General features: G+C 36.7%; 8 protein-coding genes and 1 long non-coding RNA gene across 17 annotated transcripts in view; 5 read left to right on the forward strand and 4 right to left on the reverse strand.

Annotated features, from left to right (window-relative positions):
* The first annotated feature begins 9314 nt into the window (after positions 1-9314).
* cckb (cholecystokinin b) lies at positions 9315-12672 on the forward strand. The gene is made up of 3 exons (XM_052584873.1): positions 9315-9407; positions 10127-10387; positions 12241-12672. The coding sequence occupies exons 2-3, from the start codon at positions 10141-10143 to the stop codon at positions 12369-12371; spliced, it is 378 nt and encodes a 125-aa protein (XP_052440833.1). The 5' UTR covers positions 9315-9407; positions 10127-10140; the 3' UTR covers positions 12372-12672.
* A 1826-nt stretch (positions 12673-14498) lies between these two features.
* Positions 14499-29810, reverse strand: trak1b (trafficking protein, kinesin binding 1b). Of its 4 annotated transcripts, none has more exons than XM_052585208.1 (16): positions 29666-29810; positions 28046-28515; positions 23861-23937; positions 23242-23358; positions 22920-23017; positions 22539-22647; positions 21777-21855; positions 21554-21684; positions 21383-21457; positions 21117-21254; positions 20710-20786; positions 20400-20597; positions 19208-19461; positions 17998-18285; positions 17067-17169; positions 14499-16992 (listed from the first exon to the last, which is right to left on the reverse strand). In XM_052585208.1, exons 3-16 carry the CDS (start codon positions 23909-23911, stop codon positions 16215-16217), a joined length of 2496 nt encoding a protein of 831 aa, XP_052441168.1. In that variant the 5' UTR covers positions 23912-23937; positions 28046-28515; positions 29666-29810; the 3' UTR covers positions 14499-16214. The 4 variants fall into 4 exon arrangements, with proteins under 4 accessions (XP_052441168.1, XP_052441167.1, XP_052441169.1 ...); XM_052585207.1 differs by having other exon boundaries at positions 29387-29784; XM_052585209.1 differs by lacking the exon at positions 29666-29810 and having other exon boundaries at positions 28046-28240; positions 28314-28471.
* A 972-nt stretch (positions 29811-30782) lies between these two features.
* Positions 30783-46633, reverse strand: LOC127978782 (cilia- and flagella-associated protein 44). Its single transcript, XM_052583682.1, has 33 exons — positions 46565-46633; positions 46107-46260; positions 45191-45353; positions 44891-44993; positions 44552-44768; positions 43866-43980; positions 43609-43773; positions 43327-43482; positions 43158-43205; positions 42978-43077; positions 42785-42879; positions 41938-42147; positions 41742-41852; positions 41490-41642; positions 41014-41250; positions 40511-40650; positions 40099-40375; positions 39961-40016; positions 38466-38628; positions 38238-38368; positions 36789-36994; positions 36544-36706; positions 36290-36467; positions 34822-35289; positions 34536-34739; positions 34262-34457; positions 33502-33630; positions 32964-33094; positions 32769-32885; positions 32472-32673; positions 32223-32383; positions 31403-31537; positions 30783-31176 (listed from the first exon to the last, which is right to left on the reverse strand). Exons 1-33 carry the CDS (start codon positions 46605-46607, stop codon positions 30928-30930), a joined length of 5376 nt encoding a protein of 1791 aa, XP_052439642.1. The 5' UTR covers positions 46608-46633; the 3' UTR covers positions 30783-30927.
* A 14337-nt stretch (positions 46634-60970) lies between these two features.
* Positions 60971-74204, forward strand: LOC127979126 (catenin beta-1). The gene is made up of 16 exons (XM_052584312.1): positions 60971-61146; positions 68171-68220; positions 68758-68982; positions 69103-69356; positions 69797-70035; positions 70184-70385; positions 70479-70623; positions 70711-70814; positions 70894-71232; positions 71308-71466; positions 71549-71668; positions 71779-71929; positions 72117-72238; positions 72341-72401; positions 73069-73300; positions 73386-74204. The coding sequence occupies exons 2-15, from the start codon at positions 68208-68210 to the stop codon at positions 73272-73274; spliced, it is 2340 nt and encodes a 779-aa protein (XP_052440272.1). The 5' UTR covers positions 60971-61146; positions 68171-68207; the 3' UTR covers positions 73275-73300; positions 73386-74204.
* Positions 74205-89061: 14857 nt separating this feature from the next.
* Positions 89062-91123, forward strand: LOC127979313 (CKLF-like MARVEL transmembrane domain-containing protein 7). Of its 2 annotated transcripts, XM_052584674.1 has the most exons (5): positions 89073-89391; positions 89559-89732; positions 90268-90366; positions 90546-90627; positions 90743-91123. In XM_052584674.1, the coding sequence occupies exons 1-5, from the start codon at positions 89326-89328 to the stop codon at positions 90754-90756; spliced, it is 435 nt and encodes a 144-aa protein (XP_052440634.1). In that variant the 5' UTR covers positions 89073-89325; the 3' UTR covers positions 90757-91123. The 2 variants fall into 2 exon arrangements, with proteins under 2 accessions (XP_052440633.1, XP_052440634.1); XM_052584673.1 differs by having other exon boundaries at positions 89062-89391; positions 90546-91123.
* Positions 91124-91213: 90 nt separating this feature from the next.
* On the reverse strand, positions 91214-104324 carry dync1li1 (dynein, cytoplasmic 1, light intermediate chain 1). 4 transcript variants are annotated; one of them, XM_052584672.1, is made up of 14 exons: positions 104165-104324; positions 103864-103937; positions 102250-102366; positions 101564-101794; positions 101197-101357; positions 99247-99340; positions 98866-99001; positions 98623-98734; positions 98399-98458; positions 97725-97769; positions 97372-97459; positions 96633-96764; positions 95635-95653; positions 91214-92854 (listed from the first exon to the last, which is right to left on the reverse strand). In XM_052584672.1, the coding sequence occupies exons 1-13, from the start codon at positions 104266-104268 to the stop codon at positions 95646-95648; spliced, it is 1362 nt and encodes a 453-aa protein (XP_052440632.1). In that variant the 5' UTR covers positions 104269-104324; the 3' UTR covers positions 91214-92854; positions 95635-95645. The 4 variants fall into 4 exon arrangements, with proteins under 4 accessions (XP_052440632.1, XP_052440631.1, XP_052440630.1 ...); XM_052584671.1 differs by having other exon boundaries at positions 97342-97459; XM_052584670.1 differs by lacking the exon at positions 95635-95653.
* Positions 104325-105789: 1465 nt separating this feature from the next.
* Positions 105790-131683, forward strand: cpne4b (copine IVb). The gene is made up of 16 exons (XM_052583449.1): positions 105790-105977; positions 109356-109546; positions 111843-112022; positions 113323-113394; positions 113486-113560; positions 114051-114134; positions 114219-114308; positions 119360-119458; positions 122029-122115; positions 122434-122493; positions 124787-124920; positions 125379-125433; positions 126485-126536; positions 127120-127253; positions 128631-128867; positions 130254-131683. The coding sequence occupies exons 2-16, from the start codon at positions 109376-109378 to the stop codon at positions 130383-130385; spliced, it is 1662 nt and encodes a 553-aa protein (XP_052439409.1). The 5' UTR covers positions 105790-105977; positions 109356-109375; the 3' UTR covers positions 130386-131683.
* Positions 131684-133359: 1676 nt separating this feature from the next.
* On the forward strand, positions 133360-139608 carry LOC127978905 (39S ribosomal protein L3, mitochondrial). 2 transcript variants are annotated; one of them, XM_052583873.1, is made up of 10 exons: positions 133360-133588; positions 133821-134002; positions 134121-134212; positions 135080-135178; positions 135938-136037; positions 136330-136390; positions 137586-137697; positions 138260-138337; positions 138701-138778; positions 139227-139608. In XM_052583873.1, exons 1-10 carry the CDS (start codon positions 133494-133496, stop codon positions 139368-139370), a joined length of 1041 nt encoding a protein of 346 aa, XP_052439833.1. In that variant the 5' UTR covers positions 133360-133493; the 3' UTR covers positions 139371-139608. The 2 variants fall into 2 exon arrangements, with proteins under 2 accessions (XP_052439833.1, XP_052439834.1); XM_052583874.1 differs by having other exon boundaries at positions 133363-133588; positions 133824-134002.
* Positions 139609-140570: 962 nt separating this feature from the next.
* The window catches only part of LOC127978906 (uncharacterized), a 6037-nt gene continuing 2428 nt past the window's right edge, over positions 140571-144179 (reverse strand). Inside the window, exon 3 of the long non-coding RNA XR_008158669.1 lies at positions 140571-143809. This is a non-coding gene — a long non-coding RNA (uncharacterized LOC127978906). The remainder of the gene's footprint in view (positions 143810-144179) is intronic.

The raw sequence follows: 144179 nt of genomic DNA on the forward strand, positions 1-144179 counted from the left end.
ACCAAACATGTTTACCTTTACCAATCAGCTTACCTTCAGCACTTCCTAGGAAAAGATAGAGATGTGACCTCATGAAATAACGAAAATTATGTATGATGCTGATATATAATAGTATGATATTTATCAATGGCATACATTAGTAACAGGAGAGCAATGTTTTCAATCATCTCAAACAATCAATTAATACACTTCCCTATACACAGAAGAGCCGTGTGTAATAATGGCAGTCATTCATGATCTACTAAGCACTGCCCTTGATAAAGCACACTATTCAAACACCAAGGGGCCAATTATCCTGAATAAGGGCCTATCACTTATGTCAACAATCTACAATCGGGTTTTGACATTGACCTTTGTTTTGCTAGGTTGCCATTACTAATTGAAGCCTTTTACAGAAAATGATGAACTATGGAATGAGAGAGACTTTTATTTTATGAGGTCTAGTCTATGCACGAAGAGGAAGATGTGAGCATATAGCTGCAATTCCCTTTAAGTCCAAAAAAAGTTCCCTTGGACAAATGAGGGGAAAAAAACTGATTAGGGAATGACGTTATTTAATACATATTTTTTGGAGAATTGTTCCAGAGCACTGAAGTGCAAAATACTCCATGTTTGTACATTTCTAGATTCCTTGAGAGTAATGTACATTAAAATGCTCTCAGACATTTCAGGTTGGGATGGAAATTGGACTCGCAATTTCCCACAAACTCTTGAAATGTTTTTAGATATTAACTGACTGAGACGTGTCATACGTGCATGTTGTTCTGATGTCAAATTCAGTTATTCACCGAAGACTGAAATACAATGAAGCTCCATGAACCATCTGCCCATTCCTTCAGAAAACATCCTCATTTCATCTGTCTTGCTCTCTCTTTTCATTTCCCACCAGGAGCACCATCATTCTCTGCCACAAGGTTTTAGAAAAACACTTTTTTTTTTTTTTTACCCAGAACAATCATGCAACATTTTATTAGTTTTTTGAAATTTGAATTCAAAATACTTTTGCCTTAAAATGACCAGGACTCATGTGTTTCCTACCAACCCCACTCTTTTAAAGGAATATCAGATCTCTCATGGAGCCCAGATTCATTCATAATTCAGCATATGTCGGTTGTATCTTCCTTGCATATCTGACTCGCTCTCCCATACGAGAGCCCCTGGAATGAAGGATTACTGGGTTAACATTCACACCAGGGATGGGGGTTTCCTTCAATCAGGTCAATACGTCATAGAAAATGTATGTCTTTCGGGGTATTTTTAAAGCTAAATATATATTTTTAATGAAGCTGGTAGACAGTGATCAATTGATCACCACAGAAATTGTAGAAGTAATTACATTTGTAAAAATCATTGTTAAACCTGTATTGAAAAGTTTATGAACTGCTCTTAATACGGGGCCATTTACCTGACAACATTTTCAGCCAAAAATGGGAAACTTTTTATGCTTTTTGCCTGTTCGTTGACAGGCGTTTTGGGGACTGAAAACACACATTTCTGAAAAAGTTTCAAAGTGCAAGTTTTTTAAAACACCACCATTATTGTTTCTGTGTAAACACGCAAAATGGGAATCTTTTTTCTTATATGGCGACGTCATGCACATGCATAGTACGTGTTAGGTAAGTAGACATGCTAGGGAAAATCTATCCCATTTTTGACTATCGTTGTCATTTAAATGTAGCCTTAGAGTCTCGAGAATTTAGAATTTAGACTCATTCATGGTAATCAAAGCACTCAATAGTCAAACTGCACTAAGACTTATTTATCGATTAAGAGTCTCACTAATTGATGCTTATAAATAGAAGGATTCATCTCCGGTGAGACTGAGTCCAGTGTGCTTAAAGTACAGGCTGAACTTCCTCAAATGGCCCGACTCTACAGGGGATTTCCTGCCCTGAATCGCAAAGCTATTCTGTAGCTTAGAAAATTCAGATTTTAAAAAATATGGATGACAATTAACAATAGGAAAACAAAGCTTTCAGACAGTGCAGATAAAAAGTGCAAATCTAAGAGCAGATTGAAGCAGAATATATGAAGAGCCTTTGTATACCTGTATGGTTTATAGACAGCGGAGGTAAATGAGTTTACTAACCTTGTGTTTCACTCTTGAGATCATTTTTAGCTGCTTGTGGACATATATTGGCACGAGAATGAGTCACGATTTGATCCACTTCGCATCCTCCTCTGGAGTTTTCACTCAAGCGTTCCTTTTGTGTATACAGGCACATCCCTTCATTATTATATCAAAAGCCTGATTAATTGAAAGCCCCTTGGAAACTCGAACACAATTGACTGTCATTTATTTTGTTAAAAACAAGCATCAGCCTCTGATTGTTGCCCAAATCCTACGCAAGCCCTTTAACTGCCTGTCAGGTCAAACTTATTCAAGCTGGGGGGTAATTCATCATAATGACACCGCAATTGTGATTTAAGATTCAACACTGATGTTAATGGGAAAAGCACAGCTGAGGCATTAAAGTCCATGTAGTATCCTGAAAATGCGCATACTATTACATGGATCTCCCGTCAGGAACTTTTATAGACATTTAATGCTGGTGGTTGGCAGGTTTAAACACATGATTGATTGACGCAAGAGCCAGAAGCATATTTATTTAGTAATATATTTATCTTTATTAAATTGCTGCTTTTTGTGTGTGTGTGTGTGTGTGTGTGTGCGCATGTTTTTGTGACATATCAGGGCACAACTCTGTATAATGACATGTGGATGACACAGGTGTTACAAGGAGAGGGTGACTTATGAGGACATAACCCATGTCCCCATTTTGCAAAACGCTTATAAATCATACAGAATGAGTTTTTTTGAGAAAGTAAAAATGCACAAAGTTTCCTGTGAGGGTTAGGTTTAGGTGTAGGGCCATAGAATATACAGTTTCTACAGTATAAAAACCATTACACCTATGGGATGTCCTCAAACATAAGTTAGTGAAAACTGCAGTGCCAGCTAAAAACCTTACTGTATGGCAAGGTATTTTGCTTTGTTTTAAGTTTGTGTTATAATACAAAGTTTGACATGGATTTGCAAGAATCCTCCAAGAAAAGTGCATATGTGAGACCATGTAAAACCATTTTGTTGCGCATATGCAAGATCCTATGTGCTATGGCACCATTTGATTTATGAAATGTATATTATGCTTAGAGTAAGTAGCGCAGTCCCTTTTATTAGCCAGAGGCTTCAATCAATATCATTGACTTCCTGCCCCTTTTAAAGACGACTTAACACTGTCATGATCCTGCCCTTGTGTCCTTGATTTTTCCTAGTCTTGAGGCAGGATCATGACAGACCCATGTTTTGTGTACAAGCGCATGGCCTTGTCTTTGGGCCATGTGCTTGTGTTGTCTCGTTCCCTTGCCCCGCCCCCTTGTTATCCTAGTCGTGTCGTGATTGTCCTATCTGTAACACCTGTCGTGTCTTGATTAGTACCCCTATTTAGATCTCCTAGTGTGCTCTGTCTTGCGTCGGTTCATTGTGATTGTACCTCAACGGTGTTCTACAATTGTGATTGTGTGTGAGATTGTGCCGTACCCGCTGAAGTCCTTGTATTACCGTGAGTGTTTATAGTTAGTATTTAGAGTCCTTGTTTATCTTGTCAGTCCAGTCCTGTTTTAGTTATTTAGTCTTTACCTTGCTCCGTGTTTTCCCCCTCGTGGGTTTTTATTTTCCCCTTTTTGTAATAAACCTGTTTGTGTTGTAAATCCTGTCTGCACCTGAGTTCCTCCTTGCCAAAACCTTGACAGAATGAACCGACCAAGGAACTCAGCAGACAGGAGGCAATGCTGGATGGCATCAGCCAGCCAGCGAGATTGTTTTGAGGGCTCTCGCCTTGTGGTGTTCCGGGGGACCAGGGGAGGTCGTTCTGGAGCGAGCGGGCGAGAGGAGGAGCCCCAGAGGTCCCCACCTACCCAGCTGCCCACTGTCCCAGAGGGTCGCGTCCTGGCCGTGGCAACCCTGGGGGATCAGGCAAGTCCCCCCCAGAGTCCTGAGGCACCCCCCACTACCTTCAGTCTCCCCAACAAGCGAGGGAGACGGTTTTCATGGGAGTCAGCTTCAGAGTCTTCGGCGTCCGAGGCTGCCCTGCCCGAGACCAAACTCCCCCAACCCGCCTCTGACCCAGCTGTAGCCTCTGCACCGCGCCCGAGGAGGAAGAGGAGGAAGAAGGGGCCTGCCGGTCCTGTGACCCTGTCTCCTCCCGTGCCAGCAGCGGTGAGCGCTGGCGTGCCCGTGCCAGCAGCGGAGAGAGCTGGCGTGCCCGAGCCAGCAGCGGTGAGCGTGCCCGTGCCAGCAGCGGAGAGAGCTGGCGTGCCCGAGCCAGCAGCGGTGAGCGTGCCCGAGCCAGCGGCGGTGAACGTGCCCGAGCCAGCAGCGGTGAGCGCTGGCGTGCCCGAGGCGGCAAAGAAGAAAGCCGTATTCAAGTCGGCAGTCGTGAGAGCGGAGGAGAGAGCCGCGGCCGACTCTGCAGCAAAGACTCTTGTACAGTCTGTCTCATCTCGTAAGGAGATGCCAATTGTCCTGGCTGCTAAAGCCTTTTCTGATTATTTGTCCCGTCTTGTCCAAATTTTAGAAATCCCCGTCAGTCCTGTCTTGTCCCCTGACCCTGTCCCCAGAAGTCCCAAGTGTCCAGCCGTTGTCTCCCCGTGTCCCGTTGATGTGGCCCCGTGTCCCGTTGATGTGGCCCCGTGTCCCGTTGATGTGGCCCCGTGTCCCGTTGATGTGTCCCGTTAATGTCCCCCCGTGTCCTGTGGTCCCCCCGTGTCCTGTGGTCCCCCCGTGTCCAGTAGATGTCGTCTCCCCGCGTCCAGTAGATGTCGTCTCCCCGCGTCCCGTAAGTGTTGTCCCGCGTCCCTTGTCTGGTCCTGTCATGTCCCCTGTCAGTTGTCCCGAGACCCCTCCCCGCCCCTCACCACCCAGACCTGCCCGTACCCCCCGCCGTCAGCCTTCGTCCTGTCCTCCTAGGATTCCTACCCCACCCACCCGCCCTAGTCTGTCCCCCATGAACTTTGTGGTCCCGCCCCCTCCCCTTCCCTGTTTGTTTTTTTTGATTTGTCACCCCAACCCTGCCGTTGTGTACTCATGTTTGCCTTTGTTGTTATTTGTCATGTCCTGTTGGTTTGTGTCTGTGTCCCAGTCTGTCATGTCAGTCGTGTCCCGTGTTTGATGTTCCCTTGAGGAGCGTCTGGAAGCCGCTCCTTAAGGGAGGGGTTCTGTCATGATCCTGCCCTTGTGTCCTTGATTTTTCCTAGTCTTGAGGCAGGATCATGACAGACCCATGTTTTGTGTACAAGCGCATGGCCTTGTCTTTGGGCCATGTGCTTGTGTTGTCTCGTTCCCTTGCCCCGCCCCCTTGTTATCCTAGTCGTGTCGTGATTGTCCTATCTGTAACACCTGTCGTGTCTTGATTAGTACCCCTATTTAGATCTCCTAGTGTGCTCTGTCTTGCGTCGGTTCATTGTCATTGTGATTGTACCTCAACGGTGTTCTACAATTGTGATTGTGTGTGAGATTGTGCCGTACCCGCTGAAGTCCTTGTATTACCGTGAGTGTTTATAGTTAGTATTTAGAGTCCTTGTTTATCTTGTCAGTCCAGTCCTGTTTTAGTTATTTAGTCTCTACCTTGCTCCGTGTTTTCCCCCTCGTGGGTTTTTATTTTCCCCTTTTTGTAATAAACCTGTTTGTGTTGTAAATCCTGTCTGCACCTGAGTTCCTCCTTGCCAAAACCTTGACAAACACATCTTAACACCTCCTAGGATAATAGTTTTAATTAGATTCAACCAACATCCTTGCAATATAAAAATATACAGGCTGAGAGATAAAGAGAAAAATCTTTAAATAAATAGTCAGACACTGCAGAGAAGGGAAAACCTATAATGCATTTTGTTTGGGTGGTGGAGCTCAGCATTATTAAATATTCATAGACTGATAGATAGGGATACTTTATGAATCCCCTATGGCAAACTTATGCTACATCTCAGCTGGTTAGGAAAACAAAGAGTGATTTTCATTGCAGAGATTTTGTCATGGTACTGAGCTCAAAAAAAAACTAGCACAATATATGAATTTAACCATGGGGAGTTCATAAAATAAAGCCTGCAAAATGCCAGTGAAGTTTAAACTGCCTTTACAAGCTTTGAAATTAAAGTGCTGTTTTTGTCTTAATGTTTTTTTAAGATGGTTCAAAATGGCCAGTCTATTAATGTGTCTATTAATATTAACGATAAAAAATGAAATCCTCCCCACTCAACAGAATCAATACTTTGCCTACCAAAAATACAACAGAGTGACGCAAGGTAATCCAATTTGATAATTGTCCATCTATCCTCTCGTTAACATGTTTTTTGCAATGCCAATCAGGGGGAGGACAGGTGCCTCTTTCAGCACAGCCCAGCTGGCTCTTCAGTCCTAATTCATCCTGCTTCAAGTGTTATTGGCCAAGCTAAAGGTAAATCACACAATAAAACACTGCAAAATAGGATGCCGTTTCTTATACAGCACCCTACACAAAGATAATTACAGTGGCGTCACAGTAATGCTGGGGCACTTCCCATTAAACCAAATTAGTCTGTTCCCCTTATCAATGCAGATGTTGTTATCACAAGCAGGTGTTTTGACCATTTAAAAGTTAAAGATAAATGAAACACAGCCGCCACAGAGTACTACTACACTCAAGGTCCATAAACAGAAAGGTGTAATATTTTTTCTCATTCAAATCTCAATATGATTGTAAAGGTGATAAATTCTGAGTGCATGAATTGATGCTAGAGTCATCAATATTTTGGGTCCATTTCCACTGAAAGGAAACCATGTAGATTTTAATTTTGTTAACTTTCAGGAATACTTTAGCATATATTTGTCTACACAGCTCTCTGATTTCATAAGATCTTGCATAAGACACAACTCTTTCAATTTTGCTTGGTCCTCTCCCTTCAGCTAACATGGACATTTTACTTGGTCTTTTCTGGTCTGAAATGTGGTAATTAAGTGTCATTAATTGACATGCCCCCAGTATGTAATTAGAGACAGACAGAGGGACAGCAGCAAAAAGAGAAACAGCTTTAAATTACTTATTCATGTGTGCAGTGGAAAGTTTAGCCATCTTGTAAGAAGCATAGATTTACATAGGTCATCCTCAATTACTGTGGAATGATCTTCAGTAATGGTGCTGGTTTCATTTCTTTCCAGAAGACTGTGAGGTGAGCACAATTACATCTGTCGTTTAACCTCCTAGCCCTCGATTTATAGCTGATCCTGTCATGGCAGACTCAGATCAGAATAGAATACGATGAGGATTAATGCAAAATTTCTGCATGGACCTGTTTGGAGAGAGATTGAAGTTATGATTTGCACAGCGCTTGGTTTGACACGACTGATCATGGCAAAACTTCTGGCAAGACATTCTGATCTTTCTATTCTTTAACTTAAGGTTATTTTTTTTATAATAAGTGTCTTGTGCTTACTAAGGCAACATTTGGTTTGGTCAAATATACAGTAAAAACAATGTTCATTGTTAAATTATATTACAATAATCTTTTTTAAAGTATATTTTAGTATATATATTTTTTACATCTAATTCATTCCTGTGCTGGCAAAACTAATTATCCACAGTGTCAAATGATCCTTCAGAAATTATTTTTATATGCTGACTTGATGCTCAAGAAACATTTCTTTTTAAAAATAATAAATAAAAAAAATACTAACATATTATGTGTGAGTAAGAGTAATAATTTCTGACTTTACTAAATGTTTATTGCCTGCCTATTAAATCATTTGAGCCATTTTGCCATTTTTATTGAGAAGAATAAAAATAAAACAGGAAATGAAGGAGAAAGCGTTGAATGGAATGGAAAACGTTGCAAGCCAGATTCAAACTTTAGCCACTCCTCTGATCGATAATGAAACCTCTTGAGCCTTGACTCTGTTATGTAAGGTGATGGAAGTGGGAAATGACTCTGGACTAAAAGTCTTGATGTCTTGATGAACCTTGCTATAAAAATCTCCTCATCAAACACAGGTTGCGAGTGCATCTCATTTGTGACTATCCTTCACACCTGGAGTAAAGAAGTCAAGCAAATTGAAGTGCAGGTTGCCTTCACATTACGACAGGCTCCAATCACACAAACACCTCCCACACGCCAGCCAATCGATTCTCATGCTTCACAGCACCTCCCACGCAAGTGTTCCCACACCGACCACGCAAATGTTACACCCCGATAACCATGAGAGGGAGAGAGAGACGAAGAGAGGGAGAAAGACTGAGGGACAGGTGGACAGACAGATGTATTCCTTCACAGCTGTTTTCTGTGAAGACAAATGAAAGTACCCCATGAGTACTTCAATTGTCACCTCATAAAAGCTAAAAAAAAAAAAAAAAAAAGGTTGTCAAATATGAGAAGAGCTACAAAAAAGGATGGGATAGACAGCCAAGAATAAGAGGAATGGCAGACAAGACTTTTTTTTCTCCTGTTTTTTGGCCACGCTTTTCTATAATGAAAGTGTATGAGCACATCGAGGTCCAAGCTACAAAAAGATAACACCATAAAATGATACTTTTACGGTGTTAGATCTTTCATGTTGAATCTTAATAGCTTGATAAATTATAGTTAAACCTGGATATTCTTCAGAAAAAAGTCATATGGAGCAACATGAGGATGACATTAAATAATGACATTCTCCGTTCTGCGTACAAGGCTTTATAAAAGCAGTGTGTTTACGTCATACTAAGTGTAAAAGTGCTGGTGCTGAAACACTTCCAGAAAGTTCTATACGGCTGTAAGTTACATAAAGAGTTATATAAAGTCTGTTTAAATATAGCTGCAGCTGTTTTTATCAAACAACATTTTCTAGAACTATTTGATTCCGACACTTGTGTGTCTACTTTAGCCCGCACCTGGAGAGAGTACAGGTGAGGCTGGTGCCATGATGGCAGCCATTCACTTACACAGCAAGAGCTGAAATGGCCAGCATATCTAATACGCAGAAATTGCATACAAATGACATGTTTGGTTTTTCCATACAGATATGAGTTAAATTAGCTTCCAGACTGTTCTCCTTGACTCTTGACCTCAGTTGTTGGAGAACTTTAAACCTGTTATGCTGGCTGAGGTTTGATTAAAGTATCGCCAGATTCAGAATAAATGAATTAAAATAGTCTAATAGAACAATTTAGTGATTTCAATATAAAAAAAAAAAGAATTGTAGAACAGATGCAAACAGATGCAAAAATAGTATGATGTACATATGTATATGCTTCAACACTTTCCATGTGCGTGCATGTCTGTGGAAGTGTGTGAGTGAATGCATGTGTGTGCACGTCACAGCTGGGTATATAAGTGCCTCTCTCCCTCCTTCCTGAGAATACCCACTTTCATTCTCCTCCAAGCTCGCAAAAGAGAATAAGGTAAGAGATCCTATCCATCTGTCTATCTATCCTTTAACTTTCGAACATTAGAGTAACAGAATATAGTTGTAAACAGTGCTTGATAACTTTATTGTCTTTCTAATATGATTTCCTTAATACTTTTTTATCTATATAGACTTAAAATGTCTTTCATCCTTTAGACCGAGTTGACAGAAAGTCTGAAAAAATAGCTTATTTGTTACATCAAATAATTTTCTTTGTTATTTTCTTAGTCAAATAAATTAGTTTATTGATTACTGATGATTTAATATTGATATTAATTTAATTTAAAGGATAAATCAGTTTTTTTTACTTAATAACTAAAATTTAAATTGTGCGTATTTAAAACCAAATATAAGAATAAGAATCAAAATGTGATATTTATAGTAGAATGAATGAAAAACAGTATATCAGTAAATCATAAATTAAATAAACTAAACCATGTATCAGTAACAATACAAGTTAATATGAAAATGTAATAATAATAAACAATATTTTTTTAAATAATTGTATGGCAGTAAAAACAAACAATATGCACATACATTTAATATTAGAAATAATAAAAATTATAACATTAAGAAAAAAATGCAAATACATTTAATATTAATAATAATCAAATGTATAAAACATTTTAAAAAGAAAATTCATTAAATTGCATGGCAGCAAAAACTACAAAGGATTTCTTTTAACAAGCTTGCCTCTGTCTGCTCCTCCTCTAGTTCACATTTGCAGGATGAACAGCGGGGTGTGCGTGTGTCTGATCCTGGCTGCGCTTTCTGCCTCCTGTTTGGGTCGGCCCCGCTCCTCTTCCTCTGACACTGATGACAGCCCTCTCCCCTCGCAGCTGGATGCCAGTTTAAGTGGGCACCACCGGGTCGCCCGCTCCACCAGCCTCACCCTCAAACAGCAGCCCGCAGACACAAACCCAGACACTCGTGCCAACCTCAGCCAACTGCTGGCCAAACTCATGTCCAAAAAAGGTGAGAGACACTTGAACAACAAACAATGGTCCACAATGACAGAAAGAATGACAATGGTTTTCAATTGTCTTGAAAACCAAAAAATGTAGCTTTAGCAAATGCTTGGTTTTCCGCACGGACAGAAACACAGAATGAGTAACAGTGAAACTAATTCATACTGCAGTACATACAGAAATGGACAACAGGAAGAGCTGGAAGGAGAAGCAGATAAATCTGCTCTTTCTCTTTGTTTGCATCTCTTCTGCTCTCCCTTTCCTGTATGACTTTCGTGCTCATATTTTCTCAGTGTATGTCCTTGTGTATGAACGTTTCTTTTGCCTTCATTTGAAAACTAGCTCAGAATTTCCTTTACAAAATGTTGTTTATTTATTGTAAATATGTGCTAAAAAATTTTTGAATTCAAATTGGCTTATTCTTCATTACCATAAAAACAAAAATACTCAAAAAAACAAAAAAAAAGTGCTACACAAATTTAGAGCAAGTTAATTTTTAGGAGAACAACAACAGGAAGGTGAAATGACAAACAAGCAGGTAAAATCATTACATGAAACTACAGGTTTCCACATAATGCAAGTAAACCTTTGTCACGCACTGTACTGTAGCTCCAGGTTAGCGTTGCTGGGCACTGACAAACACAAACACAGCCGAGAGAAGCCTGTTTATGCCGGAGGTGTACGAGGGGCGGATATTTTTTTGGGTCAGGTGTGCACCATTAAATTGCATAACCACTCATTAGGGCGTCTCCTATTCAAAGGGGATCTAACTATTATCATTCCTAATCACAGGAACAGGGAATTGCACCTCTGAACAAGCTCAGTGTGAAATGACATTTTATTAAACACTAAATTGTAAACAGAGAGCATCTGTAATGTGTGTTTTTGTATGTGGATCAGGATTTTTTATTCATTATAGTGTCCAAATATTCCCACAAGGACAAAATGGGAAGCGTTTATGATCTCCAAAAGGAAAATAGTTTAATAAACAGATAAATAATGTCTGAAAAAGCAGAACAGTTTTCTTCAAAAGTTAAATTTAAGTTAGGGGGCAGATAATATCATTAGCCAAGAATTTCAAAAAGCCAATGGAATGTCCAATGTGTGTGTACGTGATGAAAATACTCAGTGTGTGTAATGGGAACTAACTGATCCCATTAAAGAGTGTCCTAGATTCTCACCATACTCAGTTTCTCACTAAGGTCAGCTCTCTCTCTCTCTCTCTCTCTCTCTCTCAATAATTGTGAGTAGGAGGTGCAAGCTTCACACATGTCAGCATGTCACAACAAGTCTACACCGAAAGATAGTATGTATAGTGTGTTAAAAGTCTCCCATCTGTTGAAAACAGTATCACACCCTTGACAACAGATTGAATGACACCTAACATGCGGTACGAAGCTGAAACGTTGCCCAAACATTGCCACACACAGTAGCGTGCCACTCAACTCAATCATGTCTATTCAAAATAATAATTAAATTCACAGCAAGTCAAGACAATCCGGACTGTTTAAATGGCATTTTGACACATCTAAGTATAAGCCAGAGTTCACACTGACATCTTTTTTTGTTTTGTTTTGCCGTTAACATCATTAATCGCTTACTTAAGTATGATTTATGCTTAAATGGGTGACAGAAAACTGGCTACAGTGCCAGCTTCATTGATCTCTTGCCATTTAGAACCAGGTTTTATGTAAGAGATGTTAGAAGTTGTGTCTAAAAGTGATGATTTATTCTGATATATGTGCGTATATAGTAGTCCACCTTTCTACTTATACATATCTATACCATGTCACTACTAGTTATATATTTAGGATGTTAAGAGATTTTGCATTAACTTCTTTCTTTCTTTCTCTCTCTTAGGTTCTGTTCATCGCAGCTCCTCCATGAACAACAGAGCAAACAGCATTAACCACCGGATAAAAGATCGGGATTACGTGGGCTGGATGGATTTTGGCCGCCGGAGTGCTGAGGAATATGAATACTCATCATAAAATCCATATATATCAGCTGGTTCCTCACCTACAAATAAAGAGTATATTTATTACTACTACTGTTATTATTATTCTAATGTACATTTGTTAAGAAACCAGTTTAATGCAATATACACATATGCCTAATTTTGCAAAAAAAGTCTCAAAGTATTGTGGTTGTTTTTCAGTCTTGTTGATTTTATTTGTCACATATGCAGTGGTTTTTGCATAAAGAGAACCATTGAGCTGATGTGCTTGTCAGATTCATGAACCCACAGTTTTCAATAAATCAGGTCAGCATTCAACTTTGGCCTTAAAATCCTACAGACTCCGGCAGTTTGTCCATCAAAACAGCTCGCAACCACGAGAACTCGCCTTTAATGGAAGGAAATGGCTTAACAAGACTTTGCGGCTCAAACGGCTTTGTCAGGAAGCCTCTTGGCTTGGAAAGAAAGTGAAAAATCAATAAATGAGTAAATGAATTAATGGAGGAAATGCTTTAAAGGAGCAATAAGTGGAGGCAGTGGAAAGATTTCTGGTTAAAAAAGACCATTTGAATTATTCAGATGCTCTCCTAAGACAAAGACAAAGAGAAGTGGAAAGAGTTAGAAAAAAGAGGGTCGAAGGTTTCTTAAGCTTCAAGGCAGACTCAAGGGATTCACTGAGCTTCATTCACTGTCCAAGGGTAAAGATTTTCATTTGACAGGCACATAGAGACGTAAATAGACTGGAAGACAGACAGATGCAATAGATCTCTCTATATAATAACAGGCCGACCATCAAGCTGCAGTGGTGGATGTGACATACGTCTTCAGACTGGTCAGCCGCCACATGCACACACGTCACTGTCTGCTATAATTAGGCAAAGAGCTGGACAGAATTGTCATATTCAAAACATCACCCTTTTCCTCTACTGACCCTTAATAAAGGCGAAATGCTACTGAGCCATAATCTAATACTGGCCAATAAGAACGAATGTTAATCACATCAAACCCTCAATTATAGATCTAATCCAACATCGAAGACGTATTACATCACATTAGACCACCAGTGGATTTGATTCAGCTTGTCATTATTTGGTCAAATGGGAATAAAGTTATTGGAGTCAGGACTGTTGCTGGGCAGGAACACTGAACCGGCGACACTGAGGTAAAACTTTCTCATTGGGCCCATTGGTTAGATTCTTGGTACCTGTGTTAGCGTAAACATCTTGCCTTCATTTAAAACCATGAGCAAATGTTTGTGTTATTTTGTGTCTAGTTGGATGAAGCAAATGGACAAAACAAAACATGGCTACTTATTTGTGACCAGAGATTAACATTCGCTGATGGACATCTCATGATATAATTGAGGATTTTTTTCCCCCCAAGACAGTGGAAAAGTCATTGCAGTGCACAAAAATAGTCATATTTACTCTAACCTAAGAAACATCTTCAAATGATGCCCTACCTGCTTCAGGATATTAAATGCTACTGTTGGAGGTCTTTGGAGGTCATCTTTGTGGTTTATGAGAAATACTCCAGAGTAAATAATTCCAGTCCTGTTCCCATGGCAATATAATGAAAACCTAGGTCTTTTTTTTTTTTTTTTTTTTTTCTTTGGACACTTAATTTGGAGAGCATGTCTGAAGTAGGTTAGCCGCCATCATGTCTGGGATAACAAATTGCTCCCTTTCACTTTTGTCTTGTAATGTACTTCTTCAAACAAACAATACCAAACGGTTATGGGAGAAATGCAACCCATTCACATTTCATATAATGGAGGAAACATTCTGACTGATCGAAACTATGAAACCAAGTCCAAATTAGGTACAATCTGAAAATACATAAATAAATAAACATAATATGACAATATGACAAAAACTGCTTACCTCATTCCTTCGTGCCATTTTGGAAAATGGAAATTTACTTCAGTTTACCTTTGCTTCTATTTAACGCTTGTTTTAACATGTTAAGTACGGAAATCTAAGTAAAGGAATAAAGCAGTAACCAAATTTTTTAACAAATCTAACTATCTTAAAAGTAAAATTGTTAAGAGGTTCTTAACAAACTCAGTTGAAACCCTCAGTTACTCATGAAACGTTTAATTACGGACCCTTAGATTGAAAGCCTTTTTATTTATTTATTTCCTATCATGAAAAACACAGAGTCAAGAAAGTCCCAAATTTTATTTGTAATTTCCATCAGCAGGTTGTGCAAAATAAGGAAGGAAAATAAATGAGTGAAGACACACTGACCTCTAGTGACAGTTATGGGTATCGACAGACAAGAAGCATAATTTTTTTTATTTGAAAATAAAATTATTCAAACGAACATTATTGCGTAATCACTAATCTAAAAGCTTTTCCCTTGTAACACCATTACCTGAGAGCAACTAAATCCCAAAAACGTTATGAAACAGGTGGGTGTTAAACAGCACATTAGAAAGTCAAAGTGCACATTTCAAATAACATGAAACAACAAAACATGGTAAATGAATAAATAAAGAGAATAAAATCGCTCAGTGCTCATTAGTGCTCTCCAATGTTTTCCAGGTGTTCAGTAAAAACTCTGACATGACAGATGACTGAAATACAGGCACTCGCTTTTTTATATAGAAAACCAGCAAGACAGCAAGCACTTTCTGAAATCAGGCTTTTCATGTAGCCAATAACTCTCAATTCATTTACCCACTCATCGAATGAAAAGCTACAGTTGTCACTTCATTATTAAAGATTTATCTACTTAAAAAAAAGGTATAGACAGGCCAGGGCCATCCTTTGAGCAGTGGAACTGGTGCGTTCAAAACTGGGCCCCGCAGCGAAGGGACCGAGGGGACACTGCTTCCTACCTCACACCGCGCCCCGCATCAGCTGAGGATGGCCCTGAGACAGAAAGATAAATATAGACAGAGTAATGGAGGAATAGAGAGTTGGTCGAGGTGGGTGATTAAACCAGTGCTGCACATCCTATCTGCTAGCATCAATACATCAACTCAAATGCCATCCTTCAAAACCAGCAGGCAACCAGGGAAAATACATTTTATAGATGCCAAAAGCAGGAACAGAACACCATTGATCCCGGATCGATACATTATCCTATACCCTGGAAATGCCCTTAGCTCGAAAAATACACATCAAGTGTGATAACTGAACTTCGCTCTAATTCATAGTGAATGAACCATACATGTGACTGCAGAGTTTCTAGTTCATTTGGTTTTTGTTGATTTATTCCTTCCTGCATGTGCACTGGCTGGGAAGTCAAAGTGAGGTCAAAGGTTACATACAATCAGCACCATCTGTACAGGATACGTCACATTAGATTGTACAGGGCAAATCAAGGAGTTAGTGAGGAGAGAACATACAGACAGATCAGCATGAATAAAAATAAACCACCATCTGCATATGTGTGTTTTTATTAAGATAACAAATTAAAATCCTCTCATCATTTGCTCACTTTTATGTTGTTTATAACCTAATAGTTCTGGTTCCCAGTGATTTCAAAGGTAATTTTAATGTCTATATTGTTTAACTGTTTAGCTGCCAACATTTTTCAAAATATCCCCCTCTGTGTTCAGCAGAAAAAAAGAAATACAGGTTTGAAACAACATGTAAATTAAATCAACATTTTTCAGTATGATTAACTTTCTTCTTAAAAGGGCAACAAAAGTCAGCGAGGTCAAATAATGGAGTGTGAAGTCAGATTTTGTATGATATAAGGGTGAGTAAATATCAAAGTTTCCTTTTGGAGGGGGGGTGAATTATCACTTTATGTGAGAGTGTTTTTTTAAGTGTATATATATATTAAGTTATGACTTGAATTCTGTGTTAGTAAGTTAATAAGGTACAATCCACTGATTGTGTGATTCATTATTATGCATAACTGATTATTTAAGACTTGTCTGCTTGGGTAGTTTAGGAGCCAGTAGCATTTCGTCCCCTTGAGGACCGGGGCCCTTCATTGCCATACTGGCCCCAACCATAGCAGGATAGCTTCGATTCCTCCTCATACCTTCATTTAGGGGACTAAAGGGGGATCCTGCCCTCCGAAGCCCACCCAGAGGACCTATAAGTGGGCTTGGCCTTGGAATCCCTCCCCCCGTTGCCCCAGAAGCCCCAGGGCTTGCCAACCCTAACCTTTTCAGCTTATCCACCAAGTTGAGACTATACATACTGACATCAGTTTGGCTCTCACAGTCTTTAGCCTGAGCCCCAGACACCCCTGCCACCTCTTTCAAAATAGACCTTGCTGGCTTGGAAGCCAAGAAGTTTTCATAGGACGGGCTCTTGAAAGAGAAAGGCATGGAGGTGTCCGCATCAGAAACCGCTGAACCTGGGCTGGGAGTGCAACGGGTGGGGGAATTTGGCGGAGTGGTGGGTCTGTTTGGGTCGGGAGGTGGAGGAGGAAGAACTGAGGTGGAGAAGAGGACTCCTCCGCTTCCTCTATCCCAGCTCTGAGGCTGGTACACGGCAGCAGAAATGCCCCTCTCCTGCAGGAGGCGAACCAGGCCCAAGGATGTGCTGAAGGTTTTGGTGGAGTCCCGCAGGTTGGTGAATGACTGAGACTGGGACAGACTCATTCTCCGAGGAGTACACGGCGTGACAGCAGGGGTCGAGCGGATACTGCTTGACATCACACAGGACGAGGTGGGGACGGGGTTTAAACTGGACAGAAAAGCAGAAAATGATTTGCCGATTGGCTAGTCAGTTATTGTCTCAGTGACAGGACAGTACATTACCTGGGTGTCACTCTTGTGAGCTCATCAGATGGATGGAGGATTTTGCAGGTGGTGAAGGTGTAGGTTGAACTTGTGTGGGCCATGCATTTGCCCGGGAAATACACTGGAAAATATACAAAAACTGAGAGTCAAACAAACAGTTTTCATTTATTTGTATCTAAATGAATCATTTATGAAAGTTATGAAAGTGTTCTAAATATGTATTTTTAAAGAAGCTGTATACTGTATATATTTTTATGTATATTAGAAATACAAACACATACATGTATATATAAAAAAATATGTTATGTTTATATATTAAATATGAAATATAAGAACATAAATATACATACATACACACATGTAAATATTTTCAAAATATGAACTATATGTGTATTTATATTTATATATACATAATAAATACACAGTACATATATTATGTAAAAAAAATATTTTGGATGTGATTAATCGCAATTATATAATATATATATGTGTGTGTGTGTGTGTGTGGTATGTGTATATATATTGATTTCAGAAATATTTTAATTATAAAATCTGTTAATCCATGACAATGCACAGTTTTTATTTATTTTTAAATAAATAAATAGATTTTATATTTAGTTTAGATACTGAAGTCATATTTAATATAAGAACTTGTCACAACAAATATTTAGTTCAATTAATTTTATCTAAATTAATATTTACCAAATATATGGTTTTAAAATAATTTGAGAAATTTGTTAGACTAACATATAGGAAATAGTTTGTTTTGATTTTTTTAAAAATAAATTAATAATAATAATAAAAAATTATAGCAAATAGTGAATAAGGAATCTCTCTCTCTCTCCCTCTCTTTCTCTCTATAAATATATTTACACAACGTATGTCCATTTTAAACATACAATAAGCAAAATAAATAGTATTATAAGTCAATCTATGACTCAAAACTTACTTGAGAACTCGATGGAAGCGTGACCTGTGCTGAGACATGGTGACGGGGAGGCTGAGGGGGCGAGGCTATGGGCAGCAGGGACACAGGAAATGGATGTGGTTGTGGTGGGAAGGTTCTGGAAATACTGCTCTCCAGGCTCATCTTCCTCATAATCGGCATAGTGATAGACTTCCTCCAGGTCCAGCTCCAAGGGACGGAAGCCTTTCGGGACCACACCAGGTCGGGCATCCAGGATACCGCCCAGATTAGGCTGAGCCAACTGCTGCCAGTGCTGAAGCGTAGCCGAGCCTGAGAAAAGAAAAAGACACGAGGGATGCAGAGAAGAAGTGTGTGATTATATAATCTTATTTACACTGCAGCTATATCAGATCAGTGTGTAAACAAACACATATTAACAATGGTGCAATGATGTGATAATGAAAATATAGAATGAAGGAAAGAAAGAATGAGAATGTCTGAAATGGAATAAGAAGAAGAGACTTTATTGAAAGTGAAGGGAAATTGCAGAACACAGACTTTAAATTAAATAAGGGGTGAAAAAAGTTAAAGAATTACAGAAACAGAAAATATGGATGAAGAGTGAAACAAAGTAAAAATGTCCATTTTCATTTTTTGTCCATTAGGTGGCAGTAATAACACACAAAACAGAACTTCTTCCTCCAAGAACTCTCACAACAAACTTTAAAATCAGTATTTCAATCACTACTTCATGCAGCTTAAGCACTACACTATAATTCTTCACGACACTAGAATATATGTAACTGATCAGACTCTTTCACATCTCACATACATGGTTTAGCACAGATGAAACAAATGAAGTCCTGCCTTTTTCATTATAGTAGAAGAGCCTTCATAGAATATATGAATATTCATAAGAGCACCATCATATGCAAAATAATTTGCATTAGCCATGTAATACAGTGGAGGGAGTTTTTCCTTTCAAAATTATCATTTGTTTGAAATGAAAGGGTTAGGTGACAGAATTTTGACTTTCTGGTGAACTATGCCTTACATTTATCAATTTTCAAAAGTATGCCATAACCTGATCGCTAGTGTAAATGTATCCAGGAGCGGGATTCTCTGAAGTACGAGTGTTTGCGAGGATGCATTAGCCCCCACAGCGAATTGAAAAGCATCATAGTGGGTGGACGTGGCCTGGAACGGTAACGAAGAAATGTCTTAGGATAGACATTTTGGGTATTTCGGTCACCTTCCAGAGGTTTGACAATCTGGAGCTTGTCGGGAAGATAGGGCCGGCTGGCCCAAGCACCCAGGGACATGATGCTCTCGCTGTGCACCAGCCTGTTTGAGTAATCTCCACTGTCCGCTGGCTCTCGGTTACGCCTCTCCCGCTCCCCCTCAAAGAAGAGACGCTCGCTCAGACAGTTCTGCCGCCGCAGAGACAGTCGCCTCAGAGCGAGTTTGAGCTCCTCAGAGCCAGAGCGCTTCTCAGGGGCGTCCACTCTGCAGTCAGAAAACAAGGAGAGTTGTGTGACTGAAAACAAGACTCATTCTTAGGTCATTTGTTTAAAGTTATTTTAAAGGATGCTGAAATTAGTTACATTATTTGATAGATTCAAATTTGTTGATTCTGTAATGCCAAATTAAAATGATTTTATCTTTAAATGTATGATTTTCTATTAGTAATGTCCTCCAATTTGCAAGACCCCATTTATCAAAGTTACATTGCAAACGAGTTATTTTAAGGTTAGAATAGTGAATTTCAGATTTCAGTTGAATTAAATACATTTCTTTATGCATTATATATTTTTATCTAAAAAGCACATTTTATGATAAAATACTGGATTTGTCTTTGTATTCACACATAATGTTTAACCGAATATATGTATGCTAAGGGATTTCTCTTATTTAAAAACTGTCTGACATGTTAAAGGTAGTAATGTGATGAGGTGACAGAGGTGAGTTTAGTCTTATAGCACGTATCATTATTATATTTTTATTTCACTTCTAATAATAAATTATAAAAAAATCTCAAAGCAGCTGCTCATATGATAAATCTAAAGCTCATATGCGATTTAATTTCTTCATTTGGGGTAGCAACAAAAAAATATTCAAAAATAAATAATCCACAAATAAAAATTGAAAGATGCCAAACAATGAATAAAATGATGAATCAAAAGTTTAAACATTCATGGCAAAAGGGAAATAACATTAACATAGTGTTAAATATGAAATCTGAATGATAGTACTAGAACTTATTCAAAATGATAAGTACATCAGTTGTAATGTGTTAAATTAAGTGTAGGTAAAAAAAATATGACTTTTGGACATTCAGCACTGACCTTTTCAAAGAAAATAATAATGATATGTAAAAAACTTATAGGTCAATTTCAAGTTATTAGCATACAGTCTCTGTAAACATGGCTTCATAATGGACTCACGCAGCATCTGAGGGGCCGGTCTCCTGGAGCATGCTCTGTGTACGGTTATCAGGCGCTGCATTGCTGTCAGAGAGGGCGGAGCTAAGGGAGGAGAGCGTCTGATTGGACCCAGGGATGTTGGTAGCAGAATTAGCAGATCGCTGTCTGACAGACTGGTTGATGTTCTTCACGGTCTCGAACACACGCTTATGACGAACCCTTGAGACAAAAGCACATTTTGTTAGAGGAGATATTTAACTACTTCAGATTATGGCAATGAAAGATAATATGCTGTATTGGAAAAGGAAAAACAGGGAGGAAGATTTCAAACCTCTGTTCTTCATTGTCAGGATTCTCCAGACTCAATTCCTTCCTCATGGTTCCCTCAATTTCAGCAGCCAGGGAGTCCTAAAACACACATGCACAAACTTTTACGAAACTATCTACATGGGGATTTTTTTTTTCTAGAGGATTGACCCTGATCTTTTACATCCTGCATTCAATCTTTTCAGACTTTACCTTCTGGAAGATGTTATAATCTGGTTAAAACAAGAACTACCAGATTTCAGAATAGCTTTTTCCAGTAGGCATTAAAAAAGCGTAATATTGTATTTTTAATATATTTTAAAATGTCAGTCATGTAATGGCAAAGCTGAATTTTAGTGCACTGGCCTAGCATGAGTTATATAACTCTTTGTATGTGTGTGTGTGTGTGTGTGTGTGTGTGTGTGTGTCTACCATGGGGAAAAGTCCCAGAGGGTGATAGCGTCGAGGAGTTCCTGCGGGCACACTGCGGTTCCGTAGGTTCTTGAGCTCCTCCTGAGCCTCATGGAGCATTTCAATGCACTCGGAGTATTTCTCCTCCAGCTCCTGGAGCTGTGTGTGTGTGAGAAACCAACAACATTTTCAATAACATACACACAGAATATATTATGAAGGTACATGTATGCTTTTGTAAGGTGAAAAACATGGAATATTGATTTATTATGTCTTAAATAAAGTACCTCGACTGTAAGCTGTCTTTGAGCATCTTTAGCTGCTGAAAGGTGCTGAGAAAGTTCTTCGTTCTCGACAGCAAACTGTCCAAAACACACACAAACACATACATCTCGGAACATCTCACATTTTGTACAATTGATTCACCAATAAAGAAAAAAAGATGAAACGGTTCTCACGGTTTTGGCTTTTTTCTGCAGGTCCACTATCTGAGAGAGAAGGTGGGTGATTTCCTCCTGTTGGCGAGAGGCATCTTCAGTTTTTTTGGCCAGTTCTTCTGCTATACTGGAGATCTGGATGCTGGACTGCCCTTTATGGAGAGAAAGGGTGGACTTATTCTTGTTTTGTCAAAATATAGAGCAATACACCTCCACTTAATCCCTAAAACAACATCTCCCTCACTTAGCTCTCTGACGCAGTCGTTCACCAGCTGCTGTTCCTTCTCCTCATAGGACTCAGTCTCAGACTTCAGCTGACTCGCCTGAGGACAAACATCAAGTGTGTTTTAAGAAGTATGTTTGATTCTGGTCTGTGTCATTTCTAAGAACATTCAATCATCAAATCAAGGTGAGCATTTAATAAAAGTAAAACGATTGCAATCTTTGTATAGTGGAGTCCATAAACCTCCAGAAACATGAAATCCCATCCATGATAGTTCACTGTGTGTTCAGAACGACTCTGAATAACAGAGGTTATAGACATTCGGAAAGATTCTCAATCTACTGTGATTGCAGCATGCACGCACAATAGAAATCAATTCTTTTTTCTATTCACGCATGGAAATTTGGCAGAGGCACACACATTGCCCGGGGCCAAAATGTCTTCTTTCGCTTTTGCTTAGTCTTGCCAGTTAGTAGTTCATTTTAAATGAAATCAATGCTTTTATTCAGCAAGGACCCATTAAATGATCAAAAGAGACAGGGATGACGTTCATTATGTTACAAAAGTTTTATACTTCCAGTAAAACCTGCACTTCTGAAACGTCTGATATATAGAAGAATTTATCTTAGACATTAAAGGATTAAATTAAATTATATAAAATATATTAAATAAGGGGAAAAAACAAATACAATTACCGACAAAATTGCAATAAACTTTGACTATGTTTTCCACTTTGTACCCACTCCAAATGTTTGAACGGTAATGCGTTTCTAAATGTAGTACCTCTGATCTGAGAGAGAGATTTTCCTCCTCCAGGTCTCGTAGTTTTTGCTGCAGGATGTCCAGAGAGGAACCACCACGAGCAGAAACTCCTGCCCTTCCCTGCTGACTCCTGATCCAGAAACCAAAGACTGTATGACTAAGAAATCAATCCTAATGTGGGCATTTTGCAATTCTGTTTTCCTTATTTCCATGGTTGAACAACTGTCTGATTCAACAGAAGTAACAAGTGTTGAGGTTGTTGAAAACTGTTGTACATTATACATTTAAAACTAGAGCTGAGAAGTCTGAGCTAATAATATCCTAACTGAAGCCAACAGGACCGGCTTCACTGGCCTTGAGCGATAGGTAAAAGAGGACAGTGTTATAAAACAGTGGACTGACGTGGGCGATCCAGACCCCTCTTCGCTCTCCTCCGCTGCATTAGTGTAGAACTGCAGGAGCTCGTCTTTCAGATTCAACTCATGGTGCAGCTGAGCCACCTGTGCACAATAATATAAACACCATTTAAACAGCAAGAATTCGTTCATTGCTAATTAGAATTTCTCATATTATTACTAACAGTATTAAAGACATGAACTGAGATCAACCATAAAAAAAGCTTCTGATAACTGAGAGCCAAATTCACTAAGAAGTGAACTCATGTAACTCATTTAACCTGAATTCCCAGTGGGGAGAAAATTTTGAAATGAATCTGTTCAAGTACCTCCTCCCTGATGGTGCCCACTTGTTCCTCCAGGTATTCGTTCTGCTCTGACAGAACATGGTTCTTCTTCAGGAGGGACTGACCGATGCGGGCAGAGAGCTCCAGATCCCGCTCTTTCTGTAGAGTTGAGAAAAAGAGTTGAAAATCCACTACTGCTTAAAAGTTTGGGGTTGGTAAGATGCTTCTCTTTTATTCACCAAGGTTGAATTTATTTGATCAAAAATACAGTAGAAAAAGTGAATTATTATAACAGTTGAAACAAAAAATGTTTTCTTTTTTAATGTCATTTAAACTGTAGTTTTGGCAACGCAAATTTTCCTCACATGATTCTTCAAGAATAAATTCTTATATAATGACTTGCTCATGCAACATTTATTATTATTTCTTTTTGTGCTGCATAATAGTTTTGTAAATACCATGATTCCTTTTTTTCAGGATTCCTTGATGAATTGAAAGTTCAGAACAGCACTGAAATAGAACTGATGTGATGCACTAAATGTATATTTAGTTTCCCTTTTAACCAATTGAATGCATCCTTGTTGAATAAAATCATTATTTCTTATTAATGACCCCAGACTTTAGCATCATAATAAACACACAATATCTTTTTAAACCTCACCTCCTCCAGAAGTCTTGTGACAGCGTCGATGTCATTGTAGGTCTTGGTCATCTGGCCCACTCGCTCAGCACATAGTACTGAAACACAGACCGAAAAAAACTTGAGTACATTACACCAGCTTAAACAATTTCAGTACAATGAGGCAAAAGTCCTACATCCTGACCTTAAAAATGACCCTGATAAGAGAAATCTCAAGCTTGTAGACATGTAATGTCAGTTTAACTAGATAAAGAGAAGGGGAAAAAGCTCCTGGCTTGCTGACCTCGCACCATCATGCTCTTACAATAACATCAGTGACAAACCATGCATGATTGCCCCGCGACTGTTTCCATGGTGCTGTTACTCAGCAACCCCATCCACAGTGAGCCTGCTTTAATGAGGACTGTAGATCTACAATCAAACTCGGGACATTGACTGTAAAGATATTAAAACGCTTCTGGACTAGTGATGAGAAAGTTTTATGAGGTCATAGTGTCAGACTCTGGACAGAGCAATAAATAAGACAACCATGCCGTCCTCTCTACACACACACAAAGATATCCAGAGGCCTCAGGCTACACTCAAAAAGGAGAAAGGGTAAAAAGGAGAATGTGATTAGCTTTAAAGCACATCTGAATCTCATCCAAAACACTTACAGATAAAACTAGCCCACAGCATGCAAAAGAAATGCCTCAAATGCTCAAAAACACCCCCTGATAATGAGAAATAAAGGCAGGAACTACAAATGCATGACTTTACCATCAGCATACTGCTCATAGCACCACTCCAGCTCAAAGTCTTCTGCTCCCATGATCTTGTGCATCCTTTTATTCCCTCTCCACTCAGCAGAGAGGAGAGGACCAGACCGAGCGTTAGCGCTACACTTCCTTCCTCCCGTAACCGTACTGAGTGATGCTGAGAGTGTGGTCAGTTACAGCAATAAGAGGAGAGTGACTATATTTAACTCTATGATGAGAGAGAGAGAGACTGTGGGAGGGAAGGAATCAGACAGAGAGAGACAGAGAGAGAGAGAGAGACAGAGAGAGAGAGAGAGAGAGAGAGAGAGAGGCTGTAGTGGTGGGGGGATGTGGGACATGAAGGTAATGTTGATATCACAAGGTCAGATGTAAAGGACTATAATCTAATGTGAACTAGAGGGTCATTCATGTGATTCAGTGTATTTCTATTCCTCTGTCACATGACTATGCAATATTATCCATGATCATCATAAAATAATCCAATAAAATATCATTTTTTAAGTTTTTTTTTTCTTATTTAGTTAAGTCGGGTTATTTTGGAAACATGCATTTAGTACCGGTAATAATAATTTTTAAATGTATAAATGTAAAATAAATGTATTTTTTAAGAAAATCCAATCTAAAATTACAATAAAGAAGTTGACAGTGTTACAAAAGACTTGTATTTTCAAATAATTACTGTTCTTTTAAATGTTATATTCATCAAAGAATCCTGAAACGTATCCTGGTTCACATCAAAATATTAGGCAGCACAAAACGTTTTTTCATATTGATAAATAAGAAATGTTCTTGAGCACCATATCAGAATATTATAATGATTTCTGAAAGATCATGTGAGACTGAAAGATTGGAGTAATGATGCTGAAAATTCTGCTTTGCCATCACTGGAGTAAACTACATTTAATTATTCTTATGTTTCTTTTTTTGTAAATTTAACAGTATTTCACAATATTGCTGTTTTTACTGCATTTCCGGACAAATTATTGCATCCCTTGTTCTGTGACCTTTTAACTGATTAACTGATATATGATACTGTATATCTAAATTTCAAATGACAATTAAAAATTTATTTAAAAATGTAAAATAATCATTATAATCCTTTATTAAATGTCTTATTTGGTCTTTTAATTATTTGTAAACCAGTTTACATGCCTGAGCTTGACCAGAGCATGATTCTGAAAATCTGTAATATTCTATAGAAATCGAAATAGTTAAAAAAGATAGAATTCAAAGGGTAATGAATAACAGAAACCACCCTAGTATTCCCTCTAAGATTAATTAAATGCAGTTTTCCACTGGACTGGAATAATTCCTTAACTGTTCAGCAACTGAAATATAATTTAAATATAATACCGTTGCAGTCTGTCAGAAAAAGATTACTTATTACATTATCATTCATTATGGCAAAGGCAGAGCTGATTTCTTAGTCTTTGACAGTATATATTAATATTCTGTCTGCACAGAAAGCTGATATGAGGCATGATTCAGACAGTAAACATGACTCAGTAGGAGCTATTCAGATGGGATTGAGTCAAGAGCTGTACACAATTATCCAACTGAACCCGTTTGAAACATTTAAACTAAAAAGTGTGTCGACTTATTATTGCTTTTCCACACTAGCACATGCAGCAGCCAATCAGTGAAACTTTCGAATTGTGCGTTAAAGTCTTTTACACGGATGCATGTGCGTCAGACTCTCCAATATGTCTGATACCCTGGAGGGGAAATCTATAACAGTTATGTAACCAGAACCAATTTAAATAATGAAGGCTGCTGAGAGGTTAATTACACAAATTCTCAGAATGCTAATGATAAGGTTAGGTCCAGTGCAAATAAATAAGAGAAATACGTTCTGTAACCTATTTATAGTGGAAAAAACATACACTACTGTACAACAGGGACAGTATGTTTTTTTTTTATTAATATTTGTTTTAATTATTATTAATTAACTTTAAGGATGTATTACATTTGTCATAGGTGACAGATAAAAAAATTATCAAGGTATGCACAAAAATATTAGGCAGCTCAGTTCGGCTGTTTTCAGCATTGATAATAAAAAAGAAATGTCTCTTGAGCACCAAATCAGCATATGATTTCTGAAAGACCATGTGACACTAAAAACTGGAGTAAGACTGCTGAAAATGCAGCTTTGACATCACAAGAAAAAATTACATTTTAAAAGTATTCAAACAGGAAACAGCTATAACAGTAAACAGTAACAATTTTTCACATTTGGAGAAAAATGCAGCCTTTATGAGCAAAAGAGACTACTTTAAATACATTAAAAAAAACGTTACTGACCCCAAACTTCTGAACGGTAGTTGATCTTTTACACTTCTACATTAATATGTGATATTTATATGTTACAAAACAGTTCACAAGCCACATTACAACAACAAGAACAACTTCACAGAGGCGTGTAAAACAGTAATGGTGACATATATTGGTTACATAATATGTAGTCTGACTGAGCATATATATGGGCTTACACCAGTTCACTATATTTTAAACTGTGTAGCTCACGCACCAAACAAGTGTGGATACAAAAGAAACCAGCGCCATCTAGTGGCTGAGCCATATCAGTAACAACACCATTCACTTTTCACGATGACCTTCATATATCCTCACTACATATTCCGTTACATCTAGGTCCCTTAAAAATGGAAAAATCATCAAAACCATATTATATGGCAAGAAAAAAAAAACTCAAATATCGGAGCAGATCTCACTCCATTAGATAAAAAGAAGAGGAATCTGCAGAACTCTAGTCTAGCAATTATTCAGGTAGCTACAAAAGTTTCAAAAGTAATGTTTTTTTCTGCCAACTAAACCACGAAATATAACTTTGCTTTATTAGCAATGCATTTTATATGAAATATAAAATGCATTTATTAACTAAATGTATATATTTTTTAATATTAATGTCCATGCTTCTAAAACCAGCACAATGCAGAAATGCACAAGATCGTTGAATGTTAAAATTAAAAAAATCAAACAGAGATCAAAAGTATGTGCAAATGTATAAAGATAAAAAAAATCTAAATACGAAAATTACATAAGAAGTCTTGTTTTCTGAGAAATTGATCAAAATCAAATGAGTTTATAATAATAAAAAAGGGAGTGGTCTTAGAAAAGCCAGTTTAATTCCAAGGGAAAACAAGTTTTCATTCCCCACTCACAGATATTTGTTCTGGTTTTAAACATAAACACACTTCATTTTGCTTATTTTCACAGAAAACAAAACTTCATGCATTTTAATTTAAGGATATTTAGATAATTGCATTGAAAACAAAGTAAAAATATTAAGGAAGATACTACTGCAGCACATGCAACATTTAATGACATAAATGTATGATTTTTTGTTCCAATTTAAGATCTTTTTAAGGCCTGCAGGACCCCTGTTATTGGTCAAAATTCTTTCTAATGATAACAAGCCTGTTTCACTCACAAAAGTAGTTGAGTGTCTCCTCGATCTGCTCTGAGGTGAGGTCTATGCGTGTGTCTGGCGAGATGAGAGGTGTGTGGATCCAGTCGTCGTGCTCATAGCCGTACACACAGTCTGCCCTCAGCCTGTAGACTGGCAACTGCTCCTCCAACAGACTGATAATCTCAACCTCAGGGAGCTCTGTGCTGTTACAAACATCTACAACAGAGAGAGACCGAGATGTGCAAATCAACACTTATATGAAACAACACACATTCACATGCGTTCTGACCTGTGATTGTTTCTGCGTCCCTGTAGCAGGCGTGTGGCGCTTGAGGCACTGGTTCCTCAGTTCCTTCGCCTACATACTGCTCTTCAGGGATGGGTCCAAGGTGTACAGCTTCTGTAGGATCTGATCTTGAGCACTCAGAACTGGACTCGTCCAGCTTGGCAACTTCTCAGTGAGATACTACAACATGCCCAGCTTTGCCCCTCTGTAAACAACACAGACCAATGAGATTAAAGATTATAAAAAAACAAAAGTAGGCCTATATGCTGTTTTAGGCCTGCTTTGGTATTAGTTATCTAAGGATTTTGCAGACAAATCATTTCATTAACAACCACAAATATGTAGGCCGGATAGTATTTGTTTTTGTAAAGTTTTTTTAGAAATGGATTTTCATAATTTTTGACAGGCCACCAGGTGCAGCAAGGAGGATCCTTTAAGGTAAACCAACAGTGCATAGAAAAAAGATACAGTCTGTTATAATTACAAAATAATATTAAAAATAAAATATCCCTAACCTAAACCTACCTCTTACAGAAAACATTCATTGTTACACTTTTAAAAAAAAAATTTTTTATCATTTTTTCCTCTCGTCAATAATGTCAGTTTTACTATCCTTGTGGGGACATTTGGTCCACAATGTAACATAAACAAGAACACACACACACACACACACACACATTTTAGAAAACATTTTAAATGACAAACATCCTCAGATCACACATCCCTGTAGAATTAAAGCATCTTCTTAATCACAGAGAATTACAGAAAATATTGCAGATTCTGGCAGTGTGCACATACAGTCAGAGATTATAAATCACGCAGAACATCTCTCATACAGGAATTGTAAAGCGAGATCACGTGGTTTGTTTTTGTAATGGGCGTGTGTACGCATGTGTCGTCATGACGTTCCTTCGTATCTTCTGCGGTACCTACACCTTACGTAAACAAGATTTTAAGTCATTAAAATGAACATCTGTATTTCACTGTAGACCACATTTTAGCTACTGGTACACATTATCAAACAAGATAATGTCATGACTGTGATAGTGACTATATAGATTATTCTGCTTACTTACAAGTAAGGAAACTCCAGTTCGTGTGGAAATCATGTAGCGTTAACGTTAATTAATTTATCGTCGTCCGGATAATACGCGCAGATGAACCACAGATGAACTTATTTCTCCAAATGGACGGCGTTAGTCACGTCAACCATAAAGCACAGTCTTCAATTCTGCTTTTGTCTCTAGAGGAACCGATAACCTAGATTGTCGGATTGTTTCACTAACGTTACAACGGGATTGTTACAGATGTCTTCAACAGCAGGCGTCGAATCTCCTAAAACCGCTGAACCTTACTTCTTATTTCCTCTTATTTTGCCCATCCTATTCATCATCCTTTCCTCCTGTATCACCTCCTTTCATTCTCAATCTGAGAGCGCCGCAATGTCTGTGACGTCACACGTCAAACGCGCAAACCTCGCGCTACTGCAGCAACTCACAACACACCAGAATGTCACACAAAGGACGTGACATAGTTTCTCTGTATACGATTACTGGGCTACATTTAATAGCTTTCGTAATTTAATTGAATGTGTGTGTTTATTCATTGATACTAGAAACAGGAGAAGGTATATTTGGAAATGACACCTGTTTATGAAATCTGTTTATATTTTTAGATGTCAATATTTATTTTAATAATATTCATTATGTTGTCATATTTAACTTTTTATCAAATTTTTACTTGTCTGTTCACCTTTTAACTTGTTATAATTTTACTTAGTTTACTTAAGTAGGTCAGGAGTCTCTTTTATATAATATAATTTCACAAAAAGCACACATATAATGAATGTAAATTAAGTCTTTTAGATATATCATGTCACACTACAGCACAATGTTGTCACATTCTAACTGCTTATATACAGATGTTTCTTTTTATATTTCTATTATATGCTTGAGTATTGCTTTCACATTCTAGATTTGAAGCTTGAAAAGAAAGTTTGCACAGCACAGCTCCAAAAGTAGAAAAATTGGGCTATTTGTGATGCTGGACCACAAAACCAGTCATGAGTAGCATGGGTATATTTATAGCAACAGCCAACAACACATTGTATTAGTCGAAATGATGGATTTTCTCAATATTTAGATTTTTTTTTTTTTTTTTTTTTGCACCAGTAGATTCAAGATTTTCAAATAGTTTTACCTCTGCCTAATATTTTCCTATATCCTAAAAAAACATACATCAATGGAAAGCTTGTTTATTCAGTATAAATTGACATTTATGTTCTCACCACAGGTGATATTTCAGGCCTAAAAGCTCTTTGTCACACTCTCAGAACATAAATGTGTGCACTTTAATTGCAATCTTTCTAGATTTGACACTTGCCTTATCAAGATGATAAAATAATGGGAAAAATCCCCAAGGTTACAGAGCATTTTCTAAATAGGAACCCCCAAGAAGGAGACATATCACACATTAAAATCACCAAGGAAAGAATTTATTACAATTAGACAATTGCATTTTTAGCCTGTCGTACATGTCTACAGGAACAGACTGATAGATTGAGGTCTGTGTGCTAACGTGCTGATTTTGCACTTAGGGTAAAAGTGTGTGTGTGGATCTATTTCACAGCTTTGCTGCTGAGGTTAAGTTTCCTGTGTACACCAGAATTGCTTGCTGTGTGTTTGTGTGGCAGGGTAGGAATGGGAGGCAGGACAGGTTCGAGCGGAGGGAGAACATGGCCATCTTTGCGTGAAAGAGCACGGATCTCATCACTGAGAGCTTCGATGTCCTGTGTTTGAGCTGCTATCAGCTGCTGCAGCCTCTGCAATTCCTGTTTCTCAACCAGACGGCCTCGGAACTGACCCACCTTAAACAAACACACACACACACACGTTTTGAATGTCTGAGGAGTGTCCTGCATACACTGTACATTCACTTCAGTAAACTGCAGTAAATATTGCAGCCGTTCAAGATGGTTTTTCAAACTGGAATTGAGTAAACTAAATCATGTCAGAAGCATGACTTCATTAACAACAAATGTGTGAAGAATTCAATAAAGAAATTGATCAAAGGTGTATAGTGAATGAAAATACCGTCTTCTGCTGTCTGGCATTAAGTTGTTCATCCAATGCTTTTTTCTGGCTGAGCAGGCTGTTCATTTTACGTAGTCTCTCTGTGTTTTGTTTCGTGATTTCTGTCAGTGCCTCTCTTGCTTCTATAACTTTTGCCTGGTAAACACATGATCATGAAAAATTCCTCTAGATTGTTCAATTTAACATCATAATTGGTTTAATTACATATATGAGTGTTTAGAAGTTCACGTGACAATAGATCATTATTCACATATTAAGTCTGCTAAGAAAGTAAGTAATACTTTAATTCAGCAAGACTTAAAATGATCAAAAGTGACAGGAAAGATATTTATAATATTACACAAGATTTCTGTTTAAAATAAACGCTGTTCTTTTAAACTTTAAATTCACTGAATACTGAAATACCAAAGAAAACTGAAAAAAAAAAAAAATCACCAGTAATAAATTTTTCTTGAGCATCAAATGAGTGTATCAGAATGATTTCATATGACTCTGTAGACTGGAGTAATGACTGCCTAAAATTCAGTTTACCATTACAGAAATAAATTCCATTTTAATATATATATTGAGCCTTATAAACAGTAATTTTTAACACCTTTAGAACAACTAAATCAAACCCCGATTTTTTGTGTTTTTAGGAGACATTAAGGGTTAAAAAAGAAGACAGTTAAAGATGATGATAATAATATCATAATAATAATATTTCACTGCTGTATTTCATTACTGTTTTATTGCATTTTTGATAAGATAATTTTTTCTAAACCATTTCAAACCTTTTAAATGGTAGTGTAAGGCAAAGGTAGGGTGAGTGTCATTGTACCTCCCAGTGTTTGAGCTCCTTAGTGTATTTGGTGTCGTGCTCTCTGATCTCCTGTCTCATCTCCTCTACTCTCCTGTTTCCTGACAGAGTCTGCAGAACTTCAAGATCAACCAGCTCTCCGAACTTCTTGAGCATCAGCTGCTCGCAACGTACCTCCGACACTGCAAAGAAATATATTTCATGTATAGTATATTTTACAGCTGCATTTTACAACTAGCAGCAGGCGTGTGATTTGAAATAGTCTCGGACCCTTTATTTTGGCCTCCATGTCTTTAAGGTCATGTCTGAGCTGTACGTGTTGTTGCTTGGCGTGTTTATAGAGCTCTCGCTGTTCAGTCTTCTCCTGCTGCAGCTCTTTAATGCGCTTCTCCAGATGTTGCAGATCAGCTGTGTTCAGGACTAATGCTGAGTCAAGCTTACCCGGTAATAGACCATTATTCACATATTCAATCTGCTCAGACAGAGAGAAAGAGACAGAGACTTGATACTGGATGTAAATTGCACAATATAACATAAAAGATAATCAGCACGTAATTATGTTCCCACCTGATGCAGTCTGAGTGGCACCACCACATCCACTTCATTCAGCTTCTGCTGCTTTTCTCGGTTAATGAGCTCCAGATCACCCTCTGCTGCTTTACGATTGTTCTGCACAATCTTCTCCTACGAAAACAAAGGTACTGTCTCTTTAGGATGTTTGGAAAGAACGGAGAGAGGAGTGGAAAGAACAATTTCTCTCACTTTCTTGGTCAGTGTGTCATACTCCTTCTTTAAACCGTCAACCGTTTTTATCTCCTCTTGCAGATGCTCCTCCACATCCAGACGATGTTCACGCAACCTCAGTGTGTTCTCAAAAAGCTCGGGATCACAGTCTGATACACACACACACACAGGACATATATATTTCATGACTTATATACAGTACGTGTCTGTTTTATTGGTTCTCAAGAAACATTTCTTCCTATTATCAATGTATAAAACAGTTTTTATTTTTTATAAATTGTGATACTTTTTTTCAGGATTCTTTGAAGAACTGTATTTATTTATAATATTTTTTTACATTGTAAATATTTTTTACGATCACTTTTGAATGGTTTAATGTGTCCCTGCTTAATAAAAGTATTAATTTAAGGAAACATCTGATGCCAATTTCAGTCACAAACTTTTGAATGGTATTGTGCATAACATAATGTATGTTATATATTACGTGCAATGCACAGGTGAACAAGAGGGTGTAAAGAAGACACTTGATCTCTGAGGAGCTGGTTGTTGATCTTACTTGGTGGACACACACTGTCATCCAGAGGAACTCCAGTCTCAGGGTCATCATAATCCTCATCATTATCCCCGTCTGATTCTTCATCAGAGTCTTCATCGCTGTCATCTTCCTCCTCCGTCACATCAGCACCTGATGGAAGGAGCAACAAAACGAATATTACATTTGAATGAACAAAAACTTGAATGAAACTAAACCTTTTATAAACATTTTGTTAACTGAAATAAAGCTGAATTAAAACATAAATATTAGACGAAAAACTTTAATTAAAATTAAATTAATTAGAATTAAGAAGCACTACATATGCTAACCAAAAATAGAAATGAGTCTTAAAGATACATATAAATAAAAAAAATAATGAATTAATTTTAAAAAAGCACAGCAAAAACTACAAATATTAAATAAAAGCTTATTCAAAATAATAAAAACTATACTAGTATATAAATAATAATCATTTTAAAAAATGGAGTCTAATTTTATGTGTATCTAATTTATGAAGAAGAAAAAATCTGTTTATTATTAACTGCAAACATTTAAAATAATAGGAAGACAAATATCAGACAGTAATGACAATTGCTTAACCATATTGAAATATATATATATATATATATATATATATATATATATATATATATATTAATTAATTAATTAAAAAAAGTACAAAATCCAAGGATCTTAACACATTTCTTTTATGCAAAATATAGTTTTGGAAATGTGACTTTTAGAAAGGTTTTGTAAAATACACAGAACACTTGCAGCTCACCGTCACGTCCCTGCTTTTCTTTCTTCTTTGTACGCTTGATCTTTTTCTTAAACACTCTGGTGAGGAATTCCTCAAACTTGTTGTTCTCCCCCAGTGAGGCCTGAAAAGTGGCGGCGATTGTTTTCTCCTTTCCTTGAAGTCTCAGGATGTCTCTCTTCTTCAGCTCCATCTGCTTCTTATTTTCGTGCATCTTGGTCTGCAAAACAAAATGCTGAATGTGAAACTCTTCTGTACTGGATACACTAAACACACGTGCAAATGAAACCACTCGCACCCTGATTTCTTCCTCTTCCTGTAAATAGGTGGTCAGTCGCTTCTGTAGTATGTCCTCCCTCTTCTCAAACTCCTTCAGAAGCAGCAGCTCCTCAAAAAGCGTCACGTGTCTCAGATCAGCAAGTTTCATGTACACATCCATCTCCTGCTTCTCGTGACGCAACACACACAACTCGGCGTCGAAGCGCCACACTGCCTCTTCCATCTGCAGAAAGATTGAAAGAAGGATGTTTTAAAAGACTATGATAAATAAATTCCCCTTGAGATTCCTAACACACCAAACTCACCTTTTTAAGAAGCTGGTCTTGCTGGCACAGGTTTCTGAACTCCTCAATATCTCTCATCTCTTTTTCTAGCTCTGTGAGCTCCTCTTCCTGCTTATGAGAGTGCGTTTCTTCATCTTCGTTCTCAATGTGTGTGTCCTGAGCCTCAGTGTGTGTGCCTTGCTCCTCTTGTTCAAGCAGCTCCAGGATATTCTGCTCATCCTGTTGTTCTTCCAGGCCAGTGGAAGCCATCTTGTCCCTAAGAGTGGCGTAACGCTCCAGGGTGGCCCGGGTGTATCTGTGTTTCCTCTCTGGCATCTCTTCTGGCATTAAGACGGGTACAGCTGGCAGTGGACAACGCTTCTCAGGTGGCAGGTGCTGCTGGACCTCCAGTAACTGCTCCACCTGAGCCTGGAGCTGAGACACAATCTCCATCTTACTGTCCCTAAGAGCCATCACACGGGAGTTCATCTCAGACTTCTTCTCAAAGATCTGTCAAATATAGAAAAGTACATAGATCACCACATGCAAAGATCATAACAGCTCGGCTAATTTTAGTTAAAAAGCCACAAAAAGAGGTATAAAGATGTTGCATACCAATTATAGACAATTATTGTTATGGGATCCATTTTTTTTTTACTTCATTTGTCGAAAAAAACAAAACAAATCAGAATGATGTTTTTTTAATTTTTTATTTTCGATCATTTTCAAAAAATTGTAGTCTCACTAAAATGTTTTTTTCTTCTGCTGATGAAAACAACAATTTTGTTGACAAAAATATGCAAAAAAGGAGAAAATGTACTCTATCATTCTAAAGTTTGAAGTTAGTGAGATTTTTTTTGTATTCAACAAGGATGCATTAAATTTGCGATCATACAAAATATTTATTTTTCAAATTAATGCTTTTAATTTGAATTTTTCATTTATCAAAGTTTCCTAAAGAAATGTGTCATGGTGTTTCACAAAAATATTAAGCAGCACAGCTGTTTTCAACTTTAATAATAAAGTTAGGAATAAACTTTTATAATAAGTGTTTCTTGAGTGGCAAATCAGTATATTCCGAATGATTTCTGAAGGATCATGTGACACTGAAGACCACAGTAATGGCTGCTGAAAATTCAGCTTTGCCATCACAGTAATAAAATTACATTCACATATTAAAATAAAAACTGCTGATTTTAAATTGTTATAATATTTTAGAATAGTACTGTTTTAACTGTATTTTTATTTAAATAAATCTTTTAAAATCTATAAAAATCTCACTTCTAAACCTTTGAACGGTAGTGTAGACTTTTATTTTGAAAAACATTAAAAGATTTATGAAAATAACAATTATTAAAATAAATATGAAAAATGTCAAAATTATCAAAGTTTATCAACACATATGGCAACATCAATCATACTGTAATATTGTTTGTTCACTCACTCTAATACAGTATTACGTCTTTGTTATGGAAAGCCTCATATTTGGTGATACATTTGTGTCGTTCACCTTTTTTTCCAGTTCGACTAACTGCAGTCTCTTCTTCTCCACGTTCATCCGCAGGTGCTCGGGAACAGTAAAGTCTTTTGCTGACTTCAGCTTAAAGTCGCCCATTTTCTCCTTAGCCAATCGGATCGCTTCCACATCCTTAGGGTCTTCATAGTCCTCACTAGGCTTAGAGGAATAGCTGAGGAAGCATTAACAATGTTACACACACATACACATATAAACAGACAGAAAGATACACACACACTGGTACTTACAGTTCTGCCCACTCTTTTTTCCTCTTCTCTATCATGGCTCGGGCTTTCTCTGCCTTCTCGGCAGCTTTCCGGAGTTTCTCCGCCTCTCTGCTGGCCAGTTTACGAGACCCTGCCTGCATGCTTCCCGACTGCATCACCGGATCTGTTACCAGCTCATCCTGCACTGCTTAGAGAGAAGGAGAAGCATGACTACTTTGCACACACACAAGTCTAAATGTTCTTTTAACACACTAATCCTGTCTCACATGAAATGTTGCTGGCTTCTTTGCCAGGCTGTGCTTTGCTCTGCCAGTGATCCTGTTCCATGTGTCCGCTCTGAGATGGCGCTGTGCCATGCTGGTGCAGGTGCATCTGTATGGCAGACAGAGCCCGCAGCCTGTAGTTAGAAACCTTATGTCCACTCTTAAACGCATGGACCGTGATCGTGTCCTCCACCACTGACTCCCAGAACCTACAGAGACAACAGCAATAGAAGAGCAGTGATGCTCAATCGTTTCTTCCTACAATTCAATGACAATAAATTAAATCTGCAAATTGAGATTTACAAAAACAGGCTTTGAGTAGTATTTTGTAGTATTTGTTTTTATAGACCTATATTACAATAGCTTAATTTGTATCTACTTAAAATTTTCCTTATAAGGTTTATGAGAAACATTTAAATACTGTATATAGGTCACTCATTTCATTTAAAAACAACATTACTTTTTTTTATTTACTTTACGTCATGTTGTTTTGAACCTCACTGACTTTTATTGTATGGACAAAAAAGGATGAAACATTCCTAAAAATATCTTGTTTTTTGTTCCTCAAACAAGTCAAACAAGTTTGGTACAACATTAAGGCGAGTACATTTTTTTAACATATATATATATATATATATATATATATATATATATATATATATATATATATATATATATATATATATATATATATATATAAGCACTACCAGTCAAAAGTGTTTGAACAGTAAGATTTTTTATGTTTTTTAAAGAAGTCTCTTCTGCTCACCAAGCCTGCAGTTATATGATCCAAAACAAATAGTTGTACTATTTGAAATAACGGTTTTCTATTTGAATATAGTTTAAAATGTACTTTATTCCTGTGATTTCAAAGCTGAATTTTTAGCATAATTTCTCTAGTCACATGATCCTTCAGAAATCATTGTAATATTCTGATTTGCTACTCAAAAATCATCTATTTTATTATTATTTATTTTATGATTACTTTATCATCCTTGCTAAATAAAAGTATTCATTTCTATAATAACCCCCCCCCCCCCCCCCCATGGATCTTTCTTTTCATCAAAGAATCATGAAAAACTGTTTTAAACATTGGTAATAATAATTATAATAATAATAAATGTTTCTTGAACAGCAACATAGCATATGAATTATTTCTGAAGGATCATGTTACACTGGAAACTGAAGTAATGATGATGAAAACAATGTCTTGATCACAAGAATAAATTACATTTTAAAATATATTATTTTGCTATATTTTGGATCAGATAAATGCAGGTTTGGTAACAAAAGAAAATTCTTAAAAAAAAAACATAAAAAATCTTATAGTTCAAAAACTTTTGACTGTTAGTGAATGAAACTTCAAGAAAAGCAGTTGTTCTTTAGAGAAGAAGAAAAAATGTGTAACAGAAAAAGAATGGAGAAAAGTAGCTCTGGATGGAGATATAGTACATTGTCTGTAGTTTGTTAAGACCGATGCGGTATCTCTCCTCCTCCCAGGCCAGTTCTTTCCTGACTTCCATCATTCTCTCTTCTGTCTGTCTTTCAGTCTCTTCACGGAAGCTCGGGTCCAGTTCAAACTCCTACAAGCACCCATAAAACATTATGTAAGATCATTGTGTCTGTATAATCTTTACACTGAGAACGGTGAGTGAGCGAGGAGGTGTGAGATCTATGCACCGAGCGATGGAGGCGGATGTGTTCAGGAAGACCCTGGTTCTGCTCCAGTAAAGCTTGAAATCGACTCTGCAGTTCCGCCAGCCTCTTACGTCGCTCCTGTTTCCTCTGTTCTGCATTCTTATGCATGCGGTCCAGCTCCAGCTTCTGTTTAGCTGTTTCTATGCTGCACACACACACACATACTTATGATGAATAAACAAGCTCCAGCTATGCATTATAATATAAATGCAAAAAAAAAAAGTGTTTCTGAAGCTGTATGAAGTGATGGATAAAAATATATAGCTTTTCTTATTTTTGTAATTAACTGAAATTAAATACTGTTTTTGTCTTTCTTTCTCCTGCTCATAGCTTAAAATCACAATGTTTTCATATTTAGGAAATATAAGTTTTCGATTTGTAAATGCTTAATTAGTTAAATTGTTTATTGTTTATTGTACAATTTATTTGAATTAAAATCAAGAAAAGTGAGATTTTTTAAATCTGATTTTTATATTTATTATATTTATCTACTTTTTCATATTCATATTATTATATTATGTGATATGTTTAATCCCATATTTAAGTGCATTTAATGTAAAAAAAAAAATCTTGTAAATGAGACTCTTTTCTTAAGATTAATATGTTCTTGAATCTTGAGAAAGTTTCATTGCTGTGATCATTATTTATTTTTATATATGAAGAGTTAATTTGCAAAAAAAAAAAGAATCAAAATAACCTAACTGCAGTTTGATCGAGATTAACTGGAATGCACAATGAAAAAACATGATTTTTGAAAATTGTTAAAAACGGAGTTGTCTGTTTTTGCAAATTAGCCCTTCGTAAACAAACAACTTAAATAAATACCATATTTTTCGGACTATAAATCGCACCTGAGTATAAGTCGCATCAGTCCAAAAATACATCATGATGAGGAAAAAAACATATATAAGTCGCACTGGACTATAAGTCGCATTTATTTAGAACCAAGAACTAAGAGAAAACATTACCGTCTACAACCGCGAGAGGGCGCTCTATGTCTTCAGTGTAGACTACAGGAGCAATGAGCAGCATGGAGCGCCCTCTCGCGGCTGGAGACGTTTTCTCTTGGTTCAGGTCTCTTAGTTCATTTCTCTTGGTTCACGTCAAATTAATTTTGATAAATAAGTCGCACCGGACTATAAGTCGCAGGACCAGCCAAACTATGAAAAAAAGAGCGACTTATAGTCCGGAAAATACGGTATGACACTATTCAGGGCCAAACTTTTGGCCCACAAAATGAAACTGATAGTTAAACCACACTGTTATCTATAATGTAACATAATGATTAAGATGCATAATCTGATGTATACAGGTCTATCAAAATATTCATATTTACAATGTTCTATGTTCTGTATAAAATTATGTAAAAAAAATTTTTTTTTATTGACAGCCCTTATGCAGTACCTCTGTTGACACAAAATAGAAAGGCACTCGCTTTGACCCTTATTACTTGTTTTATTCAAATGCACATAGTCACCTGTATGCGGAAGGATCCTCTATGTCCTGAACCGCTTTCTCCGTCTCCAGCCCAACCTGTTTTCATGACAGAGTAAGACGGTAGAGTTGAAACACACAAGTAGACAACTGCCCTCTAGAAATGAACACATGCACTGACCCGTGGAGAGGGCACTTTGGCATGTTTGAGCATGGCTTTCTGGAGCTCCTCCTCTGGCAAGCAGCTGAAAGAGAAGATGTTGCCATCCTCTCCTGCAGTCAGGACAAATGTGTCATCAAAGCTGAAGCGGATGTGGCGCACATGGCCGTAGTGGTTGTCATGGACGCTGAGGGCCCAGTACACCTGCATGGAGCTGAGCTGATGGTCCGAGGCCTGTACAGGGTACACCCGAATACTGCCATCCTTCATGCCACATAACAACAACTGCCTGCTCGAACTGAAGACAAGAAGAGTAAGGAATTACTTATTAGGTAATTATCAACTACGATATTGACTCAAATAAAATCAAAGCAGGAATATAATCATGATTACTCAGTCCTAGGCTACTAGTGTAGAGTCAGAAGAACCTCACTTGAAAGTGATGGTGAGAATGGGGTTTTTGTCTGCATCATGCACAGGTATGAAGGAAAAGGGCTCATCTTTCCTCTCTAATGGATCGCTCTGCTGTTCAGAGAACTTACAGTGGTACAAATACCCTGAGTCATAGCCACCCTGAGAGAGAAAGAGGGAGGCATTACAGTGACACATGTTCTGCACAACAAGTTACACTACATTTATTTAGAACCAAGAACAAAGAGAAAACATTACCGTCTACAGCCGCGAGAGGGCGCTCTATGTTTTCAGTGTAGACTACAGGAGCACAGAGCAGCATGGAGCGCCCTCTCGCGACTGTAGACGGTAATGTTTTCTATTGGTTTATGTCTCTTAGTTCATTTCTCTTGGTTCATGTCAAATTAATTTTGATAAATAAGTTGCACCTGACTATAAGTCGCAGGACCAGCCAAACTATGAAAAAAAGTGGGACTTATAGTCCGGAAAATATGGTAATGCATGTCTGTGAGAATATGTATGTACCATAGAAAGCCAGAATGACCCTGGTGTTGAGTAAAAGCCGCAGTGTAGAGGACTGGGAGGAGATGGAATGTAAAGAGGCGGCAGTTCCTCTTCCTTCTCATCCTCTTCTTTCTCTTCCTCCTGTAGTTCCTCCTCTGTGGCATCTGGCTTCTGCTCCTTTAATTTCTTCAAGCGTCTTTCCCTCTCTTTCTTCTTCTCCTCTTTTCTGGCCTGCCTGAGTGCTACCTCTGCATCTCTCTGCAAACACACATGCATTCAGCAGCAGATCATTTAGCAATATAGTAAATTGTGTGTGTATCTTCACAGTTGATATTAAGAATCACTTTTATTCATATAAAAGCCAATAAGTAGAATCGTTTTTAAAAAATAACATGAACTGATAAAAGTTAAATATTATTTTTAAAAGGTTTTATTTTGAAATAATACACTTTAGGAGAAACAAAGAGAGAACGTCAAAGAGAGAGTCAGGGCTTAACCTTAATTCGGGACTTGATGCTGCTGAAGCAGAAATGCATTGTGGGAAGATCTGAGAGTTGAAAGGTGTTTCCACCAGTCTGAGCTCCGGGATCAGGACACTGAACTTCCACCACATGACCATTTCGACAGAAGATCAGCAGAGTGTTTTTCTCCTTTAAACGAATGCACAAATCTTCAGTGTCAAGAAATCACATAGGATATGGTCACCACATGAATCTAAGCAAGCTTCACTGCTACCAATCATCACTCACATGTGACTGAGGTGACCACTCCAGACCTTGCACAGGACCTGGGACTGTAACAAACCCTACTGGTGTGTATCTTTCCCCCACCGTGAAGAAGAAAACAGTGCTGTCTGCGCTCTTAAAAAGAGAGAGTGCAAAATAATATCATGTTAACACAGCAGAATATAGAGACACAAATCATTCTCACTCACTCAACCCCTACCCCAGTAGCCATGATCTTTCCAGTTCTCTCGTAGGCGATGGCGGTCACAGGTGCATTGTGGGGCTTGAGAGCTTGTCTCAGGCGGAGTTCAGCATCTCCAGAGCGTGTGCGTCCTGCAACCGTGTGCAGACTCTGAGTGTTATACAGCTCCAAGAGACGTACAACGCCGTCTTCAAAACCCACAACCAGCAGACCCCCGGCAGTGTTCACCTGCACAGACAAACAATATGACCACACAGGGATGCATCAAAAATTGGTACCATACTGGTCATCATTCGATATTATTCGAATAATAATAATGATCGATGGTTTGATTTGATATCTATTTTTATTTGGTCAGATTTGTTACATTTAAATTGCTCTGACTTAAAGTTAATCTCAAAAAAACAATAAAAATGTTATATTGAATTTTATAACAAATTAATATTACTTAAAAAAAATATATTTTTTTTTTTTTACTTAATAACACTATTAAATGTAATCTTATCAAATCTCCAAAATTAATATTTTGAAACTGTACATTATAATGTTATGGTGCCCAAATTGACTTTGGCATATGTAATATTATTATTATTATTATTATTATTATAGCATTCAATTCAATTAATGTTTTGAGTTAGATTTTATTTTTATATTTTAATTGTTTTCATTTTTCGTTTCAATTCTGGAAATGTTGTTATCTGCTTTTGACATTTTTATTATTGTTTAAAAAAAATTCTGTACTGCTCTGTTTTTATTTCAGTATTAGTTTCATTAATTTTAGTACTTTAACTATTTATTTTAGTTGGTTACCAAAGCAACATTTTGCATGTTTTTGTTTATTTTATTTGATACTGATTTACATTACCATGTCTGAAGCCCATGTGAGTGTTGTCCCTCCTTGTTTGAAGCGGCATATCGTGAGCTCTTTCTTTGAAAGAAAGTCAAACACCCTGACTGAGGCTGGGTAAGATAAAAAGGTATTTGTCAATGTTCACATAAAGCACATCATTGGTCTGTGTATGTGGGTGCATGTTTGGTCAGGGTTCAATCTTCCTTACAGTCCAAGGCTGTAGTGGCCATGAGATGGCTCTTTTCAGAAACATCCATGCCCTGAATGGCACCAGCATGAAATGAGAAGAGACACTCTGGATCTTGGGTCTGCAAAACAGAAAAAAATCTTATCGAACCTACCATGGTAAAAAATAAAAAAGATTAAGCAACTGTTTAACATGACTCACAATGTTGGAGAATGAGAGATCCAATTTCCAAATACAGCCATTAGAGTCCTGTTAAAATAAAAAACACACAAAATATTCAGACTGGGCCTTATAGTTGCTTTGAAATATTGACAAAAAATAAATAAAAAGCAAGTTCTATATAAAATAAAAATAAAAATAAATTGCACACCTGAGCAAACCAGATGGAGGTTTCTGGGATTGAGCTCTTGACCATAGAATGTAAACTGACATTACGGCCGATTATTATCTCATTCATGGGTTCAATCTCAAACAGGCCGCTGTCATCAACTGCATCTGCCGTGTCTATGGTCTCCAGGTTCCAGCTCTGAGAAAATGATAGAGAACTCGCTTTTAAAACTTTCCAAAACAAAACATCCTCATCATTTGCCTCAAATAAGATTATACTTTTTAGCAATAGCAACAATCAGTGAAGTAGCACGATCTCACTTACTCTGACTGCTCCATCAGATCCTATGCTCATTAGTTCTCCCTCATCCAGGTTAAACTGGTAAATGGGGCCGCTATGACAAGTGCGTCCACCTTTACGGCATAATTCCACCTTTATCAGACCCCCCTCCCAAAGCAGCATGTTACCCCACTCTGATCCTGACACAACCTGAGAGACGGAGAATTCACTTCAAGAACTTGTTCATTTAAAAAGTGTGTAGATTTGTTTGTGTAAACATGGAAAATAATAAGCCGTTGAACCTTTCCATCAGGAAGCTCCACATATCCTTCTATATCTGTAACTGTCGTTTTTCCAAAACTTCCCAGCAACCCTTGCAACTTTAAACCAGTAAATGTATTAGCCATTTTCCAGAATCTGAAAAAAAAAACCTCTATCAACACATGTATACACTAACATTCACAAGGGTCTGTAAGATTTGATAATGTTTTTGAAAGGATACATTTATTTGATCAAAGTGTAATACTGTGGAAATATTATTACATAACTATTTTCTACTTGAATATATTTTCAAATGTAATTTTCTTCTTGTGAATATAGCAAAGCTGAATTTTCAGCATCCATACAACGCCTGTCACATGATCCTTCGGAAATCATTCTAATAATATGCTGATTTAGTGCTCAAGAAACATGAATGTTGAAAACAGTTGTGCAGCTTAACATTTTTGTGGAAACCTGACATTTGTTTTTTGATGACGATGAACACACATTTCCTTGAAATAAATATTTTTTACAAAAAGCATGAACGTTTTTAATTTCATGCAACTTGACGAATAAAAGTATTAATTTCTAAAAAAAAAAAAAAAAGAAGAAAAATCTTACCGACCCCAAACCTTCCAACCTTAATATAGAAAAAATATGTTTTCATAAAAAAATGTAAAGTTATTAAATGCAAATGCATAAGCGAAAAAATGACTGCATTTCAAACCTAATGTGCCCAGTGCCAGATGTAGTGAGCTGTCCAACACTGTCGGGTGAAAAGGTGACCCTGTAGACATCCTGCGAGAAAGCTTTATTGCACAGTGTCACCTGTTCCTGCCTCCAGTCCCACAGCGTTAGCATGTAGTCTGGAGCTCCACCCACGCTGGCCAGTAAAGAGCCATCCCGATTAAAATCCACAAAGCTGTATTCACAGCCTGTGCCACCTTCGAGTTAAACACAAACACACTAAAATGATGCTTGTATGCTTCTATCTCAAACCATTTCCTGTTTATATTTGAGTAATGCTGTTGTAGGCCTTGTATCTGAGCTGCCTCTGATGTCCTACCTCTGAGGATCCTGTAAGGCCGCAGGGATGGATACTCATATATGATGATGTTGGGCTGATGGCCTTTCTCTGCCACTGCAAGATACTGCTTACTTGGATGAGTCTTTGAAGAGAGAAATTATATTTTAGTTCTTATATTAGGTGAACAGGTCCACAAAGCCTGATAAGTGCTACAACCTTCCTCATGTCGCTCATACACTCATGTATCAGGCCATTTTTTTCTGTTGCTGTTGATATTTTAATTTGCCCTTGCAGTTATCATTCACATATATAGCCATCTAAATAACAGTATTAATATACCATAATGGCTCCGATTCCTCCCCCGCTGCTAGAGCGGATGTAATGCTGTTTTTTGGTGTGCATATCCAATAGGATAAGCAGATTCCCAGCTATGAAGGTCAACGTATGCTCATCCAACAGCTGTAGGTTTCCTCTCCGACCACAGTCATAGCCAAATGAATGTCTGGGCTCAGTTTAAGGATCAAATGAAATAAGCAGATATTCATGAATCCTCCACCCTTCACAGGGCAACAAACTACTACAGGTCATATGTTTGTAATAACTGCATTTTATATGTTTTTGAAAAAGTCTCTTACGCTCACCAGGACTGCATTTATTTGATCAAAAACTATCATATTGTAAACTATTGCTTTAATTAAAAATACCTGTTTTATCTTTTATTTATTTTAAAATGTAATTTATTCCTGTGATGGCAGAGCTGAATTTTTAGCAGCCATTAATCTAGTCTGCAGTGTTACATGATTCTTCTGAAATTATTAATAATGGTTCTTATTATTATCATTGTTGAAAACAGTTTTTGTTGCTTAATATTTTTGTGGAAACCTTTACACATTTTCAGGATTCTTGAATGAATAGAAAGTGAATGAACAGCATTTATTTGAAATACAAATCTTTTGTAACATGATAAATGTCTTTACTTTGTCATTAACGTATTTAATGTCACTTTTGATTAATTTATTGTGTCCTAACTGAATATTATTTTTTAAATATTTTTATACTTTTGAATGTGTATCACGGTTCCCACAAGAGAAACTGTTTTCAACATTGAAAATGATTCATGAATCAGCATATGATTTTTGGAGGATCATGTGACACTGAAGACAGAAGTAATGTCTGCTGGAAAATTTATCTTCAACATCACATGAAGTAATATATAGTATTTTTGTCATATATTTATGTCATCTGCTGCGGATACGAGAGGTGCAGCAGGTTCTGTGGGATGTTGGAGTCTGCAGTGATGAAGGGTTTGGAGCACAGTTCCTCATAGCTGTAATGCATGTCATCTGGGATAGATTTCTTCTGCTCATCCTCAGGGTTTCCATCACACTCCTCAACCCCCACTGTCTGCTCTGAAATAAAAACTCCATTAAATCAGGAGCTTCATATGAATTCATTAAGCATTTGACACACAAATTAGAAAATATATAAGATGAATGTGATAATAAGTATTAATCAATTAACATTTTATATTTCTCAACGCGACAGTAATTGTTTGTTGGACAAACAGATGTCAAGTTTGTTTACGGCTGATGATGACCTACAGTTAAAACATTCAGATTTTGTTAAAATTGCACAAGAACTGCGTGAACATCAAGTATTTGTCAAAACACATCGTTTCTGAGTAGAATTAACGCATAGAAAGTGTTATTTCACCTGGTGAAGTAAGTTCATCTGTTAGCGTCTCGGAAGCGTCCATATTCGTCTGAATGCATTGCTTAGCAACCGTACACTTCGCGCATTGCGCACTGGGTATTGTAGTCTATTCTTATTACAACGGGGCCAAGTGTGTTTCTATTATTACAACTTCTACTCACAACGTGTAAACCTCAGCGTATGAATCTCATATAGTATAATAATAGTGGAATTGTTCAATATTTGTTTCGTAGCCTTTAAACCAAGTATTACACTATTAACTAGATTATTAGTCTATAATATAAAAATGGTAGACTACAAGAATTTGCAGAGATGCCACTAGATGGCAGTATAGCACAGTGCTCAGAAATAATAGACGCCATACCAGCACAGCAGTCAGATATAATAGAAGGATTCTATCCTTTGACATAAGATTAAAACATAAACAGTGTTTGATAAATAATGAAATGTCAGTCACAGAAAGTAAAAAAAGCTGGCATATAAGCACACAATACACGCCCAACCATGGTTCTGCAGAATTTACAACTAGGCCAATGTTAGCTCTCTTTTCAAATGTGAGCAAACTCACCTGCTCACACAAAAACTGTGCTTCACTCAGCAGTGACTTACAAGACTGAACACACACTTCTGCTCACACGCACATAAACACACTGTCCCCATTTCTCACAGCCATTAACAATCCACCCACACACATCTCTCACAAACTACTACCTGGCCTTCACAAGCACACTCAAAGTTTTTTTTTTTTCTTTCTTTTTTTTAATACTTTGCATTGATTGTAAAGTAGAATGGCAGGAAGTCAGCATCAAATGGTGGGGCCCCTTTCCTGTATGTGATAGCATGTGTGTGCGTTTATTACACGGGGTAACAGTTATACTTAAAGACAAGAAACAAAACATCTGTGAAAGAACGCAAACACACACATATACAAAAGAGGAAATTGGAGACTGATCAGTACAATCACTTCTACTACAAATGTTTCAAATTAAAGGGATAGTTCACACAAAATAAAAATTATCTCATAATTTCCTCACCCTCGTTTCATTCCCAAAATTTTTTTTGATTGGACATAAAAAGAGATGTTATGAAGAATGTTCATGCTGCTCAGTTCCATAAAATGAAAGCTGAAGCGACCAGAATAAAAAAAAAAAAGTGATCTATACAACATTTTCACTATATTTTGAAACCATACGATAGTTCTATGTAAGTAACAGACTGAAATACACATTTTTAGTAGTGTAGGCTGCAGTCAAAACATATACTACCTACATAAAAAGTAAAATTATAAATAAATAAATAAATCCACTTTATTTTTCAACGCAGAAGTAAGCCTTTTTTTGTAAATGTGTGAGACTTCCGCTTTATTAGCCGCTAGGAAAATAACGAGAAGAATAACAAGTGCCATAAATGGTACAAACCAGTGTGTTCATAATAAAGATAATACATTTATGGTACACACCAGTTTAAACCCAGGTAACGTTAGACATGTTCAAACGGAACAGACACTGGCCAAGCGCTTGTGTATGTTCCAAACGTTTCTTGGCCTAAACTGTGGCATAATTTTCATTTTTGCGTGAGCTAGCTCTTTAACCCGATACGCGGGACTGTGTGCGTGGGTGTGTATGACAGCACGTGTAGGGTTACTCATAATGACTCATTCTTTTTATCCAAAGAGGTCATTCTCTCCCCCTCACCTCGTGCATGACCTCACTAGTATCTGAGGTGAGTCACCTGGCAGACTTGTTTGTGTTTGTAACACACATAGATACACATCTGCCTTACTTGAGAACACATTTTTCGAAAGCAAAAGCAAACTTTTATTACAAATACTGAGATCCCAAACAGTTTTCATGAGGTCCTCAAAAAGGGAATTTAAATGGCAAAAGTAGTTTGAAAACAAGTAAAAATCCAAGTTACCCACTGGGCTATCTTTCTGGAAATGACTAGTTGTTTTGCCGACAAAACTAAGCTCTCGCTTAACAGTCCAGTCCAAACCATCTATAGCATATCTCTGTGAATAAATATCTATGCAAATTATGTTATTGTGCAGCGAGTTTAATTTCCTCTTTGTCAAAAGTAATCGGTCTTACAGCTCCACCCCCTGCTGTGAAACTTAATTAGTATTTGTACTGCCTGTGCCCACACTGTCATTCAAATTGCACACACTATTATTTATGAAAAAGACTTAAAGCAGAATGGGACTGTATGTATGTGTGTGTGTGTGTGTGTTGGGGAAGAGAGGCTAGCCTGTGAAAAATTAATTCCCTTGTCTGCTCGCTCTAACTAGCCCGCACAGCAGGAATCACACTTTGATATGTCTCTTATTTAGAAAAAACTACCAATTGCACGTGCAGACACGTCCAGACACGACGCGATAGTCCGTTGACAGTGTGCACTTGGACTATTTTAAGCCTCCCTATACAGTGCTGTCTGTCAGTATGCAAACGTCATGAAGCATCTGTGTATGTGCTCATATGAAGGTTTAGACATAGATGAGGGCAAAGCAAGAGTCTAAGTATATATGTGTGTGTTTTGTGAGTTAGTCTGGTAAGCGCAGAGCATTGATGGTGTGCTCTGCGGGGGGTAAGCTGCCTCATAAATCTCTGGATTTTTGCTCTTTCATGGAGGGTCTGCAACAGGAATGATAATAAAACATAAGAGACAGTGTTCCTGTCTATCATACGCACACACATACTCAAATATCTACTTTAGACATCTCTTCGAGCAGCCGGTAGAAATGGTGTTGTGGCTAAGGTTGCAAATGCAAATGATTTTCCAGTGAAGTTGCGATGTGCAAATATTACAGTATACGCAATAAGAATTTCAATTCAGATATTATGTTGTCTTCATGATTTAATCCTCTTGTTCTGTTTGGGGTCTCAAAGATTCAATTTTAATAGCTCAAAATACAGTGAAATGTCTGGTTTCTGCTGCCTAAAGTGTTAGTTCAACCAAAAATGAAAATTGGTGTCATTTACTTTATTGTGTGAAACAAAAAAGAAGATATTTGAAGAATAGGTCAACTGTTGGACCCTATTGACCATTATTGTGTGGACAAAATATCAACTGTCTTCCACAAAATAAAGTAATGAATGATTACAGGTTTGGAACATCATGAGAGTGTTAGTGATTAAAGAAATGTACATTTTGGGTGAAATATCCATTAAATTAGATGGAAAAAAAATATTAATCTTAACATTTCAGCGCATTCTATGAGATGTTACATAATTATGTTTGGTATCCGAGACCCCATATTTTCATTGTGATCGAAACGGAAAAAACAGAACTGTTCAAACAAATGGGTAAGGCTTCAGTAATATCTCTCTAATGGCTTTTGTAAGGTATTAGGTAAGAGTAACTACTTATAATCATTTAATGGAAAAAATAAGGTTAATTGTTTGAAATTGCTGTTGGATTGTTACCATAAATTAGAAATTAACATTGGGTTTCTGGGACCGCAAACATAAGTCTCAATAGATTGTGTGGGTTAGGACAATTTGAATTAAAATGTACAAGTAAACATCTGTCTGTTAGGCATTTATAGTCTGCCTGATTTGCATGATGAAGATTATACAGTGTTATTTGGTTTATTTTAAATGAGTATTCATCTGGTGGCATGTGTTTGATTCTCTTCTGCCAGTTTGCTCTCACGAAAAATTTATTGTATCCATACTTACAGTATGCAGAGCGATTACTTGTAAACTTGTAGTAGATCACTACACAGTTACTGATCTCTATATATTTTAGCACACAATCCATATGTATAACAACAGTTAGTCTTGAACCATTGGAATAAGCTTTGAAGCTAAAAATCATTTTGTTTGAAAGCATATGAGGGCTCACAATTGAGATGCCATGATTGTTGCACGCTTGTGTTTGTTTCTGTCACAAAGAGCCTGTTGCAGTATGTGCATTTAAAGGCCTCAGTGAGCCAAAAGTATTTTACGTTGTACCTCATTTAAGCTATATTGTTTATTTAGGCCTTCTGTGTAGTTTTGAATATGACCAACAAACATGTTTCAGGCTATTTTTGGAAAACGGCCTGTTATGTCAAAACATATGGCATAACAGCAAGCCACGGAACTGCGCTCCGCAGTCTCTGTGCCTCCTATTGAATCCCATTAGCAATATGTGTCTGCATTCTAGGCTAATAAATGCATAAATAGATAACCTTTCCATTTATTAAAAAAGTAATGACAGATCAGCCAATCAGCTTCATAGGTTGCAAAAAGCATAGAAATAAGAGAATAAGATGTGACTAGAAATTCATGTTTGTGAATGCCCATCACTAATATATTTGCTCTGCATTCAAATGTGAAAATTGAAAAAGTTTCAAATATAAAACTGCATAATTTTATAGTTACTGCAGTGCGCTTTTACGTATTTTTTATAATTGTAATATGTTTTAATCTATTTAATGAATATGACCATTGATGCTAATATGGCATTTGAAAAAAAACAAAAAAACTTTAAACAATCGTGCTTTACCAATTTTTTTAATGTAACATTGCAATGAATATCAGGTTACAATAAAGGACAAAACATAGATGAATACAAAGCAAGCAAGAAAAAAATAAAGACTCGATGACAAAAAAGAAAACAAAAAGGAAGCTGGGGGTGGACAAAGGCAGAAGCGTCTGGCTGCAGAGAGAAAGAAAACAAGAGAGACGCTTTTGTGAGGAGAGGGTGCGGAGCTTCGCAGAGGTGAGTCAATGTGACAGCCGAAAGAGAGAGTGTCGGTCTGTGTCTGTGTGCAGAGTAAACCCTTTAGTCCTGCGACCCCGCTCTTCTTTAGCCGAGCACTGGGGCCACACTATTTCCCTAATCCACCCGCTCTAAAGCGACCGACAGGCCACTCACAAACGCTTTAATGCACAGCAGCCTTTAGGCACAGGGTCATTAACATGATATTATCTCCAGACACAGACTAGAGTGTGTGTGTGTGTGTATGTGTGTGTGTTTGTTTAGTGTGTAAGCTACACTGGTCCTTTCATTGCTATCTCAGTCTGAAAAGACCGAATGTTACAGTCTGACTGTATGTAGCGAGGAGATACTTTGTTTTTATATTGTGTGCAAAAGCAGTGCTGGAGCAAGTGCATTTAAGTGATACCATGTTATTAGGTTTTGGGATAATACTGGGCATGTGTAGATCAATAAATGTGTTTCTAGTCCTAATAACACACTTTAATATTACAATGATGCTAATTATTATACCTGGAAAGCACATTAAATGTTTAGGTGGATATAATATAGATTTCTTTAAGCATTACACACCTAATTACTGGTTGTCCCTTCAAAATGCATGACATTACAATTGTGAGTCTAAGCATATTGAAGCTGTTTGTGAGTCCTTTAATTCTATAATAATGTAATATGTTTTAAAATATAGTGTATTAAGTAATTTGTCTTTATTTTATTAGGACTACTCCAGTGGTGTGACCTGGAATTCTCCCTGTAAGTTGGCCTAAATATTTCTGATATATTTTTCTTTTTATGTAATATAAAACGAATGCTCCTTATATCATTTTCTGTGCTAAGGGAGTCTGTTTCTGGCTTTCCCAGCTCTAAGCCCATGCTGTGCACAGTTGGGGGGCCTGAAGCTCCAGCAGCCACTTATTTAGGGATAGAAAAGCGAAATCTTTCGTCTTCCAGCCTCACTTTCTTTTTACAAAGCCATTGAGAACTGAACACGGTCTTGGTCTGCTTACTAATTTTCTTAAGTTTCTTAAGTTTAACGTAATTGTATGTCCTTCTGGACCTGGACGTCAAACCCGGAACAGGAGAATCTAGTTTGAGTTAATCGACATGCAGATATTCCAGCCATTTCACGACTAGCTTGGAATAATATATATATATTTATGAGGATGAGATGAAGATCTCAGGTATGTAAAGTTATGGGTTCATGGGTTCAGTCATAACTAATTCTGTGTAACGGAACGCTATTGAGCTGCTAATATTTGAGGATTCCCACTTATTATAGAAGCATAATGATAAAATGGGTTCGAGGAGATTCATCATAATTCGATCAATGTGGTACCTGAGGTAGAATTGTACAGCTGTTAGAAGCTGATCAATATTTGTCTCACCTCTCTGCGTGTGCAGTATAAGAGCAGCTTTGTGGCGAAATACCATTTAAAGTCAGCATATGCTCTCATTTTCATATTCTTGTTGGCTCGAGTTCAAATCCTTGCCATAGTGGAGAGTCTGGGATGTTTGGTTTGGTGGGAAGCCAATGCTGAAAATGCCATAATAGTCACTGCGGGCCTAGCAGCAACTAAATTTACAACCTATTCAGAACACATGAATATGGGTTTGAATACAAGGCTAAATTGTTTGAAATTTCTCTAGTCTAAATCTGTGATTTAAAATCAACCCTCAAAAAAGAAAAGAAAAAAAAAACACTTTCCTCAGCTAGGTGAAAAGGAAACCATGACAAAGAAGTGCATCTGTGAGTGCAATATATTCAAATTGTAAATCGTAGTCTTTGTAGTATCTTTGTGCTGTTAGATTCATCACAAGCAAGGGCATGCATGAAATGGGCTGTTTCGCTACACGTTGCATTATATAAGTTTAGGCTGATTACAAGGCTTTAATGCAAACTGTTATTAGATGAAAGACAATTTATAATCCATCGTATCAATCTAGAAGGAACACAAGAACATTGGTATAAGACAGATTGTGACAAACAATGTAACTGCCTTAATACATGTAAAAAAATTGCCTTTACCAATTAGGTAATATATATATATATATATATATATATATATATATATATATATATATATATATATATATACACACACACATTTTCTTGTTTAAAAGTGTGCAATGTTCTTTTACTAATTACTGTACATTAACATTTGATATTTCAAAAGAATAAATGGCTTTATGATGTTTCTCTTTAAAAACATTTTTATCTCCCACCTGAAGTCTTCTATTTCTGTGCAACGAAGAACACCTCAATAATTTGAATCTTTATACAGAGTAGATCTGACATTTTCTTTACAACCCCCCCCCCCCCTCACCCCAGTTCAAACATCAAACATTTCAAGAGAAAGACTGTAATAAAAACAATTTAACGTTATATAATTTTGTCAATTACGTTGCTGCATGTGAAAATAGGCAGCATAATATTGGGAGTCTACGTGATTTTATATTTAAAGAATGACACAGCTTTGATCTCTGCATTTTTCTCATTTGTGAATGTCTAACATTAAGGCACACGATGTCCTGCGCCTACAGCTCTGAATCATACAAACAAATAGCCAAGTAGCCAATCAGAAACTGTTATTATGTGTTTAGGTGATTTACTAACCAATCAGAATTGTGCAGGGGAGACTGAAACTGTGCTGGCTTGAAAGAGGTGCAATTTGAAATATAATTACCAGCAGAATAATTAAAATAATTTAGTTCATTTCGTACCACAGGTTATGCAACCCTTTTGAAGCATTAAGATTAATCAAGGAAAACCACAGCTATAATTGGAATAATGTCAGACAAAATAGCACATTTAGTATAAAAATAAAGGCCTGCTGTAGGGAACACTATTCATCTAAATTGATCCTGTTGCCCTACATTTTCACTCAGAACTGAACATCAACTGTTTGTCCTTCTATAAAGTCAGGCAGCAAAATGGAATTTATGTTTCCTTTGATATAAAATGAGGCCTTCATCTCAAAGGCTGTTGAGTCCAAGGGCATCTTGAAGTGATGGGCTATACTGGGTATTCTTATATGGTATAATACAATCTGAAAAGGCACAGACATCAATTTTCATTTATTTTCCAGCCCTTTTTTTCTGTCAAGGTTGGCGCTAGATGAGGTCATCTTTCCAGCAGCGGCTAAGAAAGCTTGTGTGTATATTGAAGATACGTGGATGTCTTATGGACACGTCTTGATGCCAAGGTTATGCTGACAGTATAAGTGTGTGAGTGAGGATTGTATGTGTGACGAGATTTTAGCTTTACCCCCTTCTTTAATCAACACACACAATAAACAAAGATAGGAAATTCCCCAGCAATTCTGTTAACCTTTCCATGGGAGCTCATGTTGAGTGTAGCATTTGTAAAATAAGCCTATTCACATTGATGTTAAATGTGTGTGAACATGTGTAAACAACTAATTAAAATTATACTTATTTTCTTAGAAAAATCTAACAGAGACGTGATACGTTGCATTCAGAAATTTGGGGTATAGGAGATTCTTTCAAAAATTTACAAAGAAATTAATTAGTTGATGCTTTTAAATAGCAAGGACACATTGAATTGATCAAAAGTGACAGTAATTATATTCAGAATGTTTATAATTAGATATTTATAATAATTAAATATGTATGTATAATGTTTATAAACAGATAATTTATAATTTCAAATAAATGCTGTACTTTAATCCTGAAAAAAGGTATTACGGTTTACAGAAAAATAAGTACCACATACTTCCATACTGATAATAAATATATATATTTTTTAATGTATTTATTTTATTTTTTTATTTTTGAGTAGCAAATCAGAATATTAAAATGATTTCTGAAGGATCATGTGACACTGAAGCCTGGAGCAATGATGCTGAAAATACAGTTTTGTGTATTAATTACATTTTCAAATATATTAAAATAGAATATGGTTCTTTTAGTTTATAATAATATTTCACAATATTGCTGTTTTACTCAAGTCTACAGCCTTGAGAGGCTTCTTTCAAACGATATACAGAATATTTGCATTTTGTTAGCAAAATTGCATCTGTTTTTTACTACAGTCTATAAATAATGCAAAGTGCAGCATCTGTCACAGGATGATGTCCTATTTTTTGACGCATATACAAGCGTTGTGAAAGCCGACAGCGGCAGTGTGAATGATGCTGATCAGAGGAAGAACATCTAGTTATGCTGTATTGAAGTAAAATCCAGCAGCAGGCTTCATTTCATTCTCTGAGACGGAAATACACATGCACAGTTTAGATCTGATTCTGGATGTGATTATGTGTGAGGGATGAGGAGGAGGAGGAGGAGGAGGAGGATGTGAAATGGAGATAAATAATTTCAGCGATATAGCTTTCACAATGCTTGTGCTCATTCACCCTCTCTCACTCACTCACTCACGCACATAAGATCTATTCCAGGAAATTAATTTATTTTTAGTAGAACTGGTATGCTTTTAATTACCAGCATAACTGTCGATGACTTATTGGAGGGAAAATAAAGGAGAAATTTCACAAGATTGACACTGGTTAAAATATTTCATAAAACCACAGGAAGTGACTATAAGGTTTACTGTAAATTGCATAAAGCTAACACACCGAATAATGCATAATTTCTAAATATTTGCAAAACAATGCATTTCAGATATATTGAACAATATCTGCTTACTTTGTGGTTTCTGTTGTCCAAACGTTCCCTCGCATTTTTAATTCAGTTCTTTTTCAGTTTTAACTAAGCTAAAAAATCTCCCATAAACGGGTTAAAGTGGTGTATAAAACAGAACAATGGGGCCATTTCTAAATGTTCGTGTTTGTTGGTTTTGACTGGTAACAGTTTGTGTTCCACTATGCTGCTTTTTAATTGATTTTCTATGTAAACATGAGCTAGACATGCATTTTTGACTGTCATTTTTCTCTCTCTATTCTTCAGTGTCCTGCACATTTTTAAGATGCCATGTCGAGTTAAAAGAAGTTCAGCTCCATTTTTCCATTCTTAAACATTGTGGTTTTGCAGTTGAATACTTTTGCACCAAAGTCTGCCACAAACAGTCAGTTTGCACCAATCATTTTTTATGGATTGTATTGCGCTGCTTTTATGTGAACATCCACCATCGCTCGGCAAATTCATTGTACTGTGCATGAGCCGTTCATAATTCTGCTCCGATCCATCTCAGATTTTTCCAAACACAAGAACACATTTAGTGAAAACAGGCCTCAAAAAAGGCATATAATATCATGAATCCCGTGCAGAGAGGAGTGTGCATTTGTTTGTAGGCTTGTGTTCAAAATATGGATGGTAAAAGAGTGATAAATATAATGAATAGAGACTGCTAAATAGAAATAATAGACAGACTCCTTATCCAAGCATAATCCTGCATTCTTTTCTGGCCAAACATCCCGCTGTTCATTTGAAGAGCTGCGATGCCAGCCGAGCCCCCTCACTTCTCCGCTCACACATTACCAAAACTCCAGGGTTGCGTCATTTACCAAAAAGCACAAAAAATCTATCTGAAGCCCTCTTTTTCAATAAAGAGCATAAAGTTTTTTTTCCCTTTTGTGCCAAGTCCTTGTACTCCTTTCACACTGGCCACCAAACCATGCCTAATGGCTCCTGGGGAGAAGAGGCCCAGATTGCAGCGTCTTTTCCCGACAAAAAGAGCTTAGAAAACTAGGCTTAAAATTTCAGGGTGCCACCCCCGCCAACCCACCCCTCCTGGAGCGCGCATATGCCCCTTCTATCCCAGGAGAAACAAGAGATGAACTCAGAAATGGCTGCGAACGGTGAACGTGAGCAACCACAGTCACTTTGGGTTATATGCTGTAAATCAAATTCTTTTTTATATACTGCAGGTGAACATCTGGGCTGCTTATATGTGAATCTGACCCATCAAGAATGGAAGAAATGGCACTTTATTATGGGTAAGATTTTGCTTGAATACATTCGATACATTCATGTTTTGCTGTTGTGGGTTTGGAGTAGAAATCAAAGATGAAGATATTTTATTCAAGAGCATCACAGTTTTCAAGAGTGGACCATGAAAGGTTCAACAGATATGGCATATTTTTGGAATGCAGCATGTGATGTAGAAACCAAGATGGCAAAATGAACTTGGTGATGAAAGTGATGAAATGATGAAAATGGATTCAGCTTGCATATAAAGTAATGAAATGGATTTCATAAGATTGATTAAATAGCACCTTGAATGATTATTTTGAGCACTTTTGAATTTTCATTATATTGAATAAAAATGTGAAGCTTAGGTTGTGACTGCACTGAGGACCAAATGTTAATAATAGTAAAACACTAAAATACCTTGTTTTATTTTTTACCAGTCAGTGGGTCTGTACGAGAAAAACATATTACTAAAGGATGCTTTAATTAAAATTATTTAGCTATAGGATGGAAAATATATATCAGAAGATATGATAAAAACTAGTGCATGTGTGTGTGTGTGTGTGTGAGAGAGAGAGAGAGAGTATATGAATGTCTGCAAACTGAGCATGAGCAGAAGGAAAGGATTAGATCATACATTTAGAGAGGATGAGAGAGAAAAGGGACAATAGTCAAGCAGTGTATAAATGAGACCAATGGGAAAGTCTCTGTATAGTGTATTGACCATATAGACTATACTTCCATTAGGAATATGCTTAGTGGGAAAATACATGCCAAAAAAGGACAGACGGAGAGGTTTTTTAATCCTAACTGCATCTGTTTGTTCATTACAATACCTTATTACATGTTCACAAGCATGCAGATGACAATATTGCATGAATAATGTTTAATCCAACCACATACAAGAGTTTATTTAGTGAAGCGCAGCATTGTCGAAGCTTTATACGAAGAGGCCGATTCCTTACATCTGCTCTGCTGCACGCACACACATCTCCACCTTTTAAGGCAAGGAGATGAGAATTGATTGATTTTCTACTAGGTTTAAGGTGTGCTCTGGTTTTTAAGAAGATCCTTTCAAAAAAAGTAAAAGACAAAGACAGTTCTGTGAAAGCAGAACAAGATATGGAGTCTATTTTAAGATGACTCGAGGAGCCAGCTCCTTCGATTTCTGTGGCGTTTATGCTGTTCATGTAAATGTGATTTAAGGTGAAGCTAACTTGGCATCAATATCGATAATTCATCTTCTTTTTATTGCATACCATCTGCAATCGATCTGTGCTTGCTAATCTTCATTACAAAGGCCTCAGTCTCACTGATTTCCTAAGGACACACAATGTCGATGTGGGATTGTGTAATTTGCATTACATAAAAAAAAGAATGTGATGAGAAAAAAGACAACAATAATAGAATTCATATTTGTTCCATATTTGTCTGATAAACCACATCACAAAGAAAACCTTAAATAGATAGTATTTTTTTATTCTTTAATTTATGACAAATAATCTATTTATACAGTGAAATAATTAGTTATAGAAAATATGTTTACGGCATTTATTGCCTAAAAAATGAATGAATCATGGATTATTTGTCATGCAATTTTATAACACAGTTTTGATTTACATTTCATATTTAAATTGTTGATTAGGTTTTTAAATGCTTTTTAAACTCCAGAGTTACTTACTTTACTGTTAAAATGGTTAATGCTAAAAAATATGTTTTTGCGTAATGCTAAAATGGCATCAGATCCACTCCAATATAAAATAAACACTTAAATAAATATTTCCTTAAAATTCTCAAAAGCAAAATTGTAAGATGTAACAACATCAATATTTTTCTAGGGTATAGTTTCTGTATCAGTAGACAGACAGATTCTGTAGGTCACAGTGAATTTGGCAAGTCTGGGGAATGGCGTGTTAGGGAAATAGGGAACAGGAGGAGGTTATTAAAATATGACTGTTCGATTTTTAGTTGACTACCTCACACCTGGTACTCTCAGCATGAACTGAAAGTGAGGTGTACCTCTTACCAATAATAATAATAAATAAATAAACGGCTAAATAAAAAATGAAAGCTTTCTTTTCTTTTCTTTTTTACTATAAAGCTGCATGTACTTTTTTCATTTATATTCCATTATGTAACAGCAACATGTTAATGATTTCATTTCCAAATAATTTTAATAATAATGCAATTACCAGCCCTATAGAGTTTTATTTATGTATTTATTTAAGGTGAAAAGGCCCATAATATAAGAGATCCTATCTGTTTTGGGAGCGGGTCATGGGGGTTGGTCTGATGAAAGGCATAAAGCACTTAAAGTTGTTAAGGGCACTCCCACCATTCAGAAGCACTTAGTGTGGCCACTCCCCAAAATCTGCACACACAATTACCATTGGAGGGTGATATGGAAACACACACAAGCACTTACAAACACTATTGCTTTTAATTAATAAACTGATGACATTTCACAGGTCTTTTGTTATACTGGATTTAAAATGAATGTACTGACTGTTTTTATGTGTGTCTCTATAAAACAATGGGATCTCTAAATTGCATCCATCCCAAGGCATATTCCTATTAAAATGATGAATATTTACTTGCTGTTGAATGTAATTGTGCTTGTCATCACCTGTTTAACATTTATATTAAGGGAAATTTATGTTTTCTTGTCAGAAGCGCTAAATAGGCTAACTTTTTTTTTTTACCTCTGCATGTTGAATAGTGTCATGAATGAGTACTGTACACACACACACACACACAAAAAACATCTGCAGAATACATAGTGATTAAACCTGCCTCCTTAATCACCGTGTTAGACAGCTGCTGTTTAAATCTGTAAGTCTCAATTATCTTATTTAATACATTTGTTAATTTCTCATTTGGAGTCTGCTGTGTGTTCCATTAGATTTTAATCTGCCAGTTTTTAAACATGATATGTGAATTTCAGATGGAAATGAATTCTGTTTATCTTTGATTGTTAAAATAATAAAAACATCCAGAATATTTAGATAGCATGTGAGCTTTTTTATGCCTTTATTATTTTATATCTGCTGTTGGATTTGAATTGTTAAATGCCTTTGAAAACAGGAAATAATGCACATTATTTTAGGCTACTTAGGCCAGGTAAAATCACACACACACACACACACACACACAAAAACTTTAAAGGCAAACAGCTATTTGCTAAAGTAAAAATAATATAGTGTTTTTAATTATTATTATTATTATTTATTTCAGTAACAGCTACTTACTATTCCACTTAAATTAAATAGCGATCACTCTTCATCAACAACAAAATGTACAGTGACAGATGTAGGTTTTACTGCTTGAGCAAAACTGTTACATTGTTTATTTTTTCCGTTTTAGTCCTAATGTTTTAACAAAGATAAAGCAGTAGGCTATAAAATGTTTCAAGAAACGTAGTTATAATACAAAATGGGGTAACTCAAGTTAACCATCCTGCAGCACGAGCAGCGTTTGCTCTAACCCTAATACAACTGTTACCTTTGTATAGCTGCTCCCGACATCCCATTCAAAACACCCACATTCCAACCTAATGGACGCACCTCGCCCTTCCTGTAGCTGCTATATTACTCCGCGCATATCACATTCCCGGTGTCGACTAAAGAACTTCTAGATCTCAGACGAGGTACTTGGAACATAAAAAAGTATTTAATGATTATCACATGTCACTTTATATATATGTATATTTCTAACGCTTAGCTTCATGCTGTTCTAAGCCGCTGCTGCGCCCTAGTTTTTCGCATGCGGTAGGATACATGAACTGCATTCCTCGTATAAGAGCTGCGTCTGAGCGACGCCATTTTAAGGTCTATATTCACATCAGCGCGGAAGGTTTGCAGCGCCGCTAACGCAAGAGAGTCGCGACCCGTCCGGGAATCTCACCGGCTGGCTTGGCTGTTTCATTCCTACTCGGATACCGACGCGTTGGTCAGGCTTCGCCGGCCAAACAAAGGAGTTCATCTTTAGAATTTCAGGTAACGTTAAGCGTTTTAAACGCGGAATGATACAATTCCTAGTAGTTTTGAGATCGGAGCATCGGGAGGATCTTCCCAGGGTTTTCCATGCTCAACCTGAGGCTGGATCTACCTTCCGCGAACTGAATACTTAAATTCGCCTTGTTTAGGTTTTTACTCTTATTTTATGCTTGTATTGATCTAAATTGCAGGTTTATACACACCGCACATTGACTCTTGTGTTTGTTTACTGTAACGTTAGCTCCGCGCACACTGGCTAACGTTAGCTTTCATTCAGGTCTATGGCTCGAGCAGCGAGCTAACCGCAGATCTCAAAACGATAAACAGTGTTGGTAATAACACATGATTTCACCTGGGACTCTCCGTGTTGGTTTTCACACTAATATTATAACGTTACACTTGTGTTTGTAAACCGCATCGTGATTTAATTTCCTCAGCTTCAACAGTTTATGTCGTCAGAAGTATCGTACCGGGGAACTTTTATTTGTGCTTGTCTTTTACAAATAGTAATGGAAACCGAGCCGATCGATTATGATCGTTGTAGTCCGTAAGATTTTCAAGTCAGTCGGGTGAAAGTATGTCAGCAAGAAAATCAATAGTTTATCCATTCGTGAGAATGGAGAAAATCAGTTTTACCTTTTATTTGTAAAATCTTTTCAGTCCTGTTGCATAACTATGTAAGTTACGTGTTCGTCAGCTTAAAAGAGTGTAATGGAAACCCCTAATTCAGTTTGAAGTGATCAGACGTTAGGTTGAAATGAGTTAACGTATCTAAAGTGGTTTTCTTGAAAGGTGTTGCTGGATAAATTGTCAATTCATTTTGTTTGAGAGGATAACCGTGATTTGTGATGAAGATGAATTGTCCTGGTTTTGGCGTCTCCTCACGGATTTGGTTTGATGAATTATAATCGCATTTCTCTGTCCGATAGATCGGAGTCGAAACATTTCAGGGTTCATTACTCTTCCTCGAAACAAAGGTCCTGGTGGCCGAATTCCTGCGTGCTTTCAAGAGGGACTCGGGTTTATCTGCTCCCAGAGTCCGGGGCAGCTGTTTCACACACTTTAGTTAAACGTCCCCACCTTGAGGCTCGGTAAGAGCTGACCTCAGATCAGCTCCGCTGGAGGAAGTGTGGGCGGGGCTAAAGTCCGACGGCAACGTGTGGTCTGGAAACTGAAGAAGGTCGAAACTTTTCCACGATTACGCGTGTGTGGTCGCGTTTTCAGCGGCGAATGTATTATGAGTTTCGTACCTGTGTGGGAAATACCCTCAGAAGTCTGTTTAAAAACAAACTTGGTTTCCCATAATGAGCATAAATGCCGGGTTTATGGACTAAGATAAGAAAATGATCTGGAACATAATTTGGGCTTGTTTACTAAGGATGTCTTCATGCTGCTTTAAGCAAACCTAAGATATTGCTCGTCTAATATACATACGTGTTTGCTTTTGTAAATTATATTAAATGCTTTCAACAAGATTGTTTAGAGGAGTTGTTAACCCAAAAACAAAACTTGACACTCGCCCTTATGTTTCAAACTTGCATGACTTTGCCAAAAGTAGTATATTCACTTTCATTGTATTGAGGAAAAAGAAAAAGATTCAGTGGAATCGAATACATAATAAATAGTTAGCTTTCTAGTGTGAAAAGGGCTGCAAGTTCTGCTTAATATCGGTTATTTTTTGTTATTAAGAAACCCTACGATTGTGAATCCGAATAGGAGTTTGTAATGAAGTAAATGGTCTTAAAGGGACAGTCCACTCAAAACTACCAGAGAACCACTTCTTGAATCCTTGTTGTAAATATGCTGTCAAACGATTAATCAAATCCGAAATAAGTTTGTGCTCATAATATTTGTGTGTGTATGGTGTATATTCGTTTACACCGTATATATTTAGAAAATATTTACATATACATCTTGATATAAATATACACTGTTTATAAATATTTAATGAGCAGCATTTTTATTAAATATGCATGTGTGCACGCGTGTGTATTTATACATATACATAATAAATATACAAACTGCACTCACATTATTTAAACTAAGTTTTATTTTGGATATGATTCATCATTTGCACTAATTGTAAACCCTTTTTTTTTTTTTTTTTTTTTTTTTTTTTTTTGCACCAGCCCTGTGCAGCAACATTTCAGATTCTGTTAACAGGATACAGTGACTAAACCTTAAATGAGCCCATCAAGAGGGCTAATCAGAAGGCCTTCCTTTACTTTGAAGGTTCAGTTTCCAAATCTGTCCCATAATCACACAGTGATTCGTCTGCACGTCCGCCTCCCGTGCGCCTGTATGGAATGCTGACTGGTGCTGCAAGGAAAACCCTGTAAATTTATGTCTGACTCCCTTCAGTGTTTATTGTCTGGTAAATTAATTCCAGGTCAGTCTCACCACTGTGGAGGACTACACATGCATTTTGCATAAACTACCACAGCTGCCTCTGTTTGCTCTCAAATCATCCCTCTGCCTTCACATGCACCCTTAAAAAGCCTAATTTATTAACATTGGCACAACTTCACAGTGACTTATTTCCCGCTAGTGGGGTCTTTCAGTGCAGGCCTGTATTTGAAGCGCTGTATCTTGTGTCATGCAGACAAACACACACACAGGAAAGGAATGTCCATCGCTGACTGCAGGATGTTATCATAAGCAAGGTTTTCTGTAAATGCCTGTATGTGAAAGCAGCTCTTGATGTTATATTTTGGAGGGTCATGTCGAAATTTTCTGCTACAGTAGTGCTTTAGAATGCTGTACGTACCAAGGTGGTTTTTTTGATGACACTGTGATTCTGCAGCTTCATCATTAAAAGCGGTTCTCACTCAGCCGTATGTTCTCAGACAGCCTGGATGCTCATCCAGCTGAGAACCAGCACTTAACCTACTTGCAGAGGGTTGCAATTTAGCACAAGAGCTGGAGTGCATGTGACTTGAGCTGTGTTCTGATTCACACAGTCTCTGCACCCGTGACCGTGGGACATCTGTAGAAGTTCAATTTACTTGACGACAACTTTATTCATTTTAGAATAACCTGCAGTGTCCTCGAATGTAAAATTTTTAAGTTCTGGAATTTCTTTACACGTTAATTCAGTTGCAAATACACTTGTTGTACCTTCTGATTTTAGATTTTTACAATGTTTAAATAGGTTTTGCAGATCTTTACCAAAAATGTAAGCAGATTTCCAAATATACTTTTTAAATAAAGTACCTAATGCAATTCAGTGAGTTTAAGTTTGTCATAAATAACCTCTAAATTTAACGATTTTTAAATATTTAATACAGATTTTATTTTTATGATTACAATAATAATGTTCTAGCTTTAAAAGCACTTATTGGTGTGCAAATTTTCCTGTCGCTTATTACACTTGTTCCCAGTGACACTGCATAGATTCTTAGTGGTCAGCCGATGTGATATTAGGGATTTTTTTTTCTGTATTGATGATATCCGGAGGAATTTTAATTATATCCATGAGCTTGCATGGCGCATTAGTTCACTGTATCTGTTTAACAATTGTCATTATTATTCAAACTGTTAAAGTAAACTTGTGTAAAAAAAAAAAAAAAAAAAAATTGTTTGATTTAGTAATAGAAAGTGCAAATGTCATTCCTCATTCACTATTAGTATTCAGCAAATGCACGCTCCTATACTAAACAAGGCCATGAATATCTAACAAACATCTAGATTTTTTTTTTACTAATCTTGAAGGATATCTGCATTGGCTACCCAAGAATCCATATTGGTCGAGCACTAGGTAGTATTTGTAACTATTTAACTGTGTTCATAGTTGTAAACATAGACTGATCCCCTTTGCCACGTGATGCTCTTTCCTTCCACGGCACCAAATTAATTCTTCGGATGTTTGTTTGTGGTCGGGTTAACTCCACTGATTGATGTTGCCTAATGTGTAGTTAAGTTGGAAACGAGCCTTTCGGTTTCTTCCCATGTTGTCGCAGTATGTACTTTACATTTAACCCTGATATCATGACGCATATTGGGTCTTTTGTGGCTTGCAGGATGTGAAAGCTGATGTTCTCCGCTGCAGGAAGACAAGTTTTGTCAAAGTTTCCGTTTCCCAGGGTTGTCCACTTTCTCAACGTTTATTCTCTGAAAATGTCCCCTCAAGTCAGTAAGGCTGTTAATTAACCTCATTATATGGAAGAGTTTATACTGAGAGATGCGTTGATTTAGACTAGCTTTTAGTGTGTTTTTTTTTTTCTGTTTTTTTTTTTTTTTTGAGCCGAGAAGGGATGTTAGGCTCATTTAATTGATTAAATTGCTTTAGGCTCATGCAGGAAGGAAGACAATCCCTGAAGCAGACATGAGCAGTTTCCTATGGAAAGAAAAATCGACTGCTCTGGTTTGAGGCCAGCATGAGGAAACTTTCACGTTCTAAATGCTTGGCAGCTTTCATTTCGTTGTGGCATCTTTTCACGCTTCTAAATGTGTCCTCTACCCCATGAACTGGCATCACTAGCCTGAGGCTCTGCGCGAGACTCTGGAGAATTCTAGGCATCTGAGTTTTAGAGAGGTCATTATAGCCAGATTTAACTTCAGACACCTACATTTTCTCTAGCAAATGCATACTGTTTTAAAATGGTTTAAACTCTACCATTCAAGGGTTTGGGGTTCACGAAGATCTACTCAGCAAGGAGACCCACATTGTTGACAAAGGCTGATTTATACTTCTGAATCGAAACTAAGCCATAGGTTGTGCGTAGTACGTGCAGGCTGCGGCGTAGCCTGACGTGCCCCTCCCCAAAAATGTCACCGTGCTTATTGTGATTGGTCTGCTAGTACCCCTCCCTCAATAAGTATTTGCATTTTGTGTGTTTTGCACTTTAATATATTTTAATGTTACAAAATAAAAAAATCATAGAACAAGTGTCATCACTTATTATAAAATGTAGCATTACATTACTTTGTTGTCTGCGGCAAACAGTTGTTCTGCCATGGTTACAATTCCTTGTGGAGATTGAAAGAATGCCATCTTCTGCTGTTTTTATTTTTTATTCATTTCTTAAATGGTCTTTATTTGCCGCTGTTACGGCTGATGCTTCTCCAACAAACTGCTGCTGCTTCAGCTTTAGCCGTTGTCTGCGTTTACATGAGCAACATGCCCGTGGACACTGCAGGCTAGCGGTTTGCATGTGTACTGCACACTGACGCGGACAATGAACTCGGTAGTATAAATGGAAACCGATGTACATCCTATGGCATAGAGGCTGCGGCGTATGTCTGACGCAGAAGAAATATTTATTGGGCACCAAATCAGCATATCACAATGATTTCTGAGGGATCATGTTACTTAATCTTTAGCTTTACCACAAGAAGAAATCACATTTTAAAAATGGATTAAAAATAAGAACTTTTTATTATTGTTAGTATTGTAATATTAGTAACATGAAATCATAATTTAAAGAATGCAGCCTTAGTAAGCACAAGAGACTTAACCATTACAAAAGCTTACTGACCAAAGGTTTTGGTCGGGTATTTTTTTTTTTTTTTTTTTTTTTTTTTTTTCCTGTAGCATTCTTTAAATAAGTTAAAGCACAGAATAATGCTGTCAGCATTCTGTCACGTAAAATCCTCTCGGAAACGTCGCAGTCATTTACACTTAAGCATCTTGCAACATGAAGGTTGCATTTTTTTGACAGCGTGTCAAGTTAAAAATAGTCCAACTTAAAACCTGTCTTGAGGTCCCTGTGTTCTGTTCATTTGTTGCACTTAATCCAGATGCTTTTGAACAAGAATGTGTCTTGTTAATACCCATAGGAAAAGTCTGTTGTCTTTTTTTGTTTTTTTTAAATAAGTCATGCTTAATTGTAAATCGTCTACTCTACTCAACTTGAGTAAATAGTCTAGTTGGTGGTTCAGTATTTACTTCATACACTTTTGCTTTCTTGTAATCACTACTTTTGTGTGACCCTACTTGTTAGGGTATGTTCATTGTATTTCAGTTTAGGGGTGCTCCGATCACGATCGGCCGATCGTTAATGCGCATCTCGTCAGTAAAGCCGGTTTTCTAATCAGCGGTTAATTGCATCAGGTGCGTGGTTTCACATAGAGCAGCTGTTACTACACAGAGCCGTTGTTAATAGAGAAGATGCACCAAAAAACGCTGAAAATGAAGTGGATTTGCGCATCTTCTCTATTAACAACGGCTCTGTGTAGTAACAGCTGCTCTATGTGAAATCACACCTGATGGAATTAACGGCTCATTAGAAAACCGGATTTACTGATGAGATGCGCATAACGATCGGCCGATCGTGATCGGAGCACCCCTATTTCAGTTGGTTATAAATTACATATGTTTCTGTAGTGATTTAACCCCCCACCCCCTGAATATACAGTCGGGGGAGAGTTTTCAGCTTGAGTCACCTTTAAATTAATGGCTGATTACTCATAACCCAAAAAGGTCAATTTGGTAACACATTTTTTTGAAACTTGTTGCTTGTTTTCATTTTTCCTTTGTTTTTTTTTTTGTGTAATTTTGGTCCATCCCATTATCCCAGAATAATGGTCTGGAACCTATAGTGAAATTTGCTGCATTAATGGTGAAAGTGGTAAATCTGATTTTAAGTTAAGATCCTAATAAGCAATTTTAGATCGGTGTTGGTTTTTCCTCTGGCTGTTTAGAATCACATAATTTGTGGTGCTTGATGCTGTATTGTTTTCATCAGCTTTGGATGAATGAAGCTGACTAACCCCCTCAGCATGTTTTTACTGGCATTGCCAAGATGACTCACAGTCCCTTCTCCCTCTCTCGACTTCTCGCGTGACACCCTAAAGATTAAATGAGGGGAGTTTCCCCACAGTAAACACTACCTTTAGGGTCTGTAATGTAGATTAAAGCCTCTTTCTCGCTTGTAAAACAGCTGGTGTCTGAGGGGGAATAGACAAATGTTGCTGCTGATTTGTAAAATGGAGCTCTTTCTGGACCTTTCTATACTTGACTGGTTCTGTTATGTAGATAAATTTTTGTCCTTTTTATTGGTTTAATTTTATATTTTTTCAACAGGTTTGGACGTCACTCAGACTGAGGGATTGACACAACGATGGCTACCCAGTGTGAGTTTTTTTTTTTTTATATATGTATATGTATATATGTGTGTGTGTGTGTGTATATATATATATATATATATATATATATATATATGTATATGTATATGTATATGTATGTATGTGTGTGTGTTAACCTGTCAGTTTAACAAGTTTGTCCAATCACTGAAGCTTGACGCGGACACAAACACAGATGAACAGATAAAGAACTGGTTTATTTACTGAACTATTTCTGTTAACCCTCACAGACCCAATATATCGCAAAGAATACCAAATACTGTTTGTACTGCAATAGAACTGGAATTGTAATGGTGTAGAACTTATTCATGAAGAGAGCCTTTGCTGATATGGCAATAAAAAATAGTGGCAATGCTTTTATAGAGGGCATTGCAGCTGCAGGTGTTGAAATATTGAATATCTTAACTGCAAATTCAATGAGGTGTAAGAATATTGCACGATCATGAGACTTTAGAGTAGATTAAACAAGAAAATAGTTTGGAAGAACTTTAAATTGAATGTTTGACGTAGATGTATTATGTCCTGTAGCTGACCTTATGGAGCTTGATATGGCCATGGAGCAGGATCGTAAAGCTGCTGTCAGTCACTGGCAGCAGCAGTCCTACCTGGATTCAGGTATTCACTCTGGGGCCACCACCACAGCACCATCTCTGTCAGGCAAAGGCAACCCTGAGGAGGAGGATCTGGACAACCAGGTGCTCTTTGAGTGGGAGCAGGGCTTCAACCAGCCCTTCACACCTGAGCAGGTGGCAGGTATGTGGCTATATTTGCTTCCAACACGTGGTGTCTGCATTAGTTAAGAATGGAAGCCCCTCTAACTGGATATTTTTAGTCTTGCCCTTTTTCTGGCTGATCACAAACTTCCTCTCTTAGACCTGGATGGGCAGTATGCCATGACCCGTGCACAGCGTGTCCGTGCTGCCATGTTTCCTGAGACTCTCGATGAGGGCATGCAGATTACTTCTACCCAGTTTGACTCTACGCACCCCACCAATGTGCAGCGGCTGGCCGAGCCTTCCCAAATGCTCAAACATGCCGTTGTCAATCTCATTAACTACCAGGATGATGCTGAACTGGCCACCAGAGCAATCCCTGAGCTCACCAAACTTCTCAATGATGAGGACCAGGTTAGAAAAAAGTCCCATACCTCATGCTTGTTAAGCCATCAAAAATGTGATATTCTTTTACAAGACATGCTTTCCTGCTTCAGGGCACGTTTATTTGCAGCTGAAACCTAAAGATGGAAGATCTATTAGCAAAAAGAGCCTTCATTAAGATTATTTTTAGCCATATAGGGAAGCAATGACAGTTCTGTCTGAATCCCCTTAAGTTTTGCTTTTGGATGTCGTCATTTGCATAAGCTAGTGGTTTCCTGTTGGCAGATCTGAGATTGGTAGAGAAAATCACTGGTTTGAAGTGACCCTTGAAAGATTTCTGCATCTGACAAGCAAATTAGTCCCTTCACTCCTGATTTTCTCTGCAGTTACACTGCTAAATGACAAGTAAATGTCAAGCAAGTTCAAATCTGCTCAAGCTCACTTCCCTCCTATTCACTCTTCCTGTCCAGGTGGTGGTGAACAAAGCCGCAGTGATGGTGAACCAGCTCTCCAAGAAAGAGGCCTCTCGCCACGCCATCATGCGCTCTCCCCAGATGGTGTCGGCAATCGTGAGGACCATGCAGAACACCAATGATGTAGAGACTGCCCGTTGTACTGCCGGCACCTTACACAACCTGTCCCATCACAGAGAGGGCCTCCTCGCTATCTTTAAGTCAGGAGGAATTCCTGCCCTTGTCAAAATGCTCGGGTAAGAGCACCAAAGTAGAAAATCTGGCACACTGATGCTTTAGTGTTTTACTAGTCAGTTTGAACATCACGCTAAAGCTTTAATCCCTTTTGCTGTCTTGCTTGTACCAGTTCTCTACTAAATGGATCTCAAATTATTGGTTTTCCAGGTCCCCTGTTGATAGTGTGCTCTTCTATGCCATCACCACCCTTCACAACCTCCTGCTTCATCAGGAAGGTGCTAAAATGGCTGTCCGTCTAGCTGGAGGACTTCAGAAGATGGTGGCCCTGCTCAACAAAACCAATGTCAAATTCCTTGCCATCACCACAGACTGCTTGCAGATCCTGGCATATGGCAACCAGGAGAGCAAGGTACATGTATTGCATGAATTGGTCTTGCTAACTGGGGGGGGAGAATGTACTAGATGTTCTCATGTTAATTCGACTCCTCTCTTGCCACCACAGTTGATCATCCTGGCCAGTGGAGGACCTCAAGCTCTAGTCAACATCATGAGAACATATACCTATGAGAAACTGCTCTGGACCACAAGTCGTGTGCTGAAGGTGTTGTCTGTCTGCTCCAGCAACAAACCCGCCATTGTTGAGGCTGGTACGTTCATCTCTGCTTGTCCCGATTAAGGATGTGTTCATGTATGTTATATCAAGGTCCTATATTATGCTTCTATGTGTGTTTTAGGTGGTATGCAGGCTCTTGGCCTTCACTTGACTGATCCCAGTCAGCGTCTGGTTCAAAACTGCCTGTGGACTCTCAGAAACTTGTCAGATGCTGCCACCAAGCAGGTAAATTCATGTAAACCATTAACTGTTTGTGTTCTGAATATTTGCACAACTTTTATTAAAGTAACATTTTGCCTTGTAGGAAGGAATGGAAGGACTTCTTGGCACTCTGGTTCAGCTTCTTGCTTCCGATGACATCAATGTGGTCACATGTGCCGCCGGCATACTCTCCAACCTCACGTGTAACAACTACAAGAACAAGATGATGGTTTGCCAAGTGGGTGGAATCGAGGCCCTGGTCCGTACTGTTCTCAGAGCTGGCGACAGAGAGGACATCACCGAACCTGCTGTTTGTGCGCTACGCCATCTAACATCCAGACACCAAGATGCTGAGATGGCCCAGAATGCAGTGCGTCTTCACTACGGCCTGCCTGTAGTGGTCAAACTGCTGCACCCACCCTCACACTGGCCTTTAATTAAGGTATGTGGCCAGTTTTTCTGTGCGTGGTCTTTTGAAATATTGCACATTTTAACAAATCTTCCCACATTCTTCTAGGCCACAGTCGGGCTGATCCGTAATCTGGCATTATGCCCAGCCAATCACGCACCACTCCGTGAGCAGGGTGCAATTCCCCGGTTGGTCCAATTGCTGGTGAGGGCACACCAGGACACCCAAAGGCGCACTTCAATGGGTGGCACACAGCAACAGTTTGTGGTACGTTAAGTTTGGATTTTCTAGGCATTTTCTGTACTTTTAACATTTAATTTTCCTCTAATTGTCTGCTTGTAATACTCAGGAGGGAGTTCGCATGGAGGAGATTGTTGAAGGTTGCACTGGAGCACTTCATATCCTGGCCAGAGACGTACACAACAGAATCGTCATCAGGGGGCTCAACACCATCCCCTTATTCGTACAAGTATGTCTAACTTGCTGATTGCCTATGTCCGCCATTCTACATACAAGATGGCTGCTGTTGTGACCTCATAAACCTGCGAGGTTTTTCAAAGTGTTTCTTTTGCTCTGTAGCTGCTGTATTCTCCTATTGAGAATATCCAGCGAGTAGCAGCAGGAGTGTTGTGTGAGCTGGCTCAGGATAAAGAGGCAGCAGAGGCCATTGAGGCAGAAGGAGCCACAGCTCCTCTCACAGAGCTGCTGCACTCCAGGAACGAAGGAGTGGGTGAGTGACTGCCCCCTATTGACAGACACCATACAGCATTATAACAAAAAAGTCTCTTCATATCAGTGGACAAATCTTACCAATTTCTTTCTTTGGTGTGGATTATATTACTAACTGAAGGGTGTAAGAGGTCTAGGACACAGCTTTCTTTTAATCTTGACTCTCTTGTGTACTTATCTCTGTGTAGCCACATACGCTGCAGCAGTTCTGTTCCGCATGTCTGAGGATAAGCCTCAGGACTACAAGAAACGTCTTTCTGTGGAACTTACCAGCTCTCTTTTCAGAACGGAGCCCATGGCCTGGAACGAGGTACAAACATTCATCTGCTCTCAGATGAAGATCATTAAATCTTTATGAATCCACTTTTATAAACCAAAAATCCTCGTTGGGGTTTTTTTTTTTTTTTTTCAGACTGGTGACCTAGGCCTTGATATTGGTGCTCAGGGAGAGCCTCTTGGATACAGACCAGATGGTAAGACACTAATTTATAAATAAATTCAGTGGTTTATTAACCTTTTTATTATTTCATAAAATCATTCAAGTTAAGACAATTTAATCACATCAATCTATTCATGTAAATGTTTGATTTAAAGTTTAAAACTTCTTGATTGTAATTTTAATGTGTTTTTTTTTTTTTTTTTTTTTTTTTTTTGCTATTAAACTAATTTTAACTATCAAAAGTTAGTTTGATTTTTAATCACTTTCATAAATAACATGAATTAGTTTAAAATGCAATGTCTTTCAAATAAAAATGAATTATTTGTCTGTGTATTTATAATAGATTATGTATATACATGTATACGTTGGTGCTGTCAAACGATTAATCGCAACCAAAATGTTTTTGTTTACATCCTTGTGTATTGTGTATATAAATACACACCATAAATTCAGAAAATTGTGACATTTGTATTCATAATGTAGATCATATATAAATCTTGAATGTATAAATGTAAATTCTCAAATGTATACATGCATAATAAATATGCACTGTACATGCTATGTAAACTTTTTTTTTTTTTTTTTTTTTTTTTTTTTTTTTTTTGTGTGTGTGTGTTTGAAAGCATTTCATATATTTGAAAACACACTTGTGTATTTAGCCCTTTATTTAAACAAGACTCTCAATCTCTCATCCCTTTTAGACCCCAGCTATCGTTCTTTCCACTCTGGCTATGGTCAGGATGGTCTGGGTATGGATGGCATGCTGGAGCATGAGATGGTAGGCCACCATCCTGGAGCAGAGTACCCCGTAGAGGGATTGCCCGACTTGGGCCACACTCAGGACCTGATGGATGGCCTGCCCCCTACAGACTCCAATCAGCTGGCCTGGTTCGACACGGACCTCTAAACATTCACGGTCTACAAGTATGGATGGTAAGATGAGCTTCCAAAACTTGTTCTCTGTATTCTGCTTAAGTTTGAATGAAGTGAACATTAATGAACTTCTGTCTCTCCACAGCTGTATGTTGAATGAATCTGCATTGTGATTTGAAGAGTCGTGGAAGGTTTGCCAGAGGGTGGTCTAGTGTTTCAGAAAGTGCCTGACACACAACACGCACTTGTCGCAGACGAAAGAGACATATCTAATGGGGAAGTGGTGGATATGAGTCTCCTTTTATTGCTACGACCCCTTTTTTTTTTTTTTTGCCCTGGATGGAAAAATGCAAGTACAGAGGGATTGTGATGCGGATGCTGATGAGTGCACATGAAAAGGATCTTTTAAGATGGAACTTTTTTTAAACTATTTTTTTTCTTTTCCTTTACTTAGCCTTATCATGGTACTGACCCTAGCTTGATCTTTTTTTTGTTTCTGCCATTTTAATTTGTATTCCATATTTTTCTTTGTTTGTATGTTTTCTATAGTGTTAAGTTGTAGTGGAATTGCCTCATTGGTTTCTGGATCTTTATCACGTGCTAGTGTACAACACTAATCTCAGTTCCTATGTAATCTGACTGAAAGTGTAACAATGTGTAGCTTTTTTTTTATATGATCAGTTAAAATGGTGGTTGTTGGGAGTACAAAAAATTATATGCATTCTTACGAAGTTGAGCAAGGAGAAGCAGTTTTCAGTGTCACTGTTCCAAAAAGGGTGTGGATGCAGCAAGGGTGGGTGGGGCTTAGATGGGGTTTATGAGGTATACACAGAGACAGAAATCTTTTCTATGCTATCTGGAGGTAGTCTCTCTATTGAAGCAACGTCATTGTTTGTTAGCCTGTGTGGCTTCTTTTGGGAACATGGATAATGACATGGCTAACCAATAAAAGACTTTTATTCCATTGTGTTTTGTGTGATACCTAAATATGAAAGGCAAATACTGTGACTTTCATAAACTTAGACTTATACATTGCAGCTGGGTTCACGGGGACCTGAGTTCAATTCCCATCTCAAGGTCCTAAACTGGTCCCGCTCGCCTCCCTCTACCCAAAACTTTGCTGTCAACTCTCCACTGTCCTAAATGAAGGAATAAAAAGACCCAAAAATATAACTTAAAGTAATTAACACCATGTGAAAAGGAATGCTGTGTTTGTAGTAACAAGGTGGTCTTTAACTTCAAGTTTTCCATCCACAATGTTGGTGTCTGTAGTGGAAAAGTTAAATAAATTTTAAAAACCTAATATAATTTGGCTTGAGGCTGAAGGTGAGTACATTTTCAGCAGATTTGTAATCTTTAAAGTACGATCTATGAAGTAAAATCCATACCGACTGTGTGCAGTTATAAGATGCCTAATAAATGTAAATGTGTTTTAAGTGGGTCAGAGTTTGCCTTCTCTGCTCCCTGCCATTCATTTCCACTTCTCTGGAGGCCACTTATGTCCGTGTTAAAGATTCATTATCAGTGAATCAGCCTTGGAGGGGTGGAGATGATTTCCGTTCTCTTATCTGAATGTGTGGGGACGAGGGCAGGCGATGAAATCTGCACTTGTGCACGCATATGGGTTTGTTAGCAACCCCCCTTTTTCTAAATAGGATCCATATGAGCCTAGGATCAGAGAGCGTGTTTATCTTAATGGATGTCTTGAGCTTGGCTGATTCAATGCTTTTGGATTTAATTTACTCCGACAGCAGCAGTCCTGATGTGATGCATTGATCTCATGTTTGATGTGCTTTTTAATTGATTTGTTGAAGCTGCTTGTCTGTTGCCCCTTATAGAGTTACCCTTTTATAGATCACATTTACAGAGCTGCGAGTACATAATTTTTTATTTGAGGCTATATTTAAGGCTCTTTGCATGGTTTTTGTTTGCTAGATATCCATACAAAAATAGATAGTTTTACCATTAAATGAGCTGTAAAGCATCAGCATTTTAACTCGCACTCTGAAAGTTTTATAAACGTCTCCATTTTCTGCCTCCTCCACTTTTTTTTTTTTGGGAGAGGAATTTCACTGAGGCTTTGCCAAACGGTGGCTGTAGTTTGAAGTGTTGCCAGAGCTCTTTGTGCTGAGCAGCCCTCACCGCCCCCACAAAAAACACTCATCCCCCTCTTCAGATAGAAAAAAAAAGGGGGGTGAATTTGCCCAGTTTGGACAGGAGGCAGGGCCACAAGTCTATACAATGGACTTATATGAGCTTCGGAAAGTACAGGACCCAATGACTATGTAGGTGTTTCTTTAACTTCAATAAAACTGAAGTTCATTTAAAAAAAATTTTTCATATGGTTTAATAATCATCACATTAAAAATGTCTCGGAAACTTTTTTTTTTTTTTTTTGGCATGAAAATATTATCAACTTTTCTCAGTTGTGGTGTCATTTTCCAATGCATCCAGCATTTTTTTTTTTTACCCCTAATGAAATTGTTTTGGTGTACTTGTGGGCGACAACTTTGTTAATAAAATGAGATAAAATATGAGACATGATTTGTGAAGCAAATGAATAAACACATTCAAAAAGTCTCTTATGTCCACCAATGCTGCATTAATTTGAAAAAAAAAAATACAGTTGCCTAAAAACCGTAATTTTAACATAAAATTTTTACAATTTAAAATAGCATTTTTCTATTTTAATAGATTTATTTTAAATAGAAAATATTTTGTAACATTATAAAAGTCTGAATAAAAGTAGCCAGTAGGAACTTTTAAAGGTGCTGTAGGGAACTTTTGTAAAAAAATATTTTTTACATATTTATTAAACCTGTCATTATGTCCTGACAGTAGAATATGAGACATATAATCTGTGAAAAAAATCAAGCTCCTCTGGCTCCTCTTAGTGGTCCTATTGCCATTTGCAGAAACTCCATCGCTCCTGGTAAAAAATAACCAATCAGAGCTGCGGTCCGTAACTTCGTTTGTGTTCAAAATGTAGAAAAATTTATATAATAAGCGAGGTCACCATGAATCCATTTTCCAAACCGTGTTTTTGGCATGTCCTGAATCACTAGGGTGCACATATAATAAGTGCTTATATTCGGACTATTTTTTCTTCATAGACATAAACAGAGAGAAGTAGTTCCGGCTACGATGTTCTTCCGCAAGACGCAAGCAGTTCTGTTTATTAACCGCTAGAGCGTCAAAAGTTCCCTACCGCAGCTTTAATGTCTTTCAAATAAACTACAGACCACAGACTTTTAAACGGCAGTGTAAATATCACTTGAGAACCAAATATTTTTTATATTGTGTCATGTCTAATAAAACTTTTTATTCAGAGCAAAGGAACGCTACCTTTATTCCAGAAAAAAAGGATACATGACAGAATTCCCTTGTGATTCATGTATGTCCGCTGTTGGACAATTAATGTTAAGCGGATAAAATAAAATTGTTAAACGTGTGTTTTAATAGACAAAGCCAAAACCCATCGGCCAGACGCTCACAGAAACAAATAAAATGTTACGCAACTGTAACGCTTTCAGTCACATCGTCAGATCCTAAAAAGAAAAGGTAAGACAGAATACAGCAGATTTTGGCTGCCCTGAAGAGAGATGGCCTACAGACAACCAAGAACTCTCTGGCCTTCCCGCCCACATCCTCCCTTACCTCGAGGCGACACACCTGTGTGTTTGAGAGAGACGGCTCGCGAGATCAAAGCTCACAGACGGATCATGATCTAGTGTCTGTCACTCCCTGCGCTGTGAAGACGGCAAGTGTCAAGCTAGACAATAGTTCACTGCAGTTCATGTTTCTTTCTCTGGAGCCACATGAAGTGTGTGAGGAGATACAACACAAACGCGAACTGTAACGCGAATGTTTTTCTTTATTAGCAATGTTTGCAAAGGTCAGCAGGAAAATACGGGAAACCTTTGTGTGCGATTTATCAGATATCATCAGGACAGGCCTACTGTTTGAGTTATTTAGACAATGCTGCTTTCGTGCATTAAAGCTTCGCGAAAAAATGAATCTGTGGGTGATGAGTCAGTCAAAAAGATTCACCACACAGCCTCGCTCGTGATTCATGAGTTAGTGGTGTGAATTATTGAAGTCGATCAGCGAATCGTACACGGTTAAGATTCCCTCTCTGTCAAATATAATCCCCAACCCCAAATATGTACCATTGGTCATTTTAATTTGGTTGAGGTAATTTTGTTTTTGTTTTGCACGTTTCTGTAGTTTCTTCAGCATATTTGTGTTGTGAGGTTTTTCAGCATGTTTTGTATTTGGTTGTGTTGCGAGTATTTGCAGCACGTGCTGTCAAACTGATGAAGGTGTTTTCTTAACTTGCTGGTGTTTTTTCTGTTTGCACGTGTTTTCTGAAGTTGCAGCATGTTGAGCTCTCTCGGCCACCGTACAAAATAAACATTTGATAATAAGACCATCTTTGCCTATTTCTCACAGCAATAGCAATGGTTAATGTAATGTGTAGGTTTGTAAGATTTTCATCTGATTAGATTCTGCAGTTTGTCAGATAAATGTCTCATTCATTAAATGGTAACATGGTAACTTCTAATGTTTTGTCCATAGTAAAAAGGTTTAAAATCACCTAACTGACCAAAGTTCTTTAAAAACCTATAGACTTTGATTAAAGGATATCGTGATAATAGAGATTTGGAGTCATTTTCGGTTTGTTCCAATTACCAACCACCTAGCAACCTCCCAGAACACCATAGCGACCACACAGTAATACCCTGGAACCTGCCAGTTTTGCACCATCAATATCTCTCTCTTTATCGTCATTAAATGTAATTCAATTCAGTGCTAGCTCTCATAAAGAAACTCTACTACACCAATTCATACTACCATCAAAAAGTATTTTTCTAACAATCATCAATATACTGCCAGGCTCCCGTGAGTGATTAGCTGACACTACAATCCTAGCACTGGCTGATTCATCATTTGTTTGCAGTTTAAGTATTTGCTTGCAATGTATAAAAGGTTGGGAAGCCCCATAAACACACACACGCATAGACATGCTTATTCAGCCTCTCTGACAAGTGCAAGGGGCCTGTTGCCTGGCAACTAGGGGGTTTTATGGCAGGAGAGGCACTTACAGGCACTCTGGCGCTCACGCACATCCGTGCACATCCGTGCAGGTGTCTGTTGGTTGAGCACAGAGGCTGGGTGGGGACAGACGCACACTAGAAACAGGGAGATGAAAGCCTGCTTTTTACTCAGATAAAAGAGATGAACTAAGAGATAAACCCCGAGACGCCGAGTTTTCTGCTGATGTACAAGAGCTTTAGTTAAGAATGAGAGGAGAGAAGCTTCATTATCTGTGCTAAGAGAGCTTGAGAGATCGGCTGAGGCAGTATGATGTCGTTTGTAATGATGTCAGCGCTCCAGTAGCAACCCACCGGAAAGAAAAATCACACGAGATCTCTGTAATATCGCAGCTGTTTTTCTTAGACAGCAATGAGATTAAATGGAGAGTTGCAAACATACGAAGACTTTGATTGAGATTTTGATTGAAACATCTATTTCTCAACAAATCAAAGACAAAATGATCTTGTTTATTTAAAGAAGAATGTTTATCTTTTATAGCTTTGTATACTGTTATTTCTTAGCTTTATACTGTTATTGTGATGTCAGATTGTTTCAATTTTCATAATGGCATAATGGAGTATGAAATTGAATCAATTTGAACAATAACATTGTACTTTGGGAAACAGGTAAAGCATTATTATTATAATCATTATTATTATTATTATTACTATCTGTTTTACTACTACTACTACTACTACTACAAAAAATTATAATATAATAATGATTTAATAAAAAATAATGAAAAATGATACAGAAAATGTATTATTAATAAATTAATTAATTACATAATAACGATTTTTATTATTGTTAGAAAAATAAAATAAAAAAGTAACACACAAAGATTAATATTATTATTATTAATAATAATAATAATTCCCAAAGTATGTTATTGCACAAATTCATTCACTTTCATACTCCATAATGTCCCCAGGTTAATAATATAACAACAGAAATAATAATAATGCCCCAGATTAATAGTGGAAATAAAAAAAATAATGATGAGAAGAAGTAGAAGAATAGGCCTTGATCAAAAAATTATATCTGTCAAAAAAATCTGAAAACTCAGTTTCAGTTAATATTCTCTCTTTCTTTCTCCCAGTGTCTCTTAATCTCTCCGAGCCTAGGGCTGTAATTATCTGTTAAGTAGATTCTTTGTTGCACTGAAATGAAGGAAAAGAAAATGGGGGCAGTTTGCAGTTAGACAGCTGAAGGGGTCCTCAGAGAAGTGAGACTAGAATATCACCTGCCTTTGCACAGTAGCACAAAGAGGATTTTTCCTAGATCATATCTCATATATGAAGTCTTAATCATTCATACAGATATGTAAATTCTTTATAATGTAATGATATTCATATTTATATTCCCAATGCATCTTCACCTCCAGCACAATTGACGGGCCTTGAGCAGTGTGTGTGTGTGTGTGTACATTGATTCTCTGAAACATACTGTATACGTGACCTTCACAACCCTCGCGCTAGGCTGGAGGCAGCAGGGCTGTCAATCATGCTTTGCTAGGAGAGATTCTCAGTCTTAGAGCCAGAGGCAGGTTTATCACAAACCACACCCCCTCCAACCCATGACAGTGCACAGGGAAATCAGACAAGGTGACCTGTGATCTCTTGACCCGACGACCTCCCAGACTCCCCTATCTGCTCTAATAAGCCACTCGGTTATGTGTGCTTGTCTTTGAGAGAGAGCAAAGACAATGTGTGCTTCTCACAGCAGAGATCATTGTGATTGACAATCCTTCAGTCTCCAGTGAAATCTCTACTGCTAATGAAAGCTCAATTTACAAAGTAATCCGCATGAGTAACATACGTGAAACATTTCATGTCTGTCTTGAGCTTTGTGTTTGACACGTATAAATCAGACAAAAAGTCCTATACTGCATATAAAGTGTTCGGAGTCATTTTACTACATATACATATCCATGTAGTCGCTAGGATGTGTTGGAAGATTGCTAGGATATTACATACTGGCTCAAGTTAAAAGAACCTATCCCAAATCAGATAGCGAGTTTGATATTGCTTCAATAACACAGCACTTTAATACAAGGGGTTGATGTTGAGTAAATTAAACCCTTGGGCAAATATTGCCAGGTCTTTGTTTATTTTTGCTCTGCCAATGAAAATGATTCTAAATGACTAACCATACCTTTGATCTTTCAGAGCAACACCTAGTTGTTATGTTTTGATTTTGAATGAACCAGTGTTTTTGAACAAATCGGTTGATTGAATGATTCAGTGATACACTCTTAAATACAGGAACTTGTTATGTTCCTGAAAGAATTAATATTTTTTAAAATAAATCAATTGATTTAATGCTTCAGTGAATCACTCCATGAATGATTCAGTGAATCACTCATAAAGTTGCTTTGCTCTTCAATGGCTCAGTGTTTTTGGACAAATTAGTTGATTAAATGATTTAATGATGCACTCATATATTGTCACTTTTTTAATTCCTAATTTAATCAGTCGTTTTTAACAAATCGGTTTATGGAATCAGTGACGCACATCACTGTCATTCCCGAATGAATCTGTGTTTTTGAACAAATCAGTTGATTAAACGATTCAGTGATTTATTCATTATTCATTCCTGAATTTATTTGTGTTTTTGCATAAATTTGTTGAGTGAAAGATTCAAAGACTCTCTTTATATTTATTAATTGTAAGATAATTATTTTATATCCGAATTAATCAGTGTTTTGAACATATAAGCTCAGTGAATGAATCATTAATTAGTTAAAACAATGTATAAAAAAGTCACATATCGTCACCTACTGCAGAAACAGCCTCTAAACAAATCCTGCCACAACTTCCGAGTGATCTGAGACTTATTATGGAGCAGGTACTTTTTAATCAATTAACCATAAAAAATAATCAAATGAATTTTCAAATTTTCCATCTCGATAGATAGATTTTGTTCTTTTCTAGGTTGCTTCTGTTTTTCTTACCAGATGTATTGCACTACCAGTGGATTAAAAAAAGTAAAAACCTCAAATTCGATCACCTCATCGAATATGGCCCAGGGCTATGAAGTTCGACAAATCTGAAATCCCAGAGGGGCGGGAAGTGGAGACTAATGAATGACCCTTTTGTGGACCAGCTGCATTTATGTATATGTTGTACTTGAGGAGAGGGTCCATCATTTAATTGGGAACAGAACTGCTGCACTTCAGTGTCTGAAAGTGAGGCGATTGATTTGACTGACAGCTCCTCCGAATGAACTGGACAGGAGGCCTCGGCCCAGGGGATTGGAGACCTTTTTGATGGTTTGATGCAACCACGCCCCTTTTTGATGACCAGACACTCCCTCCAACTCCCAGAAGATTTTGCAAGGGGCCAAAGGAAAACAGTCCACTGCCTCCTCACCATTTTCTCCTCTTTTTCTTTCTTTCTGCCTTCTCTGTCTCTCCCAAGGGAAATATGGTTGGTTAAGCTCTCAATTGAGCAAGTTATTTTAAGCAAAAAGCCGAGATGCAGCCATTTACAGAGTGAAAGACATGCAACTAACGCTGAAATGAACTGAGGGGTTTAATAAATGTATAATTTTTGAAAGCGTGCACCCATATGAAAGAAATGTCTTTGATCCTGAGTGAAAACATATGCACCTTAATACGATTTGTGCACTAAGGAATAACACAATTTGTAGTATGGGTCTGTGGCTCTAGTTGTTTGTGCCTAAGAGAGTGTTTAGACTGTAATGGCTTTTTGTAAATGAATATGACACTAATGGACATAATTCTTGGCTGTGAACAAGGGTCTCTTTGAAGTAAACAGAGTCTGGCCTGTGTCTCAATGAGCATAAAGGCCCAGCAGTGATGTTGGGACTGAGCAAACACACACCCGCACCCACACCCTCACAAACATTGGTCTTTCAATACATATTTATGCTTGACCACAAGTGACACCAAATAGGCGGATAATGAGGGCCGCTGGGATCTCTGGTTCCCCAAGAGACTCTAATCTCTCTCTCTCCCACACACTAGACAGTGCTAATAAAGTTTGCCACTGGACTCAATGTCGTTGACTTCTAGAGGCCATAAAGCACACACACACACACACACACTCTCTCTCTCTCTCTCTCTCTCTCTCTATATATATATATCATATATATATATTGCAATAATACATCCATTATGGATTAAAAATGATAAATCTTAATTTAAGTAATCCAGGTGGTTGGTTTTTATTTATTTAATTATTTATTTACTTGTTATTTTAATTTTTTATCATAAGTTGCATCTCAATAATGTATCTATACTTAAATGCATAAATACTTTTAGGGTACTGTAAATACATTCATTATGGATTACATATTATATAAACCTCATTTCAGGGGGTGATTTAGCACTTGGTGAATTTAAAAAGACATTAAATTATTAAGGAAAGAGCATTGGGGCATTACAGGCCTGACTTGAACCTGTGTTTCCTTTTGAGCACCGTGGTTCAATGTATGGAAGCATGAGTATTAGCCATTACGGAAACTAATTTATTTTGCCTTTATTGCTTAATATAGTATAAATGTTGTATATGGTATATTGGCAGCTTTAATGAAAGATTTTATCATGAATCCAAACCTCCAGTTACATCCTACCCTTCATAAAAGACTGCATTATATAAGTATAAACTGATTTTGTATGTGCAGGAGTATGTGTAAATGTCTGCGACATCCTTCTCCTCTGAATTTGTCAAAGTCCGTGCTAAACAGGAATGACAGCAGCGATACAGTGATTGATGAAGAGCAACCCCAGTCAAAAATTCATCCACATTCAACTCCGACACAGATTAAATATGGATTAAACCTATTTGCATATGAATTGTGTTATCAAATATTCCTTCCAAGGATTAATGAGATAATGTTTTGGTGCAGTAGTATTAATATATATTTTGTTTATTTGCTGCCTTGTAAAACAATCACTCACTGCTCATTTATCAACAGAAGACAACTATCACTTTTTTCTTCATTGTTCTTTGTCTCTTGTCTGCTCAAGACATGTCCATCTTCAATACACAGGCCTACTTATGCTTCTTTTACTTTGCTCTTATATTAAGATGTTTTGAGTTTGAAGCTACTAAAATCACTGAAGCTTGACATATGTTGATTAAATAGTTGGATGTTATTATATCAGGAGATAACTGCAGATGGGGAAACAGTTAATAGCTACACTATATTATTTTTGTGACACGGGGGCCTTTAACACAATTCATCTTTTAGCTGACTTTTTATTTATATGTTTTTAATCAAAACAAACTACAAATCAAAACCTTTTTATTTTCCGCAAATTATAACTTTCCATCCATTTTCAATTAATAAAATCCTCATATTTTGGGACCAGAATAAAATGTTTCTAGCACTAATTCTACCCCTAAATTTAGTGTCGATTTCAAGACGTGTCGTGCCATATCTGTTCTAAATCTGAATCATTTTATTAAGGCCACTAAAGGATTCATAATTTAGTCAGAGTATTAATGTAATAATGAGTAATACAACAATAATCAGACCGGCTTTCATTCTTTCTTCAGCTTTGAATACGACACTATAGACCAGTTCTGACGGATTTGTTCTTTTATTAAGGCCCTTCTGTGCGATGTGTTTGGACACCTAGAGTGTGTTCAGACATGTTTCAGCCTTGGATTCTTTTTCTCTATTTTAAATCTCAGAGAAAGACAAATTTTCATACTCTCAGATCCAAAGACTCTAAATCTTTTTTCCTATAAATCCTTTTTTCTTTGTTGTCTCAGCACAGGTGGGAGAGGGGCCTGTAAGGACATAACTCTGTGTTTTATGTGGGTAACCTCACACAAACACAGACATACTGCGCACAGCAAATAAGGTTTTGTTGTTCGACCTCATCCTTTGGTGTTTTCTTGACGTATAGAGCGTATAGAGCTCTTCGTGCCCTTTGAGGTGAAAAAAAATGTCAATGCTATCCTTGCTGTCATCCAATGTTCCCACTCGCTTTGTATAAATTGATTTCATCTGTGAAAGTTTTGTTACAGACGCCTCCAAACCAGAAGGATGGCTTCAAAACTTTCGTCGGATCTTTCTTCTAGGCCTACTCCTCTTTCTCTGTTTCATTCCCGCTCTGGCGCCTATCTGCAGAAATGTTTTTTTATTTTTATTAAGAGAGCATTCAGCAGAAGCTTCATCTTACATTTAAAAGGGGGGAAACAGATTAAAATTCATAACTTTCTCTATGCAAATTTGCAGCAGCCACTTATCAATCCAATTTCAGCCAATTAGACTTCTTCTCATTAATCTGCCTTCAAGGCAGCGAAGAGAGCGCAAAGAGGAATATTAAATTTGATACAACAAATGTCACATGCACAGAGTATTTGACTGAGTAATGAATGTGTGTCAGAATAATATGGGTTATGAATCTGAACATTAATGGATTAATCATTTATATGTGACAGTAGAGAAGAATTTTTTTCTGTAAATTATGTCAATCATTAAAACGGCACACATGCACAGAGAATATAGTGTTTAAATTAAGCTTTTAAGATAGTAGAACTGTATTTATTTATTAACAGGGTGCAGAAGCAGTAGTTTGGGTGAGGAAGTTTATAAGAATCCAAACAACACAAATCTATCTATCTATCCATCTGATCATTTATTTTTAAGAAGTCTTGTATGCTCACTAAGTCTGCATTTACTTGATCAAATAGCTACAAAAATAACACTGAAATATATTTCTAATAAATAGGAGGGTGAATATTCAGCAGCTGTTACTGCAGCCTCCAGGGTCACATGATCCTTCAGAAATTATTCTAATATGCTGATTTGCTGTTCAGAAAACATTTCTAATTTTGATAAATGTTAAAAGCAACTATGCTACACCAGATTAAAATCATAAAGGAATCCAACCAGCCTAGTAACTGTCTTTTTACTTTGCTGCCATCTGGAAAGTGCTTGCGTAGCCTGATGGTAAATCTGAGAGACTTAGGAAGAGTTTCTTCCCCCAGGCCATCAGGCTCCTATTCTCAAAACCAGCCTCTTAACATCTACTTGTCTCCACTTAATATTTACTTAATCAGTAAGATATTCATCATTCTCTACCTTATATTGAAATATTGACAGTGTCACAACATGTTTGCACATTTGCTTCTTGTACATTCCTGTGTATCTTAATATTTAAGACTACAGTATTCTTTTAATGCACATTTTATCTTCTATTTTATTATTTACTTTTATTAATTATTTTCATATATATATAATATATATATCTATATCTATATCTATATCTATATATATATATATATATATATATATATATATATATATCTGTGTGTGTGTGTGTGTGTGTGTGTGTGTGTGTGTGTGTGTACGTATATTTTCCTCTGTGTTGTATTCTTTAAAAATTGTCTATGGAGCGGACCTGACTCAAATTTGACTGCTGGTTATATTCTCTGTATAATCGTGTATTTGACGAAAAGAAAATCTTGAATTTGGAATGCTGCTAAATATTCCAAATTGTGGAAACCATAACACAGTTTACATATTTTTTTTATTTAAAGAAAGATCAAAAGAACAAAATTTATTTGAAATAAAACTTTGTAAAATTATGTCTTTACTGTCACTTTTGATCAATTTACTTTTACAGACCCTAAAATTTTTGAATAGCATATTTTTATATCATATATATATTGTCTTTAAAAACGGTTTCTAAAAATTGCACCATCAATTATTAGGCTGTCTAAAAGCGTTTTTTTTGTGTGTGTGTGTGTGTGTGTATGTCCGTTTCTATTTTGTTTTCATTTTGCAGTGAAACTGTCTAGACTTTTATTTGATTGTGGCTCCATCTACTGGAGAACTGAGAGCGCGCCAACTGCAGTGATGACGCACGAACAAACCCTGACCCTCAGTAAACACTTTAGCACACATCCATCAAGACTCACTGCAAATATTTTATTTCTAATGCCACCAGCAACCCCCCCCCCCTATTTTTTAAATAGATACTTTAATTAACATGTTTACTGTTTTGGAAATGCAGCATCTAACCTGATCAGGTGTTTTCTGGAGGAAGTAAACTGTGGTAGAGGATGGGGGTGGTCTGTGGGCGGAGTCAACCTCATTATGCAAATAAACTTCTTTTTTTTTTATTTGTGTATATATAGTTTGTAGTGGCGCTACCAGAATTTGCGAAAACTATGGAAATACCATCAACTGCACCTCCTAGTGGGGATAAATAATAGGTTACATATTAGTAACAACAGGTTAATATATAATAGCTTAGGAGTATATCAGTAAGATTTTTGAGCGCATTTATTTGCAACTGTAAAAACGCCTACCAATGCATTCAGGAGGAAGTAGTAATGATTGGAGTGCTTCTAGTCTACATTGCATGTATATTAAGGCTTTGTAATAGTTTCTACAGATATTGACACCTCATTTGTATGTATAGCCCTCATTATGTGAGCTGCAAAGTCCCCATCACAAACTTGTATCATATGGAGAGTTCATGTTATTTGAGTACAGGTTCATTAATGAGAAGCCATAACCTCTCATTAATTTCTGTGTAACTGCAAGAACTGACTTCCCCCTTTTTTGTTGATTCTAGCTTGAACCTGACAGTGAAACTCATTTTTGGTGCGGGTGATTGCAGTCGGTGAATGTAACTCTCTCTGTCTCAATGCGGGGAAGATAAGGCCAATGAGTAGCAGAGGAAGTGAGATTGTAATAGAGCTATGGTTGGTTTAATCCAAACGACCCAATAACCCAGTTTCGAAGAAGAGGACTCTGCTCTTATAGTTTAAATTCAATACAGGTTTGCCACAGCCCATCAAAATATGTTCACATATTCAGTTCACATGCATGCTCATCTTAAGTGCATATGAATATATGTATGTGTAAAATGTGAATAAACTTCTTCTTCTTCTTTACATGCTGAATACAAAATTTGTGATTAAACTCAATCACACTGCGTGATTAGCATACTGTTAAAATGTTTCCAATACACCTTTTTTATTAATGAATTTTCTAATGTAATGACGTTACATTCCAGTAAGGTTGATTTTTTTTATTGTCTTTTATATTGGCTTTAAATCAGAATTCAGTTTCTAAAAACTGAACTGAAAAATGAAACTTCTTTGGACAATTTTTCCTTTATCTTTGGAGTGTTACAATCTGTAAAGCTTGTTGTCAAATCCACTGGCGGCACCGTTCTCAAGCCGGCCTCCGCTCACTCAAACCTGCTGTGTCTTAAAAAGAACCGTTGAGAACCACTGTCCTCAAACTTTTCTATTTAGGTTTTCCAGAGGATCAAATATTTGAAAGCAACAGTCATTCTTTTATTCTTCAGATTTTGGGCCTGCTGGTATGGGCACTGGTTGCAAACAGAATATTTCACATTTTCCCCATTTGGATGGGTGATGTTTGTGACTCTCTTCTATTGGCTTCTCCCCCTCTTCATCCTCATCATCAAACTGGCCAATGGACAAATCTGACATGTTCCCTGTAGGTGTACTTCTGTATAGTTCTATAGTCTCTAGAAAGATGTAGAAACTGTGAAAGGGTAGCTGTAAAAGGATACAGGGATGACATGCACAAATAGTTCAGCATATTGATTAAGAAAGACGGGTCTAAACATACCCAAATTACCTTAGTGATTTCAAAAAAAAAAAAAACAATGTGGCTAAATGTTAAGGACCATATTGTTGTGTTAAGTGTCTTAAATAGCCTAATAGTTCCGTCTCTGAAATCCTAGGTTCTCATTTTTAATTGCACTGTAGCTGTACTGTACACGTCAGCTGCTATTGTTGAGGCAACATTGGTGAATAAGGTGTTCAGAGGTCATCATGAATTCAACTGTTGGGTGGCATCGATGGTAATAATCAGTTTATTGTACATAATTGCACAAAACATAATGTGGAGGTTAATATATATCTGTGGTCAAGGGATAATAATTATAATTGCGCTCCCCTGCCCAGAATATGTGGTTACATTTTCCAAAGTGAAATTTCATTTCCAAGTAAAATACTTTAATTCCTTTTTTTTTATGTATTTTTTTTTTCTCTTGCCTCTTTTTCTCTTTTCTTTTTTTCTTTGCATTCCACGTGTCTCTGAGTTACACTGGTAGTGCGTTCTTCAGCTACAAATCCTGGCACAGAGGAGATGAATAAAATGCACTGGATTGCAGTTTTTCATTTAATGTATAAAATAAACAAATGTAGCCTACGTTTTGCTCTGTATGTATTTGCAACCATCTACACAGATCTGTCTAATGCACAAAATATATTTGTATATATTTTATATGGACATTCAAAGCTTACATTACTTTAGCTTTATTGAATGCAGCGTTCTCATAAGGCTCATTTTCTGGCTGTGAATGAATAGATATACAATGTTTCACGTGTGCTTTGAATGTGCCTTTTAATGTTGGTTCATGTTTGATAATAAAAAATTATATTGAAAATAATCGGGATGTTTGGATTTACCTGACCGACTTGTTATGAAAGCCTTGTTGTATTTCACAAAGGATGGGCTAAGTGTAACTTTCAATTTAAAGCTGTCATTTTTAGGCTATTGTCTCCTTTGAAAGCAGATCTGATTTACTTCTTATTTTTTAAATGCCAAACTCATATGGTTGGCTGCACACAATCATGTGTCTCAAATTTGGTATATAGACTGTAAATTGCACAATCTTAGAAACTAGAAGGGGAAGTTCACAAGTGCATCCATGCTCCCATCTCTGCATCTCACAAAATATGTGCTTGTCTGTACAGGAATGTTGTGAGATCATAGACTGAGAAATATGCGGAATTTATCATCTATTGTCATAATGTGTTCCAGCGAATTGTGATTCATGCTCTCAGGTATTAAGATACAGTATGACTTGTAATCATGATGTGGAATTGAGCAACAGCAGTAAATCGCGTCAGATGCAGTTTCCTGACCACATCACACTGAACGCGCGAGCACTGTTGAGCGATCTTGCGTAACGTCGCGTCGTTCGCGGTATATTGTTATAGTCCATCCACTGAACGATGATGGGGTTTTTATTTCTGGAATACTTGCGATCAAAACAAGGAATTCTGAAGCTCGCTCAGCTCGTAAGTCTTTCTTATCTACACCTATGTCACATGACAATACCAGACAACAGAACACGCCTTTCCGCGTTTCATTTTTGTCAATTATAATGTCCTACATTCGTCATTTTGAGTCGTAACAGGTAGTATAATAATTGCAGAGAAATAGCATTGTGTGTTTGTGTGTGCAGGTGATTCTTCTTGTAGCGTTCGCTTGCGTTCGTTCCACGTGGTACAACAGTCTCTACGCTTACGGTTTCTTTGAAGGGGTCACGCTCGGTTACTGCATCACGGTCTCTGTTTTTCTAATCCTGACTGTATTTGGGGTTCCGAAAAGGACATCGTTTGTAAACTGGAAGATAACCGTGAGTATTGTTACATCTAATAATTGCATTATTCCTATTAAAGCTCACAAGGAAATGATCAGTTGTTGACGGTTAATGTCCTTTGACTTTCGATCCATCAACCCCAGATTAAGCTCGAGTGGTTTTTAGACGTCCCGACAAACAAGCAAATATGTTAAGTTGTTTTTGGAACAGCTAGTTAACCAGCAAGTCTATCCAAAACTAGTTACCAGCTGTATTTTCCACCCAGGGAAATAAAGGTTTTAGTTCAGTGCATATACAGGAAAAATGGTAAATTGGTAAACAACATAGTAGTATGGTTTTGCAAACTTCAACTAATCTTTTTTTTTTTTTTTTGGCAACTAACGTCTGATAAACCTGTATAATAATTGTCAAAGTTATGTTTAAAAATTATTTATGTGGAATATAGCAAATCAAACAGTCAGACATGGCACTTTCCCATATTTGTTACCACAGGCCAACTGCTACCCACATTATAATCATGATTTAGTATTAACTGTATATGATTATTGTATCATTCTGTTTGTTCTTCAAGGAGTTTGTGCTTGATACACTGGGATTCATCTTCATCTCCACTGGTTCCATTGTAGCTGCTGTGAAGACTTATGACACCCCCATTCTGGTTGCCGCCTCAGTAAGGGATTCATCACAGTAAATGATTATCAGTTTAGCCAAGTTTTATTACAGTCGATCAAACTTGTAAAAAAGGATTTCGGTAAAAAGAAAATGAAACTAAAATGTACGTCAAAGTCTGGTTTTAAGGTGGGGTTAAGGCAGCATACCATTTGTGTGACTGCTTTGTTTGTTTTTCAGGTGTGTGGTCTTCTGGCTTCATATCTCTCAGTTGTAAGTGTGTTGCTTTCATTTGTTGCCGCTCGCAGCTCACAACCTGAGGGTAAGTTAGGATCCGAGCGATTTCAGTGTGTTTTTCAGCATATTTAGATAAACTGAACATAGCTGGATCTGTAATACATGTTCGGAGTATCTGAAATAATGTTTTTCTGTTCCAGATCCAACAATATAAAAATATTGTCTTCTGTCCTCAACAACAGGAGAGCATGGATGGGGAATTGATTAGGGCATGGTTGTTTTAGTACATTTACACGGATTAGAATATCACTCATTACATGCATCGCTTATTGCAGTCAGATGGTTTTAATACTATAATTATTATATAATATTTAATATTATAATACCCTGTTAATAATTTACTGGTGCATACATTTTAATAAATTGTCTCAACTTTGCTTTACGTTTTTACAAACTGTATTATTACAAAAAATATTTCCCTGAACAATCTTGTAATGTTAGTTGGTTTTGTGGCCAAACGTGTTCATCTAATGCTTTAACAAAGAAAAATGAATGTTGATACAGTTTTGTAAAATGTTGAACTGTCTGGAACTTCTGTTTTGCGGAGACCACAGACTTCCTGTGTCATAAAACTCTCCACCCACACAAAACAACGTCAGAGACAGCAGCCATTCCCAATAAATACAACTTTAATAGAATGATTACAGACCTGATCCAGAGAAACATCACTACATCTTGTGAAATTACAGGACCATATTAGCGTATGTTTATTTCCTCCTCCCTCTCGTAAGAAGTTTCGGTTGATGACTGTACATGCAGGTGAGGGTGATCTGAGATCTCACCTGCCCTGCCACCTCTGCCTCTCCCCCCTCCCTTCCCATCCTGGTACTAATTTCTAGCCGTTAAAGTCTCTAAACAGACAAATCTCCTGCTGAATTTACTCATTTTGCTCAAACTCCCGCGCACACACTCACACACACACACACACACACACACACACAAATGAAAAGACAGTAATACTGATCGTGTTTGCATGATCTCTAGTGCATCCATTAATAAACAATGCCATAACCGGCTGTAGTTGAAAGATGAGAACATACATACACAGAAACATCCAATTTTCAAGCTCTTATAAACATAGAAAACAAACAAACAAACAAACAACATTTTTTTTTTAAACTGGACATAGTTGTCAGTCCCATCAATAGTCTTGATCAGCAGTTACACAGACGACTTCATAAACCATGTCTAAGCTAAAAACTCTCTCTCTCTCTCCAGTTAATGTACTAATCTGCTACAGTCTGCTTTGTAAGAGATCCTTTTCAGTGTCATTACCTACTGTTGTGTAAAAGTGCAATATTTCGATACTTTTAATTGTACGCAACAGGTCACATCAATCTGACTTTGTGACTCTGTTGACAGTTTAACAGCAGCAAAAAAGGGGTTATGGATATAACAAAGCATTGAAATCATGTCAGTATATTTGTTTTGGTCCTGTGATCGATACACTTAAGAATATGTCAGGTATTGAGAGCCCTGAAGATAGCCACTTAATAAAAACCAACACAAGGTGACCACATCCAATGAATCGTTTGACCGAATCGCTCTCCGACTGAAATTTGATGTTTCCCTTTATTCTGATTTCATTTTTTTGTTCATATGAGACTAAGTAAGATGTTTAGATCAGTAAAAATGTGCGTTTGTTTAATCACAAGCCAAGCGACTTTTACTTTAGTCGAACAGGATCCTTCATATAAGTTAATTCACTACTGAGAGCCAAGAAAAAAAAATCTTACTTGCATACAGATAGACTTAAGTTCACAAACCCCTTTCACTTTCTAATACAGACTTCTCCCTACATCCTCATTTCCTTTCTAATCCTCTCTTTTAGAGTCCAACGCTGATCTAGTGTCCTTCATTTCTATGACAACCCTGTCTCTATGACGTTTTTTATGGACCCGTCTGCTGTACATGTGTGCGTGTGTGTGGAGACAGACATAGCAATCGCAATTTGCCTGACATGCAGCTTCAAGTCACTGGCCGTACAAGGAATAAACAGGAAGAAATCCCCCTTCTGAACAAGATCAAGAGGAAGAGTGAGGGAGATGAAGGGAGGAGAGGTGGCAGAAGGGAGGCAGGTTCGGGGCGGAGAGAGCAGTGAGAAGGGGAGGAGCTTGCCAGTGAATAATCCCCGCCTCTTATTCAGGATTCGTCGTTTTCGGCAGGGGGTGTGGTTGCTGAGGAGTCCAGGTCGGATTTGTTGGCGATCCGGTCCAGTTCAGCCTGGACATCTGTCAACCCCAACTTGGAGCCTGAGAATAAACAAGATATGATCAAATTGAATTAGTATGAGTACGCTAGCCAAAATTCACATCACGTTATTTGAGAGCAGTATTAGCCAAAGCTTTAAAATAATATTTTGGCTTCAATACAAGATAGGCATTATCAACAGGATTTGTGGCATTATGCTAGTTACCCAAAAATTATTTTGACTTTAATAATTTCATTCCTTACTAAAAAAAAAAAAAAATAGGGTGAGAGAAGGAAAATGGGACCAGTTCTTGGGAAATTTTAAAGTCATAAATAAAACCTATAAAAACACTTTAATTTTTGTTAAACTCTAAAGCTGTTCAAATCATTTTTGCGGTTGTTGTAGGATTTTGTGCGTTATGTTGCCATTTTAAAACTGCATATAGCTTTACACATAAAATTTAAATGAGAGATTTTACAGTACATGGCTTTATATTAACATGCATATTGGTCACATTATGAGGCAAGTGCCTTAATGTTACCCAGATTTGAGCTTTTTGGTAACACTTTATTTTAGGGTCTCTTAACTAGTTGCTTATTAGCATACACATTACTAGAATATTAGCCATTTTTTAGTACTAATTAAGCACATATTAATGCCTTATTCTACATGAACTTATTCTACATCCCTAATTCTACCTAATAGCTAAACTTAACAACTACTTTACTAACTATTAATAAGCAGCAAATTAGGAATTTACTGAGGGAATAGTGTTCCCTATTTTAAAGTGTCACCAGCTTTTTTTAAAAGAAAAGAAGGGACAACTTGAAAAATAAATTGTGTTAGTAAACATTGTGTTTGTCGATCGGGATTCACTTTGTTTAAACCCAGAATATTCCTACATCGGTGAGAAGGGATGACAATACACTTAAAACCTTAGCATGTCAGTGTATGCGAGTCTGTGAGTGAACTATTTAGCACAAGAGCAAGTGTGAAGCACAAGTAAGAAAGAGACTTTGCTCTTCCTATATCAATGTTAAGCAGAAAGATCGCAAATAAGAACTTTTTGAGCTTGAAGGAGAAAAGAAAATACATAGCGATGGAATGAATGGAGATGAAAGGCTGTTAATAAACCTTCACACAGACTCACACACACATTTGTTTTTAAATATAAGGAAAATCCAGCCAACACAATAACATTATGCATGTACTAAAAACTTTACTAACTAACCATCTGTGTATTTAGTGCTTTAAAAAGGTACAAATCGCAATAAGACAAAGCTAATTCAGAAATTATGCTTTAAACCAAACAAAAGGCTTTGATCTGATGGAAATGTAATAATTGTTTAAAGGCTTATTTTCATTCCACTAATTATGTGCTAACAATTTGCCCTGCAGCAATTGTGGATTGTAACCTAAATTAGTTAGCAAATTAATTGCCTTGGTTTTAACATGATTCTTTGCCTTTACAGTGCAGGCACCAAACAAACACTTCACTGAATTATTGGCAGACACTTTTATCCAAACCAACTTACACTGCATTTCACACACACACACACACACACACACACATATATATATATATATATATACACATACAATCAATTCATGCATTCACCAGCAGTTTCCTGCTCCAGTAGAAAGCAACTTAGAAGAGGTGCATTCACACTAGTCTTTGTAACCTTCTCAACCAATCTATGATGATGTCTGAATCAATTAACATTTATAACAATAGATTTAGAAAAATGAAAGAATCCTAAAAACCATGTATCACCATTTCCAAAAATGCAAGCAGCACAACTGTTTTCAACATCAATACTAATAAGAAATGTTTCTTGAGCACCAAATCAGCATATTACCATGATTTCAAAAGAATCATATGACACTAAAGATGCTGAAAATTCAGCTGTTATCAGAGGAATAAATACATTTTTTGCAGCAGTGGTTACAGTAAAAGGATGCAAGTGAGGGACAGTCGCCTGAACACACACCTTAGCGTGGCCAACATCCCCTGTTCAGAGGGGTTAAATATAATGACTGATGAGCAAAGTCAACACGAATGTAGTCGCACACTGTAGTTGCATGGTTACAGTAAGAAAATAAGGGCACAAAAATTATGCCTGGAAGAGGTCACTGTGGCCAATGAGGTACTTTACCTTTAAAACACTCCCATAAAATTAGGCTGCAAAAACAAATGAAGATGCAAAAGCATAATATGGAAGGACACAAGAGAGTGGGCCATAAAACCACTGCACTTGCTGTTAGTTTTAGAGTTTGTAAGGTGAATGTTAAATCTGTAGAAACCCTTAGTAGGCATGTTAACAAACGTAGTTACTGCCAAACACTTTTTTCATTCTTTCACCATTTTAAAATTTAAAGGGATAGTTCATTTAAAAATGTTTTAAAAAGAAAATGTTTTATCATTTAGTCATTTGCAAGTCATTTGAAACCTTACTTTCTTCTGTCAGACACACAATAAGATATTTTGAACGAGTATTCAACTGTTTTTGTCCATATGATAAAAGTCAATGGGGTCCAAAACAAAAATGAACCCCTCTGTCCTTCTTTATATGGACAAAAACACTTCAGACATTATAAAGTATCATTTGTGTTCCACAGAAGAAGGTAAGTCATACAGGTTTGGAAAAACACGAGGGTGAGTGAATACAGATAATTGTTGTGTAAACTAATTTGCTCGGTTGAGTTTTGTGCATGATTATGGGGTTATTAGTAATCTGATGATGCAGTGTGAACGGTGAGGGTGACAGCATGTCAGCTTGAATGATTAGTGGGGTTTTTAGCTGCACATGCAGAGGAGATAATCAAATCCATTCATTTTACCATCGCTGATGTCAAAGATCTGGGATGGGACGATAAAGGTGCACGAGAGGAGGGTGATGAGGACAACATAAAGGAGAACGGGACAAACTTCAGTGACCTCACATGTGTACAACATAAACAAGACAAGATTTTAAGTGTTTTGAAGATAATCACACAGACCTGCTCCATCATTTGCAACATCAAGCCTCTATCATCTACTGTGCCAAAACAACTATTTCTGAGGGCTGCGAAATTATTAATTTTGAAGACATGACCAAAAAAAAAAAAACACTCCAAGGCCCACAGAAACAGTGTTTTCATATGCTGATGAGGTCTACTGCTTTTATGAAACTGATGTTGAAAAATGGTGAAGAGCCTCAAAAACATACCAGAGTTCAAACTGTATATTAGAGTGATTTTCATCAGATTCAATAGTTGTAAAGGTAATTTTACATAGTATGTGTTCAGACTGAGGTCCGGTACTCTTGTTAATGACAGTCGAGACTGACATTGAAGAGAAGAAATTGTTAACTAAAGTTTTTTTTTTTTTTTTTATGACATTATGGTTAAACAACTAATGTCACATGGACAATTTTAATGATGTCTTTACTACTTTTCTGGCCTTTGAATGTGGTTGTTGCGTTGCTTTCTATGGAGGGTCAGAAAGCTCTCGGATTTGATCAAACATTTCTTAATTTAATTGTGTTCCGCAGATGAGGGTGAATAATTGATGACAGAATTTTCATTGATGGGTGAACTATGCCTTTACATTTCTTTTAAAAACAAATTTCCCTTCTTACTGGTCAATGATGTTGTGAAAATAATTTGTTTTACTCCTCTACCGTGGTAGTGATAGAAGTCAACATCTGCCACCTCATATCATGTAAAACAGGTTTATATAAATTTTCAGTTGTTGAAATACAAAACTCAAGCTCTCCAAGTCAAAACACTTCAAATGCACCATGACAGTGGACACAGATATGAATGGAGGAGTGATTCGGTCACAGAGGATCTCTCACCTGACTTGCGGACTGTTCCTGGTGTGTTGCTGCCTCCTCCTGTAGGTTGGCCGCCCGGGCCGGGTGAGCCTGCTTTCTTAGTCAACAGACTGTTGAAGAAGTTAGCCAGCACACCCTCACTGGTCTGACCTCCTGCCACAAGAAATGACAATATTAACACAACCATACAAGCTGAAACTCTAGCAGAGACTAACTAGATTCAGGGGGCTACAAAATAAAATAAAAGTAACATCTACTGAGCCCTAAAATGGAATAAAAAATTTGTGTAAAAGAGAAAGTCTGAAAGACTTTGGCTTTAATCCCAACAAGCTCTCCTAATCTCCTCCAAACATGGCAGCAATTTCCCTATGATTTGAACCTATAAGAGTAAAGCCCTTCTTATATCTGCATCCTGAAACAGTCTCTGGAGACACTAAAAGTGTATTCATGATCACCGCTGCCCAAAACAAACAATATGATTCTAGACACAAGCTTTGAGGATGGCATCTCATGTTGAAAGTCACAATCTTCCCAAGAAGACAGGGTGGGGAAAATCATGAAACCAGATCCAGAGACCGGATAAATAAAATTCCCAAGAGCTAGAAAGGCGTGACTCCAGAAGCTGAGAGAAAGGAGAGAAACTACAGGACCGAATGCAGAAGGAAAGAGACCGAGAAAGATGGAGAGGAATCGGAGGCATGCATCCTAAATATGGCCCACTCTTACACACCTTTCATGTTGGGATCAATCTTCTTGGTACCTGATTGCATGGGCATGACGTTTGCCACGTTAGCCGCCGAACGGTTGGTGGTCCTCGGTGAGCCGGTGGGCGCTCTGTTTGTTGGGTCCTGTTACAGACACATAAAGATATGTTTTAGGATTATAAAATGGAAGAAAATAACAAAAGAATATAGAGTGAGAGGACGACTAACAAGACCAAAGCAGAATGTAAAAAATTCCAATAATTAAATTGGCTTGGGTAAAAGTGTCTGCTAAATGAATACATGTAAATGTAAATGTCTTGTAGCAGGAAAAGTCTTTATCCAAAGCATGATTCAACAGTGAGTAACGCTGTGGGCTGAAATGTAAATGGAGCGCATGTAAAACACTCACCACTGGTCTTCCTGCAGTGACTGGAGGCTGTTTAGATAACAGAGTCTGAGAACAGAAATAATCCAGCGTTTATTTCTTAAATATTCTGACAATGATTCATTTATCAAACAAGTTCCATGAATTATTAAAAAAAAACTCTCAGGTTACTAGACTTACAAATTCAGGGCTTGACAACAAGAGCATGTAAGTCACATTTGACAGTAAAAATATTTGTATGCGAAACACAAAATATATTTATGAGAAGCATTATGTTTATGAAATTTAAGGCATCTTAAATTGCATAACAAACATCTTAATTTAAAAGCTATTACATTTGGGCAAAGAAAAGCAGGAAAAACTAAACAACCTGTTACTATTAAACTTCAAAAGGCAACGATTTTATTAAATTAATATGAGCGCTGCACATTTCAATGGTGCGGTCACACATTCTAAAAGCTCACAGTTTCAGAGCAGTTTGCAATAAATGAAAACAGCACATTTATGCCGAGCCAATGATGCTTATGATCCATTTTATATTTAAATTAGAAAAACGAATTAATAGCTAATAAATGTTTACCAACTAAGCATATTATAATGATTTCTGAAGGATCATGTGACACTGAAGTCTAATAATGAGTAACGGCTGCTGAAAAAATCATTTTTGTCAATTATGTTACACAATTTTATGCAATTACCTGCAACTTTAGTAGAAACACTTGGTCATCTTCAGCTTGAACTTCCTTCTCATGTACAAACTGGAAAGATATCACAAATGAGCAATCGGTAGATTAGAGAGATTTTTTTGTGTTCAACGCCATTCCAGCTTCTGTGGCTGTTTTCATGGCAAGAAATATTATGGCTGTTAATTCAGCTAACTGTACATCCAGTGGCAAAGATCGAATCAGGCGTGAACTCTTACCTTTCTAATTGGAGGTTTCACTATTACATCTTCAAAGTTGTCCTCTGCTTTTACTGTCTGGAAATTTTCATGCAGGATGGCGATCTTTTTTTCATTGTCCCATCCCGATGGACTGAAAATGCAACACAGATTATATGAACACGTGTACCATTAAAGAAACATTTGATGCAGTAAACCCATTTTACTACATTACCCATTTGTATTTAATTAGCTTCATGTGTTATTCATGTGTTAGTCACTTACATAAACACAGAGTCTTTCTCCACCACCTGAGCTGGGATGTTGAAGGGAAAGCCGTATAACCTGTGAACGAGGTATTTATATAACAAGTCTAGATTTTTGTTCTCCTTCATGGATGTGTAAAGTAGTGCTGCTCCATCTGAAAGGTCACATGTGAAGGAAGGTTACATTTAAAGCAGATAATGTTACCACATTCCACTGTTAAGCAAACAAGATTCAATACATCTACCTGTGCAGCCTCTGTTTTTTTTATTCAGATGCACAAAGAAAAGACACTCTTGACATTTAAAGATCAAACTGAACATGAAAATAACCTAGCGTCCAGATGACTTAAATGTGCAGGGTGAATTATATTCATCATTACAAGCTGATGTGTAAGGATACACTGCAAGCAGAAGCGTCGAATGTGAGACTGGATGAAGTCTAAGTGCTCGTCTTTATAATCGTGCTCCTTCTCCAAAGTGCTGATGGCATCACACTACACAGAGAGAGAATTGTGAAAAGGAGACCCCATTAACATACTACTACATCCTTACTTTGTAACTTGATATATTTGGGTGAAAGCAAAAGCAGATAAACTTGCCATTTCTGGTCATTGTTTATCATAGTCATTGAAATATGTGGGATCCAACAGTCTGAGACGACATCAACAAAAACTGAGATTCAAAATCAAGCTTAAATCTACAAATTAACTGCTTTGAAAAGTATAGAAAATATATAGAATTCAACATCATTTCTACTTTACCAGTCAAATTTGTGGCTTGTGAACTTCATTGCACAAAAGATGGTAATTGGATGTTAACGTTCGACTGTTATGCTAATATTAAAACAGAACCGTTCAAAAGTCAGTTAGATTGTTTTCCCCGACAAAATTAATCCTTTTTTTCGACAAGCAAGCATTAAAGTGATTTGAAATGACAGTAAAAGGTTTATAATGTTTATGATCTGTATTTCAAACAAATGTTGCTTTTTCACATTTTCTATTCGAAGAATTCTGAAAAAGCTATTTTATTTTCCAGAAACATTATACATGCGCTACCATTTATAACACTGATAATAAAATGTTAAAAAATGATTGAGCAGCAAATCAGCATATTAGAATGATTTCTAATAATAATAAATAATGATGTGTCACTGAAGACTGGAGTAAAGGCTATAAAAAAAAGCTTTGCCATCAGAGCAATAAATAAAATTTTTAAAATGTATCAAAATATAAATCTAATTAAAATTGTAATAATTTTTCACTATTTTAAAGCAGGTTATATATTACTGTATTTTGTCAAATAAATGCAGCCTTCATGAGCATATGAGTTTGTCCAAAACATTTAAAAAAAAATCTTATTGAACCAAAACTGTTGAATGGTAGTGTGTTAATGCATGCACAATTGTAGCTAAGGATGCACAATATTGGATTTTTGCCGATATCAGATATGTCGATCATTTTCAACTCATTTTGGCCGATACCAATATATAATTATTTTTCATTTTGGTTAGTTTTTAACAAGAACTTATTTGTTGGAATTAAATAAACAATAATACAAGTTATTTTATAATGACAGTGCATTGAAGATTTGAAAATAACTATAAATAAACTATATATTAAAATCACTGCATTTTTTTTATCAGTAATATGCGGTGGTAAACTTGACATTTTATTTTATGATTTAACATTTGTATATTTTCTAAAGCAAAAGAGTTATAAAAATTCAGAAAATCTTTAAGAGCTCATAATTCGTTTAAAAAAAATAACATTACACATTAATGGATTAAACAGTATATATAATTATTTAATTTAAGAGTCATGTTTGTGTTTTTTTCTTTTTCTTCTTCTTTATGTAATTTATAGCTTCTGACCTTTAAATCAAAACATGCTCATGATTTTATGGCATCAATTACTGCTTTATTTAATCAGAACCAGTCAAGTATTATTTGTGTATCTTGCTTTTATTTTTTTTAGAAGTAGCGCCCCCTACAGAATTAAAACTCCTTGCTGAGCGGGCATTAGGACCTGGGGGAGTGTCATTCATACATGCATTCTCAGTTTAAATGCACCAATACAAAACAATGAATCCAGTTACCATCCAGGAAACATTTTGCTTCAAAAATGAACCACTACACTGACATGATCTAATTGCTAGCACACCCTGATCACATGTGAGTTAACCTATTACTCTTATCAGCAAGACATATTGGCATAATTTTTCATATTGGGGCGATATTTACATTTAAAGCCATTATCGACTGATTCCGATATTGTTCTGATAATATCGTGCTGCATCCCTAATTGTAGCAGCTCTTTTAAATGCAAGTCCCAGGAAGTTTGAGCAGGTGTACCTTAGTGCAGACCACCACTATAGGCAGGCCCAGGTTTTGTGTGAGTGTATTGTCTCCCAGCGGCAGCAGGACGCTCTCTTCCTCGGACTCAGGATTTCTTCTCTGGGGCACAGCTTCCAGGTCACTTCCTGGTTCCACGTATTCCTGAAACTGCTTCATCACTGCATGCAAACACAGTTACATTCAGAGATATTTACTGTCCGAACTGCAAACTCATTCATGCAAGTATAAGAACTGTTAGCACAAAGCCCGCAGCTATATAAAGGACTATCACAGATCAAAATGCATCACCACACTAGATCATTCCTACAGCGTACTTAGCATGCAAACACACACACACACACACACACACAAAGACACAACTCACATCTGTGCTCCAGCTCTCTCATGGTTTCAGGGGGAACTCTGAGCTTGTCCACAAAATTCCTGACAACGCTGCCCCATTTCTGCAGCGAATCGAGGGCCAGCCAGGGCCGGGACAGATCAACCACAAATAGAACCAGCGAGTCCTCGAGGTTCTCTGTTGATACGGCAAATTTCTGCAGGCCTTTGTGGTACAGGTCTCCATCCAGCACCCATGCATTGCACTGTGCATGATCTGACAAAAAGAGTTCGATTAGATTTAGCATGTCTGTATTGAATTACCCACTGTTGCTCATTAGGCTGCCTCTATACTAAGTATGACAAACGTCACTGATAATTACACTTGACTGCTTGGGTTGGCAAAACAAATATTTTGAAAACATTAACCGTATTTATGCTTCAAGTTGACTTAAACATGCTTAATCATGAATAAATTGCAAATTACACTACATAAAGTGCGAGTTCTGGCATATTTTCTTATTTACATACTACACTTTTCCATTTTAATAAAGGACATACCAATCTACTAAAACATTGCTTCAAAATACTGCAGTTAAAACAGCTTAACGTATTGACTGATTATAGTGGATCACAACCAGATTTGCTTATTCAGTGTCATTTAAGGTTAAACATCTAAAACTGATTTATATATTGCCAGTATCAAACTCTAGACAACGATTTAATATTTACCATCGATATCATCATCATGAACATTGAAATACAGGTACTCTAAGCCTCGGCCCTTCATGTACTCTTCTACACCTTGTAGTCTGGCCACCAGGGTGGTCTTACCAGACCCCACCTCACCTGTAAAACAAGTCAGATTAACACACCAACAAATAATAATAATAATAATAATTAAAAAACTTAGAGATGTAGGTGCATTTGGATCCTGAAAACAACATATATAATTCATATTTAATTATGATTATATGTTTGTTTGTTTTTTATTAGATTGAATATGATTGTAAATAAAAGTAAACACAAAGTATATAATCATACTGCATTTCTCTCTTCTTTTTTTTACTGAAATTTTTAATACAATTAATAAAACAAGGGGACTGAGAACTGGTGGCAGTGTTTTTAAAGCGTATAAATAAGTGAAAGCATATAAATAATCTCCCAAAATATAAATAGTCTATCAAAAATTTAAGGTTTTGTATAAAGGACGCATTGATGTGCAATATAAAGCTGGAAGAGCAACATAGATCTCTGGATCTCTTGGTTAAAAAAAACCAAGGGTCAAGAATTAACCAGAGACGGAAAAAAAATCTGCTGAAATGATTAAAAAAAAAAAAAAGTGTATCATTTGAACTCAAAATGCAGTGATTTCCTTTTTTATCTTTTCTTTTTTCTTTTTGTAGTGTCTGATAAATTTCTGTCTTAATATATTTGTTTTCTGTTAAAATTTAGAATTTCTGGAATTAATGTGAAATCATATATTTGACAAAGACAACAGTGTGATATATTTTAGAGTAATAATAAAACGAGATGTCTGCACACTGAAATTACAGCTCCAGAATGTTTATTATTAAAACAATATTTTCTTAATATGGTAAGGAAAACAACATGGGCAAAACAGTTAAAAACAGCCATGAAAATAATTATTAATAAAGATATAGATATAGATATATTCTTTCAACAGAGTTTGCATGGCCTTTTATCTATCATGTCTGACGCCCTATGAGTAAAGCGCACTCATTGAGCAGCAAACATGAGCCAATCACTGGCTGCGTCTTAAAAACTAGTGAGCTGCCTACCTAGATAGCATTTTAGTCATCATATAGACTGCTAGACAGCACTTTCTAGGCATCACCGGCACATATACAGCCTTTTCAGTATGTAAAATAATGATAGTTCAAATGCAGCATTTTGTTCTTTGGAACACGCCTATGATGCTGTCTAAGTAGGGGGTACGATAGACTTTAGGACACGGCCCCTGTCTGAGAGTACGGATTATCTCTATTCACCAAACCCTTCAGTCTGTAGCATATGCAAATCGTTAGGACGAAATAAATGACCAATTATAAAAATACAGAGGAAAATTCACGAGACTGGCACAAATGTGTTTTGCGCGCGCGGTGTCTGACGGCGACGACTGGAGACAATGACGTACACCCAGTAACAATAACAGCACACTTACAATCACATCGGTGCACATAAAGAGTACGTTCAAACCATTGCATTCAGTCAGCATTGTATGTTATTTATTAATAATGAAAAATCAGATGCAGATCAATAAGCTGAAACAGAGCAGACATGAAACAGCAATTTTTGTATGACAAAAAGAAAAATAACACCCACCCATAACCACCACATTCTTTCCTGACGGCAATTTTGATCGGGAGCGCGTCGACACCTCACTCAATATCGATGACCTGAACGCAGAGGAACACAGGGTGGCATTAGCTGTTAAATCACAACGCTTTATAGAGTATGCATCACTGCGATCATTGATTCATGCTGGCCTGTGTGTACCTGCCGGCTGAGGCAATTTGCAAGTTAGCGGCTAAGAAATGTCACATGCGGCTCTGAGCCACCTAAAGCCGCGTTCTGCACATACAGCCGAGATTGAACAGGGGATAAAAGAACGGGCTAGGCCTACCATAAATTCTGTCCGTCATCCTCCTCGGGGTTTTGGCTTTCGGAAGTGCTGTTATTTACATTTGTGCTAACCGATAGGAGTGTATTTCTGCCCGTCGTCGCCATCTTCGCAGGTTTGAGTGACACCCCTGAATGAGCCCCGGATGTGTCACACAGAGCCGAGCGTTGCTTTTCTGCTGGGCGTGGACCACTGCGAACCGCAATCACTGCCGATGCTCAGGTTAATAGAATAGAATAGAATAGAATAGAATAGAATAGAATAGAATAGAATAGCTTATTATTAACATCTGTGGTTCCATTACTACATCCATGAAATATTTATATTGTACAAAAGGTATTTATAGAGGAAAAATATTCTTTAGATCATTAAAATGTTCTTAACACTTAAAAAAAAATTATTATTAAAAATTATTTGAAGAACCCATAATTATTCTGGCATCACTGCAAGAACCCTTTAGAACCTTTATTTTTCTAGAATATAATAGAATGAAACAGAATAGACTAGACTAAAATAGAATAGAATAGAACCAACTTTAAAATGTATTTATTGGCACCTTTTATATAAAAAAAATAAAATTAAAAATAAAGTTATTATTAATATAATGAAACATAATTATACGCCTCTTTTACCATCCATGAATACAAATAAAAAAAGCCAGACTGAAACACTCAATCAAAGCTTGGGATATCAGAATAGAATAGAATAGAATAGAATAGAATAGAATAGAATAGAATAGAATAGAATAGAATAGAGTTATTAATTAGAATGAAGCAGAATAGAAAACAGTTAAATATAAAAAAGGTCATAATAAAATAGATAATCAAATAGAAATCAATCAATTTCAGATAATCAATTCGATGAATATGAGCAAACTCAAATCACTCAAACTCAAATAAAAATATCACTGTATTCATTTGATAGACAGAGAAGTGTTTTGTGCTAGGAACAACAAGGAATTGTGAGGACATTCGAAATTCAAAAGAAAGAAAGAAAGAAAGAAACGAAAGAACACATTAAAATAGAATAGAATAGAATAGAACAGAACATAATTAAAAGTATAGAATTAAAAATCTCATTAAGAAGTTTAATGAAATAAATAATGTACCCTCAAGCTGAAGATGCTTGTTATATCAGTAGCAGCTGTTTTACATGAAGTCACCTCATGAGGGCAGACATGTTGAGATCACATGACACATTTTATCTGGGTAATACATGTTATTGAGTGCTTTTGCTCACGGAATTAATGAATAATGGCTGACTGACAATTCGATTATTTCTACAGTAGCATCTGCATTGAATACATATGCAAACTTTTGCAAGACTGCCAGGCTAGTCAGCAAAATTGAAAAGTGCACATTTAATTATACTAGATAATTCTTAAGTCAATCTGGGCCCCAGGAATCATTCCAACCCTTTACCCCAAACTAGTACCATGCTCGCATCCACCAAGTCACACTGCTCACCAGATCTCACACCAATTGTAATTTACCGAATCAACCGCCAGAGTGCAGGGTTAGACTGTGTTCGCACCTTGTCCTTCCTCTCCAGCTCTCACAGCAGAGGATTAAACTGTGGAGTTAAGTGCAGTGCGCGCGCCTGCCCTGCTCTACTGTTGAGAGAGGAGACTGCGGGTCGGACTATCAGCACCTTTAACGCTAAACCCGATGGAGCTGCTTATATCACCGTAGACTATTCGGGCATGGAATCAGATGGAAAATGAGTCCAGTGCATAAACTGCACTCAGCACGATCTTAACACTGAGGAACTTTTTTTCTGGCGTCGCGTTGGATTTGTTCTTATACTTAAACTGTGGGTAAGTTTTATCCCTTTAATAGGAAAATATTATAACACGCTGAATTTGATGTTTTAAGTGTTGATGTAATAACAGTTTTACCTCACAGGTCAGTGTATACGAGGCCAAAAAAGTACATTTATGGATACATTTGAATTGTATGTCTACAGAAGAAATTTTACTCTGTCAGCAGTGTTTTTTTTAAAAATAAGAAAAAAATCGGACTTGTATTGTTTGAATTCCATTATGGTACCGCTGATTATGCGCAGGGTAAACGTTACTCTAATATTATCTGTAGGATAGGCTACAACACAATCGATTACAAGATCTTAAATAGTTAATCTAATATTATGAATTTTAATTGGTGTGGCTTATTAAAATAAAAATTAAAATTAAAAAAAAAATGCGTTCCGTACAAACATCTGAATGAATCTTATCAGTGATTGACTTCAGTTTCTACATTAAAGCCACTCTGATATTTTATATGAAGCTAAAAAGTGTCAAAACAAACAAACAAACAAAACATTGAAGAGAAGCTGTAGTGAAAGACAGAAATTCCTGAATAAGGAATTGATGGCAAGTAGGGGAGAGCAGGTGCGAAAGTACTATTTTCAGAAAAACATCGTTTTAAAAGATCATGTTGTAGACAGAGATATATTTTTTGCTGTGGTCAGTAACTCAGAAGTGTGGTCTATCAATACCAGGTAGTATTTTGTAGAAATGCAGAAAGACTTCAGTATAAGTTCACTTTGAACATTTGCACATTGTTACTTTTGACCCCATCGGTTGGGACGAAAGTAACACAACAATATAAGCTAGATTTTTTGCTGTTACTCTTATTTTTCTTAAGTATACCTGATTGTGACTTTGTTAATATGTAATTGCAAACATATTTTGTCCTTTATCTTTGCCAAAAAAATATTAAATTACATCTAAATATTTCATTTTAAATTTAAGTTTCATGTCTCAAAACCTGACTGTATTTTTTTGTTAATTTCAATGTATTCTTATAAATAAATAAAAATTCAACATAATGAACAATATAAAAATTTAATTACATTAGCATAATAAAAAAACTCTAAACATAATGTAACAGTAGGCCTATTTATGTTTCCATCCAGTTGTTTTTATGCATTAAAACATCTGGAAACACTGCAAATCACAGGTGGAGGTGTAAAGGCTAAGATATGGCTAAAACCTAAATATAAATGCAACGTAGCAGCTCCCAGAGAGAGATGTTCCTCTATGTCCAGAAACACCCTCTCAAAAACATCTGGATAAAACCAGACCTCTGTCTGTCTTTCTGACCCTCACTCAGATATATTTTTTTGGTATAATATGACATAAAAATGTGTAAGAAATGATGCAAGATGCAGAAAGTTACAATGTAGCATGCACTGTAACAAAATAAATACTTTTTGTGACTGTAAATAAAATAAAATAAAATAAAATAATTGTTTTATTTTTTCTTTTCTTTTTTTTTTTTGTCACAGATTGGACACTTTGCTTACTTTTTCTAAGTATAGTCAGAAGTTTTGGTCAGCCCTCGGCAATACACCATTCATTCACTGCTTTTGATGATTATTGATGATTCCTTCATTGGACTCATTTAGCTCAGGTGGCCTAGAATTAATTTTCTGTGAAGAGGTGAGAGCTTTTAAAGGTTGATGTAATATATATTTAATAACATAATATAGGTCGATCTGCATCTGTTTTCCATGTACTTACAATATACCTTAAATAAACATCATGAAAACTAGGCCATGGGTCCACATGAGGCTGTCCAGCAGCACACTGCACATGAGCACTTGATTATTCATCACACTGCAGAAAACTCCATGCTTTCCCAGATTGTTTCAGGACATGCAATGCAAACACATGGGAGCACAACAGTACATGTACAGTATTTTCACATGCAGTCACCTCAGTTAATCTGGACAGGTGCATTAAAATGCTGCACCAAATTGGAACGCTTAGGATTGCTTACTGTAAGAACTCCTAGGGGTTGCAAGCAGTAGTTTTGTCCATCTTGCAGGGCTAGAAGGCTCTAAAGGGTTTCAGCCGGCAGTAACGGCACGTCAGCCTCTTTTATCTAAAAATAACAATAATGATAACAAAAATGTGGCAGTCAAAGGAAGCAGAGGGCATGAATAATTGAGTAACACACAGAGATACACGTTCTCTGTGGTATGGTCTCAGAGTATTGGGGTCAGCGCTTCGCTCCGTGTTCCAGGGAATCTCTCCCACGGGGGACGACGCTGAGCTCATTCCACATGGTGCCTGACCGAAGAGCAGATTCATTATAAAGCAACGTTATCGGTGTCTCTGACTTAACAAGTCACCGTCTTCTGTTTTAATCAACACACTTATCATGCTCCAGCTTGTCTATTCCAAGGTGTAACATAATTAATTCAAATTATTTCAAGGACTGCCGTCCTCTAGAGACTACAGAGTAAAAATGTTTTGTCAGCTAACCTATAAAACGGGCTTCATCTGAACATAACTGGTGAAGTTCAAAAGTGTTATTTAATATAACTGAATCTACCATGAGACTGCACTAGTGAAAGCATTTTTTAAGGGTCAGATGAGGTAGGAACCTCTTCGTAAGGTAACCGTCGAGTGAACAAACAAAAAGTGGGGCAGTTTTGTTAGACTGGAGATGGTGCACTGATAAAAAAAAAAAAGCACGCTCTTGCTCTCAGCCTTTAGGTTTTTGTGATGCCATATTCAAATAAACATAAATATAATAAAGTAAGAATATATTAAATATTTTAAATAATTAGGTATTAAAATAACGTTTAATGCAATTCATGTTTGCTGGTTGTATGTGCAATTTTATGCACTGCAGTTTTTGGACTGTTTGCAAGTTTAGCAAGTATTTTTGCTGCAATGTAGAACTACAGAACATTGTTATATTGCATTTCGTCTTTGAAAGTGATAAAAGTTAGAATCTTGTCAAGTTAGGTCTGTGTTATTGCTGGAAAATGCATGTTATTAATGCTGGATTTAGATTTTTGTGGAAACCATCATGGATTATTTTTCATGATTCTTTGATGAACATATTTTTTATAGATATAAATATAAATACAGTAAAACAGTAATATTCAAAAATGTTATTGCTTTGGTGCTCAGGATACATTTTTTTGTTGCGCTGATGATTTTGGTGGAAATCATGATAGATTTCATTTATTTTTAAATTTTTTTTGCAATGTAAAAGTAATATAAATGTTTCTACTGTCACTGGATCAATGGAATGCATCCTTGCTAATTAGAAGTATTAATTTCTTTAAAAAATATATATCCTTCTGACCAATTTTGAACTTTTGAATGGTAGTGTATCTCATATCTGTTCTATGTCAGGCTTTAACTTTTTAACTAAACATATTTTGTTTTTCACAGCTTGAACACGGGAACTCAAAATGAGTAACATCTACGAGTCTGCTGCCACCACGCTGGGCCTCTTCAACAGCCCATGTCTGACAAAAGTGGAGCTCCGTGTGGCCTGTAAAGGAATATCTGACAGAGATGCTCTGTCCAAACCTGACCCCTGTGTTGTCCTCAAGGTGCAGTCCCATGGACAGTGGTTTGAGGTGTGTTTATGTAAAGGGTTTTGTTTCGTCTAGCACAAACAGAATGATGTTTTTCATGAAGGAGCATCTTATTTTCACCTATGCAAAAACAAATCTATCACGTGTACTTTTTGTAACAGTTTACAATGGATGTTTTCCTACATCATTTCAAAGAAACAACTGTTTGTGTGTCATACCCTAGATATGTCCTCCGATCATAAATTCCCTTTCCTCACTTTAAAAATGCTACGCATGTAGTGATTTTTTTTGTTGGTGTTCTTGTAAGTTCCCAAGCATACTGTACTTCAATAATAATCATTTCACAAATGCTAATCTGGACTGGACAGAAGTGCATGAGAACGGTCTCTCTTTATTTGACTGTGTGTTTTTATGCTTGTGTGTATGTCTGTAGGTGTTCTTAGACTGTAATCTATGTGCTGATGTGAAAGCAATATAAAACAGAGTGTTAGATCACAAAAGGCGCTCTGTCACACTGTCTTGTGCTTTGCTACTAAAACCAAAGACAAACGTGCAGTGCTGCAAAAACTCAAGTGTAGTGGCCTGTTTGTTTTTGCTAGGTATGAGTGAAAGGTTTCAGTTGCAGCACAAAACAGGTGTTTCTGGCATACCGGGGTTTTGCTTGGCACCGTTAAGGGTACGATTCATAATTAATAAGGCAGTGCCATTTGAACTCCAGCTGTGAGCACTGAAGTTAAAAACAAAGTGATGTGTTTGAAACCGTATAAATGGGTTGAAGGCCAGCAGTATGGAAAATCTCACAAAACCTGTCAAGAAAATGTCCTGCTCAAATTTCACTTAAATAGGATATATATATATATATATATATATATATATATATATATATATATATATATATATATATATATATATATATATATATATATATAGGTTTTTAGGTTTTTAGCAGGTTTTTAGAATCATTAAGATTTCTCAAGACAATTAGTTCTTGCTGTATTTTCTCGACTATCTTACAGCGACCAAAAGTCTCATTTTCCTATTTATGTTACTGTCATGTCAAAAAAAAATTTTTTTTTTGAAGGGATACTACACTCAAAAAAAAGACAAATTTGTCATGTTGCTCCTTAACTGTACGAATTTCTTCCTTCTGTGTATCATAAAATATTTTTTTTTAAATATAGATTTTTTTTGTGTGCATTTTTTGAAAGTACAGTGCATGTCAACAGTAAACAAAATGTAATTATGCTACAAACATTATTTAAAACTATCCCTTGAAATCGATATGCTACAATTTGATCGTTTTACCAAATGTGATTATTTTACTGATACTACTAGATTTTAATATATTACTTATTAAATTTTAAAAATACTATTTTACCGCTACAAAATAAAAATTGACTATATATCATGGGAGTAGTGCATTACTGTAATAAGAGAACTGAAATATAAATGTGCTTAATTATCTTAAAAAATAATTTAGATAAAATCTTAGGCTTAATGCCTTTATGGAAAATGTAGATTTTCTTTCAATTCAAAATTATATATCACTTGGGCATACACATATATATATATATATATATATATATATATATATATATATTCTGAAGAATCCGAAAAATACACAAATTTCAGCCTTTTCAGAATGTTTAGCAGCCATTACTTCAGTCTTGAGTGTCGCATGGTTCTTCAGAAATCATTTTAATATGCTAATTTGGATTTGGTCCTTAAGAAACATTCTTATAATTAGTAGTGTTGAAAACAGTGGTACTGCTTGATTCTGTCATAGAAAGTTCAAAAGTTTATAGAAAGTTTCTTTGAAATACTTTTTTAACAGTTAAAAGTTGTTTAAAAGTTGTTACTATCACTTTTAAACAATATGTTCTTGTTGAATGAAAGTATTAATGTAAAAATCTTACTGACTCCACATTTTGTGTATTTTCCACAGGCTTCATCAGATTTACTAAATTACTGGTGCCACATACTTGGGATTGAGTATAATACAATTTTAAAAGGTTTGCTACTGTTGTAATGCGACTAAAAACCTGTCACAAATTCAATTTGCACTATAAGTACAATGACCCCATTGTTCTGTAGCTCTGTTCAGCTGGGGCTCATTGACATTGATTTGAGATGAGTCTGAATGTGAACCGAATTGATTCAGGATATGAACTGGATTAGGGAAGATCCTTGCCATCATCCAAACAATCAGCCTGTAATAGGACAGCATATGATGTCATTGATCTCAGGGGAGAATATTTGTGAAGAAATCCTGAAATGTGTATAAAATCAAAACAGCAGTGCCGGCGTGTGACAGTTGCTGTGTTCTGATTGGTTCCAGGTGGACCGGACAGAGGTGATTCGCAGCAGCATCAGCCCGGTTTTCTCCAAAGTCTTCACCGTGGACTACTATTTTGAGGAAGTACAGCGCCTTCGTTTTGAACTGCATGAAATCAGTGGCAACCATAATGGACTCAAAGAGGCTGACTTCCTTGGCGCCATGGAGTGCACACTCGGACAGGTGAATGCACACTTAAGGAAGCGCAGTAGGGAAGATGAAAGCTAGTGAATGGAACGAGTGCGTGAGAGAGAGGATGAGTACATGAGAGGGATTGTGTGGATTCAAAAGGGTAGCAGAGAGCTCACTGGAGCAGAAAGGTGCCTGGTGGGCAGAGGGACTATTACTCCAAACTCTTTTTATGTAGTCTATAATAAAACAAGGCTATAGCCTGCTGTATATAAAGGAACATAAGAGAGTAAAGAGGACTTGAGGAAAGGAGAGTTCATGTGAGGGCGAGAATTTGGATGCTAATAACAGACACTTATTTTGTTTCAGGTTGTTAAACTGATAAGTAGTCAGTGGTGAGAACTAACTACAGCCAGTAGAAGCTGAAGAACAATTTGTGTAGTTAGTTTTCACCTCTTACATCTGGCAAGTATTGGATATTATGTGGTTCGTGAGTTTGTTTTGTGAGCTGAAAATGCTAGATAAGTACATTTTGGAAGGATTTTGTTTCCAGCATTTCTTTTCCTCTTCTTTAATTGGTCAAAGTAGGAATTTAACCCTTTAAAATATGTGGATGTGTAATTAGCCTTGTCGGTGAATGTGGTTTACCTTATAATAATAATAATAATAATAATAATAATAATAATAATAATATTAGTATTATATAATAATAATAATAATATTATTATTATTATTATTAAATTGTATTATTATTATTATTATTATTATTATTATAAGGTAAACCACATTCACCGACAAGGCTTTTTGTTTTATTTATATAGAGCCTTTGCAGAGCTCAAGGACACTTTACAATAAACAAACAACAATAAAGGCAATTAACAAAAAAAAAAAAAAAAACTACATTTAGCTTTGGCTTAACTTATTTACTCACTTGAGATAATAGAAAAAACTATTTTGATGCTGTAAAGGTGTCATATTTAATACATGGTTTTTGAGATATGTGGGTCTGTCTGACAATGAAGTTATCTATCTTTGTGGAAAAATGTTCCTTCTGGCTTTTGCATTATCCATGCTCTTCATGAAGTAGATGAAATTGTAACATAATTTCTTATATTTCTTCTTTCTTGTGGCAATGTATATCTTGCTGCTACCAAATGATTATTATTATTATCATCATTTATTTTAACTTAGTTTCATCTTTTGTTGGCATTAATACTTTAAAACCATTTTTGACTACCTCAAAACATTAAAGATTGATTCATAAATAATGCTAAATAATACGAATTAAATTAAAAGCATTTATTTAATTGCGATGCAAGTCTGATGCCTCATGGTCACTCCTCTTTTTTCATAGATTGTATCACAGAGAAAACTCTCCAAAGCTTTACTGAAGCAAGGAAACACAGCTGGAAAATCATCTATCACAGTAAGAACAGGCATCTCACCCCCAATTAATTCCCACTGCAAATGTGTGCTCTTTTGTCATAACCTGAGCGATGACTTCTTTGAAATCACAGGTCACAGCTGAAGAGCTGTCTGGGAATGATGATTACGTGGAGCTCGCTTTCAGTGCCAAGAAACTGGATGACAAGGTGTGACATCTCGATAATTGCTCAACAGGCACTTTGCAACAATATTGAGGCAAATGATAACAATTGTTTTTATCTGATAACAGTACTGTTTTATGAGTAGCCAAAATTTTATTGGAGCAATGCATCATCTACTATTTTATAAAAAAATATACTGCTATTTTTTTATGTTTCATTACTAAATGAGGACAGCTTTGAGACTAAATACACGCCGCTGGATTATTTAGAAAAACAAGAAACTACGTGCATTCATTTATAGTCTGTAAATGAGAGACAGGGCATTTATTATGCAATAAATGTGCCTGGGAGTGATGTATGAATCAATCAAAAATGTATTAAAGCTCAACTATGTCATTTCTGCACTGCTAGCCCCACCAAATGCAATCGCAAAACAAATGCTTTTGATTGGCAAAAGAGCTTCCAGAACTCTTATGTTTATAGATGCTGTATTTACATTACAAAAAAGAATAAGTGTGATGCTTTCTTTGTTTAGGACTTTTTTAGCAAGTCGGATCCATTTCTGGAAATCTTCAGAGTGAATGATGATGGCACAGCATCACTGGTGCACAGGACAGAGGTGAGATTGGTATTTGCACACAAATGCATATGAAATACATATTCGGAAAAATAAAAGTGGTAACTGATATTTTTCTGCTTACAGACCATTATGAACAATCTCAGTCCTGTCTGGAAATCATTCAAAGTTTCTTTAAACACACTCTGCAGTGGAGACCATGAGCGGGAGTTAAAGGTAAGACAGATATTTTGACTATATCCGCTATAAATTGATCATGAACCAGAAACCTAACCATTTGCATGCTTTTATGATAAATAGAGAGCTATTTCTGACATAAAGCAAGGAAACATCCCTTTGAAAGATATACTGCTCCATATGAGGCTTTTATGTCAGCATGGGTTTTTTTGCTCTTTATTCTGGTCTCAGTGTGACCATTTGGTCACATTAGATTAGAATCATCTTGGCAGATTTATGTAATGGCAGTCCTATCCATTCTGCCTCACCATTGCAGCTGACATCTTTCATAGTGAGCTAATTACTGAGCGGGTAAATGGAGCCTGGCTGTTTGGAAGGTCCTGACAGTTTCCTGAGAGGAACAGACATGGTGGAACCAAGGACAGAAATTGATGTTACTGCTTTTTAGTCCATTCAAGCCCAAACAGTCATCGTGGGTTTGAGAACTTTCTGTATTTTGGGTCTAGTTGTAAAAAAGAACACTATAGAGCTTTACAGAGAGAAAGACATCCTGTTATTTTCGAAGACATGACTGATTTGGGATCAGAAAATTAGATTAGAAGGAATATGTTGTGGCATTCAAATCATTTTTAATAAGGTTATTTGTGTAGTTGATATGAAATACCTCTGTATGTTCTTTTATAATTATTTTGCATTCATTTTATTAGCTAACTTGACTTAATAAAATGAACTAATGATTACATTTACAGGCCTTTTAATTTCCTTTAAAGTATACATTGATATTATTTCTAACCTAAAATCTAGATGATTATGGTGATAAAAAACTATTCATGGACGTCCTGTCTAAAATAATAGTAATATTTCTGTATTTAACATAGCAAATTATTATTTTTTTTGATATGTACACTACTGTTCAAAGTTTGGGGTCAGTGATCCCCCCCCCCCCCCCCCCGGAAAGAAATCAATATATTAATTACATTAAGGAAAAATTCATTGAATTAATCACACATCACATTTACATTTTTTTTTTACATTGTTACAAATAGTGTATTACAAATAAATACTACTCTTTCAAAACTTTCTATTCATCATATAATCCAAAAAAGAATGTATCAAAGTTTCCACAACAATATTAATATATTAATAATAATAGGAAATGATTCATGGCATATTATAACTCAGGAATACATTTCATTTAAATATATTTAAATTATTAATATTATAATTGTGAGATTAAATATTAAAATTCAGTTGTTAATATGCAGTTATTAAAAAAAAAAAAAGCATATTTATTAAAATTAAAACACAAACTATTCTGAGCAATTTTTCAAAAACATTTGACCAGGAACAATCTTCCATTCTTATCAAAGATAGAAAAGAAAAATCTTGTATTATATTTATTATAATGGTGTGAGCTGGTTGTCAGATGCTGTTTTTCAATGCTACTCTGTTAAAATACATTGATATTACCACAAAAATAGAAGGCAGGGCCGTTATTTACCTGAACTGCAGAAGGTAACAGGCTTTTATTTGAGGCAGGCTTTTATTAGAGGCAGGCCTTTATTTCTAATTCCATCTGTTTGATAAGTAATTGTTTTAAATAACCCGTTTTAAATTAAAAGCGATAGTGTTCCAGTGGACAGAGATCATAACATTAGTACAGAATCAGTTCCGAATCAATCACCAAAAGAATCAGTTCGGTTCAGATGCTCTGTGTGTCGGTCTGCTTCACGCTGAATCACGCATGCGCAGTATCATCAGCTCCTCGGTTCTCGAATCGGACACTTCTGACAGAAACGGTTCTCAGTTCAGTGTACTGATTCGAAAACCGATGCAACCGGTTCTTGACTCGAGAATGAGAAACGCTCCGGCAGTGGGTGTATACGTTCGTTATCTGGCTCTGCTGCACAAATATTTAAGACCGGCTTTTATTTGTCCGTGTTGACCATGCCTCCGGCCACTATAAGTGGCCTGGCGTTTATTTGACTACCGTTTTTTATTTGAGGAATTACGGTATGCTGGTATGGCAATAAAAAAAAGCAAACAAACAACAAATTACCATACTGAAAGCAGACTTACATTAAACTCCAATTTTTCAAACCCTAGGTCTTTATTACTTATGAAAGGGTGTTGATACATTGCAGTTGTTCAATGCAACTGTGCAGCATCGAAAGATTTCTTCCATTTATACAAGAGGTTTGTGTGTGTTTGCTTATTCACTCCTAAGTTTGTATTACTTTCCTTCTCCTTTCTTTCATTCTTTCTCTCTGTCTCTCCCTCTTTCTCTCACACACACACACACACACACACACATTCAGATCTCAGCACTGCAGGTGCAAGATTCTTAGAAGAGGGGATAGGAGAGTTGTATCATAATAATCTGACTTTAAAGATTATTCTCTTTGTATTCTCATAAGGGCACAGAGTTAAGATGAGATTTATTATTCGCACCACCCTAAGATTCTGTGAGGAAGTAAAGATGTTTGGAAGTAAAGCCTTTCTAAAACATTCACATACTGTGCGGGTGACATTTTAGAGAGAGTGAAAGACACGGGCCATGAAAGAGACAAAGAGAGCAAAATGAAGAGCTGATGTCTGAATATGTTTAGTTGAGAGCTTAATCGCTTGATCAGCTCCATGTTGGCACTTTACTTTGCTGCTCTCAGCTTCACTTGAAAATATCCGCCATTTACAGCAAATTAACTAATGCTTTGAATTCTTGGAAACAAGCCACTGTGAATTAAACCTTTGGCAATTATACTAAGTGGCTGAATGAGCAACATGTTCATTTAAAGTGGGTTAAAAGACATTTTCAATGTAAAATACTCGAAATATTAATCCAAATATTTGTTGGTGATGTTGGACAGTCAAGGACATCTATAGTCAGACAGATGGGAAAACAGTTATTTTGGGGGACATGTCTCTGAATAAACATGAACTGGTTTGTTTAATATTCATGACTTCTTTACAGACAGCAATGTCTCTGCAGTGAAAACGCACACTGAATTCAGATTCACAAAGTTATGGAGCCACTGCAGTTTTATTCGTGTTGTGAGGTGGAGTTTTATAAGACAAGGGAGTTAAACCTTTGTGTTATGTTGCGAGCTCACAACCACTCTGCTGTTTTGTTGGAGTGAATTTCTCTGTTTTTATTTTTTCATCCATATCTGAGCCCCATCTGTTGTATAGCATTAAACAATTGCATAAACCCATTTATCCAAATTATGTCACAACATTTTTTCTAGAAGGATAGAAAAGAGTTCAGTTGTGAGTTAACTTATACTAAGTGAGTTATGTTTTATTTCTCATAGCGGTAAACAATGTGTTTATGCAGATTTTGATATGGCCATTTATCATGTTAGCACTATATGAGATCTTTGACAGATATTGATGGAACTGGCCCAAAAGCAACAAAAACTATGCAATTATAACTTTAAATCTAGTTAGGAAAACTTTGAGTGCATCCGCACAAAATAAACTGGGAAACATTGACCATGACTTACTCATTGTTCATATAATTAAAGATCATATCTACATATTCACAACATAGCCCTGTTATTTATGCAAATTAATAATAATAATAATAATAATATATATATATATATATATATATATATATATATATATATATATATATATATATATATATACACATCCATTTTTTGGGGATCTTTCCCAACTTTATACAGAGCAAAGAAGCAGGTGTGAGTTTTGCATGTTGAATTATTGCTGGTTCTAGCTTCTACAGCTGAAAAGTCAACCACAGCATCACTGTATTAATATTTTAAATGGCCTTCAAATTTTGATTACCACCCGCTTATGTCTCGGCATCAATGATTCATTAACAGCAATGCTACAGTGTGCTGTCTTCCTGCCACACACCCACTTTCTCGGTGACACACACACGTGCTTCAGCATACCAACTAGAGTGTTAAATCTTTAAATCACCAACATGACACTAGGTATTAAAATCGAAGATGTGTTATGATAACAAGATGACCTGCTGCAGTTTGTCTTTACACTTGCATTATACATTTGTGTAATGCCTTCACGATCCTTTATCGCGTCTTGAAATGTTTGACTCCTCAGCTTGTTCCAGATCCAGCAGTGACTTGATAAAAGATCTTCTAAATGAACTCAGTCTCACTGTAGCAAAAAAAGCTGATGCTGTTTTCATTTTGCCTGCTCTTGTGGGGTTATTAATTATTTCAGTGCTTGGTTTTTGGACACAGTGGTTACTTTGTGTGCATTTTCACTGTATGAGCAATCTGTCATTTCTGAGACACTGCTTTTGTAGTTTTTTAAAGCAACTCTAAGATTAAAACAAATGTTTGAATATGAGTTGTGGAGGTTAAAGGAATAGTTCACTCAAAAATGAAAATTCTGTCAGCATTTACTCACCCTTGTGTCTTTCCAAACCGGTATAAATGTATATATAAGAAAGCAGGGAATACCATCAACTGTTTGGTTACCCAGATTCTTCAAAATATCTTCTTTTGAAGTCAATACAGGAATACAGGTGTTTAGAAGGACATGAGGATGAGTAAATACTACACAAATATTTTTCTAATAAATAAATATCAAATAAATAATATTTGTTAAAATAGTATTTTTCATTGTATCAGTCTCACTTATTTGAAATTAAAACTAGAATGTTAATGTGGTAAGAAAAACAAACGTGTTTAATTTTTGCAGGGTCATCATAAGTAGAATTATTGCATGAGTTTTTGTTTGTACTGTATGTTTCCGTGTATATTCATGTGTGTGTAAGTGTATTTGTGTGTGTATGTGTGTGTGTGTGTGTGTGTGTGTGTATGTGTATAAGAAAACATGACCTTTAGTACTGCTATAGAAAACTACTTAGCACAGCATATTTAACACAGTTCTTTAGGGACTAAAGTCTCACACATTCATGCACAAAGCTGAAATAATTCACAGATTTATTTACTGCATTGAGCATGTGGCTCAGCATATTAGAGATGTAGGATAATGATGGTTTAGTGTGTCGAAAGGCAATTATTATGTTTCCATTTATTGGGCTGTATCATAAACATTTGAAAAAGTTGTTATGTATTTTTTTCTTGTTGTAGTGTACAGTATGGGACTGGGATTCAAATGGCAAACATGACTTCATAGGAGAATTTCAAACCACTTTCAAGGAGATGAAGGCGGCCATGGATGGGAAGCAGGTGAACACACACACACACACACACACACACACAGAGAGAGTCAGAAAACACCCTGCTTCCAAAATGAAGATTTCCAACTCTCATCAACAACAAAGCACTCTTGTCAAAATGAAAAAACAAATCAGTTTCATAAAATTAAATGTTTCACCTTTGTAATTGTTCACCCATTGCATTAGCAAGAAGCAATACTAAGATTCAAGACTCTTGGGTGGAAAAAAATCTAAAAAGGGCAAAGACATATAGCATTTTTGAAGTGCTAAATATACCCTGAAGCACATGGAGCTGAGTAAGAGAAATAGCATACATACTTCATAACTCCAGCTTATGGATATGTGCAAAGAAGAATGCCTTCATTAATAAAAACTCATATCACATCTTAACTGGGGCACATGAACTGCTGTGGAAATTCAAAGAAGATTCAGTGATCTGATGAGGCCAAAATTTAACCTTTGAGTCTTATTTCTTAGCACATGAAGCCTTTTTCACATCCTATCCAACCTGATGGGTCTTCAAGTGATTTAAGATAATGATTCAGTTCTGTGATACAGACTTAGACAAAGCAGCACTGTGGTCCACCCAGAATACCTTAGCAATTATATTTTCTACCTTCCAGTTCCTCCTGTAGACTCCGTGAATCTCTTTATTTTCTGTGGAGAGCCTCATGTCTGTTATGCAGCGGAAGCTCAGTCAGTGTGAAGCTCATACAGATCCGCTGTGTTTTTTTTCTTGCAGCCGGTGTGAAACAAGCCTAACACTTAATTTTGTATCTTTATATGTCTCACTTTCTCAGTTTTCATCTACTATTCTCTACTCATCCTGCGTGTGCCAATACAGACACTGAATTGATCATGTCATCTTTCTATCTGAATCTCTCTCTGTGTTTCTTTTGAGCTTCTTTTAGTCCTTGATCTCATAGAGAATTCTGATCTATTGTCACCATGGAGACTATATTACCTGCAGGGAGATAGAGAGAATAATTAGTGTTACTGTATGGAGCCGGAGTGAACGGATACAGCAAGGGATAAACTAAGAAGAAAGTAGAAAGAAGAAAGAAAAGGCAGAAACTAGAGAGCATATGTGAGAAAGAGAGTGATGTGTATTTGTGCTGTGTCAGATGGATGACTGCAGTGGCGTGTTTTGACAGTTTAGGGCTGTGTAGTGATGAACTGGGTGACTGAGGCACCAACCGTGATGTCTTCTGTTAAGTAAACTCTTCTATGCTCTTATATACACTACTGTTAACAGGTTAGGGTCTGGAAAATTGTCTTTTGCCATCAAGGCTGCATTTACAATAAAAAGATAATATTGTAAAATATTATTGCAGTTTTTTTATATATATTTTAAAATGTAATTTAATATGATAATTTATCCTGTGATGGCAAAGCTTTATTTGAATATTAAAGTTTAATTTGGTGCTCAAGAACCTATTATTATCATTGTTAAAACCTACATGGTTTTGTGCCACTTGTACTACTTAATATGTTTGTGCAAATTATATATTTGTGACATTCTTAGGTGAATAGAAGGTTCAAAAGAACTGCATTTACATACATCCATCTAAGTGGGTTTTGTTTAGGTGTCCACATACTTCCACATGGCCATATTGAGTATACACACCCACTCACACACACACACACACAATGTTACTGGGCTTGATACACTCTTATGCATCAGTCTATAGCATCTGAAGGAGTTCTCTCTGTTCTGTCACTTCTCTTGTTTGAAATCTATTACTGGCTGGGTGGATAAGTAGTCATTGTGTTGCTTTAAATTCCATTAACTTCATAATCACCATCCTTGAATCACCTAACCCAGAGGAGCAAAGGCTTCAACATCCGCTTCTCGTTGCATTTGTTAATCAGTGGAATACCTCGTCTGTCAGCTCCCGCTGATTGCACTGCTAGCGGGGTTCACAACAGGTGTTTCATTTTCAGCCGGAAACTCGGATGCTTTCAGTCTCTAGTGGTGGAAGAAAACTTCTTGCATGCTCTTCAAGACCTGATTTTTGATCTTTAGAAAAAGCTGAGATAATTGCGCATACTGTACATTGTAAATCACGATTATGAGGCAGATCATTGGATTGTTGGCATCACTAAGCTATTGTATTCACACTAGAACTGTAAAATGAATAAAGAACTGAATAAAGAACTATATTTTATATTGAATAAAATATATGTCTTGGATAGACATATATTTTTTTGTCCTGACGGGAGAAACTACAAACTGATCTTGGCCAAAAGGTGACTTATCAACAGTGACATGCTTGTGAAAGTCTCGCCTGCACTGCCAGCTTACAGCCAATCACTCTCACACTCTTTTCTGAAAGGCTCAACTGCAGCCACTATGTTTTACTGAGTCTTTTAGACATCTGTCTGTCATTGTGCCTCTCAGCCTGATGGCATCTTCCTCTCATACAGATACATCACAAGTCAACCTCAGATGAAATACCTGCAAGTCTGCAAGCCCAAGCAATTCATCTTGTGGCTCAATGGAGTTCAGTAAAGAGCTGAATGAATGACTTAATGCTGAACTATTGTCTTACTGTTGTACGTTTAACATGTTTCCTACAGACCCAGTGGGAGTGTATTAATCCTAAGTACCAAGTGAAGAAGAAGAATTACAGAAATTCTGGAATGGTAATTCTTACTCTGTGCAAGGTGAGGACTCCTGACACGTTATGTCTAATGTATGTGTGTGTGTGTGTGTGTGTGTGTGTGTGTGTGTGTGTGTGTTTCTAGTACTATATCTGATCTATTAAATGGGTTGGATATATTCACTTTCTGTCATGTAAACAAAGTTGTCATAGTTGACTTCTATGGGTACTGTGGAGTGATGTTTACAGTAGCTACTGTAGGTGAACAGGTATGTTGTATGATGACTACTGTATTTTTGTACACCTGAAATGATCTGTTAACCAGTCAGTATCCAGGACCAAAACTATCAGTCTAATAAGTGTTATTTTATCTCTGTTTCAGATCATTAAGATGCACTCTTTCCTGGATTACATCATGGGAGGATGTCAGATTCAGTTCACAGTAAGTCGTTCTGGAAGACATCTCCCCGCTTTTTGATCTTAATCTTTAAGATAAACCAAACTCCACTCATAACAAGAGTCAATCTAGCCTTGATCTTGTAAATTGTGTTCTGGTGGTTTAGTTTCTTGCTGCATGTCTTTAATGTTTCTACATCATGTATTCTTTGAATTAAATTTCTGTCATTATTTACTCATTTTCATTTTATTCCATATTCCTATGACTTTCTTTCTTGTGTTGAACACTAAAGTGACATTTTGAAGAATAGTATTGCTTGTTCTTTTCCATGAACTTACAATTAACAGAGACTGAAACTTTAAAGGGATACTTTACCCAAAAAATGTAAATTCTGCCATTATGTCATAAGTTATTAATTAACTCATGTCATTTCAAACCCGTAACAGCAATGTTCAAGGCCCAGAAAGGTAGCAAGGACATCGATAAAATAGTCCACATGACATCAGTGGTTCAACCTTAAAGAGGGGGTGAAATGCTCGTTTTCACTCAATATCCTGTTAATCTTGAGTACCTATAGAGTAGTACTGCATCCTTCATAACTCCAAAAAGTCTTTAGTTTTATTATATTCATAAGAGAAAGATAGTCTGTACCGATTTTTCCCGGAAAAACACGACCGGCTGGAGGCGTGACGTGTGGGCGGAGCTAAAGAATCACGAGCGAGAGTAGGCTTTTGCGTTGAGAGTGTTTGGAAGCTGTGACATTACCGTGAGGAAAAAACCATCATCCAAAACAAACCATGGCTAACAGTCAGATTCAGCCATATATTTATGATCAAGAATCAGATCCCGAGGCTGAAACTGAACGAGAGCAGCAGCAGCAACGACTCGCTCCGAGCGGGGCTCGAACCCGTGTCTCTGGCATGGGAGGGGATGCACTAACAAGGAGGCAGAGATATTTGAAGCAGTTTTACTCACCACCTGCGGTTCCAACACATAATCGTGACCATTTTTCATTGGGATTGCATCATCCTTAAGAAATAAACGATATGCAAATCCGGCGTCAAACTGGGCCTTGTTTGTAAAACAAGCATCTTCGAAATGCAGGGAACAAACACAAACACTTGCACAACTCCGTTGATGCTCTGTAAAAATAAACTCCATCCACTGGTCCCTTAATGCTGTTTTTTCTTTGGTAATCTGTGCAGGGTTGTCTTGCCCTGGCAACCAAAAACACACTCCTTTTGTGACATTTCGCGACGCTCTCGCTCTGATCAGTGATTGTCTGTGCTCAGCCTCTCAGTGCTGTGCTATACGGGAGCGCGCGCTCTTCCGGCAGAAGAGCGCGCACTTAGGACCCATATAAGGAAATTCCGCTCCATCTAACGTCACACAGAGCCATACTCGAAAAAAACTTTCCGAAACTTGTGACAAACCGGAAGGAGTATTTTTGGAACAGAAATACTCCTTCAAACGTACAACTTAATTTTTGAAACTTTGTCCATGTTTAGCATGGGAATCCAACTCTTTAACAGTGTAAAAAACTCAGTATGCATGAAATAGCATTTCACCACCCCTTTAAGAAAGCAAAAATAACGACTTTATTCGACAATTTCTTCTCTTTCACATCAGTCTTGACTGAGCGTTCACGAAAGTACAACAAATGCATGTGTGTGATGCTGCGGATATCGCAGTTCTGTCATGAGTGTGCATCCAAGTCTGACACGGTAGAAAATAATTTGTTGAATAAAGTCATTATTTTTGTTTTCTATGTGTAAAAAAAATATTCTCATTGCTTCGCAAAACTGAAGTTGAACCACTGATGTCACATGGACTATTTTAAAGATGTCCTACCTTTTTGGGCCTTGAACGTGTCAGTTGCGTTGCTGTCTATGGAGGGTCAGAAAGCTCTCGAATTTCATCAAAAATATCTTTGTTTTTGTTCTGAAGATGAACAAAGGTCTTCGGGGTTTGGAACGACATGAGGGTGAGTAATCAATGACAGATTCATTACATTTTTGGGTGAACTATCCCTTTCAAGTTTGCAGCAATGTCCAATTCATGAATGATTTATTAATTTGGGTTCAGTGAATCATTGGGTTTTTAATGAATCATTTTACTGAGTTCACAAAACCATTCTGAATGAATCAGGATCGTTCAAATTCCAATCACTAATCTGGTTGCAGTGGTTCATACAGTAAGTTTATAGGTTTTGCAATTTTTTCAAAATTTTGCCTTATGTCTTCCATGAGAGTAAAAAAGGTCATACAGGTCTGGAACGAAATGAGGGTTAGTAAATAATGGCAAATTTACATTTTTGGGTGAACTATCCGTTTAACAGGTGGCGATTGATTTCACTGCCTCAAACGGCGACCCTCGAAACAGCTGCTCCCTCCACTACATCCACCCTTACCAGCCCAACGAGTACCTCAAAGCACTGATCGCTGTTGGGGAGATCTGCCAGGACTACGATAGGTGACCCACCAATCAATCCCTCAATCAGTCAGCCAGTCAACCAATAAATCAGTCAATCAATCATGCAGCTAGTCATGCAAACAGTCAATCCTTTAATTTTGCCAAATGAAATTGAATGGGCTTACTAACAGAGCTACTCCATCACAAAATGTTTACACCAGATATTTTCTCAGTACAGGCCATTAACCAAACATTCAAACCAATTAATCAGTCAATTATACATTGCATCAATTAATCAGGGATTTAGTCTTATGACTGCCAGTGCCTGTAGGATGCAGAGCTGTCATGTCAAGGATTGTCTTTCTACACTTCAATCACTCTCTCATCCAAGACGTCACTTAAGCTCAAAGTCAATTATATTTGACCCCTCACAATGTCACATCCCTGCTCACCTCATTGCTCATCTCTGGGGCTCAGTGCGCGCTCATTAATCCTTTCTGCTTCTGATCTGTTTCCAGCGACAAAATGTTTCCCGCTTTTGGCTTTGGAGCCCAAATCCCACCAGACTTCAAAGTAAGTTCATTATTTTTATATGTTTTTAGTTATACTTTTTTTAAATATGTATTTATGTGGAATTTTGCAGGTGAGAAAGAAAAGTAGTCATTAAAAAAAATGAAAATTAGTCAAAATTAGTCGAAGTAATGAAAATGACTTCTTTTTTTAATGTGATTGTAGTTTTCATTTGACTGTTATCTATTGCATACTTAAAAGTTGAAATCACTTTAAATTAAATTTACATTTAAGATCAAATATTTAAATAATCCCCTATAATGTTCTTTTTTAAAGAACACTAAGTTTTTAAAAATAATTTCATTCAATTTTTGTTTTTTATTAATCGATTTAATTGACTTAGTTAAGACTGAACAGACTGAATTTGTAACTTTTTTTAAGACTGCCAGAAGTTTCCTGAAATATTATTATTATTATTATTTATTTTTTGATTTGATTGAGTTATCTATGATTTATCAGAATTAATTTGTAGCTTGATTTTAAGACCACAAGACGTTTCCCATAAAGTACAATAAATTGCCATTGGAAACCAGCTCTTGAATCTTTCTGAATCTCTCAAAGTTACCTGACAGGAGATTTCTGAATAATTCATCAACTGCTGATGCCCTTTTAAAATAATCACCTCATCATTCCTGCTAATCTATGCCAATCACTGAAAATCAGGTCATCTGATTGGCTGCCATGTTACAATCAGAGACCACGTCCGCAGTGTGGTTGGCTGTGACTCTTACAATGCATTTTAGTTGACCGCAGTCCGAGCCACAGGGAAGCTCCATGTTTTATGCATGATTTTATCCCTTCCATTGGCTGCAGTATCTCTGAATATAAATTAACCATAAGAACTTATGAATAAAATAAAGAAATTAAATGTTTTAGTTCTTCCAGTATATTATATTAACCTTAATATCAAAATCTAATATCACCAGAGTTCAAAGTTTAAATCAATAGAGTTGTTTATCTGTGCCATTTGAAACAGAAGTTTCTTTCTAAAAGCGGTGGACTTACTCTGCCATCGCTGCCACTGATCTTTCAGTTCTTTTCCTCCTCAATACAGGTTTCTCATGATTTTGCTGTCAATTTTGATGAGGACAACCCTGAATGTGCTGGTGAGTCATCAGACTCTACATTACTTCATGCCTTTACAAAAAAAAAAAAAAAAAAAAAAAAGCCTTTTCCTAAAGGAAGTTCAATGGAATCCAATGCATATGAGTCAAACATCTCCCGCACACACTCAATGGCAAACAGAAGATGCATTTCAAAGCATGAACTATGCACCTTTTAACAAATACTCATGCATTTAAAAGAGCCTGTGCTTTACTTTTAATGAACAAATACATGAATAAACGAGCCCTCTATATAACCTCTATTGATCTCTGAGGTCAAAGGTCATGTTTTAATCTGACATTTTCAGGTCAGTAAATGTAAATGACCACCACTGAAAAGAAATTTGTAATATGATGTTCATTCAATGTCACATTATAAAAACAGATAAGTGGTCAATGCATAAAATAAAACAGTTTTAAGACTTGTTTTCAGATAATACATAAAAATAAAAACAAAATCATACCACACTGACAAATTTAGTTTTAAACAAAATTAATGACAAAATTCAGTGAGGTTAAAAATGAACTTAAAGATGTTTAAAAACAAATGTGTGTATTGACCTGAGCGGCTGTGTGTGTTTTGCAGGTATACAAGGTGTTGTTGAGGCTTATCAGAACTGCCTCCCAAAAATCCAGTTGTACGGTCCCACTAATATTGCTCCCATCATCCAGAAAGTTGCCGACTCTGCCTCCGAGGAGATGCACACCAAAGAGGCCATGGTTAGTCAGAGAGAGAGAGAGAGAGAGAGAGAGAGAACACCTTTAATTAGACTGAGGAGCTCAGTTTCTGCACAGCACCACATGATGACTCCACCTGCTTTACTGCTGTTGCCTTTTTATAAAAACATGAGCACAGCTAAATTATCACTTATGATGTGTATGGAATAGAAAACTCGCTGTGGAAGAGCACAGCTAAATTATCACTTAATCAGGATTTTTGTCTCATTTTCTCATTTAATATTAAAACATCATTTTTACTATATAAATGTACTTGAAAACCCAAACTGCAACAATTTATCATAAATTAAAAAAGAACATCAGAAAGTTTAGATAAATTTATTTAAATGTAGATAATTTTTTTTTTATTGCAACCGCTTACCTTTAAAACAATTTAGTAAATCAAAAAAATTTTTGAGTGAAGGTTTGTTCTAAAAAAAAAGAAGTATTTACTATTGATCAATAAAAAGTGATATTGTGAAATATAAAAATATACTGCTAAGTAACTTTTTATTTTTATTTTAATATATTTTAAAAAGCTTATTTTTAAATACATAGTCTGAATTTTCAGCAGCCATAACTCTAGTCTTCGGTGTCTAATATGCTTTTGGTGCTAAATAAGCATTTCTTATTTTTATCAATATATTATTGATGTTTATCAATTAAAAACATATATATATATATATAATGAAAATATATATAAATATAAAAAAAAGAAATAAATTGTATTTTATTCAACAACAATGTATTTGTTGAAAAGTGACAGTAAAGACTATTTCATAATATTAAGGCTTAAATAATTCCATTTAATTTAAATACTGTTCAAGTTTCAGTTCATTAAAGAAACCTAAAACAATGATCAAAGTTTCCACAAAAATATTAAGCAACATTGATTATAATAAAATACATTATTATTAGTTGAGAATATAGTATTAATTATGTTATAGAACTACAAAAAAAAACACTTCCAATATATACAGTATTCAAATAGAAAATGGTTATTTTAAATAGTAATAATATTCTACAATATTACAACTTTACTGCATTTTTAAAAAAAATAAAGTACAACCTTGGTGAGCATAGTAGACTTCTTTCATTAATTTTGAAAATATGAATCTAATTTTATTTCTTACACCATTGGCCAATATAGTATGGTGTATGCTGAAAATAAAGCAAGAAACCATTTGTTGTTTATAGCAGGGCTTTGATAGCCTGGTAATACCAGACTCTGCTACTTCACTTTGCTTCGTAGACAGAAGCGAAATGAAATTGAGCGGAAGTAGGAGGTCTGACGTAGTCAGGCTAGGGCTTTGAGTCTCAATTTTGAAATGTTCTCTCACATTTTATTAATCTCTTTCCTCAATTTTCCTCATTCATTAGGAATACTTCATACTGCTAATCCTGACGGATGGAGTGATCACAGATATGGCAGATACACGGGAGGCCATCGTCCACGCCTCTCACCTGCCCATGTCCGTCATCATTGTGGGCATAGGCAGCGCAGATTTCAGCGACATGCAGATGCTGGACGGTGATGATGGAATCCTCCGCTCTCCTAAAGGAGAACCCGTCCTGAGGGACATCGTGCAATTTGTGCCCTTCCGCAACTTCAAACATGTGAGTTAAAAACAGCATCTTGAAGTAAATGGTAACAAAAGGTTTCTACACAACTCTTTTTATTCACATTTGAATTCATTTGAAAAAACTCCTGTGAGGATCTGAAGAAAGCAAAACCTGAATTACTAACAAGCTGAAGCTTAATGAACAGATGTGTCTAACGAAGAGAAATGCTTCATGCCAGGTTTGGTGATTTAAGAAACTGTATGGTAACTCTGGTCAGGGCAAAGTCACGAAACCAAACTACAAGAGGATGCCGTACATCTGAAGGCATCCGGGTTTCTTTTCATCTCTCTGCTCTCTCAGGTCAGTGCGTTGCTCTCACAGCTGTCTCTCTGAGCTCCAATAACAAGCATCGCGGAGCTGGGACAGAGGGAAGGAAAACATCAAAGCTCTTAGATTTTACAGGCCTGTGTTTATAGTTTAATTGAGGAGCGTGAAATCATTCATGTAGAACAGTCTTCATTATGAAAGCTTTTTTTAAGAGATGTTTTGGCCTGCTTTAACCTGGCAATATTCCTGCCTATGAAGGAATATTTTTTCATAAATATGAATAAGTCATTTATTAATCATTTAATGTGAATGTAAAAATGGCAGCAGTGAGAAGAAAAATATAACACATTGGCAGTAACACATGGGATAGACATGATTCATAATTAATTTCAATATACAGTAGTAACATTAGATTGCAGCTCAGCTAACAGTGCATAATTCTTTATGGCCCGGACATATATACACAGAGTAAATAATTAGTTTTTCACAATGCAAAAATATAAAAAATGCACAATGCAAAAGTTTTTCAGAAAAGAATGATTGGTTTTATTTTTGTGATATTTTTTAAAATTATTATTATTATTTCTTCTTGGCCAAATCTCTGCATTCGTTTCTTCAGATTCTTTCATGGTTATGTTTGATTTTCTCAGTTGTTATGTAACTGCTTATGTAGTTATGCTTATTTATATCTTCAGGTTTTTCTTTTGATTTATTGAACATTTTGTCCAAGGCTTCTTGTGCAATAAACTCCAGAGAAAGGCTTTGTTTTGCTTTTTTCTTCACAGTCTGGAAGAAGGCTGTAAGGAAACCTGCTACCTCAGGTCAACTTCTGCAATATCACACAATTCATAAATAGAGCGCAGCTCTGAAGGTGTGAAGTTGGCTGTCCGATACGAATGCTTTGGCGAGAAACCTAGCGTGTGTATGTGTGTGTACGTGTTTATTTTTAGCTCTGTCCTGCTGGGTTTTCTCTGGTCTGCCTCCACCTGTTTTGCAGACGGAGTGAAATAGGAGTGACACCTTTCCTGTATCACCTACTCAAGCACAAGAGAGTGTGAGATTTCATCTATATTCCATTCTCTCATCTTTCCCTTCGTCTTTTCTTCCTCTCAGGCCTCTCCTGCAGCGCTGGCTAAAAGTGTGCTGGCTGAGGTTCCCAATCAAGTGGTGGATTACTACAATGGAAAAGGCATCAAGCCCAAATGCCTGTCGAACTTTGAGTCTTCCAGAGGGATAAGTCCCTGAACTACGCACAGCCATATTCGTCTCAACATCAAGATAACTTCACTGATCATTTCAGAGCTTGCTGTATCAGTATCAGAATCGAAAAGCAGGTTCATCCTTGTTGTTGTTTTTTTCACTCAGGTTTCCAGTAGCATTGGGCATAAATGTCCTTAGCTGTCCATATTTTTTATGCAGTTGTTAGTTTTATTAAAGGTTCACTCAGTCATTTTTGCTTTGCATTCCCTGGCTAATATAGCTAATATGGTCTTGGACTTAAAGTCTCCTTTATCGTCTTCGTTAGAAGGCCCACCACCCATGCTGAAAACATTGGTTTGAATCTCGCTCGGAGCAAGAACAAGGAGAGTACAACCAGAGGGGTTATGTTGGTGCCGTGACCCGGGTGATTTTAAACATTGTATAAATAATTATATGTTAAATGTGGTTGAAATCACTGAATGCACCTTTAACCTAACAATTAGTTTCCTTTCATTGTAACTAAGCCAATCTGCCAGCACCTTTTCAACTGCTGTCACCTACTCTGTGTAAATAGAAGGAAAGCCAAAAGAATATAAACCTTCAACTGGACTGTCTTCCTTTAGATTCAGATGCCAGACTGAATTCAAGTTGCATTTGTTCGTAAGTGTTGGCCTTTTTAACTTTTTGTTTTGTTTACATTATTTATTTTTATTTTTGGTGGACCTGCTATAAAAGGGCTATATAGTCCAGTACAGTATAATATTCCAATGCGTAATAGTTTAGGAGGCAAGGTATTATCAGATATTGGCCAGTGCATGACCAATGCTCATTTAGTAAACACTGTTAGTCCTTTATAATCCAAAGTGCAACCATTTTATTGATTAATTTCATTGACTTGCAAAACCCCAAAAACTTTTGAACGGGAGTGTATTTATTTTAAAACGTATTTTTAATGTGAGCCCTTTATGACTTACAATTGTTACATACAATTAAGTGTATTGTATATATCTCTATAAACAAATGCATATTTATTTAAAAGCATGTGGAATGGATTCTGTGTATACAGTACTTACAGTATTTAGGAATTGTTCGTTTTTGTTCTTTTCTGCAGGTTTCTTGATATTTGTTTTGCAGAATTTCTTAACCTAATCAAAGTCATTTCAGATATTTGGAAATAGTAGATGTGTATTTCTGCTGCTGTCTTAGACACATTTCTCATTTCCTTTTACGTATTTCTTTCTTTCTTTCTTCCCTTCTGTTTGGAGTGTGTGTGTATGTATGCTTGCTTACTACCAAAACCAGGACTGTATTTTGCATGTTGCCAATAAAAAAGTTTTTTCCCACTTTTGTTTCTTTTTTTTTAAATATATATATACCCTTGTTCACTGGATGCACATGCACTGAACACTCACAGGTCTCTCCCACCCAGTAATATTGATCCAGAGGTTCTTTAAAGCTACAATACTGTAATTCACTGAATGAAAAATTTTGAGGCAAGCTTGAGTGTAAAGACTCTTTAACAGGCATCAGAAGACCTTGAGAAATGGAGTCCTGCATGGAGGCGTGATTGACTCTTTGAGTCAGAGGAATCTTTGAAGTCTAAACACACAAACATGCACACATTTCTCTCCACACATGCACACAGCCTTTTAATTAGCTCCACCATGTATAATTAAACACTCAGATCACCAGGACAAGATTAGGGGTTAAGAGGAGAAAGAGAGATCATGTGCTTTATTATATCCAACAGGTCCATTAGTCAAAGATTCAGCAGATTATTTATTGTTAGTGGAATAAAATCTGAAGTTGGATGTCTTTCACAAGCACGCAGTATCGCTATGGGACTCCCATTAGTTCTCCATTTTTATTTGTGTGCGTGTTGTGCATGTTCATTTTTCAGGCTATTTTGAGACTGTGTACCACTACATACACTCAGATTCAAATTCATCCAGCCTTATAAATGTCCAAAATCTGTGTGGTCAGTTTATCCTGGTGTCCGGAAGGTATCATCACCTGCTGCTAAAATATGTACATATGTAATGCTCCTCAGACCCCTGAGTGTGGACATCATTGGCAGCGGGCTGGACAACATGTGAGATTGGATGAGGCAGATAGCTGGAAAAGTAAGGAAACTGGCAGGTCAAAGGAAAACGTAACTGGCAGGTTGTAGGAAGCTGGCAGGGTTGAAATAGCTGGCAGCATGATGGAAGTAGCAGCTGGCAGGACCAGGGTAGCAGCTGAATTGGGGTTTAGGGCTCAATATGCAGCGGTTCTGAGGTCTTCAATTAAAACCCATGGAAGACCAGAGCATCAATTAAGGTCCTCCTCAAATCCCTCACCCTCCTGATCGTAGGTTCATCTCCTCCACCTCCAATGTCTTTTCTGCATCTCGGTTTACATTTGAAGTGCATGAGGTTGTCAATTCTGACAGACTTATACACAAATAATGCTGCTTAAATGAGAGAAAACCCGTTCTTGCTGCACTGTAAGTGTCTGGCAGAGATTATAGGTTTCGTAAAACAAACGAGGAGATTCACCAAATGCATTCTACATATTATCACACATGAAGATTGAATGTCTGCAAAGAACATATTTTGATTATATTGTTTTGTTAGGAACATGTTGCAACATGTCACTGGGTAACATAATAATTAGTTTTGAGAGTGCTTGGAAATAGTTAACCAGTCTAAGAAACCTGTGCAAATCGCTATGTAAATATTAATCTGAACAGGTTAATAAAAAAAAAAAAAAAAAAAAAATTATACAAAGACGTTATTTATTTATTTCCATAGTGGTACAATTTAAAACAATATCAACCGACCTTTCATTGTGAGAAGCAGTTTATTTAAGTGTTAGGGTTAGGGTTGGGACCTATAACCCAGACAAATATTTTGCACTCAGCAAAAATAACAACACATTACTGAGATCTTAGGTAGCTAATAGTTTATAACACACTATAAAAATCCTTAGAGATGCTTAATAATTTAAAGGAACAATATTTTGAAGCGACAGACACCAGCGACCGTGTTTCCGTGTAACACCGGAAGTGGAAGGAATGTCATTTTACGGCAGGACAAACACAAGACTGTCATGTCTGGTACAATGATGCGGTCGGGCTAAAGTTGTGTTGTATGATAATTGTAAATAACAAAGATGACAGCACTGGCGTGTAGGTTCATTAAACTTACTGATGGTTTGCTCAGAATAGCGCCAGAAACCGTTTGTCGAGCTGGAGCAGCGCTGCAGAGGTATTTGCTGTTAAAACGGAATATTAACGTCATAAAATAATGTAATCTTTAATTCAAGATCATGTAAATCTAACATAAATACAGCCAATCTTATTATTTAGGCGAATTATTCAGTAGCGTTACGTATAACAACTTTATGTAGTGTCACATTATCAACTTTTTTTCTTTATACGTGATATTTATGTAAAAAGCATGGCAGTTCCCATCATTCCTCTGTTTTCTGGGTCTTCAGCAGAGCTCCTGTCATTCAGTGTATAAGAAAGCATCGGACGAACACATGGTGGGATGAGCACCTCACTGAAGATAATGCTTCCTTTCTGAAGAAGGCCATTACCGAGGAATATAAACAACAGACCACAGACAAACTCAGCCCCCTCAAGGATGAGCCCTGGCCCAGACACGAGTGGGTGGAAGGTGGGTCACACCATCAGAACCATTTCCACTCCAGATCTACAAGAGGCAGCGTGCTTGTGCTCATGATAACTACTTCAGTTTTAATGGTTGTACTGATTTGTAATCTGCATCTGCTCAGGGAGCCGAAGAGTCGGTCTTGTGGCTGTTAAACTCGGAATGGTGCCTGTGTGGACCAAATCTGGAGAGAGACACGTAGTGACCATGCTGCAGGTAAAGAGGATATAAGATCATCACTTTAATTCAGAGGTGGAGATGACAGCACTTTCATTTAAGCTGTATATATATATATTAAAAAAACTGTAAATAAATTGAAAAATAAAAAGACAGTGTTGTGGAAGCTGTGACTTATCCAAATTATCTCTGGCAGTCTTTAAATTCAGCTGAACTTTCATTGAGCTTATTTTGTTATTGTTCCTCTGAGGTTAATTCTCAAATTTAATTTTTAATTTGATTGGCAAATGGTGCATTTAAAATAATTTTATAAAAAAATGTTGTTTGTTTTTATATTTAGATTTTTTGATATAAATGTAGATTTTTATTTTAGATTTTATTATTATTTTGTTAAAGAGTGATGCTTTGAAAATTTAAAATTGGAGTGTTGATTATTACATTTTACGGAGTAATTAATTGGTCATTAAATAATCACATTTTGGTTTATTGGCTAAATTTAAATTTGGTAAAATATTTGATGCTAATATTGATGTATATCACTAATATTGACTCAGAGTGATTTATATATTTACATTTGAATTAATAAATTGATAGTCACTTCGAATGCCACATAATATTAATAATAATTTAAGAACAATATTGTGCTTCTTTAATGACATTGTCCAGTAGGGCATGTTTAACATGGGACTACTCTACAGCTCACCACAGTCTCCAGATTGTACTGAATTGATGCATTAGTGATAAAGACATTTAATCTGGTCTGTTATATTGTGCTGCTGAGGTATGGAAACACAGTTAAACATAGTGTCCCTGAGCATGATACTTTTCCCAAGCTTGTTCAAGGAAGCTGGTCTTCCCATGGCATCTCAGTCAAATATGACATTAACAAACCCAAATCTCTCTCAGGTACAGGACTGTCATGTCGTGAAACATCTCTCCAGGGAAGAGTATGATGGCCGCACAGCGGCTCTGATTGTGGGTGGAAAAAACGTCTCTCCGTTTCATGTGAGTCTTTAATGTTTTTCAAATTAAGGCTTGTTCTTGTTCATGCACGTTTTCCCCCTCATAACGAACCCTTGTTTCTTCACCTTTCTGGCAGTCCTTGACCTCTCTGAGGTAGAACAGGATAATAAACTACAGCTTTACTGCTTCTTTGGAAAGGGAGTATAATAAGACCTGAAGAGCTCCTGGAGAGAAATTACTGAGTTCTCAGTAGATGTAGAGGTCACTTGTGTGTGTGTGTGTGTGTGTGTGTGTGCGTGCACACGTTTTCCAATCAAATTGGAAACCAGGATTTTTGTCCTTTGTACAACTTTTCTCATTGTATTTTTCTCTTGCTCCTTTCTCTCACTTGTCTTTCTCTATATGTGCTAGGACAAAAAGACTAGTGATAGATGTGAGAATGATAGAAGGGAGAATTTAAAAAAAAAACATCTGAATTAAACTGTTCTATTGAGTTTGTAGTGGAAAAAAAAAACTTAGGTCAGTGTCCTATTTTTTTTCCTTTTTGGCAGTAAGCTGGTGCATATATTTGTGTGTCATCTGTCTATATTTGACAGCTGCCACAAAGTGCAGCTTGAAGTATAATTGTCAATTGTCCTGACCTTCAGTCTGAGCCTTCAGTCTCTCCAGAGCCAGTCGATCAACTCCCAAACCACAGCAGAGCAGTTTGGCTTTAATGTATTCTCCTTTTCTCCTTTTGTAGGATTATAGAAGTTAGTAAATCAATTGAAGTAACTGAAAGTAAATCTGTCTTTCTTACAGAGGCCAGAGGGATATTTAGAGGTTTTCAGGAATGCAGGAGTTCCTCCCAAACAGAAACTCACCACATTTTGTGTGTCAGACAACGCTGTCATCAAACCAGGTTACTGTCAGAAAAAGAATTAAGTCATTTCAGCTGTATCCCTTAAATTACATGTTTGAGTAAATAAAACCTTTTTGTTGTGTATGTGTGTATGTTTGTGCTTGTGTGTGTGTTTTATTTTTTGTTTTTTCTTGTAATTAATTGTTTTTATTTGTATTTTTTTTATTATTTATTAATTTATTTTTACTATTTTCTATATTGTTTTTCTTGTTGTTGTTTTTTATGTGCTTTCTTTCTGTGTTTTGTATTATTATTATTTTATATATTTTTTTAATGTCATTTTTTTGTCTAGGCACTCCTCTCTATGCAGCTCATTTTCGTCCAGGACAATATGTGGATGTTACAGCAAAAACGTGAGTCAAGTACATGTTTTAAAGTGAAAATATAAAAAATGATTTTAAAAGAATACAAATGTATAATTTAAAAAATGATTACTGTGCTTTTCTCCATGTTAAATTCTTATATTCCAGCTTAATATGCAAAGACTACTAAAAATGTAATAACCCATTTGTAGGTTCATTCACATTTTAAACACAATGTTTAAAAATATTGCTCCTTGTTTAACCAGCCTGACATAACAACACTGGCTCAAAAGATGGGTCTGGATTCTCCATCTGTTTGACCAGTGGAAGACATGGAGTGTATAAATCTATCCTTATCTTTTTAATTTCTATTTAGTAACACTAACCGTTTATGAAGTTTCCCAATCTTATGAGTAAGCCTGCATCGTGCAGCCCTGCTTATGAGCTGAGAATTTAATCAACACTAGATAATATTCTTTCCCCTCATTCCCCTCTGAGATTGGTTTAAAAAAAAAAAAATTCTGACATAAATGGGATGAAGGGAGATGCATTTATTATGCTGACAAAAAGCTTGATTGACTGATATTTTGGTCATCAGAAGGGATGCATCCTACTGTCCCAAATGGGGGTGCCTAATATCATTCGTTCCTTTTATCTTTGTTGAAGGGCCTCATCTCTTCATCAAATAATGAATGTGTGAATCTAATGGAGTGAGTCCTTGGAATTCCCCTATAAGAATAATAGAAAAGGAATCATATTCTAAAATACTTTAAAGTGTGTGCATCTGTGCATTTTCAATAAATGTGCCACTTGTGTCACCAAACTGAATTGCAAAAATAATGATTGTTTTCAAACAGGTTTCCTGAATGCCTACAATTGGTCAGACACATGGATTGCCCCACGTCAAACTCAAACCGCTGGTTGATCCAGTGTCAAACAAACAGAGCAATGATTTGATGGCGACACAGTGTTTTGGGTGAATTTACAAATGACTGTTTGTCTCTGCATATTAAACTGTGATAAGAGAAAGTATTTTAACATTGAAAGAAATGAGACCCATCACCTTAAATGAAAAGAGCCTTGCTTCACAGAACTTCATAGAGTCATATCAGCCCTGTTTCACGCCCGACATCCCGCCTGTCTCCAGCTTCATCCAACTCTAATGTTGTTACACAGTGTATGATTACTAAATGTTCTGTTTACATCTTTGCTGTAATAAAGCTGTTTATTGATCTTTTTATTGTAGAATTGGCAAAGGTTTTCAGGGAGTGATGAAGCGCTGGGGGTTCAAAGGTCAGCCAGCTTCCCATGGACAAACTAAAACACACAGGAGGCCAGGCTCTCTGGGGCCCGGAGGGGTGAGTGATGTCATTTCTATACTTATAGAGTATCACTTCATGCTAGTTGGCTTTGCAGTGTGATTCCTGTGGGGTTTTTCCAGAGATGCCTGATACATGTTTGTTCATATATAAACCGCACCAAATCAGAATATTAGAATGATTTCTGATGGATCATGTGTCACTAAAGACCGTTCATATTTGAAATCATAAACTAAACATTTTAAACTGTAATAATATTTCAGAGTTTTTATAATATTACTGTTTTTGTTTCGATTTAAAAATTGAGTTTTTAAAAAAAAAAAAAAACGATTTTAAACTTGAATAGTAGCGTAGTAATTTCCTGTTTGATCCAGATTTAAAATTCTCCTACAGAGATGCTAGGAACTGATTGCATTTCTTCTCAGGAACACAGGATTTCCCCCACACTGTATATTTTCAGATATCGAAGCACTTTCCTCTCTGAGAGGTTTCACGTCAGTCATTCTGGGTAGCTGGGACTGTCAGGAGAGTTTAGCGTGACCTCAGCATGCTCTGTGAATTGTTAATGAACGAGTAAAGTAACTTGTCTCCTTGCTCTCAGGACCCAGCAAAAGTTTTTAAAGGAAAAAAGATGCCAGGCAGGATGGGAAACATTTACGACACCACTCATGGCTTGAAGGTACACCTACTGAAATGCACAATCATTATGAAACCTGTATATAAATTAATATTTTATATACATATGTTACATATATACACATTTTCTGCTTATACTTCTGCTCTGCACTGCACTGTGCAGTTTACATGATGCTGCATTGCAGATATTGGTTGGCATAAACATTTTTTGTTGTATATTTTGTGTAGTTTGACAAGTACAAACTGAATTAATTTATTACACATCAAAATACACGGTAAGCTCAATTTCAAAGCTCAGCTCTACCATAATATATCTAGGTCTCAGGAGACACCTACTGAAAAGTCACCCAGTGAGAAAAATCCTTTGTGAGTATTTGTAGTTTCACTAAGGTCTTTTCTCTGGCAGGTATGGAGGGTCAACACCAGGTATAACATCCTCTACGTCAACGGTTCTGTCCCGGGTCACCGCAACTGTCTTGTTAAGGTAAAACGCCTCACACGTACTCTCACAAACTTTGAAGTGTGCGAAGTCAAACGCACTTGTCCTCAGGTAGAATGTTTTTTTGAAGGTGAAGGATCTGCTTTTATCTTTTCTGCATATGTCTTCACTTTCAGCAGTGTTCAGCTAAAAAAAAGAGTTGCGTACTGTACTGTCCATGCAAGCACAAGCACTGACCTTGGCACACCAGGGCACACTCGTGCTGACTGATTCATCTTTATCAATGCGCAGAGTGTGTCTCTAGAGTGCATCAGTGAATCAATCACATGTGCTCAGCATATCGTCTCGTAAAGTTTATTTACATTACACACTCAACTGAAAGTTAAACTCTCTCAAAGACTGACTTCATTCAAGAACAGATGACTTTATAATATCTAGTCGAGTGCATTTTTCTCCAGTTGTTTAAATGTAGTGCTTACATCTGCTCGATCAGGTCAGGGACTCGATTCTGCCCACTCGGTTGGAGAACAACAAGAACCCGCCGTTCCCCACGTTCTTTGCTGATGGAGATGAAGAGATCCCTGAAGACCTTTACGATCAGGACATGTTCCAGTTCGGGGAGCCCATGGCTGAATGAGCTTGTGACCCCACGATTCTTGCTCACGCTAGTAAAAGACATTGGGCTTGACGTGACCCTTGATCAGGGTCTTCCATCAAGTGGATTCAGCATTGCTGCGCTGAAAGACTTAAGTGTCAAGTAACCCCTTAAATGCAGGATCAGGTGGAGCGTAAAAGTCATACTTCTGGATTACAACTGAATCATTTCGAAGTCTCAAAAGCTTGTGTATTTAAACAATAAAACCTGTTTGATATCATTTCTGTGTTTATTTTCATATGCTGGAGTGATAAAGCAATGCATTGAAGCATTAGGAGAGTAATTACTTTGTTACATATAAAATTAATATAAACTAAATCTATAGGATAAATGTAGAAGTAATACATATATGTATTATATAATATTTTATGTGTATGTCTATAGATCTGAAATTACTGAATACAATGTTGTTAATTTGATAAAATAAATTGTATTTGATGTATACAATTGTATTAAATTACATTTATAAAATAATGTAACAATTTTATTGTTTATATATTCATTTTAACATGAAATAATAATTACCTTAAATATTAATAATAAAATAACTAGAGGCACAGAGTTTGGAAAATAAAGAAAAAACGGGTAATTTTTTATTATGTATCTTGAAAAGACATGTCCCCAAAACATAAATGTTAGAAATCCACTCTCGTGGTATTATTTTTCTAAAACTCACCTGCTCCACTTATTGCTAAACATCATTAGTTTAAGTTATTTTCGAATGTTTAAGTGGTCTCAGCATTTCTGGACTTATTTGACAATCTGCCTGATGGATGTAAAGTTGCAAATACATCAAGCTGACAGCAAAACTCTGTAAGGATACCCTGATGGGACACACTTTGCTGACCTCCGTGCATTAGAGAAGAGAGCTGGAGGAGGAGGTGGAGACGGAAGGATGAATAGATGCTGACAATGGTTGACATTTCTCCCTCTCTCTCTAAGTGAGGGGAATAAATCAAGGCATTAATGTTGCATGAGTTAAAGCTCACTGACTGATGAAGAACGTGAGTGTGTGTGTGGATGGAGTGGCTACATTAGAGTCCAAAGCCCTCAAGCCCTGCTTTTACACACAGACTTACCACACTGAAGAAAGGTCACATAAACACTTTGTATGTACTTTGTATGGCGTCTTCTCTCCTTCCTATTCACCTTTTGCCTCATAGTAATAACAATTTGTCCTGAAGTGAAGTGTGTTTTCCATTAAATTACATGTATCGCTTAAATGCAGGGTCATCTCATGAATGTCCCTAGTTTACCTGAAACCTGACCCTATATGTAGGATGGTAATTATTATTATCCTTAGTTTTATAAAATATTAAATACGATCACCAAAATTAATGTAATGCATGAAACACAGCCACTGCATTTCACGTGGTAAATAAAACAGTGGAAACCTCAGCTGCCAGTTCACTGTAATTTCAACAACATTTCAACCGTTTCAAAGTCATTAGCCCTGGAGTGTCTGAGGGCAACAGTTGTGCTTTTTAAAGTTAACAAGCTCTGCGAGTCTCATGCATAATAACAGAGCTGTCACATATTGTGTTCATGTATTATTCAGTCAGAAAACCTTCTTCTGCCGACAGTTTGCACTACAGTTTGCAGACACTACATTGCCGTGCACACTGTGCATTAGCCTACATTTTAGTCCTAATTTCTTCCCTTTTGCTCTGTTGTTAGTTTTCCCCATCCAAATTCACAACTTTCAGCATGGATTTCTTAGACAACTAAATGGCCAACATGCACATCTTATCTATTCATAACATTTTGTGTTTTATAAAATGTGACGCACATAATGACGCTGATTTGTTCAACCAGTCAGAAAGACTATATGTGTGCTTTACCATTTCGAGGGTCTTGATGCCAAACTGCTCTTACAAAGCGGTGGATCAAGATTTAACCCAGATAAATCCTCACAAACCCACATAAACACGTGTCAGATGCCTGACCTAGTAATGTTTTTGGGCTGTCTGCACACATGCATAATGCAAAAAGTTTTTTTAATCTCAGTAGGCTACCATCGTCGCATGAGTGAACTCCCTGATGTCAGCACTGCACTAAAAACTGTCTTACCAAGCTTAAGAGACACTCGCTTGTACTCACACACACGTGTGCAACCAAACACATTGTTTAACCACTGATTTTCTGGCTCTACCCCCCAACCATGGCACATCTGTGGCCTCGCAAAGTGTGTAGCGGCGTGTGTGTGTGTACCCCAGTGAAAGCGTAGTCTTGCCTATCTAAAAAATCTAAACCCCTGGACACACACGCATCCTGTCCCTCCAGATTTCCGCCCCCAAATTGCTCTTGATCACTCCACTGAACCTCACAGTCAGCAGTCACACCCCCTCCTGTAACCACACCTGCTTAGCACAGCAACCCTCATCTACAAACACACACACACACACACACACCTACTGTATGCCAAATGTGGATGAGAGACATACAAACCAAGGAGGCACACTTGTGTCCATGTCAGTAAGATTGCTGTGGAGCTCATCATTGGCACAAGATGGGACATTAAGGGATAGTTGGTGAAGGGATAGTTCACCCAAAATCAAAATCCTGTCAATTACTCACCCTCATGATCTTCCAAACCTGTCCAAAAAGTTTATTTCTTCTCTGGAATAAATTTTGAAGCCATTTTCAGTTGTTTTTTGACCATATAATAAAAAGTCAGTGGGTCCAAAGCAACATCAGATACTATTTACTTTCATTGTAGCAAACAACAACAAACATTTTATTATTGTGTGTTATTATTATTATAAGTGTTTGGAGGTAAAATAAATCTTATAATAATGATTTTTTTTTTTTTTTAGCTTGTAAGCGTTAAATTGATCAAAAGAGACAGTGAAGAGATTTATCTTGCAAAAGATTTCTTTTTCAAACAAATTTTATGTAATGTTATGTCATATTTCTATAAATCAAAGAATTGTGTCTTCCACAATGATGATAATAAGAAATGTTTATTGAGCACCAAATCCTCCAGAATTATTTCTGAAGGATCATGTGACACTGAAGACAGGAGTAATGGGTTCTGAAAATTCAAGATTTGTATATATATTGAAATAGAAAACAGATATTTTAAATGGTAAAACAAAAGAGACTTCTTTCAAAAACAGAAAAAATGTACTGACCCCAAACAAGTGTCTTAATTTAAACTCTTCTCACTAATTTGTACTAATTTATGATCAGAATATTTGTTTAAATTCTTGAAGTTATTTTTATAATGGATGGTTTGGAGTAGACGTTGAAATAAAGCAGCCAGCAAGTGTCCTTTTGAGTTGTATTTCTTACTAATAAAATACATTTTCTGTTGTTTTACTCTTGAATGTTTCTTGTGACCTCCTAGGGGTCACTGGATCTAAATGACTTGAGTTAATTCATTCATATTAAATTATATATTTTAATAAAATCCAGTAAATGTGTTACCTAACGATGAACATATTAAGTTACCCTGCAATCTCATCTGATGTATGTTCATTGTGTGAAGAAGAAGGTGACCTTTGCAAGCAGCTTCTCTGGAGCTGACCTGGTCGTGGTTTGTGTTGTGCTAATTTCAATGTTGTGTTAATTTTGTTGTTGTGGCTTGTTTCTGTGTGTTGTGCTTATTTTGTTTTTGTGGCTCGTTTCTATTGTGTTGTTCTAATTTAATTGTGTTTTGCTTGTTTCTGTGTGTTGTGTTAATTTCAATGTGTTGTGCTTATTTTGTTGCTGTGGCTTGTTTCTGTGCGTTGTGCTAATTCTGTTGTGTGGTGAAGATTTTGTTGTCTTGTGGAGATTTCATTGTGCACTACTGGGCCACTGTACAATTTGCATAGCAAACCAAAATCCACACATAACTAAACAACAGTTTACAGAAGGAAAGAAAGATCTGGAAGGAATGGAGGGGGTTTAATCCAGCACTGCCTGCCACCTCAAACCAGGAGAAGCCCTGTGGCCCATGCTTTCTGTGTTACCCAGCATGCACTGCTCACTGCTTTGGCACATTATCATCTTTAAATATTAACGAATGTGTTTGCCGTGACAAACCAGCAGATATTACAATGCACAATCAACCAATCATCACGAGCGCAGAATGCCACACCACCATGCCAGATATCTTTTGATCTTTTCCCTCCATCATTATCGCCATGACAACACTCATGACCTCAGGTTTTCCATTATCCTCTTCTGTGGCCATTAAACTCACACTCAAACTTTCTTGCCTTGTAAACCCATTCAAATCTTTTATTTTCCTCTCTCATTCTCTCTTTAAATTTATCATCTATACAAGCCACTCTAATTCTACGAACTCTGATTCAGTTCAGTAAACTCCAATTAAAGTCTCCAAGTGTTGAGTCCATGAGAGACCAGGTGTCACCATGGTTACGGCAGAGAGACTGCTGGCTGTCAGTCATTGGTTAGTCAGAGGCAGGACCCAGCTGGATTTATGAGTGATGAGATATAAAATATTAACATCTTATTAATTATTGGCAAATGATTTCAACTCATTAAAATAGATACACTTTTTTTGGACTGTCACCTCTAAGCGTCTGAATATTTTACATTAAATATCCCTTGGTATTTCTAATTGTGAAGTGATCTTTTCGCTTATGTCATTTGTATGAAAGGTCTGATTTCAAGAGGCTTGCATCATTTAAACATCTTTATATTAGTTTTGTTTTACAAATGGATGTCATTCTTGCCTTTACAAAAACTAAAAATACAACCCACGGTAGACATAAAACAAGATATTATATTAGTAATATTATATTTACTATTATAGGTTGTATAAATATTTTGAACTAGTCT

This window comes from Carassius gibelio, chromosome B19 (assembly GCF_023724105.1).
Source record: "Carassius gibelio isolate Cgi1373 ecotype wild population from Czech Republic chromosome B19, carGib1.2-hapl.c, whole genome shotgun sequence".
In the NCBI taxonomy this organism is placed as follows: domain Eukaryota; kingdom Metazoa; phylum Chordata; class Actinopteri; order Cypriniformes; family Cyprinidae; genus Carassius; species Carassius gibelio.

What these genes read in the sequence shown, in the direction of transcription:
- cpne4b (XM_052583449.1), top strand. Translation starts at nt 109,376, where the DNA reads ATGAGTAACATCTACGAGTCTGCTGCCACCACGCTGGGCCTCTTCAAC. An exon ending in AAATCCCACCAGACTTCAAA is followed by an intron (nt 125,434 to 126,484) that starts GTAAGTTCATTA and finishes TCCTCAATACAG; the next exon opens with GTTTCTCATGATTTTGCTGT. An exon ending in TGCACACCAAAGAGGCCATG is followed by an intron (nt 127,254 to 128,630) that starts GTTAGTCAGAGA and finishes CTCATTCATTAG; the next exon opens with GAATACTTCATACTGCTAAT.
- LOC127978905 (XM_052583873.1), top strand. Translation starts at nt 133,494, where the DNA reads ATGACAGCACTGGCGTGTAGGTTCATTAAACTTACTGATGGTTTGCTC. An exon ending in CAGACACGAGTGGGTGGAAG is followed by an intron (nt 134,003 to 134,120) that starts GTGGGTCACACC and finishes GCATCTGCTCAG; the next exon opens with GGAGCCGAAGAGTCGGTCTT. An exon ending in ACCGCAACTGTCTTGTTAAG is followed by an intron (nt 138,779 to 139,226) that starts GTAAAACGCCTC and finishes CTGCTCGATCAG; the next exon opens with GTCAGGGACTCGATTCTGCC.
- LOC127978782 (XM_052583682.1), bottom strand. Translation starts at nt 46,607, where the DNA reads ATGGACGCTTCCGAGACGCTAACAGATGAACTTACTTCACCAG. An exon ending in AGATGAACTTACTTCACCAG is followed by an intron (nt 46,261 to 46,564) that starts GTGAAATAACAC and finishes TTTTTATTTCAG; the next exon opens with AGCAGACAGTGGGGGTTGAG. An exon ending in AGAAAAGCAGGGACGTGACG is followed by an intron (nt 33,631 to 34,261) that starts GTGAGCTGCAAG and finishes TCCTTCCATCAG; the next exon opens with GTGCTGATGTGACGGAGGAG.
- trak1b (XM_052585206.1), bottom strand. Translation starts at nt 24,662, where the DNA reads ATGCACAAGATCATGGGAGCAGAAGACTTTGAGCTGGAGTGGTGCTAT. An exon ending in ACCGGCCCCTCAGATGCTGC is followed by an intron (nt 19,462 to 20,399) that starts GTGAGTCCATTA and finishes TTCTGACTGCAG; the next exon opens with AGTGGACGCCCCTGAGAAGC. An exon ending in CTCACAAGAGTGACACCCAG is followed by an intron (nt 16,993 to 17,066) that starts GTAATGTACTGT and finishes TTTTCTGTCCAG; the next exon opens with TTTAAACCCCGTCCCCACCT.
- LOC127979126 (XM_052584312.1), top strand. An exon ending in CCATCCCCTTATTCGTACAA is followed by an intron (nt 71,669 to 71,778) that starts GTATGTCTAACT and finishes TTTGCTCTGTAG; the next exon opens with CTGCTGTATTCTCCTATTGA. An exon ending in TCTTGGATACAGACCAGATG is followed by an intron (nt 72,402 to 73,068) that starts GTAAGACACTAA and finishes CATCCCTTTTAG; the next exon opens with ACCCCAGCTATCGTTCTTTC.
- LOC127979313 (XM_052584673.1), top strand. Translation starts at nt 89,326, where the DNA reads ATGATGGGGTTTTTATTTCTGGAATACTTGCGATCAAAACAAGGAATT. An exon ending in TTCTGAAGCTCGCTCAGCTC is followed by an intron (nt 89,392 to 89,558) that starts GTAAGTCTTTCT and finishes TTGTGTGTGCAG; the next exon opens with GTGATTCTTCTTGTAGCGTT. An exon ending in TTGTAAACTGGAAGATAACC is followed by an intron (nt 89,733 to 90,267) that starts GTGAGTATTGTT and finishes TTGTTCTTCAAG; the next exon opens with GAGTTTGTGCTTGATACACT.
- cckb (XM_052584873.1), top strand. Translation starts at nt 10,141, where the DNA reads ATGAACAGCGGGGTGTGCGTGTGTCTGATCCTGGCTGCGCTTTCTGCC. An exon ending in CAAACTCATGTCCAAAAAAG is followed by an intron (nt 10,388 to 12,240) that starts GTGAGAGACACT and finishes TCTCTCTCTTAG; the next exon opens with GTTCTGTTCATCGCAGCTCC.
- dync1li1 (XM_052584669.1), bottom strand. Translation starts at nt 104,268, where the DNA reads ATGGCGACGACGGGCAGAAATACACTCCTATCGGTTAGCACAAATGTA. An exon ending in GAGAGAGCTGGAGCACAGAT is followed by an intron (nt 101,358 to 101,563) that starts GTGAGTTGTGTC and finishes GTTTGCATGCAG; the next exon opens with TGATGAAGCAGTTTCAGGAA. An exon ending in TGTTTCTACTAAAGTTGCAG is followed by an intron (nt 97,770 to 98,398) that starts GTAATTGCATAA and finishes TTCTGTTCTCAG; the next exon opens with ACTCTGTTATCTAAACAGCC.